General features: G+C 32.6%; 2 protein-coding genes across 2 annotated transcripts; one reads left to right on the forward strand and one right to left on the reverse strand.

Annotated features, from left to right (window-relative positions):
- Positions 1-15,616: 15,616 nt before the first annotated feature.
- LOC143231048 (ubiquitin-conjugating enzyme E2 A-like) lies at positions 15,617-32,835 on the forward strand. Its single transcript, XM_076465552.1, has 5 exons — positions 15,617-15,915; positions 16,758-16,838; positions 27,043-27,158; positions 31,383-31,471; positions 32,106-32,835. The coding sequence occupies exons 1-5, from the start codon at positions 15,872-15,874 to the stop codon at positions 32,268-32,270; spliced, it is 495 nt and encodes a 164-aa protein (XP_076321667.1). The 5' UTR covers positions 15,617-15,871; the 3' UTR covers positions 32,271-32,835.
- Positions 32,836-34,811: 1,976 nt separating this feature from the next.
- On the reverse strand, positions 34,812-88,862 carry LOC143231047 (palmitoyltransferase ZDHHC2-like). The gene is made up of 11 exons (XM_076465550.1): positions 88,621-88,862; positions 77,416-77,442; positions 76,452-76,546; positions 74,285-74,405; positions 69,915-69,984; positions 63,839-63,871; positions 58,305-58,425; positions 55,263-55,392; positions 48,650-48,776; positions 45,286-45,413; positions 34,812-42,170 (listed from the first exon to the last, which is right to left on the reverse strand). The coding sequence occupies exons 1-11, from the start codon at positions 88,736-88,738 to the stop codon at positions 42,121-42,123; spliced, it is 1,020 nt and encodes a 339-aa protein (XP_076321665.1). The 5' UTR covers positions 88,739-88,862; the 3' UTR covers positions 34,812-42,120.
- Between the last annotated feature and the right edge of the window lie 29,247 nt (positions 88,863-118,109).

The following is a 118,109-nucleotide window of genomic DNA, read 5'->3' on the forward strand; positions in this document are numbered from 1 at the left end:
TAAATTACACTTGTAATCGTCCTCAATTAACTGAATGGAACTCAATTTTTCTCGTTTTGATACATGAATCGTTGTATTGTTTTTGAATTTCGCGCAAAGATACTCGAGGGCTATCTGCGCAATTTAAGACTAGAGGGAAGGCAGCTAGTCGTCACCACCCACCGCCAACTCTTGGGCTACTCTTTTAACAACGAATAACGGAATTGACTATCACATTATAACATCCCCACGGCTGGGAGGGCGAGCATGTTTGGTGCGACCGGGATTCGAACCCGCGACCCTCGGATTATGAGTCGAACGCCTTAATACGCTTGGCCATGCTGAGCCATGAATGAAAGTATGGAAACATGAATGAATATCTGAAACTAGGTGTGCGCAGAATCAGTTGTAGTCTTTATTGGCGGCTGTCTCATTCATGGGATACGTTAAAACTTTTCATTGATTATAGTTATTCTAAGAATCCAGAAGTGAAAACAAAAGACAATATATTTTAATATATGAACCGGGAATGTAGTCGGCGCTACGAAAAGAGTGTATTAGAAGTGTTTGTTTTTTTCACAAAAATAGATGGACTTTTTTATACAAAGAATTTAAGTGATTTATTTTAGCCCATATGAAATTTCAATGTGTTTGTTTATTTTTAAGCACAAAGCTACAGAATGGGAAATGTGCGCTGTGCCCACCATAAGTATCAAAACGAATAAAACCAAAGTACACGAAGGGTAAGAATCGAGTGTTTATTACAAAAGTCAGATGATGGTAGACCTTTCAGACTTTTGGAATATTGGAATCGTCTGGTCATATACAACGCTTACAAGGCTTTTCGCCCATTATCAGAGCTCATCAGAACTTCTGGGACATGACAGATATAGTAATTGTAATTGTAATTATTATCGATTATATGTAACTCATACTGGGGGTTGAATTATTTGACAATAACGTGACAATAACGAATTAAATTATTTATTTCACTCATTAGACTAACTTTACAAAAAAGTCTGAAAAATTTTTAGATTAATGGTATGGACAATTCACAAGTAAACTTACTTGTTAAATATCTTCTTAAATATCTAACTAACTCATTGTATGTTTCACCAACTCTGTCACAGAACCAAATAACTTGCCAACTGGCAGTGAACTGATTCACTCATTGACTGGATATTTCACTGCTTCTCGTAGTTATATCGTATTTTTGTTGTAAATCACAAGGAAATCATAGATTTTAAAGAAGCCTTTACTTTCAGGAACTTTCTAGGTATTGAATCATACGCCCTCTAGCAAATAAATATCTATATTAAAATACTAAAAATATAGCTTACAGCGGTAAAATTCCTGTGGTTTTCTTTGATAGGTAGTTGGTTGACTGTTTCAGAATCTTATCCAAATTTTCACAAATGACGTATGCGCAATAACGTTTATATTTTTTAATTCAAAGAAAGCATCTAATCAACATAACCGATAATTAGTTCATTGTTTGGTCAAATAGTTGGATTTGACCTTCACTCTTACACCGTGCTCACGAACTCATAGAACTTATAAGGAACACACATAGAAATAAAACCGTAAGAAGTTTTTCATCATTGTTTACTGATATGTCCATAAAATAAAAACTATGAGATAAAGAGAATATCATATTTTATAGATAATGTGTAATATCCCAGAATTATGGATATTTTATAGATAATGTGTAATATCCCAGAATTATGGATATTTTATAGATAATGTGTAATATCCCAGAATTATGGATATTTTATAAATAATGTGTAATATCCCAGAATTATGGATATTTTATAGATAATGTGTAATATCCCAGAATTATGGATATTTTATAGATAATGTGTAATATCCCAGAATTATGGATATTTTATAGATAATGTGTAATATCCCAGAATTATGGATATTTTATAGATAATGTGTAATATCCCAGAATTATGTATATTTTATAGATAAAGTGTAATATCCCAGAATTATAGATATTTTAGTAATAAGATCACAATAAGATTAATTATGTGAAAGCAAAATTATTGCGAGAGGGTTGTAGTAAATATCAGTGCATATCTTAAAAACAACTTCACAAACTAAATTTAGTCAGTATACTGTTCTCAACTGATTCGTAAAACATGCTGGGTGACCATATACACACAACAATACATAAAGAAATAACAGCTGCACGTTTACATTTTGAGAAAACAAATATTATGTTATTTTCAATTTTAGCTAACTCTAGTTGTGGCATGTGACGTGTTGCTTGTCGTTTTGGCAACAAACCAATAGAACTCAAACCAAGCGTTACTCAGCTGTTTCTCTAAGAACAGAAGGTTAAAAAACGATGTTCTAAAAATGGAAAGTTAAAGAACGACTGAACTTCACATCTATCTTTTGTTGTTGGTATTTTCTTCCTTGCTATCTAAATGACAGAGAAAAATAACGAAACTTTAGTTCATCGTGAAACTACTGTTAATACAAGTAGCCGAGTAACTGTAAAGTCCCCCGCTAGTACAGCGGTCAGTCTACGGATTTACAACGCAAAAATCAAGGGTTCGATTCCACTTGGTCGATTCAGTGGATAGTCCACTGTGGTTTTGCTATAAGAAAAACACCCTTAAACTGTAAACTCAGAACTTTTGACAAAGAAATGTAATTTTTAGAATATCTTTACATTTAGCAATACGGATATAAACAAGATATTCATATAAGAATAAGTTGAGAAATTTCTGATATGAAACTTTGTCATGATTAATCAAATTATCGTATTTATCTGAAATGCTTATGAACAAAACTTCTTGTGAAACACTAGCCTTGTTAAGTACTCTAATTAGACCAGTTTATATGATTATTTTGTATCTAAAGTATCTTCTGATTCACAGATTCTCTCAAGACCATCTACAGTTATTTGTATGTGATGCACGACAGTTTGTTTCAACATACAAGTGACTAATGATGAGATATCAAATTAAGTGTACATGGGAGAATGTGATAGTACAGGACACAACTGAAATTTTTACATGACCGTAGAACTTTTTCTTACAGAAGAAACCATCACACTTGATTTGGTTTGGTTTGAATTTCGCGCATAGCTACACGAGAGCTATCTGCGTTAGCCGACCCTAATTTTGCAGTGTAAGACTAGAGGGTCATCACCACCCACCACCAACTCTTGAGCTACTCTTTTAACAACGAATAGTGGGATTGATTGTTACATTATAATGCTCTCACGGCTGAAAGGGTGAGCATATTTGGTGTGATGGGGATTTAAACCCGCGACCCTCAGATTACGAGTCGAGTGCCTTAACCACTTGGCCATGCAGGGCCTCATCACACTCGACCTCAGTGATACTTTTTGTGCCAGAAAATACAGTTTCAAAAATTTTATCTCTGGGTATGGATCAAGACTTTGCAGATTTGTCTCCTCTTGAAGTAATCCTATCAGTTTTAAGTGAGCATATTCTGAACTATATATTCCACTATGTAGTATGTTTCATTCGAAATCAGTTATATTTTGAAACATGTATTTCAGAAACAGAGCAAAAAATTATCAAAGCAAATTAAACTGCAATTTTATGCTTTATATCAAAAAGTGTTGGGGAGGGTTAACATTTGTTATCATTTCCTTCTAAAGGAATAAGTAAAATTTGCCTGTGCTATGAAAAAGTGTTCAAACAAGTACTTCACACCGCTAAAACTAAAGTGCTACAAAACATAACGGGGTTTAGCCAAGATTTTACAAAGAAACAACTGCAGGGTTTACATCTTAACCAAGATTTTACAAGGAAACAACTGCAGGGTTTATATCTTAACCAAGATTGTACAAGGAAACAACTGCAGGGTTTATATCTTAACCAAGATTTTACAAGGAAACAACTGCAGGATTTACATCTTAACCAAGATTCTACAAGGAAACAACTGCAGGGTTTATATCTTAACCAAGATTTTACAAGAAAACAACTGCAGGGTTTACATCTTAACCAAGATTTTACAAGAAAACAACTGCAGGGTTTATATCTTAACCAAGATTGTACAAGGAAACAACTGCAGGGTTTATATCTTAACCAAGATTTTACAAGGAAACAACTACAGGGTTTATATCTTAACCAGGATTTTACAAGAAAACAACTGCAGGGTTTATATCTTAACCAAGATTTTACAAGGAAACAACTGGCGGGTTTATATCTTAACCAAGATTTTACAAGGAAACAACTACAGGGTTTATATCTTAACCAAGATTTTACGAGGAAACAACTGCAGGGTTTATATCTTAACCAAGATTGTACAAGGAAACAACTGCAGGGTTTATATCTTAGCCAGGATTTTACAAGAAAACAACTGCAGGGTTTATATCTTAACCAAGATTTTACAAGGAAACAACTGGCGGGTTTATATCTTAACCAAGATTTTACAAGGAAACAACTACAGGGTTTATATCTTAACCAAGATTTTACGAGGAAACAACTGCAGGGTTTATATCTTAACCAAGATTGTACAAGGAAACAACTACAGGGTTTATATCTTAACCAGGATTTTACAAGGAAACAACTGCAGGGTTTATATCTTAACCAAGATTTTACAAGGAAACAAGCAGGGTTTATATCTTAACCAAGATTTTACAAGGAAACAACTGGCGGGTTTATATCTTAACCAAGATTGTACAAGAAAACAACTGCAGGGTTCACATCTTAACCAAGATTTTACAAGGAAACAACTGGCGGGTTTATATCTTAACCAAGATTTTACAAGGAAACAACTACAGGGTTTATATCTTAACCAAGATTTTACGAGGAAACAACTGCAGGGTTTATATCTTAACCAAGATTGTACAAGGAAACAACTACAGGGTTTATATCTTAACCAGGATTTTACAAGGAAACAACTGCAGGGTTTATATCTTAACCAAGATTTTACAAGGAAACAAGCAGGTTTTATATCTTAACCAAGATTTTACAAGGAAACAACTGGCGGGTTTATATCTTAACCAAGATTTTACAAGGAAACAACTACAGGGTTTATATCTTAACCAAGATTTTACGAGGAAACAACTGCAGGGTTTATATCTTAACCAAGATTGTACAAGGAAAAAACTGCAGGGTTTATATCATAACCAAGATTTTACAAGAAAACAACTGCAGGGTTTATATCTTAACCAAAATTTTACAAGGAAACAATTGCAGGGTTTACATCCTGGCCAAGATTTACAGGAAAACAACTGCAGGATTTATATCATAACCAAGATTTTACAAGAAAACAACTGCAGGGTGTATATCTTAACCTAGATTTTACAAGGAAACAACTGCAGGGCTTACATCCTGGCCAAGATTTACAGGAAAACAACTGCAGGATTTCCATCTTAGCCAGAATTTACAAGAAAACAACTGCAGTGCTTCGACCCTGGCCTAGATTTACAAGAAAATAACTACAGGGTTTCTATCCTTGGGTAATCACAGCAAATTGTACAATTGTACAAATTAGTTAAAACGATTTAATCATTCTACTTTAGAGTAATGATGTTTTACCGTGGAAAAAAAAAGCACAATGAATAGATGCCACGAGGAAAAAATTGACATGATCGATAACATAAGCCTGCAATACTTTTACTATCTTAAAATTTTTACATGTTCTTCAGTAATTCCTGTATGGTGAATTAGACAATGATATCCATTTTTCTTCTTCTCGTACAGATTTCTCATAAGACATCATATGTACTTTTACATAAGAGAATCGTCTTCATTGAAATCGAATCACATTTTGTTATGCTTAAAATTTTGACAGTCATGGCTATGAATTTTCTACACCAGTTGTTACGTAAGAGTCTTATTCATCGCTCTACAACCCACAAAAATCACATCGCTAGTACATAAACCGTAACAGGGCGCATGACTTCGTTAAGGAAGACCAGTTAAACGTAGATAGTCATGTGCTGGTGTGGAAGAGTCAGTGATTAACTCATCGTTAAAGTCGACAAGTTAAAGATCAACTGAACTTGGTGTCCCGCGAGCAACCATGCAGACCTTTATGAAAAAGGACATGCGATTTAAAGTATGGCGACCCACTTTTGTGAATGAAGTAAGAGATGTTGATAGAGAAAATAGGAAACTGACGTGTGATGAGTTACTGCGAATCTTCAATACGATTCCTTCTTGAGGAAAGATGATGTTTACGGACGAGTGCGCAATTTACTGTTCGAGTCGAGCACGAAATGTTTACTTCTGGGCAAAGGGGAATCCTCATTACTATGAAGAAATTGAATACAACACTCTGCATGTCATGATGTGGGCAGCACTTAATGCGCGTCTTGTTATTGTGCCATACTTCTTTGATGGGTAAACCATATGAGGTAAACCATACCTCATATATAAACATTTAACAACAATGGTTTATACCGAAATTCGATGAACTTGGAATCAGAGAGGAGGTTTGATTTCAACAAGATGAGCTTTGGCTCATTATGTTCTCACTGTGCGAGATTATCTTAATGACACTTTTCCAGACAAATGGATAGGTCGTGGTTCTGCAACATCCCCGAAACCCATGAAATGGCCCGCAAGAAGTCCGGACTTGACAACATGTGATAACTCTCTTTGGGGATACATAAAGGACATTGTGCCTAAACAACGTTATAATACTAATGATGAGTTGAAGGCAGCTATTACCGCGGCATTTGGAACAATAACCCCTGCTATGTTGAGGAAAATGTCTCACAGAACATGGCGTCGCATAATATTATGCAGCGAAAATGATGGACAGTACACAGATACACTGGATACATAAGATATATGGATGGGTAGGAACTTACGGGCCACCCTGTAGTTGTAAAATAAAACCTTATATTTTACGAAGTCAGTCTGTGTATCAAAAGGATCAAAGTTAGGGTCGTATTTTATTGGACAAACTTGCTATTTAAAATTCACGGATTTTGAACAGATTTCATTTTATATATGAAAATATAAAAATAAATATACAAACTGTTTAGAAACTAATCATTATACTTTATACACAAATCGTCAGCTTTATACTGGGATTTACCGTAGCATTATAACGCCCCCATGGCTGAAAGAACGAGCATGTTTGGTGTGACAGGTATTTGAATCCGCGGCTCTGAGATTACGAGTCCAGGGCCTTAACCACCAGGTCATATTGTGTTTATCCTTGTTTTAATCAAGACAATCAAATTATCACTTATACTGTAAAATTTATTTTGGTTAACACTTTCTCTATTTTTGATTTGACCATCTTAAGGCACAGTCCAAATTATATTTATCTAATGTAATGTTTTTAGCATATAAGAAACCTCACATTTCTCGCATTTTCTCTATGACTGATATTTTCTTGCTGCAACACGTTGGGACAGTAACCTCAATACATCAATAGAATACCCTTTGAAGGATACTGCTGTTGACATCCTTACTCAAAATGCCATGCTGCACAATGTCCTTTCTGGGTGAAAGAAGTATTTATCCAGTTAAAAAACAACAAAGTAACAGAAGTGCCTCAGAACAAAATCAGTTTAATGGCTTTCTTGAACATGTGCTATGTGAAACCTGCACATACACACGACAATGAATAAATTCCCAATAAAAAGTATAATATCATAAAAAGATAGAAATGCATAGTGTATTCAGTAATGTTTTAGTGCTTCTTAAATGTTGTTGCTGTAATCCATCTTTACATCTCTAATAGTATCTCAAATCATCTTCAATCAAATAACTTTTGTTCTTAATTTGTCTTTAAATGTTGTAGTTTATTTTAATTGCTCTCCTCCTACGTGATCATTTTCTTTCTTTCTTTCTTCTAATTCCTTTCTTTCCTCATGATTTTTCTTTCCTTCTTTTCATTCCTTTCTTTCCTCACGTTTTTTTCTTTCTTCCTTTCAATTCCTTTCTTTCCTCATGATTTTTTTCTTTCTTTCTTTCAATTCCCGCCCCCCGCTAGTACAGCGGTATGTCTCCGGATTTACAACGCTAAAATCAGGGGTTCGATTACCCTTGGTGGGCTGAGCAGATAGCCCTTTGTGTCTTTGCTATACGAAAAACACACACACACACACTTTTAATTCCTTCCCTTCGTCATAATTCTCTTTCTTTCCTCACGGTTTCTTCTCTCTTTCATTTAATTTCTTTCCAATTAATTTTCTTTAATTATTCTTTTCACTATTTAATCATTTCTACAAATTTTTATCTCACTTGGAATATCTGCAATTATCTTGAAGTTTAGTCTAAATATGTTTTATTTTTACCGAATTAATCAAGTTTTTGACACCAATGTTGTAATGTATTCTATCGCTCGTCACATTATTTTTAATTATTCGAAAAAATAACGCAAGAACCAGCTTATTTAGATGTAACTAGTTATTTATTTCTTAAATAACATCCTGCAAGCTACAGCCACTGGTAGCTACATCTTTACAAATAATAATTCAATAGAAATTCTGAAACTATTTTCAAAAAGATATGAGTGAAAGCAAATAATATCTAGTTCTGCCTAATATTTTCGCCAATACCAAAGCTAAGATGTGACAGGCATAGTGATGGTTTAGGTGCTATTTCATTCACCAGTTGCATGAACAACAACTTTTTTATGGCTTGGATTACATAAATGAAGTGCATTGTTATATCTAATTCAAAAACAAAACCCGAGTCACTTGCCTATTAAATTCATTTTACATCGTTAACTAAACGTAAAACTTAACGACTAACACACTCAATAATCAATCGATAACATAGTAACAGGTTCACTGACTAATCTTCTAATCACTAAGTCACTCATTCAACCTTATGTTTTTATGCAACGCTTGTCTTTCTCAAACTATGTGAAGATTAAAAAAATATCATATGGAACATTCAAAATATCATGTGGTGCTCATACTTTCATGAAATTTCTAGACACCATGCCAAATCGCCTTCTAACAACAAAAATATCAAAAGTAAAGTACTGAAAACATAACTTATAGTAATATTGGTTAGCGTTTTCTACCACTGGGTGGATTATTTTGAATTTTTAGTGAAAGTAATACTAAGTCTAGTGCACATAATAAAAATAACGAATTGATTTATTTCTCTTTAACCAATGCTACAGGCTACTTTCACATGCAGACATAATTTCATAAGCAACGTTTAAACTGAAATTCTAAAACTAATGTATATAAACAAGCTGACTTGTTAATGGTAAATCTCCACACATTAACTGGTTGGTAACAAACACGCTGATTGACTAACTTATTGATAATAAACGCGTATTAATTTCCACTGTCAAACTTGCTACTAACACTGAAATGGATATCTTATTTATTCATTACTTTAACTTCACTGAATAACAAAGGAAGATTTATCTTGATATTATCCACTCTGCTTCGTCTGGATGACCTGAGTATAACAATCGAGGTGCATAAATTTTTTACGTATGCACTATAAATATTAAATCATAGTGGTTGGGTAACTATTCGATATCAAAGAAAACCTCCTGTCTGTCTGTGGACGCATCACTTCCTAAACGAGTTGACTGATCCAGACCAAATATGGTACGCAAACCAAGTTCATATTAAATATTTCCACACATTGAACAATAAACATATTTTATATAATAACCTTTTTATCATTACTGCAGTAGTTAATGTAAATAATTGAGATTGAACACAACTCACGCCACATTAAAATTCTACAATTAAAAAAGATCGTAAATAAAATGTTCAGCATTTTGTCTTGTTCCCCATAAAACCAAAATATACAGTAATAAGATATATAGCTCCAATATGGAAAATAAATATATTACTGCTATTTATGTTTCCTGTATTTTTATTCAAACCATTTAACTTCTGATTTACACTTGGGTTAAAATAAGCAATTAAGCCTGAATTAGAGAAGTATTTCATAACTAAAATATTTTCAAGATAATTCTTATTTCTGGGTGTAGAATATAATTTTACGTAGAAGCAAAATTCAATATAATTATTAAATTTCATGAATTAAATGTACCAAATTCATACAGTAGAAATCTTAACCACATCTCTGCTGTAATGTGGATTCTTTTGAAAAAAGAAGTGATGCAAATACTGGACCATTTCTACGAAATTTCTCGACTCGATTTCTACATCTCGCCACTTCCGATCTACTTTCCCTGTCTTGCAACAGCTCTCTTAGAAAATGAATGCAACTAAAAATCTTGGCAGAGATTTTGCCCATTTTTTAGCCATTTTGTATGTGCTTTCCGCATTTTCAAGAGAAAAAAGACACAGAAATGTAGTCTCCTAAAATAAATCTGAAACATTTAAAGTGCATAAAAGAACTTCAAGAAGAAAGCCCTTTATGGATTGAGAGTTTATTTTTACCTATTGATTTTCAACACATCTATCGGGCTTTTACAAAAGGTGGAACTGGCATGCAACTTGCCTTTCAAAAAATTAGTCAAATCACAGATCTAATTAATTTGAATTTCGCACAAAGCTATTTGAGGAGTATCTGTGCTAACCGTTACTAATTTATTAGTGATAGACTAGAGGAAAAACAGCTAGTCAACACCACTCACTGCAAACTCTTTGGCTATATTCTTTTGTTAATGAATAATAGGATTGACTGCCACTGTAACTTTTTCACATTAAAATGGCACGCATGTTTAGTTATGATGATTCGAGTCAAATGCTAACCGCCAGACCATGCCAGGTCTAAAATTTGATTTAAGAAAAGGTGATGATGTCTTTACAGATAGTTAGAAAAAAGAGGGCGCTGAATCCGTATTCTTTAGAACAAAGTAACTGATGGAACTAAAATTAGAACTTGGGTTTACTGATCGATAAATTATAATATAACTTTGATCCATACACTGCCAAATAAAAAAGTTAATTTCTTTTACCAGTAATAAATGGCTAAGTGTGCAAGATTATTAAGAGAGTTTTAAATAGCAAACAAAAAATTACTTGGCAAATTAAAAGCTGAGATGTGCAAAATTTATGACTGAGCAAATCAAGAGAATGTGAGTCACAGATACTCCCACTGAATCTCTAGGATTCTGGGTTAAATGTTATGCATATTCGTGCTTTTCCTGATAGTATTTTTCCTAATTTGATGCGTTTTTACAAGGACAGATTAACAAGTGGAAACCCAGTTCTCGCTTCCTAAATCAATGAATTGTAATTGAGAATAAATCACAGAGTTCACTAACAATAAACTCTAGTCTCTATTGTGCTAATGTTGCATATTAAATGATAAACTGTTTAATTCAATTTTCCAAATAAACTGTTTCGTGAACATTTTTCCATACATTATAGTCACAGAAGTTCAAGCTATAAGACTAAAATCGATGAGTAGGCAACTTATTTTTCATAGTGGTCACAACTGTGGCTAATGAAAACAACGTTGGCCACACTATTCAAAAAATAAAGAGAGATGTCAGTTTAATTAAAATAATTGCATTTCAACTAATCTTCAATGTGAAAATCGATGAGGCTTTTTATCAACAAGTTTAGTGAAATTTGGCTTGATATCTATACTCAAAGAGCATCTTAGCTCTGCCTCTAAATTTGTGTCAGTAAGCTGAGATCTGTATCTAGGCTTGAGAAAATCTAGCGTATAAAATGTTGACTCACACACCCATGTAGATCCAAGCATAGAAAATACTTTTGAAATTGCTATCTTTAAATTTGGAAGACACTCATTTATCAGAATAGTGAAGCACATCTCTCTGATAGAACATTTTTTTTTACCTTTCATGTGTTCTACACTTTTCAGGGTACACATTTCGTCTTCAAATCTACACTTATCCAAAGACAAAAAAGATGTAATTTCCCAAGTCAAATTGAAATGGATCATACAAAAATTCAAATATTAATTTTAAATTTTTAAATTCGGAGAAACATGATTCAAATTTTTTAAAATAAATTTTTGATCCAGTTTACATTGAGACCATCCTTAGCATTAGAGAAATCATCGTCCTTATTATTTTCTAAAAAAACTATTAAACTTTGGAAAATGTGTCAAATCTTTCTTTTGTAATTGTTCCGCAAGGAGATTTAGTTTTAATTGAAATTTATGAATAGACTGTGATTGCTCGCTTATTATTTTACCTCTTCTCTGAAGCTTCGTATTCAATTTATTCAAGTTAGTCATCATGCCGCACAGAAAGTGCAAATTCCACTGCCATGACAAAGCTTCAATTTCAGGGAAATTTTCAATTTTATCTTTTTAAACAAGATACTCTTTTATTTGAGGAAATAAGGAAGTAAATCGTTCCAAGACTTTTCCTCTACTTAACCATCTTACATTTGCAAAATCAGCAAGATAATCAAAGTACAGTTACTTCATTTCTTCAAAGACTCAGCAAGCTGTCGATGAATGAGAGAGTTTCCATTTGTAATATAATTCACAATTTTTACAGCAATGTCCGTCAAATTTCTCAATTCATTACTTTTAGACATCTGAGTACATACATTTTCCTAATGCAAAATGCAATGGAAAGATGGCAGTGTGGACTTCACATTATTTTCAATTAAATGCTGCTTCAAAAGAGAAACAAATACTAATTTCGCTCCAGTCATGGCGGGAGTACCGTCTGCTGTGACAGAAACCAGTTTTTTTAAATCCAAAGTGAATTTTTTTGACATTTCAAGAAATTTTTCAAAGATGTCTTTTCTACATTTTAGATCTCGTAATCCACAAAAGCCAAGCATTTCTTCCCTCACTTGAAGATCTGAAGTTACATATCGAACCCAAAATATCAACTGTGCAGTGTCACTAATATCTGTTGACCCATCTAGTGCTGAAAAAAAATACAGACAGTCTTTTAGTTGTTCAATCAACTGATTTTCTATATCTTTCACTAACTCTAGCATACTGCGGACAATTGTTCTTCGACTTAATTGCAAATTATTTACCTTTTGAAGAATATCTTCTTTTATTTTGAATCATAATTCTCCAGCAGAGTTTCAATGACCACAATCAATATTTATTTTACTAGTTCAGCATCAGAAAATGATTTCTTTTTGAGCTAGAATCCAAGCTTCTTTAGAAATAGCTAACGTAACTAGTTTTATTGATGATGAAAGTCTTTTGAGGCTTCCGTTTTGTTCATGAAGTTGTGCTTTCAGACAGCTAACTTCATTCATACTATTTTTCCTAACAACTGAAAATTTTACATCAAATTCGTTGTGAAAATTGTTAAAGTGTTACTTAAGGTTGTATACTTTATTATTCCTAAAACCTTTGTTACACAAAAGCATACTGGCTTATTATTTGCTTCAATCACTTCACATTTCAACTCCCAACTTTCATTAAATTATCGTTTCGTGTTTTCCCAGTCGTGCGCCATTCTCTTTCCGGCAGTAATGCCAAAATCAATTAAACTGTCTTTATTTTCTGATAATTCGTTTTCGAATTATCCACTTATACATATTATGGGAGATTAAAAAACAAAATATATTTGAACACTTGAAATTTGCACAATAAAAATATGTTTGAGGGTGCATGAAAAACAACGCACACTCGATAACAAATATCGAAACTCCACTAACCTTACAAAATGGGCAGAGTCTGTTTGTTTATTTTTAATTTCGCGCAAAGCTACATGAGGGCTATCTGCGCTAGCCATCCCTAATTTAGCAGCGTAAGACAAGAGGAAAGGCAGCTGGTCATCACCGCCAACTTTTGGCCTACTCTTTCAATAACGAACAGTGGGATTGACCGTCACATTATAACGCCCCCACGACTGAAAGGGCGAGCATGTTTGGTGTGACGGGGATTCGAACCCGCGACCTTCAGATTACAAGTAGAATGCCTTAATTCACCTGGCGATGTCGGGCCGGAGGAGTCTGTGGCAGTGATGAAGCGCGCGACATTAGCAATGATGTGAAGCAGTGCAGTTGCTAATTATCAAATTTGCGATAAAAAATAAATGATGGAAAAAGTTTATTCCTAAACTCGAGCTGGCCATAACTGTGCTATCCACAGGACACGCACCTGTTCTACAGCATAACATACAAGAACATACATGACAATTTGTAGTTGATTCTTTATTACCATCCACTAATCAAAAAAACGAATATTGTGCAGAATCTGCACATCCAAATATGTGATATGGTGTGTTCCCAGAGCCATATGAATGGAAGTTTGTTAAGCATGGGAAGCTCAGATCATGGGAAGATCAAAGAGTGGAAACTGCATGTTATCCCTTCGAGGTTGGAGTGAAATGAGATTGTTCTGTTGGAATGTAGTTGAAGAACCTGAATCAGTCTCATCGTGGATATGGATGAAATATTTCCAGAAGATTAAGTAAACTACAGTGTAACAAACTTAGTGATAATTCAACTATCTGAGAAGTGTAAGCCCATCAGTGGTAGGTGGCATAGAAAGGCACTGCTGGTTAAACACATCAAGGGAGTTTGAAGTCATAACTGAACAGAACTAGCAGAATGTGGCACTTAGGTGATGATCCTACTGGTGTGAGTATTTGAAGTACTCACTAAATCAAACCATTGTATATTGCAATCTCTCTTTTGATGGAGCATGTTTCATCGAGCCAAACTAATGTTATCAGTGTTTCTACTAAATTTGAGAAAGAAAATTTAAAAACTTGCAAAATAACTGTTTTATCATAATTTACTCAATCTCACAAAATACACAAACATATCTAATATGCTGGTTTATGATCTTGTTTTAGAAATTATTTCATATCTGCTCTCACTGTTAAAGGCAGTTTTCCTTTCTCTAACCTCAAATGATTATTTGTAGAATTTTTAATTATGCATTCTTATCACATAATATTTGTTTTGTCATAAATGGAGTGGCCAGGTGGTTAAGGCATTCAACTTGTAACTTAAGGGTCGCAGGTTTGCATCCCCATCATACCAAACATGCTTGCTCGCTATTTCAGCCGTGAGGGCGTTATAATGTGACGGTCAATCCTACTATTCGTTGGTAAAAGAGTAGCCCAAGAGTTGGCGATGGGTAATGATGACTAGCTGCCTTCCCTCTGGTCTTACACTGCTAAATTAGGGACGGCTAGCGCAGATAGCCCTTTAGTAGCTTTGCGCGAAATTCAAAATCAAAAACAAATACTTATATGCTATTCTAACTCGTAGGCCTAAGTACTTTTACAAGTGGCGTTCAAATTGAACTATCTTGCTAATGTTACTAAGATTAATGCAAAAAAGTACTTATTTATACAAAAGTATGGATAATCGATCGAGTAACTAAATACACAAAGTTACTAACACTAGTCAAAATACCTTATTAAAATGACTGACTCAATGCTCGCCACCAAATTATCGTGTTTATAACATAGCCGAGTTTTTTTGACACTTCGCAATATTTCCCTATCGTTATATTCCCAAACAGTCTCGGTATTATGTGACTAATTTTACGTTTTGTACCCGCTATCTGACAACTAAATTAGAATATTGAAGTAAAAAAACAATTGATTTCAGTTTTTCTAGTGAATTTTTTTCAAGTTATGATAAAGGTTTGTTTTTATATTTCATATAGTAACAAATGGCAAGAATTTGTTTATTATTGTCATGATTGTGAAGAACAGAAATATTTATTTACAATATTGTCAAAATCTATTTTTTTATTCTCCTTATGTTATTGTTTAAGTCTTCGTTTGAAAGTCAATAAATAAACGATTAACCAGGGAGATCGTTGATGTAGATAATGACGTAGCATCAGATACCCGGATGAAAAATTTTTAGCGAGTAGAGAAGGCTTGGAAACTGATGATTGTGATGTTAACAGTAATAGTACGGTGTTGATATAGGTTATTGCAGTTTCGTTAGTTGTGCATTTCACTTCTAATATTAACTGGTTTTATAATCTAATCTGAAGTGACATTTTCTGAAAATTACAAAATTCTTTACCTATAATTGATAATTCGTATTTTAATTACTGCAATATTCCAAATGTCGACACCTGCTAGAAGAAGACTTATGCGAGATTTTAAAAGGTGAATAATGTTTTTGTTTTTATATTTTTATTATAAGAATTATCTTTATAACTTATGTGTAATAAATGTCTATCTTTTTTTTTATAAATTTACCATAAATTCCACGGACTGTTTTCAATTTGAAAGTTTTACAATTATATATGTAGCACTAGCAGTCTAGTTAGACCTTGTATTTACGAACTATGGTAAACAAAGCTAATCCTAGGTTATAAGACTTAAATAAAATAGGATGGTAAGTCAAAACTACTCAAAATTACTCGTGAATTTAGGCTTCTGATAACATTGTAATCTGAAAAGAAAAACTAGTTAAATAGAAGCAACTTTATTTAACTGTTGGAAGTTAGGCATAGTTACGCTAAAATTTAAAAATACTAAGTGTAATCTGAAGATTTTTGCTAAGTATTTACGTTTTAATTATTTCGAGATTGTAAATTATTTTAATCTATTTACTTTATAGTTTTAGTAAATTTTACTTTAACTTTTCGTTGAATAACCTGATGACTCGTGAGCAAATATGACGTAGCATCGACATACAATTTTATGAAGCATAAGAATTTGAATAAGCTTATTGTAAAATAAAATAACTATATATTTATTCACTGTTAATGTTACCATGTGTAGGGTCAATGAAGTTTCAGTAATCTTGGATAAAATCCTGAACTTAGTAGTTCAGTAGTACAACTTTACTGCTAGTATCATTCATGTATTTAAAGTGAATCATTAGTATTACAAAAATAACAATATAATTTAATTTTTGCTGTAAAAAATAGTATTTGATTATGTATAGGATAATTAACACATGGAGATAAATGTTAGTGTTATATGCGTATTATCTATTGTAGATTACAAGAAGATCCTCCAGCAGGTGTCAGTGGTGCTCCTACAGATAATAATATCATGATTTGGAATGCAGTTATCTTTGGGTAAGCAGAAAAACAATTCTGATAAATGTTGCTTTTTTTTTTTTTTGTTGTAAGCTGCTAATCATTATGTTTTTGTAGAATATACTAAAAGACATTTATGTCTGAGTTTATTCATTGCCCATAAAAATTGATAGCTGAGCACATATCCCAGTTAACAAAATTGTTACTTTTATTTTGTTTCTTTTGGTTAAAAGGTTCTGAATTTTTTTTTATTTAATCTTTTTTCTTTTTGCTATATGTGTTAAAGAAATAGCTTAGGTTTTGTTTTTATATTCTTACTATTCTCAATGTTATTTTTACATTATTAACTAGTGTTGAACTTAACTTTTAGGTATTATATCTGAAACTGGGATAGGAAAATGAAAGAAACCTTGAGTGACAAGAAAACTTGAAAAAAAGACATAAAAATCGTTTTATCTGTAGAAAAGACAGTCACAAATGTCAATAATAATAATTATTATAATTACTATTCACCAATAAACAACACTGATGTAAAATGTTTTAACCTTAACACTAACACGATGTCCTTGTTAAATTTGATCTTTAGTATAATTCTAGGTACATTATTAGACAAGAAAGCTGTATGTAATTTAATTCACTGTGATATATTATTCTTTGTGTAATTTTAGCACAGACCATTTGAGACAATCATCATATTCAAAAAATTGCTTTCTAAACTTGTTTTTCACATCTGTAGATATTAGTTGCAAAAGTTTAGACAGAAAATGATTTTCTGAGGAAAATATTTAATAGGTTTTCAGGAGTTCTTTTATTTATTTATTTTTTTTAAATGTGAATTCTAGTACATGATGAGAAAATTATCCAGAGAAAGTTCTGCTACTTAGTTTATGTGGGATCTAAGTATCCACCAGTGTGTTTACTATGTGTGGCAGCTTGTGAAGTGTAGGAGAGGATCCTGCTGGTTGAATGATACCATGGTAACAAACGTAATGTTCTGCAACATAACTTTGGAGCTTAATTCTTGTAGGCAAAGGCCCTATGGATTGACTCCCTTAAGGCCAATCAAGTGTCCCTTTTTCTCTGTAGTCAACAAGGAACCAGTAATCTGTATCTTTAGTGGGCATTGTAGGTATTATATCTGGCATTGATTTTTGGGTGAAATGTCAGTAAAACCTGACACTACTACACTGTCCTCTATGTTGCACTTTTGTTGCAACAAGGCTTCTTGTTGGACTCCATGGTTTGTTGAGAAAGTGATTGCTGTATTTTTTCAATTTTTTTTTTATGGATTAAGAATTACATGAATGGACTTCCAGTCAAGTGACCATGAACTGGTGACTGCAGAAGCATAATCTCCATCTTGACCTGTGTCTTGTTTTCTCTATTCATTACTTGTGAAGCACTTTTTTGATTTCTGATTCTTAAGTTTAAAAAGGTTTTAATTATTCATTTCCCTCTGTTCATCTCTTTGTTATTGTTTGTTACTTTTCTCTTCCTGTTGTATGTACATAATTATTAAATTGTATTTTTCATATTTAATTCTTAATTTTTTCTCAGAAAACAACTGAATTTGGATCACTTATAATCCTGAACATCCAAAATAAATTGTTTATTTTCACTGCCCTCAGTAAATTGTTAATGAACCGTTGTAAAACATTTCAAGTTTTTTGCTTTATGAAACATTTTACCTGCATTTGTGTTGCTAATAGTGATTGTACCCTAATTCCAAAAAACAAGTGAAAGGGTCTCAAATCCAATAGAAGCTGAGATACAGTTCATAGAACTTATTTTTGACAATAAGCTGACTTTTATTCAACTTACAAAACAGCAGTTGTCATATACTCCACTTAGGCATCTTGTTGGCTACTGAATAGCTTAGTGGAAAACGTCAAGGGAAACTACATGTAAACATTAGATGTGATGTCAATAAATACTTTACAATTCAGTTTACTCCAGTATGTCATGTGTGTTAATGTTGATTGGCGATGGGGAAACATTTGTCTCAGTCACAGTATGAGGGGGTGGGAGTTCTGGAAAATACAAGTCCTGGCTTCAATGAAAGGACTAAAGATGTTGGACCCCATGGATCATCTAAGATAAGTTCTGCACAGGAACTGTTTTAACACTTTCCAGTTCAGAGTTTGTGCATAGTGCTGTATGAAATCTCTTTGTAATTCAGACATTTGTAAATTTTCCAGTATTTTGTAAAGCTCCTATTGTTCTTGCTACATCATTCCATGAAAGTTTCTTTGTTCCTTCACAACCTATGCTGTTTGCCAATAGATGCTCTGTTATTCCCAATTTTGATTTTTGTATCTATTCAGATTTAACTAAGATTGGTCTGACATTTGATGATATTGTTGAATTAGATCATCAACCCATCGCACTAAAGCTTATTACATATTACAGTAGCCAGTTTTGATCTTTGAGTTCCTTAAGAAGTTTGATATTTCTGACTAGAAGTATATACTTTTCTTTAATGAACATCTTTTGAGCCTTTCTTCTGTTCCCATTTCTGTGGATGGATCAAAATTGAGTGACCCTGTGTTTTTAGTTGTGTTTTGCTGCAGCTCTGTTGTTGCTCACAAAATCTCCTTTATGCATTGTGTTCACTGCTGAGTAGGAAGTATAGTCTCATTTGCTTTGGGTCATATGCAAGATAAGCATTACACTAATTTTACCATTGATACAAACTTACTTAGCTCTTTGAAGACGAATTGATTAGTGTTAATTAGTTATTGCCCAATTTTTTGGATGTTCAGGATGTAATAGCTCATTTATCACTGTTGTCTTTAATTATCAAGTTATTCTTTTTTAGCCAGTTCTCTTGAGTATTGAGAAATGAATGGGTCATTTGTTACTATCTACCTTTTTTTTTTTCTGGATTTCTAGCCATGTCAATGTCAGAACTAAATAACTTGCTTTGGGCAAAACTGGCCTCCTTGGTACAAGGACTGGGCAAAGCATTGACATATAGATTGTCAGTCTGTCATCAGGTGGGCAGTTTGGAGTGAGCAGCAACATTTAACAGTAAAACCTGTTGTCAGATGTCCCATAGGAAATGGAGGGGAAAAGTTATCCTTGCCCTAGGGTTTTTTACAGACTTTTTTTTTTTTTCACAAGAAAATAAACCTGCCATGTGGCAATTTGCTGCATGCTGGATTAAATATTTTACCTTAAAAGAAAATGTTTTGTATATTGTATTTTTATTTTATACACTATTTTGTAGTTTTCCTTTTAGCAAGTTTTTGTTCAAAAAAATACAGTTGGATGAAATACGTGGTCTAAATGGGCTTACATGCCATAAAGCTTAAACATAACTGGAGCAATAAGAAGTTTGAAAATTTCTCAAAATTGTAAAAGTAATGTTTATGTTGTAAAAAAATAATACAATTTTGAAATAATTTTTTAAAGACTGTATTTGTCATATGGTAAAAATAAATGTTGAACATTTCTTTAAAAAAACAAACCTGATAGCATCAGAACTTTGATTGTAAAATATATTGACAGAAAATACAGTATTAAATAAGCAAAATATTGCATATGCTAAAAAAAATTTCCTTTGTGTAAATGTTCATACACCATAAGCATACATTACCCCCAAAGGGGAGAATCCTGGATAGTGAACAAAATATTCCCCAAAATAGTAGGTATATTTAATATCTTGAGAAACATAGCATGAAGAACAAATACAATATGTACTTTTATAAATTTAGTTAATTAATAATTAACATATTTTGGATAGCTCTGAACTTTTAGTTTTAAAAGATTTTTTTATTATTATTAAAACCTAAGTAGATGTATCGTGCACAAGCATGCATGCACAAGCACACACACATTATTAATAAGATAAAAAGACACATCTGGTTTTTAAACTCTTGAGTTTTGCACTCATGTTTAATAACTTGTTTCAAAAATTCAGTAATGTATAGAGTTAAAAATAGCAATTTTTATTTCTAATGAAACTAAAACTTAACTGAAGAAATATTAATTCAAAATAGAGTTAAAACCTTTTCTCATTTTACTAACTATAAAAAAACTTCTGTTCTTTTTTGTTTTTATGCCCTTATTGGAGCTAATGTTATTTTTGAAATCTTCACTACCACAAATGAAATAGGTTTTGACTTGAAATATGCATAACTTGATTTGAAACAATTGGATTTAGTGCCTTTTAAAGTAGATAATAACAGAATATTTTGTTAGTGTTAAATTTTTAACTTTTGTTTTGCTCAAATTTTGCCTTATTTACTTTTTAAATTCCATTTTTTTAATACATATGACTGGAAATAAAAACTTAAGATGATGCAATGTTACTTACCTTGTAATTGAGGTCTGAGAATATAACTGTAAGTACTGCCATCAAAGTACTTGCCATTCAGTATAAATTTACTTTGTTTTAAATTAAAATTACAAAATTATTCCTTAAGTTCTGAGAAATTAAAAATATTTAATGCAAAAAAACTATATAATGTGTATGTATTATACTTGACATAAATTTATTTTAAATTATTATCTAAAGTAATGCTTTTCAAATTGGTTAAAATACTTCAACATAATTTTTATGAAAATAATACTTTTGCAAGTTACAGATAAAACTTGGTACTAGTAAAGGCTAGTTAGGCAGGTTTTGTGTTATTTTTTTAAATCTGGTGAGCTACATAAGTTATTAATTCTGAACATGATATTGGTCTGTATCAGTATTTATTTACATCACTGATTCATAATGAGTGTGCATGTGCTTCTTCGTGAGTGCATACAGTTTCAAACAGAACTTTGGTGTTACCTGGAACCAGAGAAGAATATATTTGACACTCTTTGAGTTGAATTCCAAAGAAATGAGTGAAAATTTCACATGTATTGACTTCTAATTTTGTACAAATGTAGCCTATCTTGGGGAACATGGATAAAGTGTACATCCTAAATGCTATGTGAAGTTTAGGGCAACCAAAAGGTCATGGAGTTATGTGTAGTCATGTTTACATGCTGAAAGATGTTTACATCAGTAAGATTGCAAAACTCCATTAATTTTGTGTAAGTAAACAATCAATGAGTAGTTGAAGAAACTCAGTTTTTGGCATGTGCATTTTCTGAAAGGATAAGTAAAAAAACGTAAGCACAATCATTGTTATGTAAACATTTTTCTGTTGCTTCATAAACATAAGACTCGTATAACAAGCATGTTTCATTAGAGGCTTTGTATATTGTAGTATAACTGGTCTGATGAATAAAAATTATCATCAGAAGAGGCATGATATAGTTTCTTGCTGAAATGCTATCGTGCTTGTATTTGAAACTAGGGATGAATATCTCATCATAGTTGTGGATGTGATATGTATCTAGATGTTGATTTCATAATACGATACACGTATCTAGATAAAAAGTTTGATTAGCAGTTGTTACAAAGTTGACAGTCTTCTCTGTAATGTACTGTTTATATCACTAATATTGTCTGATTCAATTACTTCATTTTTTTACCCTTTTTTTCAAATTATCAAGTTTGATCATCTTTATGGTAGCTGGTCAGAGAAGCAAATTGAAAAAGTTAATATCTATTTTGTTAACTTGTTATTCTGCACGTAATTTTTTGATAAAAGAAGTGAAGGCAACATGTAGTTCATAGTACTTACCTTTCCTTATTGAATCATTAATTTTTAGCTGAAAACTACTAGAGATTTTGATTTTTTCCTACCCAAAAGACGTGTTTATTGTAAGCTTGCCAAATTCTGTGAAGATACGTATATCTTATCATACTGGGTAGTGTAGTGATATCACTGCTTCACAGTATGATATTAGTAATTAATATATTCACCCTATCCTTTCTTTCTATTTGTTGCTAAGATTTTGTAGCTTATTTAAATTATTGTTTTAAGATGTAAATGAGAATAACCTTAATTAACAAAACCTGATAAACAGTAACATTATAATGTTTCCAAGTGTTTGTGAAAAAGGTTCCGTCTTCTGCATTTACCAGTTTAAGCTTACGGATGTTAGCATTAACTGTAAAATAATTATTACTTTTTGTAAAACAATACAAATTTTTGAGTAACATGTTAGGTGCATATGAAGATATCTAAACTGTCTTCTGGGTTCTAGTATTGTCAAAAAATATGGGATAGTAGCTTAGAATATAGCCATTAAGCTGTATTAGTAGCTTAGAATATAGCCATTAAGCTGTATTACTGGCAGTAGAAGTATTTTTAAAGGTGCAATATTAAATAGCCCAAATATTTTTTTTTAATAACAATATCTGTATTTATAGATCAACCTTTCAGTTTTAAGTGTAAGCCTAACATTAGGTCTAATTAGTACACATTCATTGTGAGCATTTGCTAAACTTTGTTGCCAGAGTGTAAATGGCTGGAATTTTGGAACAGTTATTAGCTAGTTTTCAGTTTCTATGTCTATTTATCCCAGTTTTTTTTACCAAAGAAAATCCTTGAAAATTTAAATTCTCTGATGAAATCAAGTGCAATTACAACAGGTGTAATTTTTTATGACTTTTGTTTATAAACACAGGTTTTCTGTAATATATTTGCACACACAATTAATAGTGTAGTTTTGAACCATACAAATTCTAGGGTGTAATTCAAAATAAATCTTAAGTTGGACAGAGTTATGAGAATATTGATATTTTTGAGCCTAATTTATTTCATTTTGTGTATTAGTATGTTATTAAAACATACTGCAGAAATGGTAATTTGATTCAAGAGTTCAAATAATAATTTACTACAAATGTAACTTAGTCAATTCATCAGGTGTGTGTGTACTGTAGTATCCATGCACAAGTATTTGGTATTTACATATATACTTTTAGAAATAAACTAATGTTTTTTTCTTTAAGTTTAAAATTTGTTATTTTATAGTTCCATAAAACTATCCTTTATGTGCAACTACTGTTCACTATTTTTCAAAACCTTTTAAAATTATAATTAATAAATATGTGTACCATCATAGCAATAACTAGTTGTGAATACAGCAAGGCCATGTCCTTGGTCTTACTTTGGCTTCTTTTACTCACTCTCTCTCTCTCTCTCTCACACACACACACACACACACACACACACACACACACACACTGGATGGTATAGCTTGAAACCTAACTTTGACTATGATATAATATTGTCTGATTAAAATGCTGTGTTCCATGTATTTAGATTTATTATTTTGCTTTAAAACCCTAACATTTTACTTTTTAGTATGAAGGTACTAAAATATTTCAGAAACTTTCTAGAATGATTCATTGAAAATTCCTTGACATGGTGTGCACAGTTAAGAGTGTGTACTTTTGTTTTAAAGTAAACTAGTGGAGTTGCCTTGAGATGTATGTAAATTCAGTGCCAGTGGACTGTTTTCATAAGTGTAATCATAGTTTGCTTTTTTCAGTCTTGGCCTATACAGCACCTTAAGTAGGTCACCATCATGTTTGTAGCAAACAAAAAGATCATAGTGACCTACATTTTCTGAAGGTATTGGGATGTAATCTTAGTATTGATATAAAAGCCTTGAATGGTATAAAGTTGTTTATTTTAATTTTTTCAAATTTTTTCAATGAAAACATTTGTATTTTTTATTGTGTATGTGTGTAAAAATATATATATTCTGTGCCAAGTTTTAATTAAATTAAACATTTTAGTTTGTAGATTGATACTGTTCTGCTCTGTAGATAAAAAGTAATTTTATGCTGGAATATATGGTTTTTATCACAGTTTTATGTGATTTTAGAACTCGTTCTGTCAAACTTTTGAGCTTATAATCAACAGTTGGCCCCATTATAATGTTAATTAGGGGAAAACTGTCGTGGTTTACATAAAGAAAAATGTAAGGATGAAACATTTGATTTGTGTAAAATTACCTTTGAATTCAATTCCAGAAATTGATATGCCATCATTATGCACATGTTCTATAAATTCAGTTGTTAGAATATACATTTCTTGCAACACATTTTTAAAGTATTATTACCTGCACCTGTGTAGATTTGACATTTTTTTTTCGTTACTGATCAATTATTGTTCTCATACAATTCTAACTGTTTTTGTGGTAGAGGAAGATTTTTAATGTGAATATATGTCATCAGAACTCTTCAAGTGGTTTAAAACAAGACAGATTTAAAAGTAATTTCAACTTCTTTTGGTGTGTTAGGTTTATAGTGCGAAAGTTGTGTATAGATCACCAGACAATGTTCTGTAAAGTGACATTTATCTGCACGATATAGCCATTAGAAATTGTCACTCCAGTGCCTTTAGATTCAGTACAAATTCCACAACTGAACTGGATTGCTTATCAATGACCAATGAATGAGGACCAAGTCTTACTTAGTCAAGATGTGCTTCAGCTTTCTAGGAAATGCAGTTTGTTTGTCAAGGTTACCATAATCAAGAGAAACACCATTGCATTTTAGTCTACAGATGTGTTAAGTTTCTCCTGTCTACCAACAGTTGATAAGTTTTTATCTTAACAGTTACTGGTGATTAATGTGTTTAGTGCAGTATCATTGAATATGGTTATTTTATTACTTTCTTGACAAGTGACCATGTTTCATGTGTTGAGTGTGCATTTGTACGTGGAATTTCAAAATTTTTGTAAACATAACAATTCTAACTATTTCAACAGTTTTCACTCAGAAAAATTTAGAGTAAATATTTGATAACATTTACATACATTAAATTTCTGCAAAGCTACAAAGAGTAAACAGTGCACTTAGATTCTTTTAGGGTTTTCCTGACCATCCCCAAACATAAAGCTATTATATACACCAGTGGTTCCCAGCCTTTATGCCCTGCACCCCTAAAAAAATTTTAATATGTTCTCGCACTCCTTACAGTAATTATTTATTTGAGAATAAAGGTGAAGGTGGCCAAAACAAATGTTATCTCGCACCCCTGGAACACTATCTTGCACCCCTGGTTGGGAACCACTGATATACACTGAACAAACAATTAACTAAGGCTTGTTTCTTTCCTGATCATTGCTCTCTATCTGATGAAAACAAACACAGTCTAAATGTCATTGACTAGAGTAGATTATAACTGTTTATATCAATGCAAGGTGAATAAAGTAGCGCTGGAAGATATTTATGGTTTAACGAGGGAGTGATTAAGTATAGCTCCTGCAGATTTCATTGTGAAATTCAGAAGATTGATTATATAAGTCACAGATGTGGGAATTTTTTTTAGTTTACTTGTATGTTCCTTTTATTCCTGAAAACTGTGTTGAATTATATTCATTTGAAAGTTATAGTGCTTTTATTTTATGTTGTTAAATCAGTTGAGTTTAACTACACTTAGATGTAAGAGAATATTGTACTGATGTCAAAGTGTTCTGGTAAATACAGGTTTATTGAATATTATTAAGTTTATCATATTTAACAAGTAATTAATTTACAGTTGGCAACAGTTTCAAAAACTGAATTTATATTGAATTGACTGGATTCACATGAGACGAAACTGATCCATAAGTAAAAATAAATTAAATTCTTAGATAAAGGGAAGTTTTTAAGAAATCTGTTTTACAACATAATTTTGGAAATTTTGTGATATAGAAAATTATATGAATATAGGAGCCTTTAATTATAGTGCAGAAGGCATCACTAGGAATGCATTAACTTTTGCTTCTGACGGATGGTCTTGTGATGTTGGTCCTAATATAGGCCAATATCTGGTGTAACCCAGCCAGCATTGTGATGAAGTACCTTAAAACAAATAAATCACAAAGATCAAGAACAGCTCTGGGACCTTAGATCTTGTGCATCTCAGATGCCTTAAACTTCAACACAAGAAAAGAATCATGCTGCAATCCACCTTGAGATGTTGAAAGAATCCTAGAGTAGAAACATGCCAGTTTACTTTCTAGTTGATCTTACTTTCATTTTTTTTCCAGCCTGCTGGCACTAATGCCAAATGCAGTTAACTTTTTCAGGTGACTGGTTGTGTTGTTCATTTTGTGCTGTATTATAAAACAGGTTTCAGTTGTAGTTCTTCATTTATCTTAAAGACCCTTTTACCGTTATCATTAAAAGGTACTTGTCGAAAAGTAGCTTTTTGTTTTAACTTTTCTTTGAATTCTGAAATAAAAACCTAAATAATGCAAACTGCAGTTACAATTCACATGTGGAAATATTATATGCACATACACATAAAACAAGTAGTAGACAATTGTTACTCCCGAGAAGAAAAAACTGTTACCAACTTGGAATTCTTTAAAATATATAGACAGATAGATATCTCACGAGTTAATTTTTTTTCAGACCTCATGATACGCCTTTTGAAGATGGAACATTCAAGCTGACTTTAGAATTTACAGAAGAATATCCAAACAGACCCCCTACTGTTAGATTTATATCTAAAATGTTCCACCCTAATGGTAAGGCACTTCTCTTGAGTGACAGTAATGAGAATCTTGGTTAGTTATATTGGATAATAAATAGCTGAAAGAGTTAAACATATGAGAAATTTAATTATGTCCAGGTTTTTGTTGGGTTGGGCTTTAAACTTTTAGCCACTGATTATATCATTTATGCCATCATCTTCTTGCATCATAAAGTAATTAATAATGCCTATTTTTTGCTACTAGCCCTATGACAGTATTTTGACTACTTCTGCATTTGTATTCATAAAAAAAATTAGTTATTCATGAATAATACCCTATGTGTAATTATCAAGCATAACATTTTGAATCTAAGTTACATTTTTTTGGCAAGTATATAATGAAATAAAATCACTAAAACATGACAGCTGCATACTGTGCTTTTTAGACAATACATCTGTGATGTAAAAGTTGTGTGATTTGCATTCAACCCTGTGTGTACATGCCACAACATTTCTGTAGAGTTAATTTAAGAACTTTATAATAAAAGTATGTTAATAAAATTGGCATAAAAAAACTACTTTAATTTCATACTGAATTTTAATTGCTTTATTTCAAAATTAAATATTTATTTAAATTCTTAACCATGACTTCTTTTTTGGCATCTGATGAATTTCCCTACTGACTTTATTTTTAACACTCCTACGAAAAGTGGGACCTAATAGGCCCCAGAGCAACTTGAAAGGTTATTAATATTAGGCTAATAATTTTGTATTTAAATGAAATTCCCATTTCATTTCATCAAATGAAATGGCAATTTTATGTTTTAATATAAAACACATATGAGACAATTTATCTACTTTTAAGTTTCATCTTTCATAAACGAAGGTAAACATTCATTGTTACAAATATGTGTAAAAATTTCATCAAATGAAATGGCAATTTTATGTTTTAATATAAAACACATATGAGACAATTTATCTACTTTTAAGTTTCATCTTTCATAAACGAAGGTAAACATTCATTGTTACAAATATGTGTAAAAATTTCATCAAATGAAATGGCAATTTTATGTTTTAATATAAAACACATATGAGACAATTTATCTACTTTTAAGTTTCATCTTTCATAAACGAAGGTAAACATTCATTGTTACAAATATGTGTAAAAATTTCATCAAATGAAATGGCAATTTCATTTAAATACAAAATTATTAGCCTAATATTAATAACCTTTCAAGTTGCTCTGGGGCCTATTAGGCCCCACTTTTTGTAGGAGTGTTAACTTCATTTTCTTCTGTAATTGTAAGAGAGGCCAACCAATCAGAAACTGAAACTATAGATATTGGCAGGTTATAATAAAATTTCAACCTTATGCCTTTTCAAATTAGTAAGATATAAAATTGTACCACCCACCCACCATTGAGGCTTCTCCCATTTTGTTATGTGTCCTCCTGTAATAGATATGATTGTAAAGAATATTTTCTCTTTTACAATAATTTACTAAAGGTTGTTTCTTTTTGGCACACATTTCTGTGTAATTTATCTCAGGTTTTTTATGTGTAGTCATCATTGTTGCTGTAAGTGGCTAATGGAATTTTGTTTTTAGCCCGTTTGCAGCTTAGTTAGAAACCAGTCAAGTTATAGTAATTCTTGGACATTAAATATTTTGTGTTCTAAATTACAAATTTGAAATAAACATTTAAAATATTTTGGAACACTAAATTAGATCTGTAATGCTTCATATTTCAGAAGCAAAAAAGTGGAAGTTCGATGAGTAAGTTCTGAATTTATTATTTTTGCAAATATTTTTCAGTTATTACTATAAAAGTAACTAAACCATAAAAAAATTAGAAACTTGTTAACTTAGGTAGGGAAACTTAAATGGAACAAAATATTTCTCATAGCATTGTAAGCAGTGTTACATGTATGAGGCATGTTTGCCATTCATTGGTTTTATGCTTGTAACTCAGTTGTTTCTTCACACACAACTGTCAGGCTATGATAAATGACTTTTGAAGTACTTGAAAGACCTTAGTGCAGATGGAAGTTAATAAAGCTAAATGGACCCAGATTTGAAAAGTATTAGCTTTGGCTGTCTGTTTAAATAATGAGTAATTGTGTGTTACAATACACAGTTATTCTAGAAGTTAAAGTAAATTTAGATTTATTTCATATTTTCAACTTTGTTTTATCTTACATTGCTGATTTTGGTACAGTTAGTGTTAGGGTATAAAAAAACAACAGATAAAATACGAAGTTTTACTGGAACAAAGACGTATTTTAGAAGGTACTAAAGGTTGTGGAAATAAAGTATGAAAGTTGTAAAATGAAGATAAGTATTTCTTATATAAAACCACTTTGTATTTATACTCAAGTGAGACTGATTCACTAAATTCAGACAAAAATACTTGGTTAAAAATTCTGTTTTTCTTGTGCCCAAAATATTTGTAATGCTTATGAAAAGGTTATCAAATTTCTTGAAGATGCACTTAATAAATTTAGAAATCATAGTAAACATTGGTATGTATAACTTTATAGAAGATAGTTTGGTATAAAGCATCTGAGCCATTCACGTGTGGTAATAATACAGCCATAAGCTCAACGGTGTGATGTGTTACTCCACTTTGTTTAAAGGATTTCTTGAATAATGTGTCCTATATTGATAAAACTAAAATGACTGGTATTTATATCATTGTATCTTAATTAACTACCACTTCCCCCACTAAACTTTGAGCTCATGCAGAGGCAAAGTCTTTAAAATATTTCATAATTTTGAATTTTGTAACATAAGAAATTAACTTACTAATGTTATATTGCATAAAAATGGTACAGAATCATAATATAGTTAGGTTATTGGAAGGCATGAGACATAGGAAAGTGTTTGGAGTAATAACTAAATGTTCAGCTTACAATACGTATAAGGAAGAAATGGAACTTCACATAGATCAGACTGTAGGTAATTTAAGGGGGGTGAGATCAGAGAAATATTTAAAACTATTGCTGTTAATACAAAACAGTGGATACTGGCCTGATCTTTCTATAGTAGCATTAGATATTACCTCAGAAGAAAGTTAACAAGTATGTAACTTTTCAGTGTATAAAAGTGATAGCTTATTTTATGGTTCGAAAACAGGGTGATATATTTTTCTTTTTATGCATGTTTTTGACAGATTGACATGTGGTTTAAATTTGTGTAAAATTTCAACATTTCTCACTAAACTAAAAAAAAAAGGGGGGAAGGTTATTCATAAATGTTTCTCAATTACATCTTGTTTGTTAAAGATACTAATTTTACCATCATAAAGAGAAAACTGAGGCCACATTTTAAACAGACTGAACACTATGTTCGGTGAAGTTTAGTTGCTGTTTTAAAGAATGTTAGTTACATATTAAGAAATGCAGATCAATATATATTTTCATCTTAGCATTTTTACAAGCTGTGGGAATACTATTTTGTGTGCATGTATAAATGTATATACAAAGCTAAAGGTAGCATCCATTCAAGTGTTTGTAGATACAGAATATTGTCTTCTGTAATACTTGATCTTTTTCAGATTTTGAAATCTATTATAGATCAGAAAAATGCAGTTTTCTATCGATAAATACAAATAATCTGCTGCAATATTTCCAATAAAAAATTAGAATATTATGACTTAAGTAATTTTAAATGAAAAAAATATAATCTGGCGTATTTCTGACTTTACCAAAATAAACGTCTGATTACTTAAAGTAATGGTACAACACTTAACTTTCTGGCCCACCTCCAGAAAGTGTTGTAAAGCAAAAGTGTTTACCAAAATAGCTTATCATGTAAATTATTTCTTTGGAATAGAAGTAGATAATTTCTTAAATGAATTATTGTAGTAAAAGTTAGGCTTTCAAATTCAGATTTTTAGTTTTTATGAAGGCTTAAATGTGTACATTATTCATAAAGTCAGTTTTCTTTTAAAACTACCCTGGGAATAGCATGTTTTTTATCATGTATATTAAACACTGCAGCTGTAACCTGCAGTTGTTCTTTATAAAATGAAATGTTTTTTTTCAAAATATACATTTTTTTTACACTTAAATATGGTTTATTTTTGTAAACTTTGTAAACAACACAATTATACTTCATTATCTACTTGTGTTTAGTTTTGAAGGCTAGAGAAGGAACTTGCATTCTGTGTGAATTACTAACATCAGAGAAAGTAATAGTTTGTGTAACTTTTTTCACGAAGTTCAATCTGTAAACCAAAGTTACTGTATTTTAATGATTCATGTACGATGTACTCTTTAGTTTATGCAGATGGCAGTATATGTCTAGATATTCTGCAGAATCGGTGGAGCCCCACCTATGATGTTTCAGCAATCCTCACTTCTATTCAGGCAAGTCTATTAAATTACACATTTTAAAAATGCCACTGCTCGGTAACAAGTTATTAATTTTTGTAATGCAGTGAGTGCTACAAACAATTTATAAACTTTTGTCTTTGCAGTTAGTGATTTTAATGTTTATTTAATATTGATTTATGCAAGTTTTACAGATATTTAAAAACAAAATGCAGCTTATTTCTACCTATGTTTTTCAAAGATTTAATATTAAGTGATAAAATATAGGTATGATAAACAGCTGTATGGTTAACTCTTAGAATTTCCTTGTTGTTATATTGTGAATCCAATATTAAATCTCTGAACTCTAACTTGTGTTTCTTATTCTCACTCAAAAAAAAAAGATACAAACTAAAATTTTAACATGTAAGATTAACACTGGTGCTGACCACGTACAGTATAAAATGTTTAAACATAAAAAATTAGTTTTTAATTATTCCATAGTCTTTGTGTTCAACTAGTATTTGTCTGTGGTGTATCAACATTAAACATAATTCTTAAGGAAATATTACTGCTATTTATATGCTAAGTGAACATAACAGTAGACTTTCTAACATGTATTATGGGAGTTTTCAAGGAAGAAATATTTTCATTGCAAATAAACATAAGTCATATTTCTTTCACTTTATAGTCACTTCTTGATGAACCTAACCCTAACAGTCCAGCAAACAGCCTTGCTGCTCAGCTTTATCAAGAGAACAGGAGAGAATATGAAAAGAGGGTAACCACTGTAGTAGAACAAAGTTGGTTAAACTTTAGTGAGGAAGAAGAAAAAGATGTAAAAAAAGAATCTTAGGATCATAAACTTGTAGCTTTTAACAGTTTGTCTTTTAAGAGATTTGATCAGAGGCTGGGTAGTGCATCCAAAGCCCCCAGCCTTGAATGTGGACACAGCCTTGCAATGATTCAGTCTGTTATACATAGCTTTTTTTTTTTACTTTAAATTACGGTGATGCTATTTATAAGTTGCTCAGGATGAGTGATGTATTAGTACTATTGTAATTTCTCTAGGATTTTTTGAACTGTAATTTATCTTATTAACCTGATATTTCTCTCTCCACAAAATTTGTACTTTGGTACGTGTGCTGTCTTCAAAGTATATAGTAACTTGTACATATTGGTAATCTTTTTCAAATGTCATGTCTAAATATTGTTACAATACATAAACTAGTGTGAAACTGTTAGCATTATTACAAACAAAACAATATTCTAGGAACATAATTTTAAGTGTAACTAGGGCAGACTTAAGATTGTTATTTGTGAAATTAGCTACATTTTGTTTTATAGGTTATTGTTAATTTTGTAAGTAAAACAATTGGTTTCAACTTCAATAAAATCAAATATTTATAGTTTGTGTTAAATTATTGTATATCTTTCATCATTCCCTACTGAACTCGTCTTGGGAGCGTTTTCGTTTATACAAGTTCAAACTACATTTAGAATAAAATAGTAAATCATGAAAAATATATAATGATACTCTATGGTTGGTAAACCCTTAAAAATAATTGAAAGTTTTTCTAATTATTTGAATTAATAAACGTATACAGGAAATACTATGTATTATACACCGGAACACTTTAAGAAATAAAAGTATTGCTTTTTGTATTCCACATCTTTTACTAAATGTCCTGAAATTTAAATATTTCTTATACAGTTCATAAAGCAAGTGTGGTAGAGCTATAAAAGATATGCATTAATTTATTGGAAGACAAATTACTGATTGTGCTTTATTTCTAGCAATGTATGAAAAATAATCCTGTGAACTAAGATGCTATTTAGTTTAACTAATTGATACTGGGGAAAATGTGCTATGGATACACAGCCATCTTCAACATAATAGCTATTTTTATAACCTTGAAGAGAATTTCAAGATCTGCTTTCAATACTCAAATGTCTAATAAGGAACTGTTGTAAAGAAAAAAAAAAAAACATTTAAAGTACTGAATGTATTTAATTCTTTCTTTACTAAGTTTATTTGGCAATGATGTAGTTTTAAAATATGCTGTTACGTACGATTCAATACCATAATGATTTGATGTGAAAACAAATAAATCATCAGCATTCCCACAGTTAAAATGTGTTCCTGAAAAAATGTACTGTATAAAACAATTCCCATGGAATATAGGTGATAAAGGGAGTATGCATTTCTTAAAGAAAAATTCCTAAAGATAGAAAGTTTGAAATGTGTTTTGCAGAATCTCAAACATTAAATGTACCTGAAAATAGGACCATAAGGTTATGTAGCCTTAGCTTAGCCATATATCCTATACATCTATAGTGTAAAGCTTTAAATATCTATAAATCACTGTTTTTTTTATCAAAACATATTGTGCACGGTTGTTACATTATATTAGATAAAATTTAGTAAATTGATTTTATGGATTTCTACTATGACCCACCAGTATAAGATTGAATCTAATGTCTGCTTTAAACAGAGGTATATGCTTTTATTTAAATGAAATTAAAGTTTCCAGGTTTTTGGCTTCCCAAAAAAAGAAAGTTAATTTCATCAGCATTGAAGACCTCACATGGGAAATATTTTATCAGCAATTGTCTTCTTAGGTAAACTACATGCATGGCACATCTTGTGCATGTGGAAAAAAAATTCAAAATCATGATAAATAGAAAAAATTCCCTAATGTGATAAATTGTCTTAAGACAAAAATGTTCTAACCAGATTATGGTGGAACTAAATCTGAAACTAAAGAAAGCAACAGCCACTCTTATACCACTTTAATATATCCAGTAATCATTATATCACAAATTAGCAATATGAGAATCAACTTTTTTCTAGTTATAAGCAAGATATTGTCATTAAGAGCTATTTACATTCCAAAGCTGAATAACTTTTCTCCAAACAGTTCACAAATACCATTTTTAAAGCAATGTAAAAGTGAAACTTATCTTTATGAATTTTTTTGCTAGCACACAGATTAAAAGTACTATTTACATAAAAGTATAATTAAAGAGACTAAAAATAAAACGGAGAGATTAAACTGATTACAGTAATAACTCTACAGCCGTCTTCAAACACTAATATTTTAAAACATTTGATTATGCAACTCTCATTTCCAAGCCATGTTATAAAAAACTATTTGTATTGCTAAATGTTTATCTTGAAAATTTTCTTCTTAAATACTGTATATTCCAATATTTTTTTTCATAACTGTACTTTCTTCAACATAATACAGTGACTGATAGAAGATTAATATTAAAATGCTATAACTGGAACAGATCTTAATTGCTTTTGTCACAATCCAGACTGATTAGTTATTTTAGTTTTTAAGTAGCATAACTTTTACATTATAATTATCAAATATAGTCCAAGACAACATAGTTCAAGTTCTTATATTTTATTTAGAAGTATATCTGGTAAATTGTAATTACTTTAAAATGTTTTAAAATCCAGTTTACAAGATTGAAAATTCATGAATTAAAAACTTTGTCTCCAGTAAATGACAATAAATATTAAAACTGTGATCCTATGTAAAAAAAAAAAAAGGCTATAAACTTTACAGCTTTATCCAAATTCATTATCCAACAGAGAAACTATACTTATTTTTCTCTTATCTAAAATTACACCATCATTGCAAATTTGCTATAAGATGAAAATGTCATGGAAAAGAATCTGAACAGTGATGTAATTACATGACTAAAACACAAACACAAGAAATTTTGTTCTTGCACAGAAATAACTATGGTAGTTTAAAACAGTAAGCATAAATTAGATTTCAAAATTAACTCTGTAATAAATTCATTTGCTACCATAAATGTTTATGCATGTTAGTATAAAATTTAATATAAAGGATTGAATGCAGCATAAGCTTGTGTAATAACCAACTACCTACAAGAGCACAACTAGTCTTCACTTTGTAACAAACTACACATTTTTTTCCCACAAGTTACAGAATGGTGTTTTTTGGAATATTCTACCACAAAATGGAAAATAAGGAAATTTATTAGAAAACTTCTTTTGATGGTCTGTATTTTACCTGTATCTTACACCAATTCTGATACTGTACAACTAAGACTGTTATTTACAATAGTCTTAATAAGTCAAGCAAAGTACAGCAATGAGAACACAATTTAATTAGAGAAAAAAGCTAAAAGTGGCTCCAGATGGTATTTTGTGTTTCAACTGCCTTGTGCTGTATTTCACTTACCAAAATAGTAGCCTAGTGATCCTTATGTTTTACAAAGCACAACTTGTTGTTTGAAATGAACTTCTTATATATACATAATCATGAGTCAGTAGGTATGTAAAAGTATATGATCTGTTTGAATTCTTATATTAATTTCAAGCATGAAGAAATCTAGCATGCTTAAAGAGTATACCAAAGAAACCATGTATGCAATGTACAAGGTAATTTAAGAGTTCAAAACATCTCCATAATGAAAGTTTTTGAAATTGGATAAATTATATAAAACCAGTTATGTACACAAAACAAACTATATAAAAATTGGTGTTGATAAATGAGTCTGACCAAAAACAAAACTAATCACTTGAGGAAATGGCATGTGTGTGTGTGTGTGTGTGTGTGTGTGTGTGTATTCTTACAATAAGCCAAAGATCGCAAACCCCACAAAAATTCACTGACATATGGGATGACATTTTAGAACATCCAAAAGATTTAAATGTTTAGGATGGATGATGAGAACCATGATCTTTTCATGATTGTCCACAAGGAAGCACTATTAATGAAAGCTAGCTTTCATGTTTCAAGGTACAGAAAATGCAGTTTTCTTATGTAGTACATCAATTTATGTATTCTGAAAGCTGAGAAATGACTATTTTGTTCAGATTGTGTTAATCAGGTAATAGATTGGTTTTATAGAGTAAATTCCATATTGCATTAACGTTATCAACAGTACCATAAAAATTAAGATTACTACATTAAAAGTATTGCAGAAATAGAACAATTGCATCACTGAGATACATTCATCATGACATTCAGTACAGACATGCACTATAAACAGTCATTTAGGTATTTATATATTGAGACAAATGAAACAATACAAAACTACCGTCTCCAATAAGCACAATTTCCCACAAGGATAATGTGTATTGCCATTCCCTAATCTGAACAAATGAAACAATACAAAACTACCGTCTCCAATAAGCACAATTTCCCACAAGGATAATGTGTATTGCCATTCCCTAATCTGAAGTCATAGTAGTGATAGCCTCTTCTGATAATAGCTTGCTACTGTTTCACTTGTGTGGTTATAGACACAATTCTTTTCTATCTTTTGACATGCCAAGGATAAGTTGGTTTGTTCCTTCATGCATTAAATAGCTTGATGCTAAGAATCAACAATATATGAACACTATCAATGGAAATGGTGAATCCTTAGTGTTTGAACAATAAGTTTTAAAGAGATTTACATAATATAATATTAACACAAGAGGCTTTAATCTTTAAAAATTATAGTACCCAATATAAGATGACTTTACATATAGTGTAAACTCCAGTGGTGATGAAGATGGGTTTGGGGTTAGATTGAAGGATTTAAAAACCTGCTGTCTTGTTGAGTCTGTAAAATAAGTGGGTTTCAGGTACTGCCACTAGAAGCAAGGTTCTATTTAAATCAAGTGTTGTCCTGAACATCTTTTGAACAAATATTTTATCTTGATGCAACAGTTGCCATTAAGGGGTAGGCTACAAATTACTCCATCTTAGATTTGATTGATCAGCTTTTTGTAGGTTTTCAGGAACAAAATTTTAATGATCCATACAATGATTTGCATCTCCCTGTAGATGATGTCTGGTTAGGCTGAACAAAAGATTATTTCAGTTCTATGCATAATTAGAATGAGTCAAACATGAGCCATTTAATATGGCTTTTACAATATTTTGAATCTAGCTTAAAAGACAAATTATCATTTAGAAAGACTAAGTCTATTTTGAGGAGACATTGATAGTGTAAATCTTCTAAAATCTAAAGCTTTCTGCATAGCTTTAGGCTGCTTTTACAATAAAACTCCATGAAGTTACGTAACTGAATTTGCAAAGGGAAAGTGTGACTGTAATTCATGGTGGTGTATACATATATTCAGGTAAATAACAAGACCATAAGCTTCCATGTGCAACATAAAAGTGGTCATAATAAATGCTGTCTTTCCAATTTTATGTCCTTGGTACTTCACAAAGGATATATTTTAGAAAGTATAAGCTCATTTTCTTTGACTACAAAATAGTGCCAAACTCACCAAAAGGATATTACCTGAAATAAGAAGCTTTACAAGTTTGTGAGTAAAGTTTATTGTAGCTTTCATTAATATTCAATACTCGAGTCTTAAGAAAATTCAAGCATGCCACATGTGAGGGATAAAAAAATTCCCAAGTAAAATCTGGTAGTGGTGTACATATTGCATTCATGCCATACTTATATTATATACAGTATAGAGGATTTAAAGGTCCCCCCCTAACAAACCATCAGTTCACGAGGCCTTTAAACTTTGTAAAAGACATTACAAAACAGTTGTATCTATAAAAAGGTTTAAAAAAGTAAACTACAGCCTCATTAATAAAAAATTGGAACAACTGAAATTCCCCCTTTCCATTTCTTGTACAAAATGATCAATTTTAAGCTTTATTATTTAGCATATTTATCAGCATTCATAATGTATATAAAAAGACATACCACATAAGAAAATTAATATTTCTGTACTTAAGTGTAAAACTCACTTTCAGTAACAACAACCCTGTTGGCAATTATGTGCTTTATCTCATTATTTACCATTCGTACATACATTATAAACACGTAACAATGTAGTAAAATGTGCAGTAACCTAAACTACAAGTTCAGTAGCACTTTGATTACTGTTTACCCTCTGCTTCTCTTGAACAATTTACAGAGTTTCCTTCACATATAGCAGTCTTGTTTTTGGCACTGCTAATTACTTTGAATATATTGCAGAACAGGGAATGTGTAACAGTGTAAAGTGCATTTTTCACTGAGATCCTACTGTTTTGTGCTAGTAGTGATTCTAAGAAGCCAAGTATTGTAACAGGTAGAATGGTTTCCAAGTTTAGTTACGATTTCTTGATAGTAATTCAAGTTCATGAGAGGAGGGCATGACCGAATTAAGATTTTTCAGGGAAAATAATTTGTGATGAAAACTAGGTAAAATATTATACAAGATATCCAGTTACTTATATACATCAAATAAATTATTTAACACTTGGTGTTAATAAAAGAGCCTTTCTTAATATAACCCTAAGAGTTTACCTGATGATATAAAACTATTCTAAAGGAAACTGAAAGGCAGTCTAGTGCTCTTCTACAAGTCGAAATGTTGTGGAGCCTTACTTCTCCCTTCCAAAAAAATACAAACATATAGGATGACAGTTACAAATGTACATATACCATCAAGCCTAAGGAATATTTTTCTGGTTCTGACTGAGGGTATGTCGATGTTCATGACATCATACATCCAAAATGCTTAACCATCTGGAAAATTAAACTCGGTAGAAAATGTCTTTTAGGTCAATTTCTTTGCTGTTAAGAATAGAGCTACATAATGAGATTTCTATCGTGGTTATCAAAACCATTTTTTAGTATTATAAGCTTTCGCCCTTACTACTGAACTACTGGAAGCCCTTTTGATACAGTGATTTTAGTACTATTTTCCAAAACTTTCATTATAGGACCATTATGAATCCTTAAATTAACTTGCATTTTCCTTAAATGAAAGTTTCATAAATACACAAGCAATTATTCACAGTTTCCTTATTTTCACTAAAATTGCAGTCGTGCAACAAACTCAAAACAGTAACATCGCAAACAATTGTTAACTAAAACAAACATTTTTAATTTCCAACAACATTTAGGCATAGATGCCTTTCTTCAAGTGAATGCTAACCTTTTTTTTCTTTTTTACATATAATTAATTAGTCTTCACTTTCAGTTCACAGCAAGTAACATGTATTAAACATCAGTGTTAGGTCACAAAAAGTTTGAAAAAAAAAATTTTTTAAGCACTATTACAAGTATTGAGTTTCTAAATTAATGATATAAAGCAATTTTTTTTTAATAATCTTTTGCTAATGTATATTTTTCAACATGCTACATATACATGAATACTTACCTATTAAGACCCAGTAAAGGTAACATAAACCCATAACCATCTTTTTTTTTCCCTACATTACAATAAATATATTTGATATTCTTATACAAAAATACATTTATTTTGTATTAAAAAATCATCAAGAATAATTACTAAAGTGATGAAAGAAAAATTGATATAAAATACAAATTAAATATCCGTAACCAATATTTCACTAAATACACCATTTTGTACGGAAGATACTAGTAAAACAAGTGCACAACACAATCTTGTAATTATTATTTTTTTCCCATCAAAATAGCCAGGGATGTAATTCATTAGTACAAGTGGCTGCAACAGAGTTTCATCTTGTAAAGTTGTGGAAACATGTTATTCAATGTTACTATGAAAATTTATGATGTGGCTCAATTCATGATGCTACACATTGAATGTGACCATATGACCTGAACTGGTTAAACCATGGGGAATATAAAGACTATTCAATGTGACTGTGACAGGATCTGATTTGATTAAGTTAGGGAAGCTAATCACACTTAATCAATGTGGCTGTAATACAGGCTGATGTAGGTGACATAGCTGAAGCTTTGTACATTACTCAATATGGCTGTAAGATGGATTGGTATAGATTACTGAAACTATTTACATTATTTAAGCTGACCTGAAAAAAGCTTCATTAAAAACTTACATAAGGTAAACTCTATATATTTAATTTGGAATTTCTGACTAATATTAGGATTCTTGGTATTGAAATGGTCTGAAGAATATCCTGGATTAGACTGTGAACAATAAACATTTATACCATTTCTCTAACACAGATTCCTACTATATATAAATTCTACCTTAAGACCAAAAGCAGTTTTCTTAGTTGCTTTTATTTTCACTAACTGTGTATCCTGCTTTGCTCAAAAAAGTTACATTATGCTGATACTAATATGTTTATGTGAATCCCATCTGTGAAACTATCTTTACATTTTACAATGCATGTGAAAGTATAGTAGCTAAGAAAGACAAAATGTGTCATTGATCAAAAATAAATGTTGTATCAAGGTATCACAGTTTGCCTACACAGAATGTTTTATATGTAAGAGATATTGTCAGGAAAAGGTGTTTTTGAAATTCCAAAGAAAAACAGACTTAATTGCAAAGTTAAATTTAAGAAACCAGGAGAAACTAAAACTGAATAAAATAACTGATGATACAGAATAAATTTTCATCACAAAGAAAACACAGGATGAAGACATTACAGTTAGCTTATAAAAACAGTTTGTTTCATATTTAAAACAAATGTAATTTGATCAAAACTATTAGAGCTAAGATAATAAAACTTGAAAAACATTTAAACAAGGAATTGTTTTTCATTACAAGTTTAAATTTGGTGAGTGTTTAATTTCAGGATAAGAAGTTAAAGCTAGTATATAATTCAAATAATTAACAAACATATCTTTTAAAACTGAAACATGTCCACACAATAGTTTTATAATAGTAGATCAAACAATTTAAAAGGCTTATGTTCAGAAAAACGTGCATAATGCAACTGGTTTAGGCTCAACCATATATTCATCATTCAAGAGGAATGTGCTTAAAGTAGAACACAGTTCAAGACTTAACGAACATTGGATGCTGATAAATACTTTAATACGTCAACATAATTTAGTAATATAATGTTTCAAGATATTCAATGTACAAGAGATAAAGCAGAATGTCAATTAAATGTGGTTTAAATTCATACATTCAGTCAAACTATGAAACTTTTCCAAGCACACTTACCACAACCATTTCAAAACCATTAACAGATTTTTAACACATAATTCCTCAATGAATCAAGACTGCAGTTATCTTATGGTTAACACACCTGAAATTATGACATTGCTGAGATAACACAGTTGATATAATAGTTACTTGCAACACAAAAAATATAAGGGATCTACTTTCACATAAACAAAATATAAAAACATTTAGTTGAGAAACTGTTGGTCCTGGGAACCAAGCAAGGAGTAAGACTCAAGTAATTCTTACCTTGGTTGTGATTACTTTGTTTTAACTGTTTCATTGTAATCTATGGCTGAATTAAGTAAAGGTAGAATGACAAAGCCTACAACAATATGTTTGAAGCCTAGTCTGACTAAAACTGAAACCACTTTAGCAACAAGAAACTGAAATGTGCAATAATACTCATTTTATATTGAAAAACAGCACAAAGAGTAAAGGATCATATTGATACAGACTAATAAATACTAAAGCATATCTAATGTGGAACAAGTAATAAATTTGATTTACAAGATACTAAAGTTTTGAGCTTTCCTATCAACCTATAATTTTCTGAGCTTATAGCTTTAAGTAACACACAGTTTCCTGTAGTTCATCTGTCAATACTTTTACCACTTTCTTCACAAACCTTCTTAGAACAGCTTCGCAAGTCTCTTGCACAATGAAGAATTTTATGACCATTTCATTCCCCTTAAAAATATGTGATATGTATAAAGATAAATTTCATCATCTGAAAGTCAAATTTTGTGTTTTATAGAGCTAGAACAGTGTGTAGAACAGTATTCATTTAATGACATATTTGATAAAATCACAACTGCTGTTTAGAAGAATGGAGGTCTGTTTGAAGAGGTAATAAATCTGAAAAGTAACAAAAAAAAATTTTGTTATGAAAGCCCTTATCATCACATTGAGTAACTGATTAATGTGAACTGTATGGTAGATCTTTTGTTTGTTAAAGTAAGACAATAACAGCTCACTACTTTGGTTAAAATAATCATTCATAGACATACCCATATAATTTTTATCATATATGTATTGTATACGTAATAAACTAAATCAGAAAGTGGAAGAAAATGTTAGCCAACATATGACCCATAAAAATTCCAACTATCCACACTCAAACTTTGATATACGGGAAAGAATAAACAAAAAAACTGTTTCATGTGGCATATTTTAAGAGTTTATTTTTTTCTCTCTTAAATCACATATCCATGTTAAGAGTTTGAAGTACATAAAAGTGAAATTTAACAAAACATTGAATTTGGCTATTAAAGCAATGTTAATTCCCAATTTTCACTTGCTTTCAGTTGAGTTTCTCTCTCTCTCTCTCTCACATACACACACATATAGTTAGTGATATTGTAAATGACAAATCTCACAACAGTACTTTATCTACAACCCAAGACATCATTCACAGCTAATTCACATCTAGTGTTCTGCCAAGCCAGTACACCTTTAAAAGCCAATCATTTTTGGACACATTTAAACCAATACCACTTCACATAGTATCATGACAATCCAAACAATTTACAAACTATCACAGCCTACTTACAATGTAAGTAGTTTACACAGTTCTCACCAAATTTTGTTCCAAAAATAAAATTACTTGATGAAATTATTTGTAATCTGACAGAAACTTTCCTGAAGGCAAGTAGTTTCAGAAAAATAAAATATTAAATTTTGATTTTAGTTTTTTTATGCATTATCAACTATGAAATTATATAATAATGTGTATATTTTTTATATTTTTAATTGTTTAGTCAAACTTTCTTTATATTCACAACTAATATATATAAGACCAAAAGTAATATGTATAATTAAACCAAAACCTGCACTTTTTTATTCTTAAATAGAATTTTATGTCTAAAAAATTTTAAACTTGTTTCATATAAATTTGTTCATCTTTATTCCAGGTTTATGCTTTATTTTGCTCATAAATCTGTCTACTGTGTCAATAAATAAATCATACAAACAACAGAAGTAATGTTCAATTTCTGTAAACATACTTTACACCCTCTAAGCCTATCTTGCCTCTAAAAGACCCTTCACTTGTCCAGTGTTAAGCCTAACAGTTGTGAATCAGCTTTTTCCCTAAAAACATATTTCTTTTAAATCAATACTGTAATATAATGAATAAAATAAATAGTTAAATGGTACAGAATGTGTTCAGATGCAATAAAAAAATAATAGTTGTGTACCTGCCATGCAGTTCTCAAAAGTAAGATTTTCAAGATTTGTAATATGTGGCCCATGGCTATGAACTAACTAGTCTCTAGCTGAAGTGTCAATTTTTTAATAATAATAATAATAATAAGCATCACCAACTTTCTTGCTTTAAAATATACAAAACAGTATTTGGTAACATGTTTTGCACATAATCCTATGATTTGCTAAATGCAAGATACAATGCACTGAATGATTTAGTTATGAAACTGAAGCATTACTTCAATTTTTTAAAGTGTGTTAACACAATTTAATGACAATAAAAAACGACCATACAAAAATGTTTAAGTATTGATCACATATTGTATAACAAGCTCTGAAGTGTGAGAGATAATTTCAAAAAAATATTTTACAAGAAAGTATTTAGTCACAGTGGATATTTAGTTATCGTCCAACACATTTTGAAGTTTTTTTGTTACATTTCTCTTTAATTTTCATTAAATAAAAATTTATTAGAGACAATTTAATATTACAGATTAATTTGAAAAGAAATCTGAAGCAAGTTCAAATAAGTTCTCAATAGTTGTTTCAATTCACTGGTACAATTTTACCCTTTGGGCAAGGCAAAATGGGCATAATACACACACACACACATATCATGAGTTTTTTGTTTTTTTTTGTTAACCTTAAGATGACCTAGGAAGGTCAAAACATGTTCTGTACTTTAACGTTTTAATACCCATACCAGCAGTCTTCAGAATACATATCAGGAAAGAGTATGTGCTGTCAGAAGCAAATCCAATAGATATAAATATTTTTGGGAAAGGCTTTATTTAACTTTGACATTGTTAGACTTTAAAAGTGCACTAAGGTATGGATAAATTTCAGACTATGCTTTTGTTCAAGGCATAAATACATTCAAAGTGGCACAAAGTATTAATAACCTTCCCTCTTAGTTCTTGGTTAGTAGAACTTTCACGGCTACTTACTCTTCATCCAACAGCTTTTCTTGTATTATAAATACATTCAAAGTGGCACAAAGTATTAATAACCTTCCCTCTTAGTTCTTGGTTAGTAGAACTTTCACGGCTACTTACTCTTCATCCAACAGCTTTTCTTGTATTATATTTAGAGGAAGCAATGAAAACTTTTGAAATCTTTAATTAGTAAACTGTAATCCTATGTGTATGTAATAACAACTGTATATTTGTATTAGTTATATAGCAAATGAAATTACAAGTTAGAAATCTTAACCCTGTCATGACAGGTCATGGGATGAAGGCCATGCCATTGCATTAAAAGTATGTTTATGTTTATTCTTCACATGAACATCACGTAACACCCTGACTTGTTAAAGTTTGAGTTACACTGACACTGTCAATTCACACACATATCTTGAGCACAAATACTTTGGTAACACATTTAAGTTATGTAGAACAGACTTGTACATTTTACTATAAGTTTGGTGGGTTTCATGTAAATACATTTCAAGTTACTAATTTTACACATTCATATTTGATTGATAGTACATAAAGAAAAAGAGCTACAATATGCTTATGCTAAACCACTTTATTATAAAATGACAAGTTTTTAAATGAAAAGTAACAGTTCTAAATATACAATAACATAGCAAAGAGCTAATTACTTCAAGTCCTAACAAACACACCACATATACAGAATCAGTTCTTGAGTTTTGAATCAAGTAGTTAAATATAGTTAAAGTTTTAGTTAACATAAAAAAAAATACTGTCAAACTTGGTCAACCACTAAAATGCATACATACAAATGTAGAGAAATGAAAAATACCAACCAGATGTTTGTTCTTGACATGAAAGGTCCTCCTCGTCCCCTACTTCACCATGATGTTGACGTGGATTAAGGAGACTGTCTGTGTCTTCATCTCTAGGTCTCTGTGGAAAAGCCACTCCATCACCCAAGCTACATAAAAACATAATGAAGGAAAATTATTTCTTTATTATCTTTACCTAAGATTGTTTTTCTAACATTAAAAGTGTCAGTACACCCACGGTAGTCACATATTAAGAGTTAAGTAGTAAAAATGTAATTTAGAGATGGTTGATTATCAAATGTCAAGATATATTGCTTGCTCATGTCAAAATATAGACCCTTTTTATATTCCTATCCACAATTTATTATCCCTGTTAATACCTGCAATTCACAATCTGTAATCTTATTCAAATCTCATGCTGTGTATATTCATGAATCTTAAACCCTGCACTAACAGAAGCTCTAAGCCAATCATATTCTGTAATGTAGTGCTTCCTCTATTTATTTTTTGACATTTACATGGTTACATTCTATACAAAACTCATCAATGTGGAGGAAGGAAGAAACAGTCGTAGCAAACATGTTTCTTTATATTTAAGTTCATTTTAAATATAGTATTGCAGTTTATTTACAGTCTTTAGTTAAATGGAGGCAGTACAATATTTCTCTTCTGGTAATGTATTTAGAACAGATGAGAAGAAACCAAGTCTCTCAAAACTCTTCAAACCATCAAATAGCTGATCCTATTACAATGTGCACAATGTAGTAAAGAGACATCAAGATGCAAGTTCAGTATCTACCTAGACAGAATTCTAGTACACTTAAAAAAAGTATTTCATAAAGGAAAAGCTCAGATGACATGACTCTTATATTTAATGAGCAGACACTTATCAAAGAAGACCAACTGGTGTGAAAATACCATATTGAGAGTGGTTGGTTGATTTGGTGTTTTTTGGCACAAATCAGCTAGACTATTTGCACCAAACATCCAGCAAAAAGTTAAAATTAAAATAAATTTAGTAAACTTCATAAAAGGAAATTAAGGTAAAACAAAACAAAGTTTAAAAAAAACATAAATAGCATAAAACCAATGATTACATCTAGTCTACAACATTAAAAGAAAAATTACAGTAATACAAGTTGTAAAGGACTTTCTGTAGCATAATTGTAATTATCAGAACTCGTCAGGAAGACTAACAGGTAAGTTCAAAAACCACTGTCAATCACCTGAAGTTGGCCTTTCAGTCCTGGTTCTGAGTTATTTGATGTTATGGCCATTTTCAAAAAGTAATAAAAGTTTTAAACGACTTGTTACAAAATATTGATAACAACTTGCAAGGATGACTAACAAGTAGTTCAAACAGGTAGTTTATTGAGAATGACCAGCACTATAAAAACCCTGTCCCTAAGGTTATACAAGGATCAAAAGAGAACAAACGAATCAGAAGTAAAACTGCTAACACAGAGGTTCAAGACACAATGCTACTACTGCCTCAAGAATAGCCACAATGAGAAACATGTGTAATGAAATACAAATTAAGTTGAAAGGTGAATATCAGGGTGATGGACATTAATATAATAAAATATGTCCACCTGAACAGGCAAAGAGAGAGTAAGGAAGTGTATCTGATTAGAAGAAATCTGTAGCATACAACAAATACTAAAACTCAAATGGCCAAATGCAAAACAGATGGGCAGTTTTAATTACTTCGTAACAGAAGGAGCAGACAAGTCTTTGGTCAGTGACTCCTATCTGTTATGTAGCACATGAAAGAGCTTATTATGCTCTGCCTCAATGTATGTGAAAGATATTAATGTTACAATGTATGCTAGGATTTGTTATGTTTTATGTTATCTAAGTTTAAATTCCTTTATTTCAAAGGAAACCTTTCAAATATAAATTTCAGTTTTGTGTTGCCAAGTGACCCACGAGCTATGAAAAACATCAACTTTCACACTTCCCATCTTGACTCATACAATGCCAGTCTTCTAGCTGTATGTCTAGATCATTAAGTGCATTAACTTGCCCTATTAATGTGTAAATTTTATAGTCCTGTTACTGAATAGAGTAAAAAAAAGTAAAATATTTTGTTAATCTCTGACAGGTTGCCATGCCAACCATCTATACTTTTGCTAGAGCTTTAGTATATAAGGTATATAATTCAAAGATTAATTTAGTGAACACACTGGTATCATAGTTTTTGAAAAGGTCTTTTCAGGACTTCACCTGAGCAATTATTTACAGTAATGCCACCTGGCACAAAAGTATTGACAAGAATCAAATTAAAACCAGTCAGGTCCATCCACAACAAAACTTCTCAGCAGTGAGAAATTTGTTTTTGTTCTTTATAGAATACGAACACAAAAACAGATGTCACATACCATACGTAAATAAATCACACATTCATATTTCAGAAATGACAGTATTTCACCATTTTCTGCAAGACTTAATAATTTTGGTGTGTACAGGACCTTCAGACTAGTACACTTTATATCAAATAAAACTGCAGTGATATATATAATTCCAAATGTATCAGTGTTTTTGTACATGGTAGCTTAAGATATTACCAAAGGGTTTTTGAAGAAAATGACAAATCCAATAAATCACAATTTATGAATAAGCAATATTATTAACATAACATACTACAACTGATAATAGTTGGCACAATCTAATACATAGGAAGCCTACAAAATAAATTAATGGTGATTAAATAGTGATTATCACTAATAATTGCCATTATAAGTTGCCTGTTGTTATTAATTTAGTCCTACACATTGCAGGAAATAAAACAGTCCAGTATAAAACCCCACTGTTGTTTAACAGCCACTTACAAGAGGTTTGTTTAAACATTCAGACATAACTACAAAAGAAAACAAACTGAAAATAGGAAACACATTATTGTAAAATTTCAAAAACGTTTTTTTCCCATTTCAAATTATAGATAATTATGAATCCTACATAAAAGATACAACAATGAATGTCAGGAAAGATTTCTAAAGATGTATTTGAGAAAAAAAAGCTAACTTAACAAATTTTTAAAAATACAACTTTACATGTGTTATTCTTTTATCATTGTCTTAACACATATATAAATCCATGCCATCAAAAACAGCCTATCTATTACAACAACATATAAGAGAGTTACCTAAGATGCATAACTAACCAGTTATATATTAATATTTCTAGGCAAAGTCTGTTTTTATAGGATAACTGATTTATAATCATTATGATCATTTTGAGGATATTACTGTAATAAAATATCTTATAAATACCTTCACAGTTAACTTGACATGAAGTAAAATGTACTGAGATGCTTAACATTTTAAACATGTTACTGCAAAAGTTGAATTAAAACAAAAGTATGTTGAGTACAATATAATGTTACCTAGATTGAACAGGTAGAAACCATTTCACCTTATCATTTCCAAATACTTGAATGAAGTTTTGATATCTTCCAATACTGAAACCATTTTTATCTGGACCCATCCTAAAAACTGGTGGTCTGAAAGACTCTAGAACCATAGATAATAAAGATACTATTATCTTTTATAATCATTTTTAACTAGCTGTTTTTTTTAAACAATTAAACTACTTTTAAAGATTACAATACTTTTGGATATGATACAAAAACTTTTAACTGTTACTGTGAAAATTTTTTTATTATTACTATAAGTTCCTGGACACAAATATTAAACTTACTAACATTTTACCTTGAAAATAATGGTGGTGAACAGTTTGTCAATGAAACCACCCATTTGTGAAAAACTGAGTAACAACTAGGATATTATTCAAGTTGCAATAACCCCTATATGGACACTTGAAGTTTTCCAAAAACATTTCTTTGGCAATTTGTAAATATATTAAAAAATGCCTTGATTAAAAAAAAACACTGGAAAAGAAAAAGAAATCTGCACTGGTTTTGTTCAAATGATAAATGTTCATAATCAGTTTTTGCCAAGTTATAACCATGAAAACAACAGTTGCTAACATCCATAGTGTCAGATTAACACCATATCTGAACATCATTTACTGGGTATGCCATGAGGTACAAGTTGCTTACATTCAAACTTTTATTAAGCTACTCTTTGTTTATATTATACTAATTAGTACAGCACGAAATTATAGCTAATAAGCAATATTAAGAAAGTTTTAAGTTCCTAATATTATAAGGCACCATTTTAAAAAAATCCTAAATTTCCCCTAGTGTGAAAAAAATTGATTTCTGTAAGCATTCAATTTTCTCTGTTGTATTCACTACCCTTCAAATGAGTATGAAATTCAGTGTTAATTACTCACAATAAAGTTGTCATTGTTCTAAAAACAACAAAACTTTTATAGCTATCAATTTTGTTTGGTCACAGAGCTATAAATAGAAAATCAGTTCCCTCCTGCCAAAACCACAAGTTACATCCTTTCTTTCAAGAAATGTTAGCAGTTCTCTCTTACATTTAATTATATATTACATATATAACAAATAGAAAGTAGAGGTTTTCATCTATCAAATGATGTATTGGATAATGCCATGTTATAAACAGATAATCAGAGTACAAAGAACATTCCTGTGAGATACTTAATGATTAGCTTGGATGAATTTAATGTTCATTGTGGCACAGTTAGAAAGCCAGAAAATTTGTAAGAGGTAGGGAAAATTGTTTACTTTTTGTCTGTTATCATTCTATGTTATTTGGTGCATTATTTATTTACATAAAAATTATGCATTACTACCATCAGTATTAAAAAAATATGGGGTTAGTCACTGACAGTTAACAGCAAAATAAAAAAATGGGTATCAGTGATGTCGAGAAAACCCACTTGTAGAGAAATATATATGCAAAAACGGCTCATTTGGGTTGAGAAAATATTTTACATAGAAGAGCGAACAACATTTCAACCTTCTTCAGTCATCGTCAGGTTCACAAAGAAAGAGGTAACTGACCAGAAGCTGACCACATGTTTGAAAGGGGTTGTGCAACTGAGTGTCAGAACGTATAGGGTGGTGTTAGATGTTTGAATATATAATACATTAATACGGGAACAAAGCGTTCCCTTATATTGGTTTATTTTGGGTTTAAGTTGTTGTATAAGTAAGGCTTCTTTAATTTTATGCTTTGTTTATGTTTGTTTCTTTATTTAGTATTTGAGTGTTTTCTATGGTTATGTTGTGTTTATTTGACTTGCAGTGTTCAAAAACGTGTGAAGGTGACTTTTTATGTTCTTTGAACCTGGTTTCCATTTTTCTACTTGTTTCTCCAATATAGAAGTCGTGGCAGTTATCACATTGTATTTTATAAATAATGTTGGTGTGGTGTTTGTCAGTGTAGTTTTTACATAGTATAGACCTCAGTTTTGTGCCTGGTTTTGAATAAATTTGGTATTAACTGGAATGTCATATTTTGTTACTAGTTTTTGCCAAATGTTGGTTATTTGTCTGCTGATGTCAGGAATATATGGTATACAGCAGTATATCATTTCATGATTTTTGATTCGTGAGATATATTTACTTTTGTTGGTTGATTTTGCTTTCTGTCTATGTGTGTGCATATAATGTTTTCTACAGTTTGTGGAGGAAACTTATTGATGTTGATGAAGTATTGTTTTATTTTGTCTAATTCATTGTTAATTTTATCTGGTGAGCATAGTTTTATGGCTGTGTTTATTTGGTTTCTTAGTATGTTGAGTTTTTGTTTTGTTTCATGTGCTGAGTCCCAAGGAATGTATAGTCCAGTATGGGTGATTTTTCAGTGGATTTCTGTTTTGAATTGTGTGTCGGTTCTTGTAATTTTGAGGTTAAGAAATGATATTTGATTGCTTTCTTCCTGTTCACATGTGAAGTTAATGTTGGGATGTATAGAGTTAATGTGATTGAAAAATTAAGTATGTGTTCTGTAGATTTGAATCCCAAGAACCATGTCATCTACATATCTGTACCAGTATAGTGGTGGATGTAATGCTGTGTTAATTGCTTGTGTTTCAACTTGTGTCATAAAAATATTGGCTAGAACTGGTGATACTGGGTTGCCCATGCTTAGGCCATTTGTTTGTATATAGTTTTGGTTGTTGAACATGAAGTTTGTCTTTATCGTGGTGAATTCTATGAGAATTGCTAATTGGTTACTGGGAATGTCTGTAGTTGGGTTAGGGTCTCAGAGTTATAAGGCTATCTTGCAGGCTTCAGTGGTTGGAACTTCTGTAAAGTGGGATATAACATCAAAACTGGCCATTAAGACTTCATGATTAAGTTGATTTAGATTAGACTTGAAATTAAAAGAGTCTTTGATGAATGAGCTGGCTGATGTTACATATTTGGAGAATGCCCATGCTATGTATTTTCCAAGATTGTAATTAAACGATTCATATGTGGACATTATTGGTCGTAATGGACAATCTGGTTTATGAGATTTGGGAATGCCGTATATTTGTGGTGTGCGTGAGTCGGTTTTACGTAGGTTGGAATATAAATAACCAACATTTGGCAAAAACTAGTAACAAAATATGACATTCCAGTTAATACCAAATTTATTCAAAAACCAGGCACAAAACTGAGGTCTATATTATGTAAAAACTACACTGGCAAACACCACACCAACATTATTTATAAAATACAATGTGATAACTGCCACAACTTCTATATTGGAGAAAAGTAGAAAAATGGAAACCGGATTCAAAGAACATAAAATGTCACCTTCACACGTTTTCGAACACTGCAAGTCAAATAAACACAACATAACCATAGAAAACACTCAAATACTAAATAAAGAAAACATAAACAAACGCAAAATTAAAGAAGCCTTACTTATACAACAACTTAAACCCAAAATAAACCAATATAAGGGAATGCCTTTATTCCCATATTAATATAATAAAATAAATAAAATTATATATTAAAACATCTAACACTGCCCTCTATGTTCCGACACTCAGTTGCACAACCCCTTTCAAACATGTGGTCAGCTTCCGGTCAGTTACCTCTTTCTTTGTGAACCTGACGATGACTGAAGGTTGAAACGTTATTTGCTCTTCTATGTAAAATATTTTCTCAACCCAAACGAGCCGTTTTTGCATATATAAAAAAATGGATATGTTCTACATGTTTAATATTATAAAAGTAACTAAAATGGAAAAATAAGGATCTCTTGATGAAACATTGTAGAATGAATGGCAACTGCATGTTGTGGAGACACAAGTGTAGAGGATGACGTTTCAATAGTCTTCTGCCTTTTGTCTTCAAGTCTGTGTGTGTAGCTACTGACGGTCTTTTATAGTGTCCTGGTGTATTGTGATTGGTTGGATTATCACTGTTTCTGACTGAAGGAGAGATTTCCTGTAGATTCAACCAATGGCAGCCACAGGTTACTCACCTCTAATCTGGAATCTCTGTTAAGTGAAGGTTTAATAGTGTTAATATAAAATGATTCTTTGATTTTTCTTGTCTTTTAGAATTTGTCTGTGTCGATGATTCCAGTTTTCTCCCAGTTTATTCTGTGTACAACTGACATGGCATGCTCTGCAATGGCTGAATTTTGTGTTTTCATGAGTCTTGTACTATCTTCATGTTCTTTTATTCTTGTCGCGAGTTTCCTTTCTGTTTCTCCAATATATGTATCGTCACAGGAACACGGAATTTCACAGATGATGTTTTTGAGATTCTCTTTGGTATGTCACTGTTTGTTTTTTTTACCAGAATGGACCTTAAGATGTTGTAGGATTTTTACAAGACATCTATGTTGAATTTTTTTGGCTTACCTTTGAGATTTTCACTGAAATGTTGTAGTTATGGTTGGTAAATGATGGTAGTTATGGTAACTTTCTGATCTTTTCTTTGTGTTGTGGTCTTCTTCAAGGAGTTTTTGATGGAGTAGGAGGTGTAACTATTCTGTTTAAAACTCTATGATCTTTTGGCATTTTGCTTCAATGGATGTCTTATCACAAATGTTTTCTGCTCTCCTGTTTAGGCATTGGATTATACCACGTTTTATCGAGGTTGGACAATAGGACTGGAAGTGTAGATATCTGTCTGTGTGGGTGAGTTTTCTGTATACAGTTGTGGTGATTTTACTTGCTTGTTTGTTGAGTATGTCAAGAAACAATGGACTGTTTAATTCGTCTATTTCCACAGTGGAGTGGATTCTTTTGTCTATGAAAATGAGATGTTTTAAGAAGGCTGGTAAGTTTTCATGACTGTGGGGTCAAATAACGAAGGTGTTATCATCATAATGTCTGTAGAAACTTGGTTTTATTGGTGTGAATGAAATGGCTCTTTCTTCAAAGTCTTCCATGAAAATGTCTGCTATAATTGGAGAGAGTGGTGATCCAATGGCTAGACCATCTCAATTTTTGGAAATAGGTTGATTGTAGACAAATAGTTGCTAGTTCCATTATGGCATCTACTTTCATATCTGTTCTGTGTGGTAAAGAGTTGTCATTCAGCAGTCGTTTTCTGGTGACGTGAAGGGTTTCTAAGGTTGGAACATTGGTAAATAGATCTGTGATATCAAAACTGACCATAATATCCTGGGATTTGATGTGTAGCTTTCTGAGTTGTCCTATGAAATCTATCGAGTTTTTATGGTGATATTCAGTGTTTCCTCATAGTGGAAATAAAATAGCTACTAGGAAAGTAGCCAGTTGATGGCAAGGTGAGTTTTGAGCACTGATGATAGGCCTTAGAGGTGCATTAGGTTTGTGTACCTTAGGTAGTCAGTAGAAATGAGAAGGGAAATTTTCCTTGTATCTCATGTCTTTGGTTAGTTTTTTGCTGATTAAGCCTCATTTATTTAGTTTTCTCAGCATTCTATTGATGAGTCTTTTATGTAGGATCATTGGTGTTCTTATTATACTGGTGTTTCTCTAGTAACTGATCTTTGTGTCATAATCGTGTCATAAATAATAATAATAATACAAGAAAAATAGTCAATTAGGCATGCATGTGAACAGTTTGGAGTAACTTGTGTAATATATTCAACAGCACAACACGAACTGCACACTCTTCAAGTGACTTAAACTTATAATGGTACGAACAGTAGTCAGACATGGTTCAAAGGGCAATAAAATTATAAATAGATGTATATTCTTACAAGTTCAATATTATTTAGGATAAACAAACATTTCACGTTTCATTTGAAGCAATTCTATAAATAAAATGAGGGTAATTTAGATTTTTTTTATGTTACAAGATTGGTCATATTGTTCACCTTGTCAGAGATAGAGTTGAGAAAATAATAAATAATATGTAATGTTTTACTAAAAGCAAACACTTGAAACATATTTATGAAGTTTTAGAGATTGCACAAATAATATTTTAGATTTGTTTTGGACAAAGAACAGAATTTTTTTAATTTTAACGGAAATTCCTGCAAACTCTGACTAATTTTTTCACAAACAAATCTTTATTAAAATACTTCCCTGATAAACTAATTTTTTTATAAAAAAATTTGTAACCGTTACTAAAAGTCTACCAATTTTTGTGAAGATACACACATTACATCAAAAGATATTACAGTATAGATACTTAATATGTGCAAATGTGTATATGAACTTGTGTATATTACACCAAGCCTATTATGAAAGGGTTAAATGGAATACTTTTAAGTTAAAAATATGTATATATAAATACAAGAAACATTTCAATCATCCAGACATTTTAAAAGATTACATGTACCTAATGTTAAAATCTTAGCAAGTTTACTTTTAAAATAAACATTTGTCAGCATAAAGAGGAAAAAACTCAAAGCACTGACTATCTTGACATTTACAAAGAAATATTTCTATAAAAAAAAAAAAAAACAACTATTCTCGTGTTGATCTTTTTACTACATAACACTGAAGACAATTCAGTCACTAGATTTACAACAAACATAACTACCACAAAATATAAGATGAACTTACCTACTCTGTACTGATCAAATAAACTTAACTGACCTGTTAAGTTAACAACTGAACCAAATCAGGTAAGAGACTGACAGGAAACATAAGTGCTACAAAAGATAAGTTGAACTTACCTAATGTTGATCTGTTTACAATTACTAGGTAACAGTGAAACCCAAACAGAGAGATCAGACTGATAGCAAACATAACAGCTACAAAAAACAAGAAGAGAATGTGGAACTTCCCATATCCTTTCAAGTTGTTCTAAAAAATATATAAAAACAGCTAATCAACAGAAAGTACTAAAAACAATTATAAAAGAACTTTTCTACATGACAGTTTTGTTTAACAAGCACTTTTTATATTCCACTCCAAGTTCAAAATACACCACAGGTAAACAACAACAAATCAGATGATTTTATAATTAATGTTATTTTGGTTCTACTGAACAAAAATAAGGAAGAAACTTTACACTGTGTATTTATTACAGGTTACAATTAGATAAATGAAAACTATTCAGCTCTTACAATGATTATTCACTTGTTCTAGACATTTATGCAAATCCACAAAAGGGTTATAACACTAGCAATAAAAACGAAGACAGCTGATGAAACTTTTTTATTTACAAGGTTTGAATGTTTTGGAATACACTCATACTATCTTCAGCAAATTCTGAAGATGATTATGAACTAAAACTATATCACAATCACTAATTCACTTAAGAGAAGTGTTAAACGCTATCATGAACACAAGTGGCTAAAAAACTGCCCACATTAATTCAAATATGTCATTTACAAACACTATATCAAAGACACTTTCTTGCTGTTTCAATAACCACTTCACATTTTTAAGTTCCTTTCTCACCTTAATTCCCAACACCCCAATATAAAATTCACATCCAAACTCAAAGAAAATTATTCTTTATCATTCTTAGATGTCAGGATTACCAAAATAAACATTTTTTTTTTTACTTTTTTTTAATAATAAAAGAAATTTTACACCAATTTCAATAATTTTATCCTCAACTTCTTTGAAAGTAAACTGATCATATTATTTTTAAACAGAATTTTTTAATCTTTGTTCAAATTATTTTATACACATAAATTACCCTTCTACACAAAAGTATGTTAAATGATGGCTATTTTGGCTGATTTACTAATGAAGATTACACAAAACTTATTAAATAAGAAATTCTAACCACCAGCCAATGTGTCCTCAAATTCCCCCTCATCCACCTTTCTTTAGTGGGTTCACAGTCCCTACAAACTGAAAAAAAAGCTCTCTACTCTAATAAAAAGTTCTTCCCTCAAATTCAGCTCAAACTAATATAGGGACCTAACTTCCACATTAAAAACTTGTTTCAATACAAAGATTAATTACCTAACCTTCTACCTTCATGGTTCATGTAAATATACAAAATGTCACTCAAAAACTAATCTGTGAACAATAATCAGTGATGTCGAGAAAACCCACTTGTAGAGAAAAATATATATGTTAAAATGGCTCGTTTGGGTTGAGAAAATGTTTTTATATATATATTAATCTGTGAACATTTCAGAGTATCTAACAGAACTATCTGTCCACTACTTAAACTCAGTCACTCATCCATTCCTTCACATTCTGAAACTACAGGTCATAATATTTCATTTAACAACTTCTCTGTCATTACTATAGGATTTTCAGATTTTGATCTCTATACTGAAATAGGTTTACTCATAACTAAGAAGTGCCCAACTCTTTAACAACTCACAAATCTCTTTAGATCTAAAATTTTCAGTTAAACTCAACTATAGTGCAATGTCAAAAATCCTGTTTTTTGTTTTATCCTTCCACTCAGCACTTCTTTTAAAACTAACTATTGATTAGTTTTAGTTAATAATCAACTTCATAACACAGTTTTCGATTTTGCTGAAGATGGAATGAGTGTAATCTCAAACATTCAAACCTTGTAAGTATAATGTTTTATGTTCATCAATCATTTTCACATTTGTTATTATACGAGGGTTATGTACACATAATTTGAAATCATAGGACAGCAAAAAGACAGTTAATCAACAGTATCCATCACTGACTCCAACCAAATAGTTGATTTGATTGTTACTTTTAAAACACACCCACGACCTCAAAAGTGTGGACTGTGATTTTATGGCAAAGGGATGCAAAATAAGAGTCAAGTTCTCAGTCTAGTAAAATAAAAACTAAGCCCTGCTTAGTGACTCAATATTTTTCAATACATTTTCAAGGTAGGTATATAAATACACTGAAGAACAAAATATGACTTCACTGAGAAATGTAAGTATTAAATAAATGTATACATGCAGTAAAAGCTATTCCTTTCAAGAGCTGTCTCTTTTAGAGAAAACTATAACTTTATATGTTGTCACATAGCTATAAAGGTTGATACTACTATGGTAAAGGATATGTTTCAAAATATATCAGGTTGCTTGATGCATCCAATTCATATCTTCACAAATCTAATAAATGTTTCAGTAAAACAAGAGAATACAACAGAGTAACAGACTAATTAATAAGCCTCATGGAATATGTCTATGAAACAGCAACGATTAAATAAAAATATAAAAGCAACCATAGGCTCATGGAAAAAGTGTTTTGTTTCCTATATTTAATTTATCTAACTAATAGTCATAATAAATGGTACTATATATCTTAATACAATATTAGAACAATCATGAAGATATTAACAGATACTATAAGCCACAATGCAGTAATGCATTTCTCAACCTTTGTTCAAATAACCAACATATATCTACTATGTACAACCACAATTAAATGCATGTATGCAATTTTATAACAAAAAATGTACTAATTGCAGCTCCAAAATGTATAACCTTCAAGGAAAGCAACTATAGAAACAGTTTCCTTAGATATCCCATTCTATTAGTTAATTTTCACATCACAGGTGAGGAACTATTATATATGAAATGGTAACAAGGAATAAGGACTGTGTGTTTAAACTATTCATGACCAGTTGTGTGTACAAACTCACCCACCCATCCTCTCTCTCTCACACATACACACACAGATATACCTATGTATATATAAATTATGTATGCTTATAAACAACAACCACAATTACACAAAATTTATATCAGCAGTAAATGATTTATTTTTTTACCTTTGAAATATTTATTGCATTAAAACAAATTATTACTTACAGTCCAGAATTTTATGAAGTACTGTAAAGCTGTCAAAGCTATAAAAATGCAATAAACAAGAGCATATCCAAGGAAAAGGATAAAGAACTTGTAGTTGGAAAATGACACACAGTTGTTTACCCTAAGGAAAAAAAAAAGTTACTTTCAAGTCTTTAGAAAGTACATTACCTATTTAAGCTACATACTTTTATTTTCTAGCTTGTATAAAAATAAGATACAATTAATAGCTATACCATGTTACACACTATAACTACCATCCTACTATTTCTAGTAGGATTCTTACAATGACACACTTTGCCTACTTATTCAATCCTTTTTTAATTAGAGAGACAAAAACGTATATTGTGATATTATTTGCTCATGTTTACCTGTTCAAATTCAACACTGAATCACATACTGTCCTATAAATTAAAGACAAAGCAACTTTTATGTGGTATTGTTTTTGATTAAATAGGTAAACAGTGAAATTATAAAACTGAAAACAACAAGCCTAACCTGCTGCTCAAACCTTCTGCAAAACACACACATTAAATTCATTACTAAGAAAGATATTGTCTATAAATTACAATTATTAATGTTATGTTATACTAAAAATATCTTATCCTGACCATACACTCTTAACTTTCATATTTTATGTTGACACAAAACAAATTTATTTTTATTTCCATCTATATTAGTACTATAAACAAAATAAATTACTTGCTAACAATGAATTATTGCTGATTAGGTTCATACTCTCATCCAGTACTTTTCTTTTCAATAATAAAAGAAATTTGCCTTAGTGTGTTAGTTAACAACATTGAGACTAATATTTCTGACCTACATAAAGAAAAGTTTTTTCTTTAGTTGTTTGTTTCTTCTTTTCAATAGTATTTTAGTATACCTACAAAGGTTGTATTCATACACATTTTCTAAACATAAGGTTCCAACTGTACGAGAGCTAACTTCAAGGGATAATAACATCATTTACACTTGAATTATTTTTTAATTTCTACTAGTTAATAACACTTATAAAAGCAAATACTCCATTTGAAGTTATGTCATCTCAGTGAAAATGGCTTTTGAATTACATAATAAAAAACAAAGCAGGAGTTAAAGGAACAAGAAATTGAAATGTTTTGCTACTATATTTACAGACATTCCAGTTCTCTTTAGCTTTATTCATTATTGTCCATAAGTGTTAGTCCATAATAAGGTAATAAAATCTGGTAGGTGCCTATATGATCTTATGGAACACCCCATTTTGACAGAGCCAGTTGCAACTTGTAGTAATTATATTGAAAGTGGCTGCTTGTGTCGAATTGAGAAGAAAAGGCATGCCTCAATGGGCAACACTCTACACAGATTAGGATCTATTGAAAAACAAAGGGATTTTGCAAATAAAAGAGTACACGAACATGGAAAATACTTGCCCCTGGTTAAAGTCTAACAGATGCAGTCAAAATAGCTATAGGAAGTAGAGAAAGCTACAAGATCATGTAAGTAATGCAATAGGAAGATATTAGGACTGATTCACATACTAGCCCATACAATGTCTTCAAGAGGGCAATTCACCCAGACAGCTAATAACATAGAGATATGATGAATGCAAAAGATTCCTCTTCTGTAATGATAATCCATTATAGGCCACATAACTCAATTTACAAAGCCACCTTTTGAGTGTAATGGGAGATAAATCACAGAATATAGAAAAATAATAATGAATGGTAACAGGTTCCTAGTTACTTTGAAAACAAGTTAGTACAAGCCACATAACACTTGAGGGCTCTGACAAGATATAACAAATGATCAGGATAAGAGCAGTCATAAAGGTGAGAAATGGCTGACTAATGGATTGATGAAAAGGATCTTTCCCCTTCACTGGCTGACAGTCTTTGGAAGAAAAGACTAATCAGGGTAAAGCAGAAACAAATGTGGAATGACAGAGTTGTATACACATGGATTGCAAACAACTTTAACCAATGAAATCCAAAGGCCAACAACAATAAAATATACAACTTAAGAGAAAGATGAAACAAAGAATACAAAGTTAAGGGTTAGAAAGAAGGAAGAAACAATGCATGTAAAACGACTGTAGAATCCCAAGTTAGTAATTAAAAAGGTTGTGTTGGCCAAAGAATATGAAAGGATTTTAACAGACCTGATAGAACTATGGATTCAAATACCTTCTGATGTCATTATACCTAAAACAGTGAATGACGATGCTTTATATAAAGTCACCATAGATAAATCAAGACCCTTCTCAAATACCAAAGTTAGAAAACAGGATATGATGGATACTTTTGGATGAAGAGGGTTTAAATTTCTTTTAATACATCACTGATAATAAATATTCCATTCCTTTAACAAATGGTTGTGGTTGGCCAACAGAGAGACTTAGTTAAGTACAGAGAAATCTTAGAAATTAAAGCATTATGTTGGGCAAAGGACTGCACAACTTCCAAGCATGAAGACTGAGTCTCCAATCATATGGGTGAAGAATGTCTGATAAAGGTTGTCTCAACAGAAACTGCCAGTGAGGAATAGGTAGAGAATGACATTTCTGTGCATACCAAGGAAGCAGACAATGCTTTACCTAGCTAATAAGATGCAATGAAGAGAACTACACATGAAGCAGAACAAACCATATTTAGAACATGGGGCAACACTCAAAGTGAGGAAAAGGCATCCAGATGTGAACCTGTCCTGACTGAATGCATCTACTGCCAACACTTGATGATGAAATACTGGAGACCAAAACAAATGCTGATGAGAATTCCAATGAGTTGCAACCACTGGAGACTCAAAATGAGAATAAATTCACGAAAAAACTTTTAGTGTAACTCCAATAGTATCAATCACTGGAAACTCAATAGCAGAATAAATTCACTGAAAAAACTTACAATGTAACATCAATTCCGTTGAAAGAATTAAGCTGGGTTGAGACAAGTCATCCCTGATTAAATTCATTGCTTCTGGAACATGACATGCTAAATGACTGATAAAATGGCAATTAGCCCAGTAGAGAAGATCCAAAGTACAAAAACAAAAGTCACAAGAATGTGTGCTTCCTTGGTAAGAAATCTGAGATATGATGGGAATTGTTGGGATGTATCATGACAATTTTTCCCTTTAAGAGCAACAGAACTTGCACAAACTAACCTAAAAGATCAAGATGCATCATCCATCAGTGACACAATGACTGCTGAATAGACCTTACATGTACTAGTCACAAAGGAATGAGAGGCTCAAGGGATTCCTACATTTCTAAAAGAGAGAAGAAGGAGAAGGAGACAGAAGCAAAAGCCTTATGGCTTGAAGCTTGATAGGGGTTGGTTGAATGTAACTTAAGCAAGTATTGAAAAACACATCTAAATGGATGTGATATTGTATCAGTTATAAACCAAATTTCTTCAATCTAAAAAGGGAGCACATTTTTTTGGCTTCTGAAAAGAGAATCTGAGAATGTTGTTCTGCTAACTGATGAGATGGACCTAGTCATCCATGTAAGGATGTGTGCACAAGCCCAAGGAATGCAGCTGACATGATAAAAACTTGAACGACTCTGCAGAAGACATACAATACTGATGCAAGACCAAATGGAAAAAACCTGAACTGTAGCACCTGATCATTGTGCACAAATCTGAGAAATTTCCAGGAAAATTTTGCTTTGAGAATATGAAGATAAGTGACAATAACATTAAATTTGACCATCCAGAGCCCTGGTCCAAAGTGCATTGTAGGTTGAGAAAAATTTCTATTGTGAAGCAAGGAGAATCTCAAAATTGATTCAGTTGAGACAGATTAATGATTGAACTCCAATATCCTGTCTTCTTGGGTACCACAAATTAATAGGAATAGAATCCCAGAAAAATAGGATCGACCCTTTCTACTGCCTTTTTGACCAATAACTCTCTCATGGTATGGGAATGGAGCTCCACTTGCCATGAATCTGTTGGAAATTAAAAGGCAACAGGTTAAGCAGACAATAGTGAAGGTGATGTAAACTGAATGACAAACCTTAAAACCAGAACTTGGAGTATCCATGGATCCCTGTTGAAAGAACTCCAGATGTTTATAGAGTGATGTAATCATCCTCCCATTGCTCTCCCATCATTAGGATAGTCACTAATGCTGCTGTTGTCTGACTGCTTGAGCCAAAGATCCTTAAAAATATGAATGAACCCTATTATGAGAACCAATGGACTTATGAACTGAAGGTGAGGGTCAGGAAACACTGTGAGTCGATACTCCTAACATAGAGCCAGAAAGACGAGAAGCCAACAATGATAAATGGACAATATCAATTCAGGATTCTAACATATCTAGAACTTCAACAAATAACATGGAACTGAGAAAAAGAGCTTCCTGTAACTCCTTGAGGGCAAAAAATGGTGAACAAACTTTTTCACAAAGTGTCTCTCCCAAATAAGACTACTAAAATGGTTTTGAATAATGCTTGATCTCTTATCATTTGCATTAACCAAGCAATGCTACCTAAATAAGTAAGAGAAATTCCCTGAAACTCATGTAACTCAAACATACCAACCACAATAACAAAGAAATCAGGATTCTAATATCTCATCCCACAGAAAAGTGCAAAAAGAACAAACATCTGAAAACTACTCTCTCTTTTTCTCTCTAAGTACATATACACAAATACACATATAGATGTCTATAAATCTGGAAGTCAGGTATTGGAAAACTTAATGGAATTTACAGGTTTACAGATATCTATGTGTGTGTATTCATGTACACATGTATTTAAAAAGAGAAAGAGTAGTATACAATATATACCTCTCATTCCAGCTACCTCCAATGCATTTTTAGCAAAGTAATTTGTGTGTTGTATGCCAATCAAACCATGCCAAGGCATTAAGCCACATAGGAATATTTAAAAATTTATTCTCCCTGTAGAAACACAGTATCTATATCTCAATTTTTTAGTTTTTCTCATCAATATGTAACGCTTTCAACCATTTTGTAAAATTCAACTCTTCAAGTAGGACATGCCATAAATAGTATTCTATGGTATTGACTACAACTGACACCTTAAAACAGTTTGGTAAGACTCAAATTATCTTTGTTATTCTTACTTCTCATTACTAACAATGACTTTTTAAAGCCTAGAACAAGTTCAGCCTAATTAACATTTTCTTTTGACAACTGTACATACAGAAACTATTTGTTTAGTTTTTATATCAGCTTAGCTTGAAAGAAGTTACATAAGATAATTCCTTCATTTAAATAATATTCAAATATTGTAAAAAAAAAAATACTTTTGTTCTTTTCATTGATGTATTTCATTTGTTAAGATATGATAAGCAGTTTTCTGAGTTCACTCGTGCCTTCAGTGATAAAATTATTTCACCTAAAGCACGTTTAAGTAAATCTCCCTATTTAGTTTTATTTCAAATTCAATAATAATTAAGTGCAGCATTTATTTCAACATATCCATATTGACACAACAAATGTAATTCATATTCTCCACAGACTATAAATCAACTAAGTAAAAACAATTAAGTTTTACAAAATCAACTTTCACACAAACTTACCAGGGGCAATGATGATCCATTTTCAATACGCACCTGAAATACAAGTGAAAATACCTTATAATAAATCTAAAATATTTCTTAACTTCAACTAATAATAAGCATAAAAAGATGTATTCTAATATTCAAACTAATATGATAGTCATGATCTGAATTCATAATTCTGTGTAGCTTCTCTATGACTTGTTTTACAAGCACAGACAACAGGCAGACAAACTGTTGTATTTAGTAAATGTTGTTATTCACAGTATTTTTTTTTACTGTATATTTTTCAGCGACTTTGCATGTTGATTTCACCATCATTTCTGTTAGCCAATAATGAAGATTTGTTGGCATGCATATATCAGTTTGTAACAGATCACATACACTGAACACCTGAGAGCAAATACTGCTTACTCAAAATGAATATTTCTATACTTTGAGTGAATTTTCTCTAAAGTAGTAGAGAAACCTGTTATACAAAAATTTATTTTAAAAAAAATTGGCTCCTGGAGATTTTCAGGGAAAAAAGGAGACTGGATACTGTACAGGATAATCTGCAAGTATATGTAACAAATAATTTGCAGGTTTATCTATTAAATTTGTTGTTATACACAAAACTATAAAGCTGCCCATCTATACTCTACCCACTTTGTGTACTGAAACACAACTTTTAAACTGAGCTCTAAGGCTTACTGCTAAGCCACCATGGTGTTGGTCTTCTATTTAATACATTGCCATTATTTGAAACCTCAAAGCTTATAAAATCTTGAAAAAGTTGAGGAATAATGAGAGTAATCCAATAAAAATTCATCAAGTAACTGATGGGGATTTTAGATAAATTAAAACCAGTAGAATTTGTGCTTACAAAAGGATAACACAATCATACAACAATTTACTATGTTCCTTTTATATAAAGTGTGACAAAAACTTGAAATGTTTGTTTGTTTTGAATTTAATGCAAAGCTACACAGGAACTATCTGCTCTAGGTGACCCTAATTTAGCAGTGTAAGACCAGCAGAAAGGTAGCCAACTCTTGGACTACTCTTTTACCAACAAAATGCAAGATTGACTGTCATATTATAAGACCCCAATGGCTGAAAGGCCGAGTATACTTGGTATGATGAAAATTTGAATACTTGAAATGTGTTTTACATCAATCAAGTAATACTTTTAAGTCTTGTCAGTAAATTTTGCAAAAGGTAATACAGAAAAGGTTTTTTTTGTACATTCATTTATAACATCAGAATTATGACTGCATTCAAAAAATAAGACAACACTCAAAACTTTCTTGTGAGATTACTTTGTTGTAAAGCTAATACAACATTGAGTATTTTGTAGGAACAGAATAGTTTAAAAGACAATAAATGGAACAAATTTTGCTGTCATCTTTCAGGACTGTTTGCTTGCGAGTACAATATTAATATACAATGTATATTATACACTTTAGAGAACACTGGTATATATGAAAGGCTCAAAATAAAAAAATACTTGGCAATAAAAAGTCTCCCTGACAATGAGGTAAGACTACAGACAACTGTATGTTCATAATAAATATTTTAAAAATGTTGATAAAATAGTCTGTCCATAGACATACATTTATTTGTCTTACAAAACTTGTATCACCTACTCAATAAAGTAATCAAAATGAATATATTTTGCCTCTTTTTCACAAACTAAATGAGAAACAAATGTGGAGTAATTTGTTTTATTTATCTTGAATTTTGCAAAAATCTACATGAAGTCTATTCACCAGCTTTCTGTAATTTAGCAGTAAAGATTAGAAGAAAGCTAGTCATTACCACTCACCACCAACTTTTGGACTACTCTTTTATCAAAGAATATTGAGACTGACCATCATACTATAATGACCCATGGTTGAAAGGGCAAGCATATTTGGTAAAATTGAAATGGATAATCAATGTCAGCTATTTGTCAGTGTTAAACATATGTACACTTTTTCGACTGTAAAAGATATTGTTGCATAATTCTACAGGTGACACTTAATATCTCCAATTTTAATTTACTATGCCACACTGTTCCAGAGACCTGATCTACACAGTATTATCTACTCAACAACACACTTATAACTAGTTTTAAGTTTCTTAGCAAATACCCATTGGTATTAGTCAATATTCATTTTTTTTACAGGCCCAATTTCAACACAATACATGCACACAAAGCTACTGCATGTAATGTTTAGTGTAACTTTGAACCTACTGCTTTATTAGTCTCTGCACTATTTTAATGTTTTCTGAGCATCAATTATTTTCTTGCATGCAGTATCAAGCATGGTTTGGGTCACACTTGTCTCTGTAAAGTCTTTTGCTGTAACAGATTTGGACAGAAATGCACTGCCATCTACAATCAACTTTTCAGATACTTTTACATCTTCAATTATTTGTATCCTTTGGAGACATTTCCTTCTTTCCTTTTAAATCTTCTTTGATCTTTTAAGCAGCCTCAACATTCCTTTTGTGTTGGTCTGATAATTTTTTTTTACCATCATTAATGACCTTTTCCTCAACTTTCTCCATCTGTTCTACTTTTAGTCTGTATGTACTTGCAGTGTAGAGTATGGCTAGACTTGAAGTGTTTCACAATACCTTTTACAACTCTAATTTCAGTCAAAATATTTGGGTTTAGTGAAACTCCCTCTACAGAGAATATTGTTTTGGGAAAAAACAATTCCACATCAGCATTTCCATGTGCAACTGTCAAGAGCAAACATACTATTGAATAAAATACCCAAACTTTGACTTCCAAGCATAATGTTTTTGTTTCCCACTTGTCTCCTAAAATAACCCTCTTAAAGTTGCATTTTCACTGATTCACTTCACCAATATAATTTCTTTGAATTTTCTAAAATGGATATGCTTTCCATTCATAAAATGCAAGCCTCCTTCAGCAACAGTTTTATGGCCTTTGTGCTACTTAACAACTCCCAACCTAACAGAAGTATATCAGATATTATACTTCTTGGGTGGTTGTCATTAGACAAGTTCTTTAAAAGATACATTGATTGCCACATAACATGCTTTCATTCCTCTTAACTCCAAGTCAGATAATGATTTGTGAGAGTCCTGAAAGAGTGAATATAATTGGTTTGTGGCAGGAGGGATCTGATTTTCTATTTGATAACTCTGTAACCAAACAAAATTGAAGGATATAAAAATTATAGTTTTTCTTAGGAATGACTACTTTTATAGCAAGTAATTTGTTTAATTTCATACTTTTTCAATGCATGGTGAATAAAATTAGAAAACAAAATGCCTAAAGAAAATGTGTCACACCAGGAGAAATTCAGGATTTTGTAAAATATTGCCTTGTAGGATTAAAAACTTAAAATTTATATACTATTAAAACATGAATTATTAGTTAAGATTTTATGGTATAAAATTATGTTATTATGAAACTCTTGCTTGAATAATACTGCAAAAACTTTATTATATGATATGCAGATATGATGTCAAGGATACATCACACACAGATATAATGCAATGGTGCCATCTATATTCAAGAATGTGACAGTTCAACAAAGCAGTCATGACTCTCAATAATTTAATTACATGTGGATTTAGCCCAAACCAGTTAAAACAGGTATACACCATAATTAACACCTCATAAGTCCTACAAAACAATTCATCATGATATTCACAAACAAACTTAAAGAAAAATGAATCAATTATCAGGTGGAAGTGCTGTTCCTCTAATGTTGAAAATACAAGCGTGTGTGTTTATATATATATATATATATATATACACACACACACACACACACACACTATATTCAGCTCCCTAGGCTGAATTCAAGATTCCAATACATTCAATGTCACAAAAAGCAATCAGAAAAATACATCACATGCAGTACAACAAAAATGTTAATATGAATATTTAGCATATTCAAAATACTCTTTGTATTACTGAAGTTATTTGTACACTAAATTAAGAAGAAGCCAGAATCAGAGTATAGTTTCACATATGCACAGGAACATTATCATATCAGTCACAACATCTTAAGTTTCAGTAAATTGCCAGTGTAATAATTATGAAATAGAGTGAATGTTATCCTAGTAAGTATTATCATCAACACAATATCTTGTTTGAGTTTAAAACAGTTCTGTATAAATGCTGTATTAATCTTATCACAGGTATTCATTACTGCACATATGTGGTTTAGCCTAAACTTTAGGTGTCTTATATTCCAAAATTTTATTGAATTACTTTATGCTTACATTATGCCAATTAGTAAAGCATAAAATCTTAACCAATATTTTAATAATATAAAGTTAAGTTATTTATTCCACAATGCAATATTTTAAAAAACCCTGAATTTCCCATAGTGTAACACATTTTCTCTAAGCATCCCATCTTCTCTATTCTATCCACAACCCCTTGAAAAAGTATGTAATTAAATGTAAATTACTCACTATAAAATTGTCACTGCTCAGACAAAGCATAATTATTTTATAGCCTTAAATTTTGTTTGGTTACAGAGCTATCAAATAGAAAATCAGATCCTTTCTTCCATATCTACCTGTCTTTCAAGATTTATTAGTAGTTCTCTTATATCTAATTATATATTACCCATAATCAATAGAAAGCCAAGGGTTTCATCTATCAAATGATGTATTATATAAAGTTGTGTTCTGAACAGATAATCATCAATTTCACTCAGGTTACGAACTCCATTCCTGTACGAAAGCTAACAACAAGCTTGAATAAATTTGTAACTACTCTTCTCACATAGTTAAAAACCAAAATAATTGTGATTGTTAAAGAAAATTGTCTACTTTTTGCATGTTATTAGTCTATTTTCTTTTGTGCATTATTGAATTAAATACAAATCATTTAGTGCATTACTACCATTTGTATAAAAAAAGAGTAGTGTTAAGTATAATTGATTATCAACAGCAAGGAAAAAGATTTAGTGATATATTTCTTGTTTTTTATGTTTATTCTTTATTTATTATTATAAAAGTAACTAAAATGTAAAAATATGGATTGCTTAGGTTACCTAAGATTGGATTAGGTAAAGTAAACCATAATAATATAATAACATTACTTTGTGAGTCACATGTGAGCTCTTAGGTAAGGTAATTCGATAACACAGCATGAGCTGCACGTTCTTTGAGTGATTTAGAACTTATAATGGTACAGAAAGTAGTAAGACATGGTTCAATTGTCAACAAAATAATTATAAAGAAATGTATACTGTTACCAGTTTAAGGCAACTTAGGATAAACAAATGTAGTTTAATGTTTAAATTTGAAGTAATTTGAGAAAAAAAAAAAGAGATTAATTTTTGATTTATTTCTAACTGACCCTGTTCTGAAATAGAATAGAGAAAATAACAAATTATAGTTTTGTTGAAAAAAAAATGTTTGAAGTGTATACAGAAAGTTTTAGGAATTATGCAAAGAAAATTTGATATTTTTGATACAAGGAAAAGTACTTTTAATATCAAAGTAATGAAAATTACTTTGCACATGGACTATTCAAAACAAATAATATATTCACGGACAATTCTTTATTTTAGTTTATCGAAAATACTCCACTAAAAATATGATTTTTTGTATGTGAAAGACTTGTAATGTTTACTGAGGGACTATCAAATTTCATGGAGATATACCCACTAAATTGAAAATTAGAAGTATAAAATCAATGAAGACTTTAAATGAGTACAAATAGGTCATGTGGTCAGTAAAATTAACCAAGCCTGTGTTGAAAGAGTTAATGTCAGTAAAATATTTATGGGTGTTATTTCAGATGCATACATTACATTAACTGAGATGAGTCTATTGTTTTTATTCACTACAGTATGGAAAACTTTGGGATAAAAACATGTGACTTTATGTTGCAGGAATTCAAAATAATCAAGATACAGTTTAACCCTTCCACTATTTTCAGAAGGTTTGGAGTGCATGCCCCGAAGATTTTAGATATTCTGCATCTCTTATGGTTGACATATTTTTCAACACAATTACTTAAATTTATAATAAAAGTGAGCATATAAATTCATGTATTTTTAACATCAGACTACCATAATAACATGAAATTGTAATTAAATGGAAGAAATAATGAAGAATGTTGACATACTTGCCACAAACAGAACAATGGTGGGCTCTGTCAGGCTTGATCATTCGACATTTCTCACAGACTCTGATGGCTGTCAAGAGCAAAAAAAAACATCAGCACATGGATTATGATTATATGTGTTGCTGAATTAAACAGAAAAACTGAGTATTATCTTAAAGGAGACACTAAAAAAATTCCTTCACGAATCAAGAACTATCACATATTTTTAATTACTTTCATTATTCTTAATTTATTAAAAAAATACTGAAACATCAATTGAAATTGTACATACCTTCAAGTTACATCACTAATGTGATAAACATACCTTGATTTATAGTTACCAACTAAGACCAATGAACACATTACAGTAGAAAGGATCTAAAACTGTGTGTTATAATATTTAAATATATTATGCAAAATTCAAACAAACCAGATATTTTCTATTTCATTTTAAAATACAAGTTCACCTAAAACCATTCAAAATTGTTACACATTCAAGTGTACATAAATTTGGAAGTAGAACACTGGTCAAGGAAGTGGAGAAGCTCTAAGCTATAATCACCTGTGTTCTAGATCATTCCCTTACGGTACTGTGCACTTTTTGTGGGAAAAACTGCAACAAAGTAAAATATACTAGAAAAGGGCAGGCAGCAATCTTTTCTGCTGGTAGATTAGATGATACCTTAGCACCAGACCTCCCTTAGTGTTCGATCTGAATGACTAACAGTGACAAAATCGTGCATACATCCTCAAGAACAGCAGCACTGTAGAGTTGTTTGTATAATGTTATATCTTCCCCAAATAGAACAGGATTTACAGATTCTTCATTTAGATATGCAAAATGCTTTGAGAACTCACCATCTAATAAAGGTGTTGTCCTCGTTTTGTACACGTTTTTCTACTTGTGACAAATATACCATGATATATCTATTTTAATATTGATGTTCAAATTAAGTTTATATTTAAAAATATACATAACTTATTCTGTTAAATTTGTATTTCAAAATTTCCTAAAGTCGTAAAAGATTCTTGGGGAGTAAGAATCAACAATGTGTGTGTGTGAGTAAACATAAGTATATCATCAATATTGTTGTGCAAGCTGAAATTTCTAGAAACTCTCCTCATACCTGTAAGTCTAACCAATGCAATGCATCAAGAGATAGTATATATCATTATTTGGCTATAGGTAGTATACTATAAATTTTGGAAATTATTTATTAATTGGAAACTTCAGATATTTCACCAGGAGTGTTTATAAATTTTGAACATTGCTACCCATTTAACTTCAGTGAATTCACATTGGACATTTGTATTAACACAAAAAACATTATATAACTTCAGTGGCAAAAATCTCTGTGTGATAAGTGAAGACCAAAGAACACTTGGCAAGTTTGTAAAACGTTTATTAGTAGATGATTATTTGTAATAACCATTATTGTAAACTGTGTCACTGTTTGTATACTAAAATATATTTATATTAAAAATAAACTGTATGTATCAATCTTGTTGGCAAGTATCATAAATTGGATACACATCAATATTTATTTAACTTCTAAACCTAAATTACAATTTAACTCAGTTCCAGGCTGTTTGAAATTGTAATACACTGTTTAAGTACTCTCTTCTGGGCATTTCTAACAGCACATCATAAAAATCTGAGATAATAAAATCATAAGACAGAAATGAATTGTTCTCTTAAAACTACTGTTATGAGAATCAATACAAAATTCTGAATCCTTTATAACAGATTCTTTCTTAATTTTATTACCTTGATAACAGTAGTTTTAAGAGAACAATGTATTTCTGCCTGGATGAACTCCATTCAAAAAAAGTGATATTAGTTTTATACTCATAAAAATTTAAAAATACTAGTTCTGTTCAGTATTTTTCTTACCATGAGCTCTGACATATTTATAGTTTTACCTTGTTTGTCTTTTCCACATAATGTTTTTTAAAATATAATTTTTCCTTATAACTCAAATAATGCACAAGTATTTTGAATATATTATTAGATCACACACTCTTGAACATGGATTTAACTACATGGGGAGTAATATTTGAGAGAACTCAAACTTAGCTACATTTACAAATACATACACACCCTTGAAATAAAATTCGGGAAAGGAGGTACAAGTTTGTCCAATTGCCTAAGGCCTGAAGTTCAAAATATTATTACATTGAAAATGTATATAACAATTTAACAACAATATTTATAATACTATCCCATATGTTTGCTTAGTACATAGTAACATCTTACTGCCATGCCAGGAAAACATTCTTATGTAGTAATCCATTGTCATGAACCATGACAGCATTTCATAATAGGAACAGCACAGGAATTTGTTCAAAACTAACTGGATATTCTTGCAAAAATCTTCTCAAAAAGCAAACTTATTTTTGAAACAAAACCCAAAACATTTCTTTTCAATAGTTACGACCACTCAAACACTGATAATAAGCAAAATAAATAATTTCATGATTATTATACAAAATTAAAATTTACCTATTTGTTAATATCATTATTGTTTCACAAGCCTACACCAAAATATAGATAGATATATGACATGAAATGCTATGAAAGTTCACAATCTATTTAAAGTTGATTTACAATGGTTATGAATACATAATAGATGAGATGTCTTTATGAGTGGCTGCCTTTATAGATGAGGCATGCTCATACAAAACCTTGGGCACAAAGCCACCTGGTTCAGTAAATAATTACTCTAAAAGACTTGAAGCTTTATTTAGAACAATGTTTTAAATGTACCTGTTTTACTTGAAAAGGCTGGTTTTCTATTGCTAAAATGTTGTATGAACTTAGAGTTATGTTTTACTCTGAGCATATATTTGCCTAGCATTATGCATTAACGAAGCCAAAACACAAGATAATTAAAAACTGAGAATTGCAATACACATAAACAAATAAGGCTAAAGATCTATTAATGACAGTTTACTCAAACTAAAATTCCCTACTGCAATTCCACTATAAAATTATTTAAAGTAATACCAAAAGTTGTGTGGGTCAATCAGGAAGTTTGTAGAAAAGTGAGAAAATTCATTCAAACTTAATCTCCTGACTGTATTATGCTGCAAAATTTTCTAAGTCCTTTATTCCCCATCAAACAATCCAGTGCCTTTTCAGTGAGCACATTAGTTTGAAACTGCAACCCATGCATTTTCTACCAAATTAATTATAAACTGCTACATGAAATGTTCCCAATTGTGTTATTGCATGTTGTTACTTAAGTTCATCGTTATTCAGTTTTCAACCATCTAACTGTATTTTCATGACTATATTTCAGCTAGTTTTTGATAGTGGATGATCACCATAGTAGATTTCCCTACTCAAATGAAGGTGGCAATTCTTTCTACCGTATATTATACTTAGCTGAAATCATGAATACATATTAAGCATTTATTACCACTTTATATAGCACTATTCAATAAAGTTATTATTTTTAATAGCTGGTGTTAAGGGAGCTGTTATAAATGTTGACAATAATTGGTGACTTGTGAAATATTTTGTATTGGCTCTTACTAGCAAACATCTGTGCACAGCAGGCTGTTGAAGAACATACATGTCATGTAGGCCTAACAATAAAAGCATGTTAATGAGACTGTTATACTATTAATGAGTGTTGTATTATCTTAGAGGAAATATTATTCCTTTCTGATGAGATTATGTTGTTGTTGCTCATCTCTTGTCACATTACACCATGACATGGATGAAAGCCAGTCAGTAAATCTGTGATGATACAATCGTTGCCTTCAAAAAAGCCCTTTGAAAACAACTTTACATTTTGTTTGTTATATTTACATAACAGTAGATATGTTTATTCTTTGTTATACTTTTGTTATCTATTTTGAATAAGTTCAGTGTGATGGCTGGGTGGAAAAAAACCCATATGCAGCAGTAAAACATGCAACATTAAACTCAACACATATATACATATATAACTTAAAATTTATTATTGTTTCTTATGCTTTATGTTCATTTATCAAAATCCTTACTTTTAACTCCATTAAAACTGATAAGTACTTGAGACAGAGTTAAAACAGGGATTTGTAGCTTGAGAAAATAATGTAGACAGTTTTTTGGTCTCTTTATATTTACTTTTTTTTTAAAGATCCCCTAGTTGTAGGTGTGGAAATATATCTGCATTTTGATACAACTTGCTTATGTACCTTTTGGTGATCTCTATTCCCCATTTTTAAATTAAAATTTTCTTGTTAATCTTCTTCAATTATTAATAATGAATAAATTTAATTTTTACTAAAATGTGTTTTACTAAATTATTTTAGAATATCAAAAGTAGAAACAGGTATATTTTGTTCAAATGATTACATGCTAACTTAAATATACAGAAATTACACACAGATTGGTACCTTACCACCACTAAAAGTACGGCACAAAACAGGAAGGTCTGTTGACAACTGTTCAAGGAGACGACGCTGATTTTCCTCATTTGGTTCTTTCTGGAGTTTCTCAAATTCAGCAGCTGGTATTTTAAACTAAAACAGAAAATACAAATAATGCACCTGATTTTAAAACTATTTATGTTTTCATACAAAATTGATCAATTTTTCACCAATTCCTGTAAAATTTCCATTTTAATTTAAATCAAGCTTTTCATGAAAAAATAAAGTTAACTGAGCTGTTGATTCATATATTTCAATCTATATAAATAAACATCAATGTGTGTGTATATCTGTTTCTCAAAACAAATTGATACACGATGATGTGAGAAGGGTCATGGAGGAAATTGTATCCTCCATACAATTTCAGAAAAACTATCAATAATGTATTATCCTTCAGCATTAGAATGTAACCACTATTGGTAGAACCCTTGAAAACAGTACATGTTTCTTTTCAGTACAGATACTTTTACTTATTTTTATTGATGTTTAATATTTATTATGTTAAGAAAAAAAAGTGCAATTTCCTATTCTGTGTTACAAATGAGTTTTTATTTCACCCATCAAATGGATAGATACTTCAACTAGTACATATATAAAATAAGACAAAGTGTAATGTAATAAATAACCCTTCCAATTTCATACCTGAAAAATAATACAACATATTCACCTTACAATATTGACTTGAGGTCATAAAATATCAAAAACATATCAGTACTTGTCAAAATACCCATTTGACTACAACATAATCTGGGTTACTACTGTACCACATTCCTTCCTGTCAAATCAATTAAAATACATGTATTCTTTCACATCATTAAATCTGTCCAACAAACTAGTAACATGCACTAACCACATTAACAGGTATATCATTCTCTCATTTGGGAAAAACAAGCCTATTTCTAGACTTGTAAAGCTATACTTGTTACTCCTGATATTAAAGTTGGTACTTCCAATCCTATCATTTTACTACTCAAACAAACAACCCAAATTCAGATTATCCAAGTCTTTTCAATTTCAAACCATCATGTTATTTCAAGAAAACAGTACACATCTTTAAGCCTCTCTTCATTCAGTGCAGCCCAAATATTTAATCAAGCATCATTCAAGTAAGTTACCTCTGCAACTGTCATAACATACTGCTATCTTTCCACTACACAGACCAAAACTGCACACATTACTATTAATACAACTTCATTATAGTCTTGTACAAGAAAAGTTTTATTCTTATGTTAAAATTTTCCAACATCACAAATGAATCCTAAGATGTAAGCCTTTTTTTTTCAATTACAACAATGTTTTCAACATTTTTCTCACACACCATAAACAAATGCCTCTTAACAACAAAACTACTTTTCCACAATTTGTACTTAACATATTCCATAAAAGTCACTTTCCTTGTGAATTCTTTTGCAGTAGAAAAGCAAAAACCCTTGGTGCTTAAAAAAACAACAGACAAGCTTTTACATTCACCTAAATATCAATTCTTATAATATTAAAATTAAATATATTTGTAAAACCTACACAAAATACAGCAGAAGTTAAATTAATGTAAAAAATGTAAAATGTTAAAGAAAATATATACCATAAAATTACTTATCATTAACAAAGAACTTAACACAACTTAACAGCTGATTTGGCCATTCCTTTCTTCAAGTAGAGTTAGATTAAAAAGATTAATATCTGATTTCAAACATACATGTAGGAATTATTCTACAAATACTTTCAATTTTTCATTAAAGACGTTCCACCCACTACTGTACACGAGTGCAATTTAATAAACCTTAAAATGTCTATTAAAGCATTTTTCTATTTGTTTTCATCCAAGACAAATGCACACAAGGTTTCAAAAAATCATCAAGATCTAGTTCTTACAAAAACAAAATTGTTGCTAACTTCTCAAGTCTAAAACAAAGTGTAAATTTAAATCCAAAAATTATTTAACATAACTATAATATTAAACATTTTGATTCATTCTTTTACTATAAAATAAATACACTCATTCAAGTCTGTATGTGTTTGTAGTGTGATGAAAGCCAAGTGTTACTGAAATATATACATACACTTATTTTGTATTACAGCATCACAGAAACTTCTAGTCAAGCAAAAAATATTTTAAATGAATATTTAACCTTCACTTGCCTGTTTTGGAATGGAATATACATCTGTAAATATTGTTTGCCAGTAGGACCACAGGAACAATACAAGTAATGGATGATAGGTTATGAGATAACAAACTGTAAAGAAAAGCATCATTAGAAATTGAAATGTTATGTGTACTATATGCAATAAAATCAAAAATAAAACTTGCATTTAAATTTATAGCAACATGTAAAAGCTGCTTGATGTGCTTGAATTATAATTCTATGCCAATTTTCCTTTGACATATCAGTTTCAATCAAATGACCTTGCCAAAGAACAAAATGACCATGTCTAAAATTAGCTTGATAAATGTCACACTAAGACTTTAATTTTGCAATGGATGAGGTGTGAAAGTGTTTGCTTGGGGCTTGAGTTCTAATACAGCATCAGCCATAAAACACTGGTAAGAAGACAATAGTTCAAGTAAGAACAAGTTGCTTAAAGTACCTTGATCTAATACAATTTCCAAAAAGAAGTTTATAAAGGAAAATGAAAAATAATAGCATTTATAAAAATGCAAAACTTTGCAGTTCACTCACAGAGGATAAAATACATTTCTTAATATATCAGTTTCAACCCATCAATATTATTAAACTATGAAGGAAAGTTTACACATATAGATCACTTATGGTTTATCAAAGAACCAATACAATGATTTCACACACACACAACAATCATTATATTCATGGATTAACAAGCTGCATGCTCACAATAATGTACATCAATGTATTGTAACAACATAACAAAAAAGTTTGATAATATTTAGTTTTGTATAAAATACACTATTATGAGAATATACGATGTTACACAAACTTTAGTTTTCTGTCTCAAAGCAAAGCCACATTGGACTATCTGCAGTGTCTACCTTAGGGAATCAAATCATGCTTTTTTGTTGTTGTTTTCGAGTTACTGCTGTCCCCCTGGTGAACAAAATTAAATGAAAAGGTAATCAAATCTGACTTACCTTTCTCAGCCATATTCTCCACAGTTACTGTAAAAACAGAGAAAACAAAATTGGCATAACACTTTTCAGCTTTATCCACATTTCATGAACGATACTCTCCTACTTTTAGTAAAGTAAATATTACATTTTTATCAACAAAGTAAGCTATTTATACTTAATAATGCATTTAAAACTAAGTATACAAAAGCACAGTTCAGACTATTGTTACTTATCAAGATAAACATTTTGCACCTGTAATGAAATTCAAACCTTTTATCATGACATAAAACCACAGATTGGCAATTAGTAAAATGTGACACTCAATTAAGCATTGAGCTCAACAACTGATTATATCCAACTAATCAGTTACTATAATGAGATGAGGATAGTTATTATAATAAAAATAGTATAATCCTGAAACATTAATTGTGAATAGTTAATTATTTTCATGTCACAATTAGCACTGCAAGGAAGTCAACGTTCGTGCCATGATCTTTTGGCAATGACATTAAAAGATAATTGATCTATTTTATTAGCAACTTTTATCAATAAACTTGACATTAAAACAAAGTTAATAATTCAAATCTTTGTATTATCTATGTTTTAGTTTCTTAATTACAGAAGAAAATAAAGATAAACAATAGATTTAAGAATAAGATTAGCTGCTAATATTTTAATGTTAAAAACAAATAGGTGAGTTCAGGGTTCAGGTTGAAATGGAAGATAACTACAACTGGACAAATTATTCACTTAACTACAAGTAATAGTCAGACTGATTAGTGTCTCATAAACTTATCAATGAATTGTCATTAAAGAATAATTACCTAATGGAAATTAATGTTTCCAATTATCATAACAGTCAATTAATTTAATTTAAAATCAGTTAAATCATACACATAACAGTGTTACAAGTTTAACACTCGTACGAAAAGTGGGGCCTAATAGGCCCCAGAGCAACTTGAAAGGTTATTAATATTAGGCTAATAATTTTGTATTTAAATGAAATTGCCATTTAAATCCATTAATGAATGGATTAACGAGATTCCCACTGTCCCTATCTACTACCTAGCGAAACCACAGCCAGGGGAACGGGCTTGGAGAAATCAGGACTAGAAACGTCTTTTCGTAGGAGTGTTAATACAGCACTAATGTCTATTTCTACCTTCTATTTTCATATCAGTCACATTATTAGAAATGAAGATACAAACTTTGAAATAATTTTATTATAATCTAACGGTGCTAATTATTTAAATAATATATTAATGTTATTTTAACTTTCATTTATTTATGTTACTTTAGGATAATAATGTCAATGCTTATTACTTCAAAATGGAAATATATATATACACAGATACAAACACACAGGAAAAGGAAATCCCATTATCCGAGTCCCTAAATTTATCATGGGTCCCGAACTTACTGTTAGAGGAAACAAGTCAAAACTGTTTTTTCTCATTCTTTAGAGGTAGTAAACAGATAACTAATCTCCATCTTGAAAATATTTATTAATAATAATTATTATTATATGTGGTACAGTAATAAATATGCTAACAAGATAAAATTTTGCATGCTTAGATGACTGTCTTACAGCCAAGAACCACTTCTAATTGGTTCTTTGAAACCTTTGTGACCTGGGCAACTCCACACCATTTAATCAAATATCTTTTTGGCATCAAACACCACATTTATGATGTGACTGCACTGAAGGCATGTTAGAGCAATGCTGTATAAGATATGTTGTTGTTTCAGAAATGCATAAGCACTTTCATTCATAGCAATTTACTCAATCAAACCCATAGCAGTAAAATAAATAGTATGACCAATGCAGTTGTGGACTCTACCTTGTTGTTGTTGTTGTTGTGTGTGTGTGTGTGTGTGTGTGTGTGTGTATGTATGAATGCAATTGTGTTACCTAATGAAAATTAATGTTTCCAATTATTATAACAGTCAATTAATTTAATTTAAAATCAGGCAAATTATACGCATAACAATGTTACAAATTTAATACAGCACTAATGTTTATTTCTAACTTTTATTTTCACATCAATCACATTATTAGAAATGAAGATACAAACTTTGTGTGAAAAAGGCATTCATGAATAGCTTGTTCGTATGTGTGTGGTAATGTTATCGGTTATGTTATAACATTATTAAATAGGACACGGATAACCATGGACTGACAAGAAAATATATTGAAAATTTGGTTCAAATGTTGCACAGCTAACTTTAAAAAAGGTAACTGGTATCACACCAGATAGTGTACAAAAGTTATATAATGTCTGTTAGCACAGTAATACTATATTATATGAATAAACTTTATGATTTTATTCTTATTTATTCCCGAAAGGTTTTTAAACTTTGTAAGATAACATTATAATTATCAAAAGTTTTGTTTTATAAGATAATTTCTTCTTCGAATTTTTACATTTACTTTAAATTTAGGCTTCATGAAGAACAAAAACTAATAATTTTTGTTTTTGCTAAATACTCATTTGTCTAATCAATAAAATGATCAGTCATATCTCTTGGTATATCACAAAGTATTTTGAGTAACTACATAGTTGTAGATCTCATTGCATCATTGTCATAAAAACAGTATTAAATTTTCAAAAAAAACCAAAAAACAACTGTATAATTACTGTGACGTGAGACTGATGAGGGAATAGATTTTTTGTATTACCTGTACAATACATTTTCACATGTAAAATTTAAATGTAAAAACACAGCAACTTCATTCAAAGTTATTGTGTCTGGAGTTTGAAGATATGGCTTCCTCTGGCTTTCATTATTTTTTCAACTTTATAAAAATGTTTAGCCAAATTTTAAGATCCAGTTTTATATATCAATTCTGAAAATATTTCAATAACTTGAATGAGTAACAAAAAAGTTGGTTGGTTTGATGTTTTATGGCACAAAACAACGAGGCTATCTGCACCAAACACCTGGGAAAAACTTTAGAGTAAAATTAGTAAAATTCATAAAAGGAAATTAAAGTAAAAAAAAAAAACAAAGTTTAAAAAATCATAAAGAGTAATAAAAATTTGTACATCTTGTCTAAAGCAGCAAGATAAAAACTACAGTAATACAAGGTATAAAGGACTTTCTGTAGCATAATTGTAATTATCATAACTCACCAGGAAGACTAACAGGTAAGTTCAAAAACCACTGTTAGTCGCCTGAAGTTGGCCTTTCCAGTCCTGGTTCCGAGTTATTTGACATTATGGCCATTTTCAGAAAGTAATACAAATTTTAAAAAAACTTGTAGCAAAATATTAATTATGATAGTTTGCCAGGATGACTAACAGGTAGTTCAAACAGCAGCGTTAGTCACCTAAAGTTGGCCTTTCCAGTCCTGGTGTCAAGTTATTTAAAGTTACAGCCATTTTCTAATCTAAAATTGAACAAGATGGACTGTGATTCTTAAAAAGAATCACATTAAAAAATGTCTAATGTATAAATTAAAAAACTTAAATAGCATTAAAAAGATTGATAGCCTTTAAAAATCTGAAAACATTTCCAGGGTGGACAGTGTCACCATCACCAATAACACTGCCCAACATTGTGGACAAACCTTGGGACAGAACATGTTTAAAATGGTGTCGTCATTGAGTCATAACAAGGGCAAGAAATAAAAATGTGGTTTATTGTGACCTGAGTGTTACACAAACTACACACTGGTGAATCAGTTCCAGATAAAAGAAAACGATGAGTTAAAAAACTGTGACCAATGCGTAGTCTAGTTAGAACAACTTTCTCTTTCCGATCCTTACGGGAACAAGATGGCCAAAGTCCAATATAGGGTTTTATTTGGAAAAGCTTGTTTTCATGTTGTTCACTCCAAGTTGACTCTCAGCTGACATGGAGCCGAGCCTTGAATACAGGACCATAATCCATGTATGGAATAGCCAGCGCAATGAGAGTGCCAGAGCAGATAGATTTAACTGCATTGTCAACAAGCTCGTTCCTGCGAATACCAACGTGGCCAGGTATCCAGAAAAACTGGATAGAAGTAGATGTTAAAGAGAAATGGGCCCATCAGTTTTGAATATCAGTGAGAACAGGATGTGAACTAACGTGAAGCAATTCCAGGGCCAACAGAGAACTAAGTGAGTCAGTGTAAATAGTGCAGTTTGAGTTCTATGTGATCCAGGGCAAGGGAAATAATGTACAGTTTCACAGTGAACAGAGAAGCTGCAGAGGGGATTCTGTGTGCAACCATCGAACCACAACAAATGATGGCAGAGCCCACATAGTTACATGATTTTGAACCATCTGTATAAATAGGAATGGAAGGATAGTTTGAAAGATGTTCAGCAAATAACAGACAGTATTTCCAATCATGAATGTCTGCTTTTCTTAGATGACTTAAAGATAGGTCACATTTGGAGGCTCTATAAAGCCATGGTGGAATGGGCTGACCAGTGGATACAGCAATGTTATCCAAGGACAGACCCAATTCATACAACTGTGCCTGGATACAAAGGTCAAAAGAAGCAATGGCAAATTGTCTGTTCTGAAAATGTATGGCCCACCAAGGAAGGAAAACACAACCCAGAGAGAATACTCTGGTAAGAAACAAGGTTTTGAAGCATACAGTAAACACAGCTGTAAATGGCAGTGGTGCAAAGAAGGTTCATGAGACTATGTATAAGCTCTGAACTGGAGAAGTGCAGAGTGCAGAGCCAAAGTCCTTGATGATGAATGGGGTCCAGTATCTTTAAGGCTGAGGTCCTGGAAGAGCCATAGACCAGTGATCCATAGTTGACTTTCGATTGAATAAGAGCACGATATATCTTTAGCACAGAACATTGATCCGCTCCCCAAGCAGTGAAACAGAGGACACAGAGGATGTTCAGTGCTCTTGTACATTTGACCTGTAGCTGCTTAATGTGTGGTATGAAGGCCAGTTTACAGTCAAAGATAAGCCCCAAGAACTTTGGCTCAGGGTCTACAGGCAGCACAACTTCACTGAAACAGAGTTCAGGATCAGGGTGAATACCCCGTTGGTAGCAAAAGTGCATGCAAACAGTTTTCGAGAAAGAGAGAAGTTAAAGCTGTTTGCTGTGATCCAATTTAGTAAACAACCGAGGGCAGTCTGTAGCTGCTGCTCAACATATTTCATGTTTAACAACTGACATGAGATGTGAAAGTCGTTTACATAGAGCCCGTTTGCAACAGTAAGAGGGAGCTGTTCAGTGATGTCATTAATCTTTATACTGAAAAGTGTGACACTCAAAACACAGCCCTAAGGGGCTCCAAATTCCTGTAGAAAAGAATGGGAAAGTGTCAAACTCACATGAACTTGGAATCTCCTGTTCATAAAAAAATTTCAATACAAATGGGCAAATGGCCATGTAACCCATATATATGGAGGTCTTGCAAAATGCCATACCTCCATGTTGTATCATTAGCCTTCTCAATGTCAAAGAATATTGAGACAAGATGTCATTTGAAAAGGTTCTCTGATTGACTTTTCAAGTCAAATTAGGTGGTCCATGATGGAGCCCTGTTGTCAGAATCCACACTGGGTAGGTGAGAGGAGGTTGTTTGATTTGAGGAACCAAACAAGATGAGCATTAACCATCCTCTCTAAGGTCTTACAAAAAGAGCTCATCAAAGCAATTGGACAGTAGTTTCAAGGAATCTTGGGATCCTTCTCAGACTTAGAGAAAGGTAGGACAATAGCCTATCACCAGGCCTCAGGAAAAACATTCTCTTGCCAGATCTGGTTAAAAACAATCAGCAGAATAGCAAGAGAAGCATGAAATAGATAGCACAACATTTCATAGTGTACATCATCAAGTCCAACAGATGTACTACCAGACCGATGAAGAGCCAGTTTGAATTCCACCAGCGGGGTGATTATAGTCGTAGACACAATCAGCTCAAAAGGAAAGAGGTGATCACTCTGGCCGAGCCTTGATGGCCAAGAAGGTGGAGGAAGAGGCTGAAGTGCTAGATACCCAGCAAAAGCTTTCACCAAGAGTATCAGTGATGCTCCGAGTATTAGCAACTTCTTGGCCATCAGAGAGCAAGATCAAGAGGGGGACAGAATTATATTGCCCACTGACCTTTCAAATCTTGTCCCATATGACTTTAGAACTGGTGGTAGAAGATATGCTGGTTGTGAACTTCATCCAAGATTCTTTCTGGTTTTGACGTCTCACTCACCGGGCCTGCTAGAAAATGATGCAGTGCAAGAGTGTGGAATACCTATAAAAAGAATCCCAGGCCCATTTTTGAGCCTCCCGTGTCATGTGGCAGGCAGGATTACACCACAGACGAGAATATCATGGAAAACGTGTCGAGGTTTTAAGAATACATTGGGCAGCTGCCTGTATAATACAGCCAGTTACTGCTGTCACATGGTTGTCTACTAATGGCTTACAGACGATGGCAGGATCAAGTTCTACGACAGCAGTGAAAGAGGGCCAGTTTGCTTGATCCAGCTTCCACCTGGGCACATGGGTGGGGTAGCATTGACCACAGCCAGTCTCTCTCAAAATTATAGGGAAATGATCACTGCCTTGTGGACTATTGTCAACCCTCCATGAAAAATGAGAGAATAGTGAAAGGGAGCAAATTGACAGATCAATAGCAGTAAATGACTGACTTGGTGCACAAAAATAAGTACAAGAACCACGATTGAAAAAAGGGAGGTTGTGACCAGAGAGCATATGCTCTATGGAGCAACCCTTCCTATCCATATCAGCACTTCTTCAGAGGGGATAATATCCATTAAAGCCCTACAAAATTAAAAAGGGAGACAGCAGCTGTTCAATGACAGCATCAAGGACTGATTGATGATAGGTCTCTCTAGGTGACAGGTACAGAGAACAAACAGTGATGGTACAACCTAAGAAAACATGGATGGATATGACCTCCAAGGATGTATTGAGTGGCAAAGACAGAGTGGCACATGCTGATCAACCAAAAGTGCCACCTTTCCATGTACTTGTCCATTACACAGTCTGTACTTTCTGTACAAAGAAAACTGCCAAAAAATTACTGTATTGGCAGGTTTCAGAAATGTTTCCAGTTAGGAAAGGCATACAGGATTGTAGGAAGCAATCAGTGTTTTGAAGTCATCCAGATTAAAATGTAAACTTCGACAGTTCCATCATATCAAGGTAGCCATTTTTATTTATGTGTAGGCAAACTGGGTGGAGAACCCTTCTGTTTACAACCATGTCTTTATTTGAGGAGGTTCTATTGACCTCCATGGATCCTGCCCTGGGTTGATTAGGCAGGTTGATTAGCAGTGGAAGAGGGTTCCAGCAACTGAGAACGTGAACAAATGATTATTATGCATCTTGATGTGGGAGAAGAAGATGTATCCTAGAAATGCTCTTACCTGGAACCAAAGGAAGTGGATCTTGGGATTTGCTGGAATGTATTTAATGGACAGAGATGGGTGTTGAAGTTGATTCATCAACATTGTTAACCATGGAGATCAAAAGACTTTTCATTCGTTTTGAGAATGATTCTTTTGGAGGCACAGGAAGATCTGTCGACACTCCCACTGTAGTAGTGGAACAAAGTGCAGCAGCATACGTCCGAGATGAAGTGGTGGACAGCAACTTTCAAGCCTCAGGGAAAGTAATGTTTTTGATTGTTTTGAAACGTTGCACCTCTTTTCCTTTCAACAATTTAGAGCAAGAACGAAAGTACAATGGGTGGGAGCTATTGCAACTGACACAATGAGGGTCCTTTTCAAAGTCATAGCATCGTGGTCCTTGCCACCGCAAGGAGCACACATCAAGGAACCACGACATGATATCTTCGAGTGACTGAACCACTGACACTGGAAACATCTGAGAGGGTTTGGAACGTATGACCGTACCCTGCAAGTAAGATAGCCTACCTTGATGGTGGCAGGTAGATGTGGTGATATAAATGTCTGAATAAGGACATTGTTCGGCATCATAATTCCATCTTTGTGAATGGAGATACACCTCACTGCAGAAACTCTTTGGGTGGAGAAACCATAGAGAATTTGTGACTCAGGGATGTTCTTCAAATCCCTCTCAACAATAACACCTCATAATGAATTCAAAGTAGATATGTCCCCAATTGCATTTGAATGCAAGAAGAGTTCACTGTGTTGAGATGTGGATGTTTCCACCAACATGTCACCAGAGCAGAGCTTCTTTACTGACTTTGGAGAGCCAGCAAGTCCCTCTAATCCCTCCTGAATGAAAAAGAGAGACATCTGTCCTAAGGGTTTGTCTGAAAGAGAATGCAATGTAAGAAAATGAGGTACAGGTCTCACAGGCATTGAAATGTGGTCATTTACCAATGGAATGTTTTTTCACTATTATTTTTAAGTTTTTATTTGGAGGATTCATAATAAAATAAGGAATATTTCGGTGCCTACCGACCCCACCCACCATGAAGCCCTCCCTACAAGAGGACACATTACAATGCCAAACAAGGACACTACAGCAACACTAAGGTTTAGTGAGCACTATACCCAAACACCAGCATCAGATACAATGTCCACAACACCTGTTGAGAATGTCCAACACTGGTACTTGGTTAACCCTAGCCCAAGTGGACCAACTGACTGGCCCAAGGGAACCAACCCAATGCTGCCCATCTACAGAAATTCAAAGTGTGTTATGGTTGGACGCCTCAGCCACCGTGATCCTCTCCTCCCTTTACGGGTCACTATGCATGGCAAACACGTGGGTGAATGTTTGGATCCCAGAGGAGGTAAACTGAAAGAACAGAACCTTTCCTAGGAGGTCACCTCACCACGTAATGGAATCCACACCGAGGAGAGATTAACAAAGAAACATTATAACAAGTTTAATACAGTGACAGTGTACAATTATTCAAGACCATTTTTCATCATCAATTATTTATACAGAAAAGGAATGCACATGCTTAAATAATTTACTGAATTACAATATTTGTAAACATGATTTTTATTAAAATAAAATCAAACAAGTTTACTGTTTAGTAAATATAGTAGTTGACTGCAAAATATTCTGATGACTCAAATCTTTATTATATATTATTCTTAAAATGACATTACTACTCCAAATGATAATAGAAAATGTTTTCCTTGTTTATCAGTTCATTTACAAAAATAACTGTTAAGTTACTATATATTTAAAAAAACAAACAAATGACAACCTTGTAGTGGTAGTTAGTCAACCTTAACAAACAATTTATCAAAAAACGTCCAAAATATTATTGTAAAATACTCTGGCAAAATATATTTTTAAATTACATAAAATAACATGAATAGAAATGGAAGGGTTGAAGGGGCATCTACTAATCACCCATCCCAAAAAACTATATGGATAATTTTTTAAATATTTTGCATAGCATCAGCTATAAAAACAGGAATTCTGCATAACGGTTGTAAAATTTTGAATAGCACTTCATCAGTACATAACTAACACAGGTACATTCATTCTAGAAAATTACTGTAAAATGTTATTTGAAACATACAAAAAACATTAAAAAAATGACTGTTGTCTATAAAAAACATTTTAATATTACACTTATTATTTCTTGGAAATAATATCTTTGAAAATTCTACTGCAGAATGACTTTCCACTCAAGGTCTATTCACATTATTTTTCTAACCAAAATATATATTTTTACTTCCAAAATGTTCCAGTACATGTACTGAAATGATGGAAATGTTGATAGCAGGTTGTGTCTTTCTGTTCTGCTTTTACAAGAGAAAATATCAGCAATATTAGTCTCTTGGAAACAAGTAGAAAAACTGAAAAATAAAAATAATGCCCAGATCCAGATAGTTTTCACCAGGACTTTAAAGGCAAAGATCAGATGTGTAACCCTCTTTCTCTTTAAGTTTTGGTAAGTTGACAGACAGTGGATATTGGAAATTTTCTAATATTATTTGTATTTCATTAAACAGGGTAATAAGAGTTCTAAAATTACAAACAAGTTGATTTGAATTTCTATATCACAAAACACTACAAAGAATAAATAAAAAAACAAACTTGCATAATTTGCATTTTTTTTTTTTTTAGGATATTGTTTTTCATCTGCATGAAATGTGTGGACTAGCATACTGAGATTATTAAACAGATTTTGATGAGGTTCCATGTAAAAGCTCACCAAAGACATCACATTGGTAGATGGTGTAGAAAGACTAGTTACCTGGATTTAAGATGGTTGGATTGGAGAATTCAAAACGTTGTTCATAGAGTCAAGTGAAACTCAACGTGTGTTACTAGTGGAGTTCTTAAGTGGACAGTGTGTGGGTCTCTTTTAAAAATTTTATTTATATTAATATTATAATTCATAAAGCTTACTGAAAACATCAAAATTATGCCTGCAATATTGATAAGACAAAGGCTCCACTTTCTTTGTATTATATCCTGAAGATTACAGGATGAGAGAACAAATTTAAAACTTTGATAAAATAGACTATGCTTCATGTAAGATAGTTTTATTTTTCTAGCAGGTTTTTAATCCTCCTGGTAAACCCTCTAAATTTGAACTTTGTAGTAATTAATGTTTTAATAAAGAAATATTTTATGTATATAATGTTATTATATAGATATTATAATACATTATATATATATATATATATAGCAATATTTTTTTTATTAGTACATTAAATCATACCAAGCAGAAATTTCGAGGGATGATACCGAGAATTAAAAATTCAGCATTCAAAAATATTATTTTCAGTTACACCCACACTGGTACACCTAGACAAATTAATAAATCTTGATTGGGGGCACTTTATTTGCTATGTTAACTGTAACTGTTAGGTACAAAGTTGAAACAATGGCTTTATTAATTTTACACAAGCCATTAGTAATGATCCATTCAAAGGAGAAATTTACTATCAAATCTCCAACTTCAGTCTTACAGACTACACTATTAGTTTATATAAAAATAGCTAAAGGAAAAAAAAAAAAAAACATCCAGAATACAAACTAGTTTTTGAACTACTTCGAAATCAGTGGAATATAAATGGTTCGAAAATTAGTTACAGCTTATTAAAAGGCATTACACAAACTCTTGTAAGCAGAAACATTTCAAAAGCATAACAAATAAATTAAGTTACATAATTTATATCACATATTCTATAAGATAATTATACACTTAGAATGACTGAAAATGAAACCATGAATAATGATGATTAATTATTAACACCACTTTAATATCATTAGTATCGTAAGCCTAACGTCTAACTTTTAAGTATGAAGTACGTATACTCAATCAACTCACAGAAGCACAGCTGAATAACATAGGAATAATATGACCAACCAATTACAGCAGTTATAAACAAAACTGGAAACCATTTAAAGAGCTTCACACAAAACGAACACCTTGATTCTTGCTTCATAATTATTAAATCACACCTAGCCCTCAGGCAGGTACAAATTCAAGTTTAACGAAACATAAGATTTGAATGTTTCTCTGACTCCCGAAATTAATGAATCGAGTTACTGAAAATAAAATAGGTCAAGATGGTGGCTCACTCTTGTGGAATTTACTATTCAATCATATGCACAGGAAAAACGGACAATTATATTTGTATATTAAAGATGTTTATTAACATTTTAAAAATGTTAAAAAAGTAAATCTTTCCTTTTCAAAATATATCCGTTTACATTAAAACATAACACAGTTTGTGGCCGAGATGTCTTGGTGATTTTCATTTTCAAGCTCCCCAGCTGGTCAGCAGTAAATCTGAAGGCTTATAACGCTAAAAATCAGGTTGCGGTACCTATGATGAGCAGAGTACAGATATTCCATTATGTAACTTTGTGCCTAACAATAAACAAACAAATCATTTTCAAACTATGCCTGCAACAAACATCTGTAAATTAGTACTTTCATTTTTTATCACATCCACTAGCACAGGAATTTTTTAAAATTGAACAACATTTTATCTCCATGTAGACGAAAAACCTACTATGTCAGAGATCTCTAAGTATCGGATATATATGTTTCTATTTTTGAAATACTGACGTACATACACACAAACACGCACATATGTTATACGAGGGCTGTTCAAAAAATACGCGGACTGTTTGAATTGCGCGGCTCCAGTTGTTTCCAGGGGAATCCGCTTAGTGTCGCTAGGTTCGCACAGATCAGCTGATTACGTCGCCATTTTCCGATTGCAGATACCTTCATTTGTGTATTAGCTACGCGGTTTTAAGTGAAGTGCGATTTTTTCGTTTGGCGGATTTCAGAATGAATGACCTGAAGGAGCAACGACTTGCTGTGAAATTTTGTGTTAAACTTGGAAAATCTGCGACTGAAACTTTTGCTATGCTTAACACGGCTTACGGTGATGTTGCTATAAAGCGTACGGCATGTTTCAAGTGGCATGAACGTTTTAAGGATGGTCGACAGTCCATTGAAGATGATGAGCGTCCTGGACGTTCTTCCACGTCAACTGACGACCCACACGTCGACAAAATCAACACCCTGGTGCGGGCAAATCGACGTCTGACTGTCAGGGAACTTGCTGAAGAGTGTGGGATATCAGTTGGATCTTGTTACGAGATTTTGACCGAAAAATTGAAGATGCACCGCGTTGCTGCAAAATTCAGCCCTCAGAACTCGTGAGTTTTTGGCCAAACACTCGATCACTGTTCTTCCCCACCCCTCTACTCACCTGACCTTGCTCCTTGCGATTTTTTCTTGTTCCCCAAACTCAAAAGACCCTTGAAAGGAAGAAAATTTGAGACGATTCCCGAGATTAAGGCAAATGCGACGAAGGAGCTGGATGACATTACAAAAGAAGTGTACCAGGATTGTTTCAACAAGTGGAAACACCGTTAGAATAAGTGTGTGCGTTGGGGAGGAGAGTACTTTGAAGGGGTCTTAGATCTGTAACTTCTAAATAAAGTACATTTTGTTTTATGACGTGAGTCCGCGTATTTTTTGAACAGACCTCGTAAGTTCAGGGTAAGAAAAGACCTGTTGGTTTATCTAGGTCGTATCATCCCCTAAAATAAATTCTAAAATAGAACATTCAAAACTAGCCATTCAAATATTTATTAAGTCTTTATTTACATTCTCATAAATCAGCTGTATGAAACATATCAAAAGGTAAACCATGCTAAAGACAAACCACTGTGTTAAAAAATAAAGTTGTCTCGGCTGATGACTATGCCTACTATTCCCAAAGTCATATTTGTGTCCTCTAATTCTCAGTTGCGTAGCTAGGGTTTTCAGTGCCCGGGAACAAAATTAGTTTTCGCACCCCCTCGTAAGAAAATGTAAGCCATAATTCCTAATTATGTAACATCAATATGGCGCCCCCACCCCCGATGCTGCGCCCGGGGACAGATGTACCTCCCTGCTTCCCCCTAGCTTCGCCACTGCTAATTCTACCATTCTCATTATTAAGTACGGAAGAAAGATAGTGTGTCAACCCTGTTAACTTCCTTAACAATCTTAAACACCTCAATCAGAGCCCCCTAACTTTTTTTATCAAGAGAAAATGGTTTCAGAAATCTTAAACCATCTTTGTACGGCAATTTTATCATCCCTAAGCCTGGTATGGACAGGTGGTAAAGGAGCTTGACTAGTAATCTGAGGTTCTGGGGGTTCGAATCCCGTCACACCTAACACTCTCGTCCTTTTAGTCGCGGAGCATTATAATGTTATGGTTAATCCGAATATTTGTTGGTAAAATGGTAGCCCAAGAGTCTTATAGTGCTAAATTAGGGACGGCTAGCGCAAATAGCCCTCGAGTAGCTTTGTGCGAAATTCAAAACAAAAACAAACCAATGTGATACTCCAACCCCTAGACATAAAGATAAATAAGAATTAATTAAAATGCGCTGAAAGATAATAAATATTTGGAATATAAAGTGTTAGTACATAATATTGGCCCCCATAGTGGCACAGCGGTATGTCTGCGAACTCACACCGCTAGAAACCGTTTTACGATACCACGGATATCGAAAAGCTACACAATGGGCTTAATTCTAAACAAATAAACAAATACATAAAAGTGTTACTTCTTTATATCAATGTAAGTGTAGTGAAAACACAAGATACAATGCTTAAAAAAAGATTTACTAGATTTATACTACAATGAAATATTTTTTAAGAAAGAAAATGGAAAACTGGAAACCAATTTACCTCTAGCCTTACAACTTTATCTATAAAACATAATATTTAATACTTTCAATACAGTGTATTTTGCATTCAAAAACCAAATAAACTTAGATTTATAGTGAAATTCTATATCCTTTTCAAACAAAAAACAACAAGAAATAACCATACTTCTTTTGTTTACAACATGTATGACATAGTTGGAAGGAATACATCCTAGCAATTATACTTAAACGTCTGAACTTTCTCCTCAAACTTGGGTATTTTAACTTGCAGCATTTTTACAAGGAGAACGGCAATTAAGGATTTGGAGTTGATACAATTTAAAATAAAGCGTAGAAACACAAACTTTAACACAAAAAGGCAGTGTGGTTAGAGTGGGTAGATAGCAGTAGCGTACCACAACCACTATAGTATAATATCAGATTCACCTCTTACCTATTGTAGAAAAAAATACAATAGAAAAAAGACGTTAACCGATCTCATCATGTCGGATTAGTCTTTTCTGATCAATTCAGAATTTTTTAGTTTCTTGACGTTCTATTGAAAGAGGCAATTAATTATCTACAATATCACTAACTCCACACAAACTGAGTTGGCACTGTAGTAGAGTTCTGAATTTCGAATTAGTTCGAATCTGTGTGATACTTTAAAATATTGTTATCGTTTTAGACTATGAGTGCGTTATAATAGTGATAGTAATTTTTTTAAATATGTGGTGGCTTACTTTTGATTGAGTTCCTTCTCTCTGTTCAGTTGTACAAAATTGAGAACATCGGCAGAAAACATTACAAGTTTTGTCATAAATATAAATACCAGCCTTTTATCCTAGCATTACTTTAAACAGATGCTTTTTTGAATGAAATATTTTTAACTGGATTGCTCGGAAGATTACCAGATGGGAAGGTTGTCCTATTTTATTGTTCTTTCTAATTGTTTACATCTCTCAGGCATGTGATTAAACTTGAAATAAACCGAGAAAAAGAAGAAAAATGAACTATACTCACATAGAAAAGCCGAAATATAATAAAAAAGCAAATTATTTAAAAGTATAAACGACTGCGTCATGGCACCCAAAAATATTTGGGATATATTTCTTTTACCAATTCCCATATATATATTATTCCAGACATCTAGAAATTTTATGATGATTTTCCAGTTTTCATATTTTATTATAGTTTGACCCTTTTCTAAATGTACAATATGACACTTAGTTCCATTTTTCAAGATTTATTTATTTATTCTTACGGATTGTTTCTTTTATGGCTTCTTTTATATATGTGGGAAATGTTGCTGGGTTATGTAACTATTGTTGTTTCACTCTCAGTATATACATTTTCTTTTCCTTACAGGCCTGGCATGGCCAGGTGGTTAAGGCGTTCGACTCGTAATCTGAGAGTCGCTGATTCGAATCCCGGTCGCACCAAACATGCTTCTCCTTTCAGCCGTGGAGACGTTATAATGTGACGGTCAATCCCACTATTCGTTGGTAAAAGAGTAGCCCAAAAATTGACGGTGGGTGGTGGTGACTAGCTACTTTCCCTCTAGTCTTACACTGCTAAATTAGGGACGGTTAGCGCAGATAGCCCTCGTGTAGTTTTGCGCGAAATTAAAAACAAAACAAACTTTTCCTCTTGGCCCGGCATGGCTAGGTTGTTAGGGTGTTCGACTCAATATCTGTGGGTCGCGGGGTCGAATCCCTCTCACACCATGTTCACCCATACAGTCGTGGGGGTGTTGTAATGTAATGGTCACTCCCACTATTCGTTGGTTAAAATAACCTAAGAGTTAATGGTGGGTGGTGATGACGAGCTGCCTTCCTTCTAGTCTTAGGTGGTAAATAAGGAACGGTTAACCCAGATAGCCCTTGTGTATCTTTGTGGGAAATTCAAAACAAACAAACAATCTTGTTTTTCCGTGTAATATTATTCTTTTTAATTTGTAGGGCTTACTACTCTCCCACATTCAATATATATATTAATATCTATCGAGTTTTTCACTTTGAAAGCTATCAACTATCCAGGTGAAAAAGTTAAACTACATTTCAAACTGATCTGTAAAATTCTTATTTCTGTTAATATAGGGTAAATTCCCTTTTAACCTGTTGGCATTCTGTCTCCACCCAGTTAAAACATGATAAACAAAACTCTGCTTGTTAACACAGGTGTCTATTCACTAAATAGTTTTACTTCACAATCCTGATAGCATCATATATTTAAACTTAATTATATTATTGCTGTATTTTTCTTCTAAATATACATTCAAAACAGTGAAATTCCACCAGTTATTTTACGAAACTTGGTGCCTAATGTTTCGCTACATAATCTTAATAATGAATTATTGTTTATAAATATTAAAATTCTAAGCAATTTTGTTCATTAGCAAATGAAACAAATATACAAAAACAACAATTCTCATAACGTGATTATGATCTTACCAAATTGTAAATCATAAATCCAAAGTATTTGTTTTAAAATATATTGAAACGTATTGCAGTAACTACCTCCAATAGATGTCGCAACTACAAACAAATGTTTCATTAATCGCAGTTATGCACAAACCTACATAATAGGCTATTTGTACTTTATCCATCACGGGTATCGAAATTCAGTTTCTAGCGTAATAAGTCCACGGACATAACTGTTGTGTCCCTATGGTTAGAGACAAAGAGAAGGGGAAAATATATAACATAATAAGTGGAAATACAGGAACTACAAAACGCATATCTTCGAAAACTACAACCAACAAGTTAGTTTCTCTATCTCCACATTATATCTTTATTAACGCCATTCATAAGTCCATTTTTCAAAGAAGGTATTTAAAAATTTAAATAACAGCAATACCAGTAGTCTAGTATATCATTAAATAGTATGCAATAATGTATTTTGATGTAAAAACAACAAATGATAGTGCATATTAGGTTTGGTTTTTGAATTTCGCGCAAAGCTACATGAGGGCTAGCTTCGCTGGCCGTCCATAATTTAGCAGTGTAAGGTAAGAGGGAAGGTAACTACTCATTGTTATTCGCCATCAACTCTTGGGCTATTCTTTTATCAAGAAATTCTGGGATTGGCCGTGACGTTATAACGCCCCCTACGGCTGAAAGCCGAGCGTGTTTGATGTGAAGGAGATTCGAACTCGTGGATTACGAGGCGAGTGCCTTAACCACCTGGCCATTCTGGGTCTGAAAGTGAAGATGTAATCCTTACGTCTTGACTGGTGTGTAGGCAACTTTTTGAAAATACATATTAATAGTAATTATTTAATATTCTGCATCCAGTACACTGTATAAGCTCCTTTTATTCACGGCATAAAAGTATCACTAAAATTGTAAATTTACATTTTCGATAGACAAGTTTGTGTTTGCAAAATCTCATCCTTTTTAACCGTACCATCCTGGTACAGCGGTAAGTCTACATATTTACAACGTTAAAATCAACAGTTTGATTCCCCTCGGTAAACTCCGTGGATAAGCTGTTGCGGCTTTGCTATAAGAAAAGACTTAATCATGTTATTCAAAGTTGTGATGGCATTTTCAATTAGAACTACAACGAAAAGAGATAAGACATTAAAACTAATTAGCTTTTTTTTTCAGCTGCTCTAACACATTGTATTTTCTGAATCAAATCAGAGAATCTTTCAGACAACTGTTTGTTTGATAAGTCAGATAACTGAGTACGATACAAATATTTCAGACTCTGCTGTCAGCCAGATTGTCATCTGTACACCTTAGTAATGAGCTTCTTTCAGTATTGTTAATTTATCAACTTCATAGGTAAGCGACTGTGTTTTGATTTATCCTTCATTATGCTAATACCCGATTTCTTGACTCTGTAAACATACATGGAGGTTGGGTACGTCATATTAAAACGATTTAGAAACCTCATTACGTTGTTATAATATGTGTAACCACGTCTGGTCATGCTCTGTACGACAACCACGCATTTGAAAATAGGCTTGCAGTATAGTTTATATTGCAAAAGGCCCAGTCGTAAGGCTGACATATTTAAAGCATGCCCCACCTCTATGTCTTTATATAAGCCATCTAGTATATGAAGACGACAGTTTCTCACCGCCGGTTTCATAAGTCAGGTTGCATAGGCATTGTATCCAGTTGTTTGACTTTTATATGTTCGTACGGAATAGTATGATTACTCGTTTTATTCTATACCTTGTGTTGTTTTACTATGGTAGTTTACATGTTACAAGTCGCTCCAGTTTGATTACCACGACTGGAGTAGGGATTACTCCAGATATCTTTCTGGGAGGTCTTAATATTTCAAGTTGATAAAAATATTTTTGTTTTTAATGCCATTAAGTAAAAGTAATATTTCTGTCTTGAACATTCTAAATCTTCGATCTCAATGCACCTATATCACCCGAGTATATGAAGATTTTGTGTCAAAAATAATTGTTATATATATACCTTTCATAAATTTTAAACACTACTTGCATTGGCGAAAAAGCTTAGGATTTAATTCTCATAAATACAGTATAAATTACTTCGTATTGGCTACGGTTTTCACGCAATCTACTGAGTTGAATATTTGAAAAATTGTTTTAATATACCGTATTTCTCGGCGTCAAAGACGCAATTTTGTGCTCCAGAATATGTTTTAAAAATTTACCCTGCGTCTTCCAGGCCGAAGGTTACATTGCTCATAGGACTAGACCTAAGCCTGCAGGAAGCGTTTCCATATTCGGCAGTAATCCAAGCCCTTCTATACGACACAGAATGAAATGTATAACTTACTTAGTGTTAAATAACAAATAAACACAAACAGGTCACGGTACATATGATGCTGTAATACCGACACTCTTTTTAACTCTTCAGGCTTAGAATAACGTTATTACTGATAATAACACAGGTAATCTAGTGGTAATATAAGGTACATACTTTTAAAGGTAGATATGATAAGCACAGAGCTCACAAAAAACGAGAAGTGGGAAAGAGGATTTATGTGCCATAAGTCACTAAACAATCCATGAAACATCTTCCTAAGATTGGTGGAAGTGCTGTAACCTTATTCTTATGTTTATCTTTTTTTCAAAATTTAGCTAATCAAAATAGGGGTGCGTCTTTGACGCCGGGAAATAAGGTATCTTACACAATTCTCTGTATATGTAGATACACTGCTGGCCAAAATCTTAAGACCAATTAACATAAAGAAAAATATGCAATTTGCGTTGTTAAACTCAACCACTCATTTGAGTAGAGCTTCGAAAGATGAAAATAAGAAGAGGGAAAATAAAAATAAAAAAACGTTTTTAGAATTTAATAGGGAAAATGTGAACACTATGAAGTTAGCCTAAATACTAGTTGGTTAAAAGTGTAAGACCATACTGAAACGAAGCATCAGTCGGTAAACACGCTACGAAATTTAGTCATTTGTGTTCAAGCATTAGCGTTGTCAACATTTCCCACTGACATCTCCTGTGTTACATCAGGTAAAAACATGGCAAAAGCTAAAAAGTTGACACAGTTTGAACGTGGCAGAATTGTCGAGCTGCAAAAGCAAGGTCTCTCTTAACGTGCCATCGCTGGTGAGATCGGGCGTAGTAAAACTGCTGTTGCAAATTTCTTAAAAGACCTTGAGGGATACGGAATGAGAATTTCAAGTGGTCGGCCCAAGAAAACTTCGCCGGGGTTTAGGCAGGAGGATTCGACGGTTTGTCCAGCAAGACACCAGCCGGTCGTCGAACCAGAGTAAGGCCCTTACGGGCGCAGAATGCAGCTCAAAAACAGTAAGATGGCATCTACGAGAGAAAGGCTTTAAAAACCGTAAACGTCTTCAAAGGCCACGCCTCCTTCCACACCACGAAACAGCTCGGTTAAACTTTGCTGAAAAGCACCAAACTTGGGACGTAGAAAAGTGGACGAAGGTTTTGTTCTCTTAGGAGAAGAAAATTTAACCTGGATGGTCCAGATGGCTTCCAACTTTACTGGCACAATAAGGATATTCCACCGGAGACATTTTCTACATGACACAGTGGAGGAGGTTCCATCATGATCTGGGGTGATCTCTCCTGACATGGAACAATGGAGCTTCAGATTATACAGGGGCGTCAACCAGCAGATGGCAACATAGGCATGTTCGAGAGAGCATCCTTATTGACTGAAGGCCCTCGCTTGTGTGGAAATGACTGGATCTTTCAGCAGAACAACACTGCAGTCTGCAATGCCTGCAGGACAAAGGACTTATTCATGGCAAATAACGTGATTCTTTGGACCATCCAGCGTGCTAACCTAAATTGAACCCCATTGAAAATGTTCGGGGGTGGATGGCAAGGAAAATCTGTAAAAATGGACGTCAATTCCAAACAGTGCATGATCTTTGTGAAGCCATTTTCACCACTTGAAATAACATTCCAGCCAGCCTTCTGCAAACGCTTATATCAACCATGCCAAAGCGAATGTTTGCAGTTATTCGCAATGACGGCCGTGCAACTTACTACTGAGACCTCTTGCTGGGCATTTCTTACCCTGTTTAGGACGTATTTTTGGTATGCTCTTAAACTTTTGACCAGCTAGTATTTTGGTTAATTTCATAGTGTTCACATTTTCCCTATTAAATGCTAAAAGAGTTTTTATTTTTATTTTCCCTTTTCTTATTTTCATCTTTCGAAGCTCTACTCAAATAAGCGGTTGAGTCTAACAACGCAAAATGTATATTTTTTCTTTATGTTCATTGGCCTTAAGATTTTGGCCAGCAGTGTATACCAATACATTTTCTCCCATATTACACTCAAACTTAAATACCTCCTCTACTCCCCTCCAAAAAAAAATTCCGATCATTAATTTCCTTATTTATAAACCTTAAACATTTAGTAACTGCAAGAATACTACAACTTTTACTCATGTGTGTACAATAATTACTAGTCTTGATTGTTTGTTTTTTGGAATTTCGCACAAAGCTACTCGAGGGCTATCTGTGCTAGCCGTCCCTAATTTAGCAGTGTAAGACTAGAGGGAAGGCAGCTAGTCATCACCACCCACCGACAACTCTTGGGCTACTCTTTTACCAACGAATAGTGGGATTGACCGCACATTATACGCCCCCACGGCTGGGAGGGCGAGCATGTTTAGCGCGACTCGGGCGCGAACCCGCGACCCTCGGATTACGAGTCGCACGCCTTACGCGTTTGGCCATGCCAGGCCAACTAGTCTTGATGCCTCCCGATGATTCATCGATAAGTTTAAGGGTTTATAACAATGAAAATCAGGGTTCGATATTCGTGAGAGACACAGCACAAGCAATTCATTGTGTAGTTACAACACATTTACTGAAACTAATTTTAATTTATTTTTTACCCAATGAATATTTAATCTCATTTTGTGAATTATTTATTCTGGGTTACAGGATCTGTAATAATGCCGTACAAAAGTATCACTAACACTGAAACTATTCCCACTAGTTACTGATAGAATGTCTCATTGAAGTGAGCCGTTTCTTCCAATTTCTTTAGAATTATTTAATATACTCTTCAAAACAAGAAACGCAAAAGGGATATTTTTGTTATTTGAAAGAAAAATATATGTAATAACGTTACAAGCTCAGAGTATGTGATGTTACACGTGTTTAGGCAGTGATTGTCAGACCAAAATAACAATAAAAGTTGTGCACTTTGAAAACGGAGGAAAACATCGGATTTTTTTGAGAGATCTGCATGTTCTGCAAGTGCAACATGTGCAAAATCCCTATAAAAGTGAGGGGTTCTCGGTTTCCATAACTCAGTGTTAAGCCACCGACACGCAATACAGTTACGACAAGACTGACTGAAGCACAACGCAACAATGCCATTGGTCGCTTGGAAGCAGGCAAATCTCGATCAGATGTTGCCAGAGCTGTGAATGTCCACCCAAGCGTCATCACAAGGCTATGGAATCGTCACCAACAACATGGATCAACTCGTGACCGTCGACGATCTGGCAGACCTCGTGTGACCATGCCCGCTCAAGATCGCTACATCCGGTTACGTCAACTTCAGGATAGGACCACCACTGCGACGTCTACTGCCTCAATCATACCAGGGCTGCGTAGGATTTTCGATCAGACCGTACGCAACCGTCTACGAGATGCAGGAATCCGACCTCAACGTCCAGTCAGAGGCGTCATCCTCACCCAGCAACAACGTCAAGCACGGCTGCAGTGGTCTCGGGCACATCGGGTATGGCCTCATCGACGATGGAGGCATGTTTGGTTCAGCGATGAATCACGTTTTATGCTTCGTAGGCAGGATGGAAGGACCCGTGTTTACCGTCGCCAAGGTGAACGTTTTGCAGCAAACTGTGTGCAGAATGTTGACAGATTTGGTGGTGGCAGCGTCATGATGTGGGCTGCCATCGTCTACAATGCCAGAACAGACCTTTTGCACATTCGAGGGAATCTTACGGCTCAACGATACGTCGACGAGATTCTTAGGCCCCATGTGCAACCCATCATGGTGAACGTCAACGACGTTTTTCAACATGACAACGCCCGTTATGCAATAAGAAAGTGTAACACTATTTTATTTCTGTCGTATTACAGGATAGTCAGCCTGTTTATTACAAAAAACAAAAGCGAGAATATAAGTAACAAATAAGTTTAAATGGGAGGAAAAAAGTTTATACTGTCCTATACACATTTAAATTAGAATTAATACTTTTTTTAATTATTTTAATTTGTATTTTATTTTCCATAGAGGATAGGGAAGTAGTTGAATACTATACAATATTAGAACTTGAACACACACATAATAATCTAACCCACTTTTTAAGACCCAAGTTAAAGTTTATAGATGTTGATTGTTTAATATGACATTGAGAACCTTGTAAGTGATGAACATAGTCGACAGTATAAACAACATGGATGTTGCTAACGAACTAGATATTCTCGTAACTAAATTCATTTTTACAATGTTACTTTTTAAGGTATAGTTTATATACAGTTATTACACTCAAAACAAGTCATTTTATACAATGAGAAAATTCAGAATCTACAGGATTATTTTTTATGTGAATGGAAAGTAAATGAGACGCTAATGCTTGTCGAATGAAAATCAAGATGGCGGCGTTCAAAGATACGAGTTCTTTCGTTCATTATTAAGCCTTTTCTTTAGTTTTAGCTCTTCTGAAAAATTATTTATTTCAAGTGGGTTTCTCGTCATCAAGAAAGATAAATGCTATTACTTTTCATTTTTATCCTACGTTTTATCTCTTTTCTATACTTGTCATCGCTAATGTTGTTTCTCTATAATTAAACCACACGACAGTTTTTATAAAAAGTGAAATATGTGTGCATGTATTAAAAGCATGATACTCTTATACAAAGTCTCGAGGTAAGTAAAATCCAACATACTTACAGTAAAGCTAGTCCATAATAAAGTCATTAATACTAATAACATACTTAATAAATTACAGACTCAAATATTAGCTTTAAAGGGAAATACAATGGGAAAGAGAAATCTATATGAATTTTAGATAAGGTTTGAATTTTAAATGAAGGTTCAAATAATTGGCCTTAGGTTAATTGCATGTAACTAACTCCGTTTATAGTACAAACAATAACGTACCATAACAGATTTTTGTTTCTGACAAAAACTACTGAGAACATATTGTTAAAAATGGTGGATAAATAACTCAAACGGAACTCAATAAAATTCGATGTCACTTAATTACAATAATACATTTTACATTTTCATACAACGTTACATAATTGACAAATTCTTGTGTATTGCGGTCTATTATAAAGGAACGTGACTATTTATATATTTTTACATAAAGCCACAAGTGCTCTGTGCCCACTGACAATGCTGTAGCACAACTTACAACGTTATAATGCTTCATATTTACTGCTGAGTCTCCGGTTGGGAAGGGGGCAAAATAAATTAAAGGTATATAAGAATTATATAGAATAGAATGTGAAAATATAACACTTCTCACTTTTGACTGTTTTTATGAGAATATGCATAATAATTAAAAAGCGAATGAGGCCCGGCAAAGCTGAAACTTCTGCAACTTATTAGAAGAGCTTAGTATCATTCAAACTTAACATTCCAGGACCGATCGTCTTCTGTGTACACATCCTGCAGAAGTTTCAGCTTCGATACAGAATGTTCTGTTTTGTAACCCAGTTTTTTAGGGATTCATTTTTACGTATGTTTCGCAAATACATGAAAATAGGTTGCAATGTGTAAGCCAGATCGTGTGTTACTACAGTTACACATTTTGTGTTCTTTCTGAACTTTCATAACCTGTAAAACAAAATAAAAAACAGAAGAAGATGAAGTTTGTATGAAAGGTATGCATTATATTTTAAATATTTGATGCCATAAACTATATATGTGATCAACTGTGTTAGAGCTAAAAGAATTCCTAGTAAATCTAATCATCAGCAGTGACTGACATCATTTATAAAAAGACTAATTTAATTTAACTACTGCTAGGTTTAGAATTGACTTGATTTATAAACCTGACGACGTTTTGAGAAATTGATTTGATTAACAAGCTTGATGGCTTTCGAAACAACTAAAATGCAATGTTAAAGAATTTTAAAAAAATGCGAGTCTTAAAAAGACGCAATAATTTATTATCACTATATTAACCATGATATTCACGAATGTTAAAGTAAGTTTGAAAAATTAACAAGGTTTAAGAATATGTTTCATGATAAAAGCAATATACAACAGATCACGATAATTGCTTGTTGTATGAGAGACAATCAGAAGAAAATATACGACTTGTGAAAATGTAAAGAACTAGTAGAAATTTGTTGAGTTAATATGATATGTAGAATACTATGCGAGGTATGTATATGGTGGTATTATATTAAGAATATTGTTCAAATAACTTCAACTTATTTAATATCATCTCTCTGTGTATTTCTGATTTAGAGTGCAAGACAAGATAGAAGGCAGATCGATAAGCAAATTGTTGGCTAGCTACTGTCAGCGATTTATCAGGAAAAAAAAAAATCTTGGTGTGATCGTATTACTGTTAACATTTTTCCTCCAATATCTGAGATTTAATTCAAATTATACGATGGTTTTTCAACTGGAACGATGATTTCAATACACGTAGTATGAACCAGTGTGGGGAGTGTGTGTGGTTTTTCTTATAGCAAAGCCGCATAGGGCTATCTGCTGTGTTCACCGAGGGGAATCGAAACCCTGATTTTAGCGTTGTGAATCCATAGACTTACCACTGCACCAGCGGAGAACCCAGTATAAGGAATTAAATCAAGTCAGTTGCATTCGTAAGGGTTCTAAACCTAAAATAAACGAATACTTTCCAATCCAGCTGTAAAATAATTAAAAATACACGATAGCTGAACGGAATATCTAAGCCTCTAAGGGCTTATAAGGATATAAATCGGGTGTCGGTAGTCGTGATGGGCAGAGTACAGATAACCCATTTGGCAGCTTTACGTTAAAAAACAAATAAACAATACATTAAAATTGATAACATTTATAGTTTCCAATGACACGTACATACGTGTACCAAATTTGTATTGTTTACAGTGGTATACTGAATACATTATAAATAGTTTTAGTAATAGTTTGTCTCTCATTATCCTGTTCAACTGATGAGTCGAACGAAAAACATTTTGGGCAGCGACTTATGAGAGACATAATCATTTCTAAGGTGTTATTTTTAAACAAATGATTCTAAGTCGAGGTGGATAATTAAGAAAAATATGAGGGGAAGGGGAACCATCTAAAGTTAACCTGTTTTGTTTTTTTCGAATTAAGTTAGAATTAGCAAGGTTAAATGTTAAAATTCAACAACACATTCGGAACAAATATTTACGTACACTCGCATATAATTGAAACAAAAGAGAATCCCCAATAGCCACGACACTTGAAATTATTTGTTTTTGAATTTTGCCCAAAGCTACACAAGGGCTATCTGTGCTAGCCGTCCCTAATTTAGCAGTGTAAGACTAGAGGGAAGGCAGCTAGTCATCACCACCCACCGCCAACTCTTGGGCTACTCTTGTACCAACGAATAATTGGATTGACCGTTACGTTATAACGCTCACACGGCTGAAAGAACGAGCATATTTGGTGCGACGAGGATTTGAACCATCGACACTCAGCTTACGGAGGTTTTTGGTGTGACGGAGATCGAATTCGCGACCCTCGGATTACGAGTTAAGCACCTTAACTGCCTGACCATGTTGGGCCTTGAAATTATTTAAGGCAGGATTAGAGTAAATTAATTTTATGCCTTTTTTTTCTTTTTATTAATACTATCTTTGTGCGCAGGCCTGGCATGGCCGAGCGCGTAAGGCGTGCGACTCGTAATCCGAGGGTCGCGGTTTCGCACCCGCGTTGCGCTAAACATGCTCGCACTCCCAGCCGTGGGGGCGTTATAATATGACGGTCAATCCCACTATTCGTCGGTACAAGAGTAGCACAAGAGTTGGCGGTGGGTGGTGATGACTAGCTGCCTTTTCTCTAGTCTTACACTGCTAAATTAGGGACGGCTAGCACAGATAGCCCTCGAGTAGCTTTGTGCGAAATTCCAAAAAACAAACAAACATCTTTGTGCGCCTACAATAACATGTGTGAGGTGCGCATATACACGTTTCAGTTTTATCAGTATATCTACCGCACTTCTCTCAAATTGAAATTCTTTGAGACAGTATCAGATTAAACTAATCTTTGAAAACTTGGACGTGATTCTGAGCCCAAAGCTGTAATTATATATTTTATTGGCCAATAGATGTTGAAGCTATGAGCTTAACGTTTTCATTAAAAAAATAAAACTGGGAGCCATTTTACGAGTTGTTATGTCGCAATCAAAAATATGGATTTTTATTTCAAAAGTAAAATGTTTCAGTGATACCGATTCGTCAAGCAAACGATTCTGTTCTCATTGTCGCAAGCTATACTTTGCTGACAACACGTATAAAAATACCCATTGTTGTTATAAGCTGTACTTCGCTGACAAAGCCTATAAAGTGTGAGCCCGGGTGTCGCTTTTCATTTCTAAACATTAATGATCCATCATTCAAAAGCATAGCGTGAAAGTAAACACAGGATTTAGAGTCTCAAATCCTGACTTGTAACAAAAATCCATATTGCATTTTAGTGGGTTTTGTACCCTATATTAAAACAATTTTGAATGCATAAATCAGCAGCTCAAGTGATAAATACAGCATATATGAAGAAATGATGACACGAAGTACATCAGAATTGCTTTATGACATTGTTTGGCGCATGTAGGTAAAACTATTTCACCGCATATTGAACGCTTTTGTGAAGAGCATTTAACACACCTTTCTAAAACAAATATATTCGTTAACTCAAATCATAAATGTATGTGTGCATAACACAGCATACTGAAAATTTAGAATTGTCTGGACGGAGATATACTTTATATTTAAAAACATTGGAAATCAAAGAAGTGTAGATCAACATGAGACATCAAGATCCAGGAAACGTATAGTTATTAGTATTAAAAACTTTAATTAAAATAGAGTACAGAACAACGTTTCGACCTTCTTAATTCATCTTCAGGTTGATAAAGACAGTTTGAAACTAAGAAGGTCGAAACGTTGTTTTGTACTTTACTTTAATAAAGGTTTTTAATAAGTATACCACCTCTCTTTGCAATACATTTTTACTTTAATAAAAACCATCTACGTGGCCCAAGCAACAGTATCTAACCAATATATAAAACCCAATGCGTGACGCGTTTATTTCTCTTGATGGGATGTTATAGAATACTTATGGAATAATACAGTGGTTTTTAAAACTATCAAGGAATGTTATAGTGGATTTGAAAACTATTATGGAATGTTATAATCGTTTTCAAAACTATTATGGAATGTTGTAGTGGATTTTAAAATTATTATGGAATGTTATAGTCGTTTTTAAAACTATTATGTAATGCATGGTGGTTTTTAAAATTATTATGGAATGTTATAGTGGTTTTTAAAACTATTATGGGACAGTTATTAACTATTAATAACGTATAGCCCATTAAAAATGACGAGACAAGAGTTACCCTCCCACCTTAAGTATAGTGAATGTTAGTAAAATAAGCCTACAGTAAAGACGTAGTGTGGGATCACCTAATCTAAAGCCAAGTACAAAACAAAATGTATTATGAAAGTAAAAAATATCGATTCAATTTTAAACTTAAATCGTTTCTGAATTAAGTCATTTTCTGTTATATTTTAGTTATAATAATAAAACCTTTTTAATCAACAAATACTCCGAATTGAGAAATCAAACATTTTTTCCAGTTCTGTTGTTGATACATTTCATTTTATACTTTCAGTACATGGACTAAAAACAATATTAGGTTATACTTTTTTATTAAGTGACATGACATAAATACCATTGTTGGAATGTAGTGTTACCAGAAATTTTTACCAATAATTATTTTATCATTTCATAAATGATCTCAATTTTGATTGGGTCATAAAAGATTGAGCGACGTTCTTTCAAATTGCTGAACACAACGCCTATAGATTTCTGTTTGAACGGACCATTGAACTGGCCAATTGGTAACCATCTCCCTTATACACTAGGTGGATTATGGAAAGCCTGCAGGAAGGAACGGTGTGTTTCAGAATGGCAGTCATAGAACGAAGTATTTTGCAATACAAACAGGCTTTAAGGCTACTGTCATAATGCACGGTCGTCATATAGACTATAGAGCACACGGACTGTTACGACATGGAGAGGCTCAAAAACAGATTTAATGTAACGTACTAAGAACTGTAAAGGGTAAGTACCTTTTCCTCTCTCTATTTACTGACTGCAGTTGTACGGGTGGTCGAGAATATTCTGTTTATTGGATTACCTCTTTTGATTAATCGTTTTGGTAGAAGACAGTTCGAGAGTGTATGATTTCGGCTTCCAGATATTCGAAACTTCGCGTTCGCTTGACTCTACAGCTCAATATCCTAATTATACATGTATTTAAAAATAGAGGGTGGCTTTTCCCACTTACAAAACAAATAGAATCAAAATTTCCAACCATAAAATGATACTCTTGTAAAATAGTCATAAAAGTAGTATTTTAAAGAAAACTAAAGGAAAGATTAATGATCAAAGTTAAGATTCTATTGAAACACCAAGCTTTCAAAATACATAGAGTGGGGAAGCTAGTCATGTAGAGATTTTATCCACTGTGTAAAGTCGAGACGGTTTATGTGATCATTACCCGGATGAAGTGATATGTTCACTTCTATCACTTTCTTGTTTGATTTCTTTTTCTCAATTTCAGTAGCCAGTCCTACATTGCTTTTATATTTATTTAGTGATAATTTTGAAGCCTAATACTTGTATAATCACCAGCAGAGGCGCATTATACCGGTTACATACAAGTTAAATACTATTAACTAAGCCTCCCAGTGGCTCAGCGGTACGTCTGCGGACTTACAACGTTAAAAACCGGTTTCGATACCCGTAGTGGGCAGAGCAGAGATAGCCCATTGTGTAGCTTTTTGATTAATTCAAAACAAAAACAACAACAACTATTAACTAATGCCCCCCTCAGTGAGACAGCGGTGTGTCTGGGCTAAAATCCGGGTTTCGACACCCGTGGTGGGTAGAGAACAGATGGCCCATCGTGTAGCTTTGTGCTTAATTACAAACAAATAAGCTATTAATTAATGATGTTAGTATATTGAACAATGTTGATATCGCTAAAGTAATGCTGTTGTTAATTTTCTAAATTTAGCCCTTTCCTTAAAGCACTTTTTACACTAATATTCATTCCTAAATCCACTACATGTCGTTACTATTTTTACTTCTTCTTGTTGTGTGACATATTTTGATGTGCATTACGAAATCTCTGTTTTACTTTCAACACTGTACTTGTCGAAGGTTCCAGTAACAAGTAAAAAAAATTTCAAAAAATCCATCTAATAATTTCATGGTGCAATTTCCTAGGTTTTTATTTTAATGCTATGGAATAACATTTTCACGTAATGAGCCAAATGGCATAATGTTTTTGTATTATTTTGATAATTAAACTAGTACACTATATAACACAAACAAGTGGGTTGAAGCCGTGGGAGCGTTATAATGTGACGGTCAATCTCACTATTCGTTGGCAAAAGAGTAGCCCAAGAGTTGGCGACGGGTGGTGATGACTAGCTGCCTTCCCTCTAGTCTTACACTGCTAAATTAGGGACGGCTAGCACAGATAACCCTCGAGTAGCTTTGTGCGAAATTCCAAAAAACAAACAAACATCTTTGTGCGCCTACAATAACATGTGTGAGGTGTGCATATACTCATGGGAGCGTTATAATGTGACGGTCAATCTCACTATTCGTTGGCAAAAGAGTAGCCCAAGAGTTGGCGACGGGTGGTGATGACTAGCTGCCTTCCCTCTAGTCTTATACTGCAAACGTAGGGATGGCTAGCGCAGATAGCCCTGGAGTAGCTTTGCGCGAAATTCAAAAACAAACAAAAACTTTCTTAATAATAACAATTTTATTTGAACTGAAAGGTCCAGTCTCAAAAATAGGTAGGATGGACAGGTAATGTTTATAAAATTTCATAAAAGTGTTTATAGTTTTGTCACGTGTAAGGGAACTAAGTCTATCGCATTTTCAGAAATACAAAAAGGGTCATTAGGAATTCTAGAAATAGGTAGTATTTTATTATTTATGCAGGATCTCGAGTTCAAATTTACAGAACAGACTCTAATAAATATTAAACATAAACAACCGTTCAAGTTATTCTTAATATTTACACCACACAAACCAAAATTCCAATTCTTCATATTTAAACGTATGCTGGATAAAAACAAGCTTGGATTACATGAATAAATTTTCTTTTATTAAATTTCTTATTCTAATTGAGCCAATTTGGTTTAAATTAACTCTCGCACGAGTGGTCCTGATTTAGGCTCAGTTATGGGTGTGCATGTGTTTTTTTTTTACATCAAAGCCACATTTGGCTATCTGCTGTATCCATCGAGGGAAATCAAACTCTTGGTCTTAGCGTTCTTAATCCGTAGACTTGGCGCTGTCACACCAGTGGACAAGTTATCTGAGGATAATTTACTGGGCATGAGAAGTATGTTACAGAAATGTATGTTAAATGGAATGTGTTTACCTACAGCACATTAATGTTGCAGCTTAAACTGTTCCCAGTATTTTAAACTGCCATTGTAGTTTAAAGCATGACAAATTTGTGAATATTCAAACGCCTAGTTCTGCGGATATGTTTCTTTTATTGTAGAATTTATTTTTATTAACACGTAAAGATGCACAGGGTTTTGGTTTAATCCTTCACGGTGGTATATTATATGAAACTTATAGATATACATACATTGATTATACCAGAAGAAGAATGGTTAGATTCAAAGAAGTCGATAAAACGAAAAAAGTCGTTTGGAATCTAGTCATCTGTTTCCTATGAATTGGAATGCATAACATACGATCTATTCATGTTTAAATTGGAAATTACAAGCACACGCTTAATTAGGAAGTTACTGAAAAGAGTTTATGTAAACATTAGGCTTATGAAAGACAAAAATACATTTAGACATAAGAGTACTTTTAGCTATATTAAGTCTTAAAAATATAAAAAAGGTTTAGGTGTAAAATATGATAAATATATAAATATTCTATATAGAAGTAAATATGTATGTTCCGTTGTGTTTAAACTGTTGTTTGTCTCTTTTAACGGACGAGTAACGTACGTGCATATTTGATGTAAAAATGTTCAAATATGACTAAGTAGTTGTTAACAGAAGTTTTTGAACAACCTAAATTTCCTTTAGTTAATAACTAAAGGCTTCTTTACTTTTCATAGCACCTGCCGGTTCCCATGTGAAGGGGACATGATTAATGATGTTGTATTCCTATTCATACTAGAACTTTGAACACGCCATGAAATGTTTTGTTACCTTGGTTACTGAGCACTTCTACCAGAACGTTACTGAAAAATCGCCAATTAAGCTTTAACATTTCCGCATTGTATAAATAAACAAATAACCTTTCAGAATAGTTTTGTTGTTGAGTGAGAACTGATTTAGAAAGTAGTTTCCAGAACAGTAGCCCTTTGATGAGTCAATGATAAGTTTATGGATTCACGATGCCAAAAGTCCGAGTTTGATTCCCCGCGGAGGATATAGAATACAGATAACTCATTGTGTCTCTTTGCACCAAGAAACAGTAATAACAACGGAATGATAGTATAGTTTGTAGATAACATAAAAAGCCTATATGACTTAGTATATGAATGTATATTTTTTTTTAAAATGTTTCAAATATATACCGCTGTTTCTTCAATGTTTCTGCACTTAGTTACTAACTCAGACGTGCAAGACGGCCAATCTTGAGTTGATACGATTGCCTCTAGAAGTTGTCTCACGTATTGGAAGACTAAAGTCCAGACCTTGTTTATCATTGTACTGAAGAGATTGCTAAATATCTTATTTAACAGCTCTCGGCTGGAAAACTATCACGCTGACCATATGCAAACATAAAGAAAGCGAAAAGTCTTATTTCAGTTTCCTGTTAACCGGTGTCTTGACATTTTGGAAATATAGTTCCATGACAAGCTATTTTTAGAATTTAGAAGAATTTACAGATAAATTTACAATTTATGTAAGTTTTGTAGAAAATTTTAAATTCATCTTAAAAAATAAACGTCCAACTGTTGAATTCGAAATTCAGAGAAAGGGGATTATAGAAACTGCAGAAATCTTTAACCTAGCCGTTTCGCCTACGTGTGCGCATGATTCATGTTCAAAATAACAAAACCAGCGCAATAAAGATGTTTTAAACGAACATGTTTAGCGCAGTATCTATTGATAAATTAATACCTAACAACTGAAAATGTTCTACGTATATAGATAGCTATGTACTATCAGAAGTTCGAGAGAGGTTTGAAAATAGCTTTAAAAGTTATTCATGGCATGATGTAGCCTAAAGTTCACCTTCGGAAGACGCCATTTGTGCCTCAGCAAAGACTTAAATTTATGAAGTAGTGTCAATAGTAGACAAACCTAAAAAAAAAAATTGAACAAAAGGAATAAATTGTATATAATATGTTAAAGAGGTTAGTTAGTGAGTTATCATCATTAGATTCCATCTAGGAACATAGGGCCGCAATCGCTTGCGGATTCTTCAACAAATATTTAAGTGAGCATGTTGTTAGCCCACTGCACCGAGCCGTCCCTAATTTAGCAGTGTAAGACTAGAGGGAAGGCAGCTAGTCATCACCACCCACCGCCAACTCTTAGGCTACTCTTTTACCAACGAATAGTGTGATTGACCGTCACATTATAACGCCCCCACGGCTGGGAGGGCGAGCATGTTTGGCGCGACGCGGGCGAGAACCCGCGACCCTCAGATTAGGAGGCCATGCCAGGCATTAAAGAGGTTAATGGAGGCTTTAATTTAGGTTTGTCTATTATCGACACCACTTCAAAAACTTAAGTCTTTGCTGAGCCATAAATGGCGTCTTTCGAAGGTGAACTTTAGGCTACGCCATGCCATCAATAACGTTTAAAGCTATTTTCAAACCTCTCTCGAACTTCTGATAGTACAGAGTTATCTATACAAGAAGAACATATTTAATTTGTAGGTATTAATTTATCAATGGATATTGCACTAAACGTGTTCGTTTGAAACATCTTTATTGCGCTAGTTTTGTTATTTTGAACATGAACCATGCACACACGTGGGCGAAACGACAATGTTGGAGATTCCTGCAGTTTCTATAACTCTTATTCTCTTAATTTCGAATTACTGGTCAGAAGGAAGGCAACCGGTTTTCAATTAAACAGCAGAATTGATGGACACTTTTTTACCACATTAACAAGAGTGGAGCACGTTTTGAAGAATCTCGGCGTTAACTTGAAACTTTCTGACTTGCAACCTGACAAGCTAACAACTAGGTGTCACATTGCCAAAAGTATGCCCTTCTAATTAGTGGGTTCTTTTAATTAGACAAGCATTGGTAGTAGAATTGGTCGTACTGAAGAGCTCAGTGACTTTTAACGTCGCACTGTCATAGCAGGTCACCTTTTTAATAAGTCAGTTTGTCAAATTTCTGCCCTGCTAGAGCTGCCCTGGTCAACTGTAAGTGCTGTTATTGTGAAGTAGACACGTCTAGGAACAACAGCTCAGTCACGAAGCGGTAGGCCACACAAGCTCACAGAACGGGACAGCCGAGTGCTACAGCGCGTAGCGCGTAAAAATCATCTGTTCACAGTTGCAACATTTACTACTGCCTCTGGAAGCAACGTCAGCATAAGAACCGTTCGTCGGGAGCTTCATGAAATGGGTTTCTATGGCCGAGCAGCTGCACACAAGCCATGTGCAATGCCAAGAATAACAACAGGACAATATTAGAACCCAAAGGTCCCTTCACTTTGTACAGGAATCTATTCGAGAGGTTTCATGAGTAATATACATCCGCTGTCTTATAGTTTAATGTAAGTTTATGTGTACTTAAACCTTACATAATGGCATCGATCACGGCTTTGGTTCTTCTCTCTTATTGTTCAATATAATTCTCATCCTTTTATTTATTAATATTTTATTTTGTATTCAAATTTTACTTTGATATTTCATTGTATAATATTGTATATGTTGCCAAAACTTAGTATACTTATTTTCCAATACAATTATTTTGAATTATAACATTCCAATACCATTACACAGACTCATACTTTAACACCAGTGTCTCACTCAATTTTTATTCGTCTAGGTATTCTATATAAACATACGTATTTTTCTTTAATCTTTATCCTAGAGTTATACTTTCAGCATTCAGTATCTTAATGATGAAGTTGCATTATTCACAAACCTACTACTATCTTATTTTAACACATATTAATCCTGTGTTGTCGCCATTATGGATCATAATACTGATCGTTCTTGCCGTTCTTCAGTTATTAACTGCGTATTATCATAACATTTACTCAACATACATTCGTCATAATTCCAGATTCCAAGGTCCAGTATGGCCAAACGGTTAGGGCGCTTGACTGGCAATCTGAGGGCCGCAGGTTCATATTCCTGTCCCGCCCAACATGTCCATCCTTTCAGTCGTGACAGCGTTCAAATGTGATAGTCAATCCCACGACTCGTTGGTAAAAGAGTAACTCCAAGAATTGGCGGTGGGTGATGATGACTAGCTGCTCTATTTCCAGTCTTTTACTCTAAGTTAGGGATGGCTATCGCAGATAGCTCTCGTGTAATTTTGTGCGAAAATTCAAAGCAAACAACCACACCGATTCCATTACACTATAAGCTGTAACTGTAATCCAAGTTACTTAAAGATCGAAAATTAGGCTTTCAGACAAAAATAGATGACGTATGTATCTGAAAGATTCACATTAATCATTACATAATAAAAGAAGCTAGATGTAGCGTACAGCAGTCTATTAAAGAACTGCACCTTAGATCAAATGGAAAGACAATGTAAAAATAAAAAATATTTAGAAAAAAGAATGGGTTTCAATGAGGAGAAAAGAATAAAAGATTTAGGTTTGTTGGTCACTGCTTAAAAAGAGGTCAAGAAAATTCTGTTATGGGAACAACAGAAAATGGCAAGAAAATTAGAAGAACAGTCCATTACCTTCGTGGACACTCTCTACAAAGGCACTGGGTTGGAATTGAAAGAGATGGCAATCACTATGAGTAACAAACAGCTGTAAGTCCATGTTATGCGAGCCGGTAGCATAATTTAATTGTATTAGTAATCTCTACATTAATCTGGTTCTGTGGATACTCTGGGTTCTAATATTGTCCTGTTGCTGTTCTTGGTACTACTAAGCCTTCTTATGATAATTATTACCAATCTAAACATTGTGCTGTTCGTGTTTTGCTTCCCTTACGTTTTCATTATTTCATATGCTGTTCTTTCACTACTTTTCTTCCGGCGACTCACTGGTAAGATTAGACACTTTCAAAGCTAAAACCCGGGATTAGAATCCTTAGTGTCAAGAGAGTGCATGTAAAACGTTTCGTAGCTTTACATTAATGAAGAAACAACTGGTACTACTATAATATGGATGTTTGTACTTTGTTTTCTTCGTGCAGTACTTATAACAGTTTGCGCTGATACAGGTCTTTGTAGTAAATTAGACACGTGTTTAAAGTAATTTATTATTTCGTTTTTCCTATTTTAACGCATAGATACAAGTAGCTATTATGTAAACGTGGAATATTTCAAGCTGAAATTACACAACACAGAAAAAAGTTATCGTTTCTGATACTTTTATCTTTTGACACGCAATAAGCCAATTATTGTTGAAGCCTATATAATGTATGATACTCTTTCAACATAAAGTTCGAAACTTACCTTCACTACGAATGTCATTTTAGAGCAAAGTGCTCTTCTCATTATATTAATCTTAAAATTACTGAAAAGGTCCAGACGCCATTTTTAAACATACTTTTATAACTAAGTTTTTTCTACCAATTTGCTTTGCAAGTAAAAATGAAATTAATCCCAGTGATGAAATCTAGCGTTCATTAAGTATTTTAGGCCTGGCATGGCCAAGCGCGTAAGGCTGCGACTCGTAATCCGAGGGTCGCGGGTTCGTGCCCGCGTCGCGCTAAACATGCTCGCCCTCCCAACCGTGGGGGTGTATAATGTTACGGTCAATCCCACTATTCGTTGGTAAAAGAGTAGCCCAAGAGTTGGCGGTGGGTGGTGATGACTAGCTGCCTTCCCTCTAGTCTTACACTACTAAATTAGGGACGGCTAGCACAGATAGCCCTCGAGTAGCTTTGTGCGAAATTCCAAAACAAACAAAACAATTAAGTATTTTACCTACAAGTGTTTGAGTTAACCTAACATTCTTGACTCAGTTTTTTATACTGAGAGTTATAACAGGTAGAAACGTACAAGTACTCCATAAGGTACATGTCTGGTAATTAAAAGGCAAAGAAAGTCCAACCGAAAATTATAATATAAGTGTTTTCTGGCAGAGGGATGGCGCAGTTGTTTGTCTGCAGCAATATACAGTTAAAAATCGTGTTTCGATATCCGTGATGGACAGAGCAAAATAGCCCTCTGTATAACTTTGTGCTTACTAACAAACAACAACAACTGGCACAAGTTGGGAGGTTAGTTTTCAGCAAACAATGTGAAGTTTTATTGTATCCTTCGTTCAATAAAAGGTAATACAAAAATGTATTAATTCCAGCAACACACATCGTCTTGATATTTGCACACCTACGAAAAAAAAGTTTATTCTGTGAAAGATATTTTTTAAATCTTTTTTAAATTTTCAGTGCTGAATAAAATATAGACACCATTTTTGTGACAAGAACAAACAAATTTTTGTAAGAAAAAGAAGGACAAGGTTTTACATAATGTCTATATTTTTTTTACCACGAGGCTCGGAAGTTATTGTCCTCAATTCCATCTTGGGCATATGTTTCTGCACTATATCCCACCGCTACAATGGGAGTGCAGACAGATCTTTCCATGTTCCCAACAGAGTCTTTCTCAAACCATGTGAAATATTTTGTCCACCATGGATAATTGAGTTAACAAGTCAACATCTGCTCCTGTCTCTGTTTTCACCATTTCTTCCAGTAATTGCCCAGGTCCACCTCATTTGGACCCTGGTTCTGGGGTCTGCTCGGTTCATGGCCTCAGTTGCTGAAATCTACGTCTACTGAGAGTAACCTGCTCATACGATTCAGGACAAGATCCATGGTAGTCGACAGACTTTCTTTTAATAAAGAAAACGACGTGACAGGAAACCAAAGGGTTCTCCATCCAATTCTCCTCCACTTAAGTAAAAATGGCCACTTTAATGCAGTGGAATCGTCGAAGTTTACATTCTAATTCAGATGAGATTAAGGCCTTTATTGACTGCTATCATCCTGTGTGCCTTTTCTTATAGGAAACATTCCTGATGTCTGCTAATACAGTCGCCTTTTGGCAGTTTTCTTTATACCAGAATGAAAGGTTCTGTATACACAAGTGTATGGAGGAATAGTGCTGCTGATCGACCAATATGTTCCCATCGTGTCTTTGCCACTTGATACACCCTTGGATGTTATAGTCATCCATGTTTCCTTGGGTTGTACCATAACTGTTTGTTCCCTCTATCTGCCTCCCTATTATTGATCATAAGAGACTTATGATCAATAAGACCTAGATGTTCTTGTTGAACAGTTGTTATCTCCCTTTATAAGCTTCTAAGACCTTAATAAATATAATCCCCTCTGTGGTGATGTTGATGTTGATTGGAGAGGATATTCGGTGGAGCACATGTTCTCATATCTCAACCTTCTTCTCTTCAGTACTGGTTCTTATACTTATTTTCATGCATCTAGTCATTATTTTGTTGTCATTGATGTATATATCTGTTCCCCTTCACTTTTCTTTTCTTTCGTGTTTCTTGGCGAGTTGACAGTGACCCAAGGGGTAGTGATCATGTTTCTATTATTTTGAGGAAGATTAATCGTTGTCGATGCTACCGGACCCTTGTTCCTTGGTGAAAGTTTTACCAGGTTAACTTACTCTCTTTCACCACTCTCTCTGAACTTAATCTTGTCGCCGCCTGTCTGCCATTGATAGACGACTGAGTGATAACAGTGATTGACTGTATCATCCAGGCAGCTTCTCCTTCTATTCTTTGACACATTTTCACTGTATCCACCTTAATAGTGGAGTCCTCCTTGTCAGGAGGCATGGAAAGCTCAGACATTGGCCTGGAATACTTTCTGATGGTATCCGTCTCTTTCTAGTAGCATCATTCATCAGTAGCCCTGTACCCACACTCGGCAAGCCATGCATCAAAAGACAAAAGGATCTTAGATTATGTTCACAACTAGCATCTTTTTTACCACCATTACTAAGATCATATGAGACAAGATTTGAAAGGTCAGTCAGTGGGAGATATGCCTCTCTTCCTCTTTTTATCTTGGTCTCCAATAGCCACGAAGTTGGTGATGTACAGAACATTGCTGATACTTTCGGTGAGAGCTTTTCTCGTGCATCGAGGACATCTGTTTTTCCCCCGCCTTTTTTACCATCAAGACTCGGGCACAGCGATCACCTCTTTCCTTTCAGTTTATAATCGCCTCTTTACACTGGTGGAACTCGAACTTTCTCTTCTTTAGTCTGATAGTACATCGTTCAAATCTGATGATGTTCAGTATGAGATACTACATCAATTCTGACAGTACATCGTTCAAATCTGATGATGTTCAGTATGAGATACTACATCAATTCTGACAGTACATCGTTCAAATCTGATGATGTTCAGTATGAGATACTACATCAATTCTGACAGTACATCGTTCAAATCTGATGATGTTCAATATGAGATACTACATCAATTCTGGCAGTACATCGTCCAAACCTGATGATGTTCAGTAGGAGATACTACATCAATTCTTCTTGTCTTTCTTGTTATTCTTCCAGTTTTCTAAACCAGATGTTGTCGACTTGGATTGAGCAACGTGATAATATACTTTTCAAGGTCAAACCTTCTATTGCTGTTTGGGTGTTTTGTTTTGCGTATGAGTCTGAAGAAGAAAGTTGTCTTGGCTAGGCTAGGATACGCATTGATCATAGTTTATAACCCACCGGTTTCTTTTGTCTGGAACTGATCCACAAATGTGCGGCCTTCGTGATACTGAAGTCACAATAGCCTACATTTTACTCTCGTGTCGTCGTTGACTCTGAGCGAAAACACCTCTTTAGACATGTCTTTTTCCACAGATTTATCCCTGACATTGGATAGTGTCATTGGCGTTGGTGACACTGTCTAACTTATATATGTTTAGAAATTTTTACGGGTCATTGATCTTTTGAATTCTATTTACGTTTTTAACTTCCTTTTGTAACTTTTAGTTGATTTTTAACTTACCTTATTTACATCTTGTATAATATTTTACTTTTGTAATTTTACAAATTTTTGGCGTAGATAGCCTCGTTGTTTTATGTCATAAACCATCAGTCAACGAAACAACCAACCTGTTCATCAAACATTAATCTTCCAAACAGATTTTATTGAGAAATAAGGGTTAGAATATCTGTTACGAAATAAATTGTGAAACTGCAGTTTGAACAATTTCGAACAGGGAAAAAAATACTAACATTAAATAAGAGAAAAAAGCCAAAAACAGGGCAATATATATAAGAATTTAAGTATAAGTACCATATTAACATTTGAGATTGTTATATAGTTCTAGATTAATTATTATTAATATCATATGTTCATATTTTCCAAAGTCATTGATATAAAGAAATTTCGTTGTAAAAGCTTTATTATTAAGCGAATGCTGTATGACCAATGCTTCGAAAAATATTTTAAAAGTGATTATAAGGTAATATTATTTAGAGTCATTATTACTTTGTTTCATGACAGGACAAAATAGGTGAAATGTATAATATTCATCACAATTGATCTAGTGCTGGTTTCCAATAAGAAGCGCAAGTTTTGATACGGAGGTCTTTTTGACAGCAACATAGAATAAACAAGTTATGATTGAAATGGTTATATACACTCTTCTCACTGGAAATTTGTTGTAGTGGGCCAGTTAAGAATAATGGTATTTAAAATATTACTAATCTTCATGTAATATAATATTGCGTCCTCATAGTAAGTAAATGTCGTACTCTGCTTGCTAAGGTATTTTACACCTCATGACGCGAAAGCATAATTACGTCCTTTGATTATTGCTTTAGTTTA

The sequence above is a fragment of the Tachypleus tridentatus genome, chromosome 10 (genome assembly GCF_004210375.1).
Source record: "Tachypleus tridentatus isolate NWPU-2018 chromosome 10, ASM421037v1, whole genome shotgun sequence".
NCBI lineage: Eukaryota > Metazoa > Arthropoda > Merostomata > Xiphosura > Limulidae > Tachypleus > Tachypleus tridentatus.

What these genes read in the sequence shown, in the direction of transcription:
- LOC143231048 (XM_076465552.1), top strand. Translation starts at nt 15,872, where the DNA reads ATGTCGACACCTGCTAGAAGAAGACTTATGCGAGATTTTAAAAG. An exon ending in TAAAATGTTCCACCCTAATG is followed by an intron (nt 27,159 to 31,382) that starts GTAAGGCACTTC and finishes TGTACTCTTTAG; the next exon opens with TTTATGCAGATGGCAGTATA. An exon ending in CAATCCTCACTTCTATTCAG is followed by an intron (nt 31,472 to 32,105) that starts GCAAGTCTATTA and finishes TTCACTTTATAG; the next exon opens with TCACTTCTTGATGAACCTAA.
- LOC143231047 (XM_076465550.1), bottom strand. Translation starts at nt 88,738, where the DNA reads ATGAAGCAAGAATCAAGGTGTTCGTTTTGTGTGAAGCTCTTTAAATGG. An exon ending in TGTTATTCAGCTGTGCTTCT is followed by an intron (nt 77,443 to 88,620) that starts GTGAGTTGATTG and finishes CTGTTTTTACAG; the next exon opens with TAACTGTGGAGAATATGGCT. An exon ending in TTTCTACCTGTTCAATCTAG is followed by an intron (nt 45,414 to 48,649) that starts GTAACATTATAT and finishes GTTTTTATGTAG; the next exon opens with CTTGGGTGATGGAGTGGCTT.